The sequence below is a fragment of the Pithys albifrons genome, chromosome 9 (genome assembly GCF_047495875.1).
Source record: "Pithys albifrons albifrons isolate INPA30051 chromosome 9, PitAlb_v1, whole genome shotgun sequence".
Lineage (NCBI taxonomy): Eukaryota > Metazoa > Chordata > Aves > Passeriformes > Thamnophilidae > Pithys > Pithys albifrons.
The window spans coordinates 1,123,149-1,265,984 of NC_092466.1; the positions used below are offsets into that span (position 1 = coordinate 1,123,149).

At 52.1% G+C, this 142,836-nt stretch overlaps 1 long non-coding RNA gene across 7 annotated transcripts; it reads right to left on the bottom strand.

The window, feature by feature from the left end:
- Positions 1–47,990: 47,990 nt before the first annotated feature.
- On the bottom strand, positions 47,991–99,863 carry LOC139675720 (uncharacterized). Of its 7 annotated transcripts, none has more exons than XR_011698526.1 (5): positions 99,656–99,863; positions 94,229–94,273; positions 93,386–93,469; positions 89,270–89,391; positions 87,684–88,435 (listed from the first exon to the last, which is right to left on the bottom strand). It is a non-coding gene; the product is annotated as an uncharacterized lncRNA (long non-coding RNA). The 7 variants fall into 7 exon arrangements; XR_011698529.1 differs by having other exon boundaries at positions 94,229–94,309; XR_011698530.1 differs by lacking the exons at positions 87,684–88,435; positions 93,386–93,469; positions 94,229–94,273 and adding exons at positions 76,429–76,881; positions 82,581–82,642.
- Between the last annotated feature and the right edge of the window lie 42,973 nt (positions 99,864–142,836).

Sequence of the window (142,836 nt, forward strand, 5' to 3'; positions counted from 1 at the left end):
GCACACACAGTGCCACAGCCCTGTTGGGAAGGTGGGCACACACAGTGCCACAGCCCTGCTGGCAGGGTGGGCACACACAGTGCCACAGTCCTGCTGGAAGGGTGGGCACACACAGTGCCACAGCCCTGCTGAGAGAGTGGGCACACACAGTGCCACAGTCCTGCTGGCAGGGTGGGCACACACAGTGCCACAGTCCTGCTGGCAGGGTGGGCACACAGCAGTGCCACAGTCCTGCTGGCAGGGTGGGCACACACAGTGCCACAGTCCTGCTGACAGAGTGGGCACACACAGTGCCACAGCCCTGTTGGGAAGGTGGGCACACACAGTGCCACAGCCCTGCTGGCAGGGTGGGCACACACAGTGCCACAGTCCTGCTGGGAGGGTGGGCACACAGCAGTGCCACAGTCCTGCTGGGAGGGTGGGCACACAGCTGTGCCACAGTCCTGCTGGCAGGGTGGGTACACAGCAGTGCCACAGCCCTGCTGGCAGGGTGGGCACACAGCAGTGCCACAGTCCTGCTGGCAGGGTGGGCACACACAGTGCCACAGCCCTGCTGGCAGGGTGGGCACACACAGTTCCACAGTCCTGCTGGCAGGGTGGGCACACACTGTGCCACAGTCCTGCTGGCAGGGTGGGCACACAGAGTGCCACAGTCCTGCTGGCAGGGTGGGCACACACAGTGCCACAGCCCTGCTGAGAGAGTGGGCACACAGCAGTGTCACAGTCCTGCTGGGAGGGTGGGCACACAGCAGTGCCACAGTCCTGCTGGGAGGGTGGGCACACACAGTGCCACAGTCCTGCTGGAAGGGTGGGCACACACAGTGCCACAGTCCTGCTGGCAGGGTGGGCACACACTGTGCCACAGTCCTGCTGGCAGGGTGGGCACACACAGTGCCACAGTCCTGCTGGCAGGGTGGGCACACAGTGCCACAGCCTGTTGGGAAGGTGGGCACACACAGTGCCACAGTCCTGCTGGCAGGGTGGGCACACACAGTGCCACAGCCCTGTTGGGAAGGTGGGCACACACAGTGCCACAGTCCTGCTGGCAGGGTGGGCACACACAGTGCCACAGTCCTGCTGGCAGGGTGGGCACACACAGTGCCACAGCCCTGTTGGAAAGGTGGGCACACACAGTGCCACAGTCCTGCTGGCAGGGTGGGCACACAGCAGTGCCACAGTCCTGCTGGCAGGGTGGGCACACACAGCGCCACAGTCCTGCTGAGAGAGTGGGCGTACACAGTGCCACAGTCCTGCTGGGAGGGTGGGCACACACAGTGCCACAGCCCTGTTGGGAAGGTGGGCACACACAGTGCCACAGCCCTGCTGGCAGGGTGGGCACACACAGTGCCACAGTCCTGCTGGCAGGGTGGGCACACACAGTGCCACAGTCCTGCTGGCAGGGTGGGCACACACAGTGCCACAGCCCTGCCCCACAGCAGTGCCACCTCATTTGTGGCACACAAGGAATCGCCGCCGTCACAGCCAATTAAGCAGGAGGTGAAGTTGGGGGTGATGGAAACGCGCTGCTTCCTTCCCACAGCTGCTCGTCTGCTGCTTTTCACACTCGCAGGGGTGGGAATGTGACAGAGCCCAGAAAAAAACTCCCTGGTTTTAAGGTGCTACTTCTCATTTCAGCTGGACTGAGATTTCCAGGTGGATTTTCCATTCCCTGTCCCTGACAGAGGGAAGGGAGAGACAAACCCCCTCTCCCTGGGCAGCTCCCTCTCCCTGGGCAGCCCCTGGGCAGCCCCATCTCCCTGGGCAGCCCCCCTCTCCCTGGGCAGCCGCTTCTCCCTGGGCAGCCCCTTCTCCCCGGGCAGCCCCTTCTCCTCGCGCAGCCCCCTCTCTCTGGGCAGCCCCCTCTCCCTGGGCAGCCCCCTGCTCCCTGGGCAGCCCCCTCTCCCCGGGCAGCCCCCTCTCCCTGGGCAGCCCCCTCTCCCTGGGCAGCCCCCACTCCCTGGGCAGCCCCCCTGCTCCCTGGGCAGCCCCTTCTCCCTGGGCAGCCCCTGGGCAGCCCCCACTCCCTGGGCAGCCCCCGCTCCCTGGGCAGCCCCTTCTCCTTGGGCAGCCCCTTCTCCCTGGGCAGCCCCTTCTCCCTGGGCAGCCCCTGGGCAGCCCCCTCTCCCTGGGCAGCCCCCACTCTCTGGGCAGTCCCTGGGCAGCCCCTTCTCCCTGGGCAGCCCCTTCTCCCTGGGCAGTCCCTGGGCAGCCCCCTCTCCCTGGGCAGCCCCTGCCTGTCACCCTCTCTCCTCTACCTGAATTACTATTTTCCCTTTTCTCTACCCTACCATGAATAGAAAGTCTCCTTGGCACAGGTTTCCCATCTTCATGTGGGTATTGGTGCCCAAACTCCTGCAGTGCCCAGCGGGATAACCATCCCATGGTATTGGTGCCCCAACTCCCAGAGTGCCCAGCGGGATAACCATCCCATGGTATTGGTGCCCCAAACTCCCAGAGTGCCCAGTGGGATAACCATCCCATGGTATTGGTGCCCCAAACTCCCAGAGTGCCCAGTGGGATAACCATCCCATGGTATTGGTGCCCCAACTCCCAGAGTGCCCAGTGGGATAACCATCCCATGGTATTGGTGCCCCAACTCCCAGAGTGCCCAGTGGGATAACCATCCCATGGCCCAGCAAACAAGTCCCAAGGCTTTGGGTGTTAAATTCACCTCCCTGTCCTGGAATGCCCATTTTTATTGTCCCTGTGCCACTTGGAGAGGCAAAACTCCCCCTCCCCCTGCATTGCTCCTGTGCCATGTTGCCCTTCCCAGCTGAGCTGCATCCCTGGGCCTTTCACTAATTCAACAAATCTGTGCCCAGGGATGAATCTTCCTCTCCCCCTGCAGAGGGAATATTTAACCTTTGGTTGGAATGGAGCCTCCTGGTTCCTTGCCCTGCCCTTGGCCTGGCAATGCCATGGGGTGAGGGCAGGGGGGCTGCTCAGCTCATGGGCAGGGGACAGATCTGGGGGAAATATTGTGGCCTGGAGAAGGTGCTTGGCATCTCCAGCACATGTGGGGGAAGGTGGAAAGCACAGTCTGGTTTGAGGTCTTAAAATTATGGAATTATGGAATGGTTTGAGTGGAGAGGGACCTCAAAGCCCACCCAGTGCCACCCCTGCCATGGGCAGGGACACCTCCCACCAGCCCAGGCTGCTCCAAGCCCTGCCCAGCCTGGCCTAGGACACTCCCAGGGATGGGGCAGCCTGGAATCATTTCCAGGTGGATTTCATGTTCGCTCAGACAAATTGAAATGGAGTTTGTTCCATAACAGAGGAACAGTTTTTCTCTGCAGCTGGTTGGAAAGTGCCGAGTTTGGGATGTAATGACCCCTCAGGGTGTGACTGGAAGGAGCAGGACATTGAGATGCAGTGCTGGGAGAGGGACTGGCTCCTCCAGCCTGAGCAGAAAGCAGCAGGCAGGGCCTGAGCTCTCCCTGGCCTTGGGAGGATGAGGAGAGGTTTACAACCCCCAGCATGTAGTCACTGTCCTGCAGCAGCCAGATCAAAGGAAATTGGATTTTGTTATCGCTAAAAATTCTCATTTTTGCAAAGAAGTGTCGTTGTAAAGACTTTTTTCTTAGCAGGAGAAAATATTCTTCCCTGATTGAGTGTGTGGCTAAGCCAGGTCCAGGAAGGGGAACAGATTATGCTCTGTTGAAGTCATTTCTTTAATCTTGTGGGCTGTGGAAGGTTTCAGTCTCTGTTGTGAGGATCACAGAAAGCAGGTTATTGCTGCTGCTGTTGCTGCTCTGCTTGGGCTTAGAGGCTGCTTGATGGAAACCCCAGGGGCCTTTCCTGGAGATCACATCTCCCTTATTAATCTTTTAATGTGGTTCAATGAGAAAAGAGAACAACTCTGGCTTTGGGTTTGGACCAGGGCGTTTGGGAGTCTTTGCTTTGCCCTTTCCATGGACCAGCAAAGCCCCTCAAAGCTTCACCAGAGCACAGAGGACGTGCCTGAGCTCCTCACTCTGCTCTTCCTCAACACCCACAGAGCTCCGGGAGTTTTCCAGGACATTTAATTGGGCAAATCCCTCTGTTTCAGCTCCTCAGCAGTGCCAAGGGCAGCCCTGGGAGGTGCTCAGAGGTGCAGCTTCTCCTGCCTTACTGTGGTGTTGGACATTTTACTTCTATAAAAGTGAACACTCCTGGAAAAACCCTCAATTCCCTTTTAATTCCTGTGGAAAATTAAAAATTAAAGCACAGCTCTCCTTCCAGACCAAAAGATCTCCATCCAGTCTGGGATGGAAATGATAGAAAGGCAGGAGGAGGTGAAGGACTTCCAGGAGACAGAGAGTTGTTTCCTGGGGGCAAATGCAGCTCCATCCCAGAGCAGCACATTGTGAGGTTTTAAAGCTTGCAGCTCATCCTCTGCCTTCAGCAAACCAGCAGAAAGGGCCAAATGAAGGTCAGAAACATTTCTGTGTCTCCTCTAATACTGAGTGATTTGATTAACAAAGTGCTTTGCTCTGTGGTTGTGAACACACCCCCCTGATATTTCAGTGCCCCTCAAACTGATTTCACATGGGCAGGTCCCCCATTCAGATCTCTCTGTTTGTAAATGGATTCAGTAATCATGGAATCCCAGAGTGGTTTGGGTTGGAAGGGACATGAAAGCCCACCCAGTGCCACCCCTGCCATGGGCAGGGACACCTCCCACCAGCCCAGGCTGCTCCAAGCCCTGTCCAGCCTGGCCTGGGACACTCCCAGGGATGGGGCAGCCACAGCTCCTCTGGGCCACTGTTTAGATTAAGAACTAAATTAATACCATATTAATAATTAACCCTAGTCCTTGGAAAGCACAGAGGCCCTGCTGCAGCCCAGGGGGTGGGGATGGGGAAGGGGCTCCTCCTGCCCCCGGGGCTGCAGGGCAGGGCTGGCTGGAAATCACCAACACCCAGCCCTGCACCAACCCCAAAGTGCAGGAGCTGCAGTGGCAAAGCAGCTCTCAAATGGGTCAATCTGTCAGTGCACTCACAGTTCTTAATTCAAAACAAGAGAAGTAATTACTGAAAGAAAGTCATTAATTTTAGGAAGGCTCTTTACTGGCTGTGCTACTGAGCTGTTCCTGCAGACACTTGGGCTCGTGGCACTGTGTGGGCTGGAGGAACTCGCTGGGGTCCCTGCATGGGGTCACTCACTCCTGGAGAAGGGGCAGGGCCCTCCTGAGTACTGGAAAAGAGCACACCTGAAAGAACTGAAACATGGGAACATTGAGTCCCAGGCCAGGCTGGACAGGGCTTGGAGCAGCCTGGGCTGGTGGGAGGTGTCCCTGCCCATGGCAGAGGTGGCACTGGGTGGGCTTTGGGGTCCCTCCCAGCCCAAATCAGTCTGGGGTTCTATTTTTCTGCTCATTCTCCAGGATGACCAAAGCACAAGGCTCAAGGGAAATGGGTGGTGTGGAGCTGCAGGGTGAGCTGCAGCAGGAGCAGCTCCCTCCACCTCTGTGTCCCTGCTCTGCACAGCTGAAATGGGGCTGCAGTTCTTACCTTGGAGTAGAAAATATTTCCTCTTTTCCTATTCATTACAGTCCCTGCCAAGCTCACCTGCAGAGACCTTTGAACAGTCTCCAGCCTGGAAAGGTGGCCCAGGGAGGATGGAAGGAACCTGCTCTTCCCACCACCCACACCCAAAAATAGAAATTGGATGGAGTGTTTCGAGAGGAAGAGTAATTTTCTGCTTTGTGAATAAAAGAAATGAGAGGATGAAACAACCTGTTCTCTCATTGCAGCTTGATCTGTCTGGGGGTTTCTGCTGCTGGGTTTGCTATTGAGGGTGAGTTTATTCCCTAATTCCCAGCTCTGCCTGGCTCCCATCCCATTTGTCTGAGCTGCTGGAGTCATCCCTGTGGGTGTCAAAGCCCTCAGAGCTGCACCCTGAGCAGCTGGAGGGGCTGGGATGTGCCAGGAGCCAAGGAGGGCTCGGGGCACAGCAGGGTCTGGCTCCAGGGAGGCTCCTGGGGCAGTTGGGCTCCCCCAGCCCTGTTTGCTGGGAAGCAGTTGGGTGTTTGCTCCGTGGCAGAGATGGCAAGAGGGGCTCTGGAGGCTGCTCAAGAGGAGCAGGGAGCTCCAGAGGTGGACGTGCCCCTTGGGCAGTGTGTGCTGGCCTTGGCCTCTGTTCTGGATTGATTGGTGGTTTGTGCTGACATGAAGAGCTGTGGCAGCTCCTCCTCACTGCTCAGGGGCAGGTGGGGAGTTACTCCTTGACTTACTGGATGTTTTCCCCAGCCCTGGAGGGATTTAAAAGCCATGTGGAAGTGGCACTTGGGGACACGGCTTAGTGGTGGCCCTGGCAGTGCTGGGGAATGGTTGGACTCAATAATCTTGATGTTTTTTTCCAACCCAAACGATTCTGTGATTCTCTGGCTCTTCCAGTGGCACTTCTGTGGTGTTTGGATGGGGAGTGTGTGATCCAAATCCCCAGTTACCTGTTTCAAAGCAAGCAGCTCCACGTGCTGTGCTGTGAATGGAACATGAGCAGAGATTTGCAATCCATCAGCCTGGCAGTCCATGCACAGCATCCTTTGGTGTTGCTGCAGACACAGCCTGACAGGAGCAGCCACTCCAGCCCCTCGTGGGTCTGAACCTGGGCACTGCCAGGGCACTGCCAGGGCACGACAGGGCTCTGTGTTAACAGACTCACTCAGGGACAATTTGCTCCAGATGATTTTAAAGCAGGAGGAAATCAATACCAGGCTAAAGAGCCAACACAACCCCCAGTCCTGGAGCAAAGCAGCAGGAAAATGCTGCTGGGGTGAACATGTTCCCTGAGCTCTCTGGCTCTGAGGCTGGGCAGGGTTTGTTTGCTGAGGCTGCGAATTAGGAGGCACAGAACCCCCACCCCACCCCATCCCTCAGGTGGCTTTGCCAGCAGCACCAGCTCTGGGTTTCACTTACTCTGCCAATGGTGTTTCCTTGTGATGATTCAAAGCCCCACCTGCCCTTGCAATCACGAATATTAATTAATTCCTCAAACGGCAGAGTCGCAGGAAACACAAAGCAGAGCTGGAATTTATGCAGCAAATCCCTCTGAGCTGCAGTGAGAGGGTGGTGCCAGGCCCCATGGCAGGGGGTGCCAGCCCTGCCCTGGCAGCGCAGGGAGCTGTTCCACCCGTGGGGCACCAGGAGCAGCACCGGGAAGCGAAGGCAGAGGGCTGGGAATGGCCCGGGCAGCGCCGAGGGGATTAACAGGCACATTCCAAAGCTTCCAAGGGCACTGCCTTCTGTGGAGCTCAGGCTGGAGAAAGGGAATCATTTATTTCCATGGCTGTAACGGAGAGAAAAATGATATAATGAGCAAAATGGAATAAACAGCAGAGTGTAATTGAATGATGTTTTAAGTAACTCTAATTCCTGCCTTGGCAGTGTGTGGCACGATCACTCATTGGATTTCCCATTCTTTTGGCTAAAAGGGAATAATTTCCAAAGGAAAGGATAAAGAAATGTGTGGCAGGATTTTCCCTGGTGTCCTGAGGGATGTTTCCCTCTTCCTGAATTCAGGGAGAGTTTCTGCACTGAAAGGCTGGTCAGGCACTGGCAGGGGCTGCCCAGGGAGGGTTGGAGTGCCCAGCCCTGGAGATGCCCTTTTTTGCCTTTTAATTTTAAACTCAATGTCTTAATTTTTTTAATATATTTAAAATTCACCTGAAGTGAAAAATTATTCTGTACCTCTTGAAATTGAAATCAGGAAAATTTCAGCATGTGGCTTGTGCAGATAAGCTGGGAGAGCTGGGGGGGGTCACCTAGAGAGGAGAAGGCTCCAGGGACACCTGAGAGCCCCTGGCAGGGCCTGGGGGGGCTCCAGGAGAGCTGGAGAGGGACTGGGGACAAGGATGGAGGGACAGGACACAGGGAATGGCTTCCCACTGCCAGAGGACAGGGCTGGGTGGGATATTGGGAAGGAATTGCTGGCTGGGAGGGTGGGCAGGCCCTGGCACAGGTGCCCAGAGAAGCTGTGGCTGCCCCATCCCTGGGAGTGTCCCAGGCCAGGTTGGACAGGGCTTGGAGCAGCCTGGGCTGGTGGGAGGTGTCCCTGCCCATGGCAGGGGTGGCACTGGGTGGACTTTGGGGTCCATCCCAACCTAAACCAGTCTGGCATTCTGTGAAAATCCTACCAGATTTTGGTGGACAATGAAAGGGAATTTTTCAGCCCTCCTGGAGCCACCTGCAGGCCCCCTCAGGGTCCAGGCACCCCCCTGAGCTCTGCCAGCCCTGCCCAGCCCTTCCTGCAGGACGTGGCAGCAGCTTTGCCCCCCAAAGGGGATCTGCTCTGGGTGTGTGTGGGCACAGCTGGGCACAGGGAGCAGCCCCAGCCCAGCCTGTTCCCTGCTTTCTCCAGAGCCTGAGACAGCTCCTCTGAGGGCTCCATTCCCAGCACCAGCCCTGGAGCTTCACATTTCATGGGAGACATGACAAAGAAACACTCTCAGATTAACCTTGGGACACTTCTGAGTTTGTGTGTGCTCCATTCCCCTTGTGTGGGACATTCCCCCTTTCTTCCCACCCACCGGCATCACATCCAAGGAGAACTCAGAATTCATCATCCAGCCATTTGAGAGCTCAGCTGAAGATTTATGTTGTGTTTCCCAGAGAACAGAGCTCAGCCTTGTGCAGCTGAATGGCCATGAATCACATCAGTGTCACCGGCAGGACAGTGGAGAATTTATGTGTATTTTGCTTTTAAAATCTGATATTTAGCAAAGGAGATTCTTCATGTGCTTCATGGTGTTATTTTTATTACCCCTGTCACTGCAGCATTCAGCTGAAATGAGGTTCCTGAGGCAGAGAAACTTGGAGATGGAACCAGAACTGTGGGATGTGGGTTTGTTTGCAGGGGCTGCATGAGGCACCAGTTCCCTCCAGGTGGCCACACTCAAGTGCTTGGAGTTTCTCTGCCCTTAGTCCAAAACCTTTTTCATGCCCAACTTGATTGTTCTCAGGCTTTTTATTCTCCTGTTTCTGTGCCCAGGTGGTGCTCCCAGTGCCCTGGTGCTCAGCTGGTGTCTCCTGCCTCCTTCTCCCTCTGCTCCTCCTGCCTCCTCCTCCCTCTGCTCCTCCTGCCTCCTCCTCCCTCTGCTCCTCCTGCCTCCTCCTCCCTCTGCTCCTCCTGCCTCCTTCTCCCTCTGCTCCTCCTGCCTCCTCCTCCCTCTGCTCCTCCTGCCTCCTCCTCCCTCTGCTCCTCCTGCCTCCTTCTCCCTCTGCTCCTCCTGCCTCCTTCTCCCTCTGCTCCTCCTGCCTCCTGCTCCCTCTGCTCCTCCTGCCTCCTCCTCCCTCTGCTCCTCCTGCCTCCTGCTCCCAACTCCACACAGAGAGCCTTTCCCTTCCCCTTCCCCTCCCTGGGCAGGGCCACGAGGTTCAGATGCCCCCCAGGGGCTGCTGCTGCCTTTGAGCCCCTTTGTGCCCCCAAACTGCCTCCTTGTTGTGGCGTTTGGGCTTCTGGTAATGTGTGAGTGGAGGTTGGCTCTGGCTGCCCATGACAAGAGGCCACCTGAACTCCAGGGTGTCCCTGCCATGGCCCAGGGTGGCACTTCAGTGGGGCTGGGCCAGCCCAGTGCAGGCTCTCTGTGGCTCCACTGACCCACCCTGGCACTGCAGTGAGGGGCTGCCCACATCTCTGGGGGTCTCAGACTCCTGGACCAAAGACGCTCCCAGTTGTCTCACTGGGTTCAGTCTCAGTCAGAGTTTGCTCTCTGGGGAGGGAAGAACCAGCTGGTGTGGGATGGCAAACTCTGCCCTGACTGGAGAAGTCTGGCAGGGCTGGAGATGGGCAAAGACAGGCTGGAAACTGCATTTTCCAGGAAATTGCAGAAGAGAATCATGGCACAATTTAGGTTGGAAGAGAGCTCTGAGAGGCTGAAGGGCCTGGAACATCCCTGTGACCAGGACTGGCTGAGGGAGCTGGGGCTGAGCAGACACAGAGGGCACCTCCCCATGGCTGGCAGTGCCCCAGGGAGGGGGCAGAGCACGGACCAGGCTCTGCTCAGGGGGCACAGCAATGGCACCAGAGGAACAGACAGGGACTGATGCCCAACAAGTGCCACCTGGACAGGAGAAGAACTACTTTGCTGGGCAGTGACCCAGCCCTGGACAGGCTGCCCAGGGAGGTGTGGAGTGTCCTTATTGGGAATATTCCAGAGCCATCCAGACACAATCCTGTGCCCTGTGCTCTGGAGCAGGAGGTGGCACCAGATGGCCCACTGTGGTCCCTTCCAGCCTGACCAGCCTGTGATTCTGAGACCATCAAGCCCAACCTTGAGCCCAACCTTGTGGTTGTGCCTGCAAAGAGGTGCCCACACCATCCTCCCTCTGGGCTGATGCCCAGCCTGAGCCCTCTGCCTGCCCTGTCCTCACTGGGGAGGTCCCTGCCTGGCACCAGGGAAGCACCTTCCAGCCCTCAGAGCCCACAGCACCATTTTGGGCAGTCTGGATGCCCAAAGAGAAGTTGGCACAGGCCAGTTTATACCCAGCCCTCTGCAGTCCTTGCCTTGCACAGCAAAGGATAATTTGCAGTTTGAAGGCAGCAAAAAGCACTGAGCTCCTGGGCTTTGCCAGGTTCCCAAACTCATAAACAACAGGATTCAATAATACCTTAATTCAGAGAAACTAATTTCCCATGTCATTAAATGGTCTTAAGCAAATTAGCTTAAATTTATTTTTCAAACTTTGAAATTAAACCTGCCACACATCTCCATCATGCTCTGCTTTTCCTTCTCTCTCCCCCCACATCTCAGCTGCTGTTTCCCTCCCTCCTCCTCCTCCCTCCTCCCTCCTGGCTGGGTGTGCTGGTGCTTAACAGGGCTCACCACGTGCAGCTTTATGGACTCACCAGAGACTTCCAATTTAGCAACCTGGAGTGTCCTGGGAGTGATTTCAGCTGGTGTGTGAGCAGAGCTCCATTTTTCAGAGCTGCTGCTTTATTCAGTGATCAGATTTCCTGACTGAGTTTTATGATCTCTGCGTTTTTATTGTGATCCAGATTAGAATAAGTGCTTTGTCTTCTGCAGCCATAAGTGATGTGGGAAGTGTTATTGATGATCAGAGAGCTGGTGTGTGTCTGCCTGGCAGGATCATTGTGCCTCTGGGGAAACCTTGAACAGGAATTCACCTGCTTTGCAAAAAAATGTATGAGCCTCGACAAGACGTGGAAAAGAACATGAATAATGACTTGAACTTGAAAGTTTCTCAGACTAATCTGTGTTGCTCATAAGTTTTCAGGATTCCTCCCTCCACCAGGCAGAGGTGACAAATGCTGCCCTCTCCCTTTCTGGGGCTCCAGCCCTTCTGGTGCCCCGTCAGTCTGAGATCCACGTGTGCCTTTGTGCTCTGAACAGCAGAGGTGGCTCCAAAGGGGCTCCAGGTGATGGAGAGCCCAGAGCTGAGTGTGGGCTGGGCAGGACCAGCAGCTGCCATTTGGGTGAAGATGGAGAAGGTGTTTAATGAGTTGGCCCTTTGGAGAAACAGAGATCTGCATGTTGTGTTTATTACCACTGACAGGGCAGGACTGTCACCAGCAAAGGGCTGGGGCTGATATTTCTGCCTTGCAAAGTGTCCAGAATTAATTGGCTCATCTTTGCTGCCCAGGCCCTCCTGGTGGGTGGGGGGAGACAAAGGCACTGAGAAACAGCTGGGCTTGTTTGGGTTTCCAGTTCTGAAGGACAAATCTGCTTTCAGGGGGTGAAGGAGGAGATTCTCATCTCCTGCCATCATCTCCTGGCACTGAGGGAAGGCTCATGCTGGTCCTCTGCAAGCCCCTCCCCAGCCAGGCTGCCCCCAACAGCCCAGGGCTGCTTTGGAGGTGTTCAGTGAGGGGCTCCCAGCACAGACACTGCTCCTCTCCCCCTCAAAGCCCCCAGGGCTGCTTTGGAGGTGTTCAGTGAGGGGCTCCCAGCACAGACACTGCTCCTCTGCCCCTCAAAGCCCCCTGGGCTGCTTTGGAGGTGTTCAGTGAGGGGCTCCCAGCACAGACACTGCTCCTCTGCCCCTGCCAGCCCAGGGCTGCTTTGGAGGTGTTCAGTGAGGGGCTCCCAGCACAGACACTGCTCCTCTCCCCCTCAAAGCCCCCTGGACCTGTCTGTCTGAGGAGAAGTTTGGGAAAACCCTCCTGAAATCCTTGTTTCACATGTCTGGGTACAAACACAGTCTGTCCTTGCAGAAATCCTCCCTCAGACAAAGCCACACAGCAGGGAATTTAATCTCATTGTTGGAGCTGAGCAGATCTATGTCAGGAAATCCTAACCAGAAAAGGACTTGTTCCTCAAATCTGGATCCATGTTCACCAGCCCAGAGCCTGAAGGCCCCTTCCCAGCCAAACCACTCTGGCATTCTGTGCTCCTGCTTCATTTACACCTATTTCCATCAGGCTGTCACTACACCATATAAATTACTCAAAATAAAAAGTCAATACAAATTCTCAATGCCCTAAAAGCTCAGGAAGTAAACTAATCACATTTAGCAGGGAGAAATAGGGGGAGTTCAGGAGAGGTCTGTGGAGCAAACCAGATATATTGGCTCATTCCAATGTTCTTCTTGTTATCAGTGGCTATTTTGAGTGGAAACCCCCTGACTGTTTGCCTGGAAAGCTCAGATTTTAGCAATGCAGGAATGCAACAGGGGTATTGTACCAGCACCTCCTGGCTCAGCCCAGGGATGGCAATTTCTTGTCCCAGGGGGTGTGGCTGATACTCTCTGGTCCATGTCCATGTTCCAGAGGGAGAAATGCAGGCAGGAGCATCCTCTGGAGATCACCCTCCCCACCCCCTGCTCTCCTTGGCTTCCTCCTCTCAGCAGTGCCTGTCATCTTCTGGAGATCATCCTCTGGAGATCATCCTCTGGAGATCATCCTCTGGAGATCATCCTCTGGAGAGCATCCTCTGGAGATCATCCTCTGGAGAGCATCCTCTGGAGATCATCCTTTAGAGATCATCCTCTGGAGATCATCCTTTAGAGATCATCCTCTGGAGATCATCCTCTGGAGATCATCCTCTCGAGATCATCCTCTGGAAACCATCCTCTGCAGAGCATCCTCTGGAGAGCATCCTCTGCAGATCATCCTCTGGAGAGCATCCTCTGGAGATCATCCTCTGGAGAACATCCTCTGGAGATCATCCTTTAGAGATCATCCTCTGCAGGTCATCCTCTGGAGAGCATCCTCTGCAGATCATCCTCTGGAGATCATCCTCTGGAGACCATCCTCTGGAGATCATCCTCTCCAGATCATCCTCTGGAGATCATCCTCTGGAGACCATCCTCTGGAGATCATCCTCTCCAGATCATCCTCTGGAGACCATTCTCTGCAGAGCATCCTTTTGAGCTCACCCTCCCCACCCCCTGCTCTCCTTGCCTTCCTCCTCCCAAGCAGTGCCTGTCACCTGGTGCTTCCCCAGCACCTCCTCCTGAGGCTGCTGCCACCATTTAAAATGTGCTGCACTGCAAAAATGCTTTTCTCTCTGTCTTGGACAGTTGGTGTTTTGCCAACCCAAGACAGGTCTGTCTCTTTCCAGTCAGACAGGATGTCAGGATGGAGAGTTCTGGTGGCTTTCATTGTACCCTCCATCGTGGGCAGTGCTGGGTGAAACCTGGGCCAGCAGTGCCAGGTCACACCTCTCCTGGGGTGATCTCTCTGAGAACTTTGTTTCAAGCCAAGTAATGGATTCCTTCCCATTTTATTTGCCCATTTTTAGTAAATGAAACCTCCTGATTTTGCATTCCAGCCCCAAAGCAAGTTTTCCTCCCTGAAGGTTCCAAGGAGACTGTCTGTGGAGAAGGTTCATCTCTCTGAATTTCCAGAGCCAGTTAAGATTCCTCTGCTCTGCCCTGTGCCCCCCTGAGGAACAGCCGTTATTATGGAAATCTGGGAGATGGCAGCACAACTGTCAGGGGCTGGGAGAGGCTTGGGACAATATTCCTGTCCACAGCCTGAAAACAAGCACCTATTTCACTACAAAGCTCAGATAAACACAGTTGAGGGGAAATTGCATTCCAAAATATTACACTATAATATAGAAATAATTTTCAATAGGTTTTATTGGATTAATTTGGAAATTGCAGTGAACTTTAGTACCAGATGTTCAGTCTTTGGTGCAAGAGCTCTTTGTGGGGTGTCCAGAGGGTGAGGAGAGATGGAAATTAATCCTTCCCTGGGGGGGTGGGCAGGCCCTGGCACAGTTGCCCAGAGCAGCTGTGGCTGCCCCATCCCTGGGAGTGTCCCAGGCCAGGCTGGACAGGGCTTGGAGCAGCCTGGGCTGGTGGGAGGTGTCCCTGCCCATGGCACTGGGTGGGCTTTGGGGTCCCTCCAACCCAACCCATTCCATGACTCCCTGAGGTGCTGTGGCCCCATCAGGACCCTCTTTGTGTCTGACACAACAGCCAATATTTTCAGCAGTTCTTTCCCAAGCTTTGCTCTGCACCTTCAGTGCCCTTTTCACCACAGACTTTCCCAGACCCTTTTTGCCCCTCTGGGTGGGGAGAGACAGCGTGACCCACACAGGGCACAGGCTGTGCTGCCCTTTGCCTGGGCACCTCCACCATCACTGCCTTTGGCACGTGGGGAGCACTTTGCTCCAAGATCTGAGACTTTTGGGAAAGATCTGAGAATTCATAAAAAAATAATATAGAGATAAAACAATACATATTTTATTAATATTTATGTATTTAATTATTGTAAAATAAATGTAAAAGCATTTTTATTCTACTCCAAGTCTCTTAATTTGTCCTTAAAAGAGCTCATTCCAACCTCATTTTTGGACATATTGTTACATTAAGGAAATTATTAACCTATTACACAAGAGACTAGAAGGGAGCAGGTGAAGAGCTTTTCAAACCAGCCTTTCACAGGGTTTGTTCCTGCCTTGTGGAATAACAAGCCCAAACACCCCAGATTGCTGGGAAGCTTGTGGAATATCAGTGTCCTTCTTCCTAAGCTGCACTTCAGCTGTTTCCCAACATTTCCCACAGCTCTGACTTCAATCTTCTTTAGGTCCTTCTCTGAAATGTCATTTGGCCTCATCAAACATGACAGAATTTTCTCAGAGCCTGAGTTTTCCCTGAACTTCCAGGACAATGTGTCCCCATTGCCTGTGTCAGAGCTCCAGAACTGGGCTGTGGGAGTGGGGGCTGGAGGCAGAGCCAGTGGGGCTGGTTTGGGAAAAAGGGGGGACTGGAGTGTCATCCCTCTGCCTGGGGATGGGGATTTTCCCTTCACAGCCCACTTGGTGCTGAGCAGAAAAGCCTTGGCTTTATTGCTGAGGCTCTGCTGAAGTGTCTTTATTCAATTTATTTGCTCAAATTGTAACTGCAGGTCAGTTCCAATCAAGAGCATCTTAACTTATGGGAGAATAAACTTTACACACCTCAGTGTAAGTGGCTGATAAATTAATTTTTGGGAACAGCTCTGAAGTTGGCACATGTAATCCCCAAAGGTCCTTGTTATGGCTCAGGCCTCCTTATTAGTCTGATTTTTGGAGTTTTCTGTGTCATTTGTCTCCTGACTGTTTTATGGAATGTCTTTATTAATCTCCTGGAGTGAGACTCGTTGGCATGTTGTGAAAGGGCAGTGCTGAGGGGGGTGTCCCCCCCAGACACTGAGCTGTGGCCTCGGAGGGAGGGAACCCATGGAAGTCTGTGTGCCTACAGACAGGGGAGAACATGGACATTCCATGGATCTGAGAGTCCTCCAGCCTGGAAAAGCCCTCTGAGCCCATAGAGTCCAGCCATCCCCAGCACTGCCAAGGCCACCACTGACCATGTCCCCAGGTGTCAGGGGACAGAGCCCGCCATGGGGGTGAACGTGGCTGTGGTGGCCCCTCTGGTGGCACAGAGTGACAGTGGCCAAAGGCCAGCAGAGTGGCAGTGAAGGACTTGTTCCAAAGCAGGCAGAATCTCTTTAGGGAGATGCATTCCCACCCCTTTTCCTGAATCTTTTGGACTTGCCTTGTGAGTCAGGGAGGACTTTTGACTTCCCTTTGTCAGGCAAGGAAGGTTTGATGGACACCAAAGCACTTCAGCAGAAATCAGAAGTGTCAGTGAGAAAAGGCCTCCAAGCCCTGAGTCCAACCCAGCACTGTGGTTTGGGAAGGGCAGGAGGTTCCTGTGCCAGGCTCTGCCCTGGCTGCTTGCCCTTGCCCAAGCTCCAAAGTCTGGAGCAGCTCACCTGGGAGAAGGGACAGGAGATCCCTGCTCAGAGAGCTGCAAACAATCCAGAACATGTTTGCATTCAGCAGCTTTTCCCTGCCCCAACATCCCATAAATGCTGGCCTGGAAACAGCAGGGCCCAGTGGAACACCTGGGCATTGCTGCCAACTCTGCCCAGAGCTGTTTGCCCTGAGGAATGACACACCTGGGCATCACTGCCAAGCTCTGGCCAGAGCTGTTTGCCCTGAGGAAAGACACACCTGGGCATCACTGCCAAGCTCTGCCCAGAGCTGTTTGCCCTGAGGAATGACACACCTGGGCATCACTGCCAAGCTCTGCCCAGAGCTGTTTGCCCTGAGGAAAGACACACCTGGGCATCACTGCCAAGCTCTGCCCAAGAGCTGTTTGCCCTGAGGAAAGACACACCTGGGCATCACTGCCAAGCTCTGCCCAGAGCTGTTTGCCCTGAGGAATGACACACCTGGGCATTGCTGCCAAGCTCTGCCCAGAGCTGTTTGCCCTGAGGAAAGACACACCTGGGCATTGCTGCCAAGCTCTGCCCAGTGCTGTTTGCCCTGGGGAATGACACACCTGGGCATCACTGCCAAGCTCTGCCCAGAGCTGTTTGCCCTGAGGAATGACACACCTGGGCATCGCTGCCAAGCTCTGCCCAGAGCTGTTTGCCCTGAGGAATGACACACCTGGGCATCACTGCCAAGCTCTGCCCAGAGCTGTTTGCCCCAAGGAGAGGCACAAAGCCCCCTGAACCCCCATGACAGGTTTTAGGGGAAGGTTCTCTGTCCTTTAACAAAAGATAACAAAGGCAAATCCATCAGGGGGGAGCCAGGAAGTTTGCTGGGTAATATAAATTACCTGGTTGTTGAGGTAATTACCTAAATTACCTGTGCAATACAAATGACTGGCATGAGTTATGCCTTTTAGCCTAATGGATCCCATTTGTTTGCAGTAAATGCAGGATCTCCACTGAGTTATGCCCATCAGTCACTGCCAGTCTGGCCTGGGAGCTGCCAGGTCTGCTCAGGAAGCTCTGCAAGAAAGTTCCCTTTGGGGCTGGTGGTGTTTTGGGGGCCTGTTCTCTGCCACTCAGGGCTCACTCTCCTCTTGCTGTGGGATTGTGGGGGGTGGGTGTGTGTGAAGAGGGAGAAAAATGAGCATTTTGCCTCCTCTCCCACCTTCCATCAGCCAATGAACTCAGCTCATCCCACCAGGAAAACCTTCCCTTCTCTGAGCTGAACCCTCCCTGCTGCTGGGGCTGGCACTAAACATGGGCAGGGCTGAGCTCTGAGCTCTTCTGAGCTCTTGTTGGGGCTTTAATTAACCTCATTTCTATAAGAGGACTAGGAAATAGGGAGCCCTGAGGGACCCCAGGGAGGAAGGGAAGTGGGGGGTGCTTGTCCTTGCAGGCATTTTGTTGAACTTGGAGGGTGAATTTGTGTCTGAGGAGTGTTGCAGGGAATTCCTCTGGTCACAGGATTGTTAAGGTTGGAAAAGCCCTCCCAGACCCTGGAGCTCCCCCTTTGGTGAGTGCCCACCTTGTGCCCAGCCCAGAGCACTCAGTGTCGTGGCCAGAGGTGTCCTGGGCACAGGAAAGTGTTCAGTGTTGCTGAGTTGAGTTGAAGCTGCTCTCACTGCTCTGGGGGGACAGAGGGATGAAATCTTTGCTTAAGGAAAAAAAAACAAATAAATTCTTCACTTGTGCTGCAGTTTGTGCCTGTTGACTGTGCTCAGCAACAGCAAACATGAAAAATGTGTTGGTATTTAAAGGTGCTATAAAATTATGTTTGCTTTGAAGGAAGAGTGTGTTAATGAAGGAAAAAATCCTGCTCCTCAAGTAGCTTCATCTTAATTGGGTTTGGCTTTCTAACTGCACTGAGGGGTGGCTGTGGCACCGTGGCCATTGGTGGTGGCCCAGCAGTGCCTGTCTGTGGCTTGCAAGGTTTTCCTTGGGACCTGTATTTTGGAAGATTTGTGTAAATTACCTTTTTGCACAGCTTGTAAACTTTAATATTTTTTGCAGTGATGTTTGGAGCTGCACTGGCTTCGGGATTAAAGGCATGCTGAGGGTTGGGTGTTGTTGGGATAATGTCTCAGGTCCAGTCCTTTGGCATTCCTGAGCTGACAGGGACATTCCCGGCACAGCTTTGCTGAAGGGACAGGGACATTCCCAGCACAGCTTTGCTGAGGGGACAGGAACATTCCCAGCACAGCTTTCCTGGGGTGACAGGGACATTCCCAGCACAGCTTTCCTGAGGGGACAGGGACATTCCCAGCACAGCTTTGCTGGGGTGACAGGGACATTCCCAGCACAGCTTTCCTGGGGTGACAGGGACATTCCCAGCACACCTTTCCTGAGGGGACAGGGACATTCCCAGCACAGCTTTCCTGGGGTGACGGACATTCCCAGCACAGCTTTGCTGGGGTGACAGGGACATTCCCAGCACAGCTTTGCTGGGGTGACAGGGACATTCCCAGCACAGCTTTCCTGGGGTGACAGGGACATTCCCAGCACAGCTTTGCTGAGGGGACAGGGACATTCCCAGCACAGCTTTGCTGGGGTGACAGGGACATTCCCAGCACAGCTTTGCTGAGGGGACAGGGACATTCCCAGCACAGCTTTGCTGAGGGGACAGGGACATTCCCAGCACAGCTTTCCTGGGGTGACAGGGACATTCCCAGCACAGCTTTGCTGAGGGGACAGGGACATTCCCAGCACAGCTTTGCTGAGGGGACAGGGACATTCCCAGCACAGCTTTCCTGGGGTGACAGGGACATTCCCAGCACAGCTTTGCTGAGGGGACAGGGACATTCCCAGCACAGCTTTCCTGGGGTGACAGGGACATTCCCAGCACAGCTTTGCTGAGGGGACAGGGACATTCCCAGCACAGCTTTGCTGAGCTGACAGGGACATTCCCAGCACAGCTTTGCTGGGGTGACAGGGACATTCCCAGCACAGCTTTGCTGAAGGGACAGGGACATTCCCAGCACAGCTTTCCTGGGATGACAGGGACATTCCCAGCACAGCTTTCCTGAGGGGACAGGGACATTCCCAGCACAGCTTTGCTGAGGGGACAGGGACATTCCCAGCACAGCTTTGCTGAGGGGACAGGGACATTCCCAGCACAGCTTTGCTGGGGTGACAGGGACATTCCCAGCACAGCTTTCCTGAGGGGACAGGGACATTCCCAGCACAGCTTTGCTGAGCTGACAGGGACATTCCCAGCACAGCTTTGCTGGGGTGACAGGGACATTCCCAGCACACCTTTCCTGAGGGGACAGGGACATTCCCAGCACAGCTTTGCTGAAGGGACAGGAACATTCCCAGCACAGCTTTCCTGAGGGGACAGGGACATTCCCAGCACAGCTTTGCTGAAGGGACAGGGACATTCCCAGCACAGCTTTGCTGAAGGGACAGGGACATTCCCAGCACAGCTTTCCTGGGGGGACAGGGACATTCCCAGCACAGCTTTCCTGGGGTGACAGGGACATTCCCAGCACAGCTTTCCTGAGCTGACAGGGACATTCCCAGCACAGCTTTGCTGAAGGGACAGGGACATTCCCAGCACAGCTTTCCTGGGGTGACAGGGACATTCCCAGCACAGCTTTGCTGGGGTGACAGGGACATTCCCAGCACAGCTTTGCTGAGGGGACAGGGACATTCCCGGCACAGCTTTGCTGGGGTGACAGGGACATTCCCAGCACAGCTTTGCTGAAGGGACAGGGACATTCCCAGCACAGCTTTCCTGGGGTGACAGGGACATTCCCAGCACAGCTTTGCTGGGGTGACAGGGACATTCCCAGCACAGCTTTCCTGGGGTGACAGGGACATTCCCAGCACAGCTTTGCTGAGGGGACAGGGACATTCCCAGCACAGCTTTGCTGAGGGGACAGGGACATTCCCAGCACAGCTTTGCTGAGGGGACAGGGACATTCCCAGCACAGCTTTGCTGAAGGGACAGGGACATTCCCAGCACAGCTTTGCTGAAGGGACAGGGACATTCCCAGCACAGCTTTGCTGGGGTGACAGGGACATTCCCAGCACAGTTTTCCTGAGCTGACAGGGACATTCCCAGCTGACAGGAACATTCCCAGCTGACAGGAACATTCAGCAGCTTTGAGGGGACAGGGACATTGCTCAGGTCTGTGTGTGACACGAGGCTGTGGGAGGTGGAACTGCTGTCCCAGCAGCCAGGACATAAAACCTGCCCTACCTGCACCTTGGCCCTTTCACTGCCCCTTGGGAAGCACATCCTTTCCATTTCCATTCACTCCAGCTGCTCTGCACCAGCTCTGCTTCTCTCTGTCCAGCTGCACCCCCGTGGCTGGGGTAACCCCCTGGCCCTGCCCTGCCCCTCCTGCACTGCCAGAGCTGTTGCTGTTGGCATTCCAGGCACACTCTGGGTTTGTGCTGCTCTGCCAGAGCAGAGCCAGTCACAGCTCCTGCTCCCTTCACAGCAGGTCCATCCTCTCCCAGACAAGCTCAGGCTGGAGAATAAACCCCTAATTATCAATAATGCAGTTTGAGATAAACCCAAATCCCCTTGGTGTGAGTGTCACATTTTAAGGCAATATTTTTTGTGAGCAGATAAAGCGAGGCAGGAAGGAAAGGGATTTCACAGATGGGATAAGGAGGATAACTTTGGGAGCTTGATGTTTTTATGTTATCTGTGGCCTCCTTGGGTGATTGCTTGAAGTGTTAAAGGGAATAAATGTGGAAGGGATCAGTGATCAGAGTGGGAGTGAAGGGGGGCAAGACTTCTCCTGTGTATGTACACAGAGATACATTTAAGGGACTGTGGGTATTTCCAGAGAGTATCCTGGGGAAAATGTGTATGGAAAACACAAATCAGGAGCTTCTGGAACCTCTGGTTATTGCCAGGCCAGGACATCAGTTTGCAGGTGCACAGACATTCATTCCTTGCATGCCTGGAGTTCTTCCTCTCAAATTTTTCATCACTGCAGCCTCAATGGGGACAAAAGGAAAAAGCACAAGCCAGGGAGTAGTTGGAGTTTTTTAACTCTTCCCTCCAGGGTAAAGGTCTCTTGGGACCAGCCCTGAGCTGGTACCTGCAGGGCTGTTCCAGGCTGTGGGTCCTGTGGGGACCAGAGACCACCCCCAGCCCCTTCCTCTGGGATCACAGAATTCCAGAATGGCCTTGGCTGGAAGGGACCTCAAAGCCCACGCAGTGCCACCCCTGCCATGGGCAGGGACACCTCCCACCAGCCCAGGCTGCTCCAAGCCCTGTCCAGCCTTGCCTGGGACACTCCCAGGGTTGGGTGGTGCTGGTGCCAGAGGAGGTAAGAGCAGGGTTGGTGCCCTGTGGCCTGAGCAGGTCCTGCTGCTCCTGAGCACCTTCCCAGCACTCCCACAGTTGTTCTTGCTGGTGGTATTTCTAATGGTTTTTGTTCCAGCCACTTGAAGGCCCATATTTCACTTTTATCCCCCTGCTAATGAGCTGTTTACATGTGCTGCCTATAAAGTAGTGTCATTTTTCTTCCTTCTCAGAGTGGTGATGCTGGACATTAATGGGGGGTTGTAACCACCTTTCTCTGTCTCTCACTTTAACAAACAGCTTGTGCTTAAATGAGAGAATTAAAAGCCTGACACCCAATCCTGTTCATTGATCATATCCCTCCTTTCATTAAGTGTTGTGGCTTTTGTGTCCTGCAGTTCCTGTTGCTTTGGCATTGCAGGAGTGGGGCAGGAAGGAGCAAAGAGACCAGGCTGAGGATACACATGATGGAGGCACAGGTGGTTTGGGTTGGAGGGACCTTCAGGAGCATCCAGTGCAAGCCCAGGGACACCTTCCACTGGATGAGGGTGCTCCAAGCCCTGTCCAGCCTGACCTTCCACCCCTCCAGGGAAGGGCTGCTTTGCTGCTCAGGTGGAAGAGGGTGTGGAGGGGAGAAGCTCAGAAATTAAACGTGGGATTTTACATCTGTGCATTCCCTTTCTGCAAACCACCTTGTAAACAACCTCAGTTTAATGTGAGTTCCAGTTTCCACCCCCCAAATCGTAGCCTGAATTCAGCACAGATCCCACCCAGAGGCAACAGGGCAGTCCCTGCTGTCAGATGAAGATGAGAGGCTTCCTGGGCTGGCTGATGAGAATGGCTCATGGGACAGCAAACCCACAGCTCGGTAATGACAAGCTGCTGATTTGGAAATGGTTTATACTTCAATAACCTGCCCTCCTGGCAGGGGGTGGAACGAGGTGATCCTTAACTCCCTTTCAGCCCAAACCATCCTGTGATTCACTGTCTCTCTTGGTACAAAATCAATCTCGAGAAACAGGAAGAAAAAACTTCTTGGAGGAGCCAAAACTGTGACAGAGCAAGTAATTCCACCCAAGTCTGTACAGGGGATAAAAACTTCCATTAAAAACCTGAGAAACTGAAGACTCACAGGCAGCAAACACTGTTTAATATCCCCAGTGCTCTGGTAACTGCTGTGTTAGGTCTGGAGGTAAAACAACAAGATGAACAAAAAGAATTCCAGCTAATCACTGTGTAGGATGATTTTTTGCTGGTTCAGTAATCAAGATTTCCCCTGATGAGCAGGGAGAGCAGCATTTCAGGCAAAGCCACCTTCCCAAGGGGGGAGAAGTGGCTCTGGCAGCTGCAGTTCCTCCTCGTGGGGCACAGCAACCTCAGCCCTGCCCAGGGTATGCCCTGGGTATGCCCTGGGCACTCTCTGGGCAAGGGAAAGAGTCTCTGCTGCCACAGCCAAGCCCTGAAGAGCTGGAACTCCAGGGGAGGGAGCAGCAGATCCCACTCTTAACCTCCACTCCAAAGCTCCAAGGACAGGTGAGGTTTTCAGGGTCCTTCCAACTGCCCTTTGAAACTCTCCAATAATGCTGATTTCTCCTAATAGTTCTCAGCAACATCTCCCATTATTAATTATTGTGATTTTTGAGTGTTTTTTGTCGAGTCCACTTTGTTGCTACTTTTGATTATTTCCTCTTGTCCTCCTTTTCAGATTTGCCTCTTTTTTTTTTTTTTTTTAAAGCTTTTCAGGAAATCTGATTTTGTGAATTCAAAATCCAGAATTAAAGCCTGTGCAAAAATACAAAATTAAAAAATGCAAAGCTCCACCATAATGTGCAAAATGCAATTTAAAGTCATGTTCCAAAGCAATTGTAGAGCTGCATGTGCTCATATTTTTCCAGTTGGCCTTCTGGGCTCTCAGGGGGGTCCTGCAGGAGCAGCAGGGTCTGTTCTGGAGAATGTGATGGTAGGAACAGTGCTGGGATCATAAAACGTTACCAGAACATGCCCATAAAATAATAATTCATAATAAACTTATTAAATAAAATCCCATTGACATCCTTTATTTCCTATTGGGAAATTAAAGATTTCTAGTAGCAAAAGTCTTTATCCTTGGGAGATGTTGCACTTGCAGCTCTCTCCTCTCTGAATCTGCAGCAGAACGAGGGGTGGGGAAAGCAAGTCCTGGCCATAGTTTTGAGATTAAAGGTCATCAACAGCTGAGTGTCCTGTGCTGGTGCCTCCTGCTGGTCCTGCAGGGCAGGGGGTGGGCAGGAGTGGGGTGGGCACAACCTCCAGCAGGGCTGGCCATGGGCCTGGAGCCACATCCATTGGGCAAGGAGGGAAAACAGCTTGGGATGGAAAGGTTTGGGGATGAGCAACGAGCAGGGAACAGGCACCGGTGGGGGCTGGGGGCAGCAAAGAGGGAGGAGGTTTGGGATGTATTGGGAGATACAGAAAAGTGAAATCCACTGCCCTGGGCTGTGCAGAGGCATCAGGGGAGGCAAACCCCAGAGCCATCAGGAGGGGCAAATCCCAGAGCCACAGGTCCTGCAAACCCCAGAGCCACCAGGAGAGGCAAACCCCAGAGCCATCAGGGGAGGCAAACCCCAGAGCCATCAGGAGAGGCAAATCCCAGAGCCACCAGGAGGGGCAAACCCCAGAGCCATCAGGGGAGGCAAACCCCAGAGCCATCAGGGGAGGCAAATCCCAGATCCATCAGGAGAGACAAACCCCAGAGCCATCAGGAGGGGCAAACCCCAGATCCATCAGGAGGGGCAAACCCCAGAGCCATCAGGGGAGGCAAACCCCAGAGCCATCAGGAGAGGCAAATCCCAGAGCCACCAGGAGGGGCAAACCCCAGAGCCATCAGGGGAGGCAAATCCCAGAGCCATCAGGAGAGGCAAATCCCAGAGCCACCAGGAGGGGCAAACCCCAGAGCCATCAGGGGAGGCAAATCCCAGAGCCACAGGTCCTGCAGATCACCAGAGCCATCAGGGGAGGCAAACCCCAGAGCCATCAGGGGAGGCAAACCCCAGAGCCACAGGTCCTGCAGATCCCAGAGCCACCAAATAAGGGTAGTTTTGTGTCCCAGGTGACAGAGAGAATTCCCTTCAGCCTCTTCAGGCAGTGCTGCAAAAGGACTTTCCCTTCCCAGCTGAGCAGAGGGAAGTGTTGGAGCTGCTGGAGGTGCTGGGTGAGGGATCTGAGGAGCTGCAGCCCCTGCAGGGGATGGAGCTGCCCCTCCCCAAGGCCACAGCACTGCCCTGCTCTGCCCCACTCTGGGATTCCCAGAAATGTGCTCCTCATTTCTGGTATTAATGGAAATGCTTGGCTGGGAGCCAGAGCTCTCCTGAACGAGCTGTCACTGCTCTGCCCTTCCCAAGGGGAGCTTAAGGATGATGTGACTTGGAAAAACACAATCTAAAACATTTTAAAGATGATAAATGTTCCCAGCTGACTTTTCAACCAGTGATGAGACTTTAAGGGATTTTTAGTGGAAAATCCTAGTGGTGTAATTTTAATTTTTCATAAGCTCTACCCTGGGTGCAGCCTCATAAACCAGCTCGTTTAAGCCCCACTGAGGTCTCTTTGTATTTTGCAAGCAGTTGTGGGCAACAAATAATATTAAAATTAATCTTGAAACTATTGCACTTATTTTGCTTCCCCTCTCTTCAGAGAGAGAGAACACGTTTCTGGTTTCCTCCCATGGCAGTGAACTGAACCCCTCTGGGTGTGTGTGAGGGATGGGTTTCATCTCCCAGCTGAGGGACCTGTCCTGGCACCACCTGCACAGAGGGGTCCTTGCAGCTGGGTGGTTTGTATGGAGCAGCTTGCCCAGGGCAGAGGTGCCATCCCCACCCCTGAGGTGTCCAGAGTGTTGTGCAGGTGGCTCTTGGGGCCGTGGGTGGTGCTGGACGAGGCTGAAGGTGGGACTTGGTGATCTGAGAAGGCTTTTCCAACCTTACCAATCCTGGCATTCCATTCCCCTGCACCAGGGCTGGGTAACTCAGTCCCCTGCTCAGGTGGGAAGGTTTGGGACTGACCAGACTCCATCCCACCCTTCAGTCAGCAGGAAGGGCTGTGCCAGCCCTGTGACTGAGGTGGGTTTGGGGCCTGGCAGCAAATGCCCTCCTGGGCTTTACAGACACCAACTCACTGCAAGGACATGGAGGGGCTGGAGCATGTCCAGGGCAGGGAGTGGAGCTGGGAAGGGGCTGGAGCAGCTGAGGGAGCTGGGGGGGCTCAGCCTGGAAAAAAGGAGGCTCAGGGGGCACCTTCTGGCTCTGCAATCCCTGCCAGGAGGGGGGAGCCGGGACAGGGGGTCGGGCTGTGCCCCAGGGCACAGGGACAGGAGGAGAGGGCACGGCCTCAGGCTGGGCCAGGGCAGGGACAGGGGGCACAGCAGCAGGAATTTCTGCATGGAAAGGGTGGGCAGGCACTGGCAGGGGCTGCCCAGGGAGGTTTGGAGTGCCCAGCCCTGGAGGTGCCCAGGGCAGGACTGGCCGTGGCACTGAGTGCTCTGGGCTGGGGGACAAGGTGGGCATCGGGCACAGGGTGGGCTCTGTGGGCTGGGAGGGCTTTGCCAAGGTGGGCATCGGGCACAGGGTGGGCTCCATGGGCTGGGAGGGCTTTGCCAAGGTGGGCATCAGGCACAGGGTGGGCTCCAGGGGCTGGCAGGGCTTAGCCAAGGTGGGCATTGGGCACAGGGTGGGCTGCATGGGCTGGGAGGGCTTTGCCAAGGCGGGCATTGGGCACAGGGTGGGCTGCATGGGCTGGAGGGCTTTGCCAAGGTGGGCATTGGGCACAGGGTGGGCTGCATGGGCTGGAGGGCTTTGCCAAGGTGGGCATTGGGCACAGGGTGGGCTGCATGGGCTGGGAGGGCTTTTCCACCCTGAATGAGTCTGTGAGAAGAAGGTGAAAATGATGTCCTTGAAAACAAGTGCAGCTTTTTCGAAGTCTGGGGGGACTGTTGGGGTCTGATGAGGGCACAAAAAGCCAGTGCCCAGCTGAGGCCCATTCTCAGCTCAGCTTTCTCTGGGTGTCTCCTGTAATGCATCTCCAGGTTTAATTGTTGACAGTAATTAACTATTGCACAGCTGTCTTTAATTATCCCTTGTAATGAGTCAGCCTCTCCTGTAAGTGACTGCCAGACACAACTGTGCACATCTGTGCCCTCCCTGGGTGCCACCAACCTCTGCCACCCCCCCAGCAGAGCCTGGGACAATCCTGCTCCCCCTGGGGGTCCCAACCCCATCACCCTCCCAAAGCCCTTCTGGGAGACCTGAGAAACCTCCCAGAGCTGCCGGGAGGCTGAAATGCTGAGGGAATCCTTTGTGGTGTCCCTGAGGAGCAGGCAGGGGGCAATAATGCCAGCAGAGCTCTGCCATGGGAAGGGGCAGGCTCAAAAATGGATTGGCAGGTTTGGTGCTGAGAATGTGCTGCTTCCCCCAGGAAGTTTTCTCATGAGGTTTTAACCCTTGAACCATTTTTATTGGTTTATTTTTCCAACACAGCTGATCTTTCCCTCCTGCAACTTCTTTTTTTTGCAATTTTGTTCTGTGGATTTCTCATTGGCATTTGTTGTAGAACGCTGAGGAATAAGTTTATTTCTTTAATTTGCTTCAGCACATGCCTGAAAAATCCCCATGTGTAAAATCCCTCTGGTGGTTCATTCCAAGGGAAGGGGTGGTTGTGCAGGGAGATCCTCTCCTCCCTTTCCAGAGCCATTGTGGCAGTGAATTGACTGGTCCATGGCAGTGGGATCCACCCAAGCAGCAACACCCCGAAAAATGGACTTGTGTGTGTTTAATTGGAACAACTAAGCATGGAAAAACCAGAGGAAAATCCACCAACTCTCCTGCTTTGGGTAGATGCTAAACAGCAGTCACTCTATCAAGCAAAAAGAAGTGGCATTTTCATAACGTGGAGTAATAGGGAATTACTTTATTTGCTGCAATAAATGATTGCCCATCTCCTGCAGGGTGGTGGGAAGTAATATCGTGGTGTAGGACACAAGAAACCCAGAGACACAATCACATTGCTGGGGGTTGTTGTAACATTTGTTCCAATAAAGCCAGGGGAGGGTTGCAATCCATCAAACAGCTCAGAGCACGGTGACAGGTCTGTTCTGTCACCTTTAGGCAGCCCCAGCAATGCTCTTAAATAACTGGGATTCACTCAGGTACCCAGAGCTTGCTCTTCATTAGAGCTGCATTTGGGCAGAAATCACATTTCTGAGGGCTCGGTGCTGGATTTGAGCTTGAAGTAAATTTATTGCCTTCAGTTCAAAACTTGAATCCCAAGTCTTGGGAAGTGCTTGGAGTAGCTGGGGGGAAACTCTCTGAATTCATCAAAGCTTCACTCATCTTCCTGGAGCTGCAGTTTGACATCCAGGCTCTGCCTTTCCTTCCATCATTGGTTCAGTCTTGGTTCTGTTCCCCCAGGTGAGACCCCCCTGCAGAGCTCCAGCCCTGGGGGCAGCACAGCAAGGACATGGAGCTGCTGGAGAGTCCAGAGAGGGGACACCAGGATGGGCAGAGGATGGAGCAGCTCTGCTGGGAGGAAAGGCTGGGACAGCTGGGATTGTCCAGTCTGGAGAGGAGAAGCTTTGGGGTGACCTCATTGTGGCCTTCCAGGACCTGAAGGAGCTGACAGGAAAGATGGGGAGGGACTTGGGACAAGGGCCTGGAGGGACAGGACACAGGGAATGGCTTCCCACTGCCAGAGGGCAGGGATAGATGGATATTGGGAAGGAATTCACAGGGACACCTGAGGCACAAGCACTGCTGCCCCTTGCAGCAGTTGGGATCCAGGCTGCCCTTCCACCTCCTTAACAACAAATCATTCCAAGGACACATATTTAGGAATGGAAAGGGGGACTGAATATGATGGGGACTGTCAGAACAAAGGCTCAGGATCCCTCCAAAGGCTGGAGGACCCTCTCCAGGACTGCAGAGGGACATGGGCTGGGGAAAGGGGAGGGGTGTGAAAAAATAGATTAGAATGGTTTGAGTTGAAGGGACCTTAAAACCCTTCTCATCCCACCCCTGCCATGGGCAGGGACACCTCCCACCAGCCCAGGCTGCTCCAAGCCCTGTCCAGCCTGGCCTGGGACACTCCCAGGGATGGGGCATAGACTCAAGTTGGTACACTCAGTGTTTCTTTGCCCCCTCAGCTGTAACTTCCCATGCAGTGCTGGAGTTTCCTGCTCTCCCCTTCCCTCTGCAGTGGGGTAACCCCAGCCCTGGCTGGGCAGCCCCAGGACACGGCTCTGCCTCTCTGGGCTGGGGACTTATTTATCCACCAGCTGATTCTGCAAACAATGTTCTCAGTGAGTGTTCTGGTGTATCACCATCCCTGTCACAGCAACAAATGCCTTATTTACCCACAGAGCACACTGTGGAGGAGCAGGAACCTCACACAGGAATTGGCTTCTGACAGTGATGGCAGTTAAAGGTTATCACATGAAACACCGAATTATCTGCTCAGGCCGTGGAGCTGCAGAGAGATAACAGAGAATTCTGAATAATAATCAGGAACTCCATGCTGAAATCAATGCTATTAGACTACATTGATGTAGATGCTCCTTTTATCCATAAAACACAATTAAAAATTGAACTGAGTGCAGATCTCTAATGTCAGGATCATTGTCAGGTGTGTTGCTGTCAACACCTGAACTCAAAACTGTGAATATGCAAAGTACCCCCTGTGAAAACGCTGAGAAATTCATCTGCAGAGTCTGTTCTCTCTCAGGAAAACACCCAGGCTGGGCTCCTTCTGCCACCTCCTCTCCAGGAGGGGTTGTGCCAAAGCCTGGCATGCCCAGACCCCCCCGGGGGCACAGCCAGGCCAGTTCCCTCCGCCCACTCAGGCAGAGCAGGTGAGTCCTCCCTGCCTGGTACATCATTTCCCAAGGACTCCCCTGTCCCAGCACCACCAACCCCTGTGCCCCCAGAGCTGAGCAGGTGGGGATGTGGGGCAGGAGGGAGCAGAGGAGGGCACAGAGGCGTTGCTGTGCCACCCCGCTGTGGGTGTGCCCCCAAACTCAGCACCTGCAGGATGCCATCCCTGGGGAAGGGCTCTGAAGGGCTTGGCACAGGGCTGGGACAACACTCAGGGCCAGGGTGGGATTGTTGGGGTGTCTGGGCAGGGCCAGGGTGGGTGGTCCTTGTGGGTCCCTCCCAGCTCAGGGTACTCTGTGATTCTATGAATTAAATTTCATTGCCCACTTTGGTGCCAGATAACACAACTTTGTACCAGCCTGAAAGCAACATCCACACATTAAAGAAATCCAGTATACAACACTGGAGTGCTTTGGGGTTTTTTCCTCTTATACCCCACAAAAAATGGTGAATCAAAGCAATGATGTCATTTCCCCCTGTCCCAGCTCTCACAGACAGCAGAATGTTCTCCCCCAGAGCAGGTGCTGTGCCCAACACTCCCCTCTGAGCTGGGCAATCCTTGTCATTTCAGGGGGGCATCACCCACACACAAACACCAGCTCTGCTGCTGAGAGTTCCCCTGTGCCATTTCAGCACAAACCTTTCAAAAGCACATTTTGATAAGCACTTTTTAGAAACTTCCTGAATTGTTTTAATGGTTTTTCACCAAAAATTGTGTTTTCTTTTAACACAACTGGCTTGGAAACCTCTGTCCCTTCCCAGCCAGCCCAGGGCTGAGTTTGACCCCAGGCAGGACTTGGCTTTGGCACACACAGTTCCATTTGCAGCTGGTTCTGGGGAGTGGTTCATCTGTTAAACTGTTTTCAGTAGTGGCAGGTTCGATATCCTGCTCCTGCTGACAGACCATCTGTGCCCTGATCCAGAGGTGGGGAAACCTCCCTGGCAAGGGCTGCCCAGCCCTGGCACAGCTGCCCAGGGCAGGGGGGGAGTGCCCAGCCCTGGAGGGGTTTGGAAGCCCTTCAGATGTGGCACTTGGGCATGTGGGCAGGGCTGGGTTGGCAGAGTTGGGCAATGGCTGGGCTTGATGGTGAGAGGAATTTTCCAGCCTAAATGATTCTCTGATTATATGAATTCCTGCCTCCACATTAATAAGGAAAATTTCTACTTCACTAAAGCAAATAATGCCTTGGGGGCTTCAATTCTCTTCTTAGTATTTTCTAATCAAAGTATTAAAAGTGGAGTTTTATACCCAGGCAATCTTCTGCTGGAGGTAAAGCAGGAGTCATTTATGTGATTTAGCTTATGAGAAGAGCACAGGAAGAGAATAAAGGCAAAATTCTTATTTCCCACTTGTATAAATATGCAATTGCTGGTTCTAATTTATCTTCCTTTAAAATGTCAGTGTTGTGTGAGAAGAAGGAGAGGACCCCAAGGCTTTTATCTTGGTTGTGCCTCTGCCTCCAGTTCCCTCCACCTGACTGTTCCCTCCTCTGGCCCTTTTCCTCTCAGGCAGAACCTCCAGGGGCTGAGGGGACTGTGAGGGACATTCCCAAGGAAAGGCTTCCTGGTGGCACCAACGTGTGGTTAAGGCAGGACATATTCTGCAAGAGCATTTGGGTGCAGAACCTTCAAAAGTAAGAAATTCAACACCTTCCAAAGTGAAATATTATCTGCATTAGGCAGTGATGGAAATCAGGTGCTTGAAACCACTAAGGAATCAATAACCAACAACATTTTATTAATTCGATATTTCTTTTCCTCAACCCTTTTTGAAATAACAACTTTAGGCTGGGGAAGAATCTTGAAATTCACAGGTGGCCTTTAATGTGCCTTCCAAGCCTTCCATCCTGGGATTCTGGAATTGTGGGATATTTCTGAGCCTCCCACACAGCTATTCCTGAGCCTCCCACACAGCTATTCCTGAGCCTCCCACACAGCTATTCCTGAGCATCCCACACAGCTATTCCTGAGCCTCCCACACAGCTATTCCTGAGCATCCCACACAGCTATTCCTGAGCCTCCCACACAGCTATTCCTGAGCATCCCACACAGCTATTCCTGAGCATCCCACACAGCTATTCCTGAGCATCCCACACAGCTATTCCTGAGCCTCCCACACAGCTATTCCTGAGCCTCCCACACAGCTATTCCTGAGCCTCCCACACAGCTATTCCTGAGCCTCCCACACAGCTATTCCTGAGCATCCCACACAGCTATTCCTGAGCATCCCACACAGCTATTCCTGAGCATCCCACACAGCTATTCCTGAGCATCCCACACAGCTATTCCTGAGCATCCCACAGGCTATTCCTGAGCCTCCCACACAGCTATTCCTGAGCCTCCCACACAGCTATTCCTGAGCATCCCATGGCTTTCCATGGCTGGGATTTGTCACCCAGTCCCTGTGGCTGAGGATGGCACTGAGCTGGGCAGCCCAGCAAGAGCAGGATGGGAGAAAAACTGATGAGTTTGGAGCCAGAGAGAATTGAAATCAATGCTGATGCAGAGGGAAGGAGGGCCTGGAGAGCAGCCTGGCTGAGGAGGGTGCAGAGCCAGGAGCTCTGGGTTTGCTCTCTGAGAGGTTCCACCTCTGCACCGAGGGCACTGGAGAATCCTGGAATGGGTTGGGTTGGAAAGGACCTTAAAAATCATTTCAGCCACCCCTGCCCTGGGCAGGGACACCTCCCACCAGCCCAGGCTGCTCCAAGCCCTGTCCAACCTGGCCTGGGACACTCCCAGGGCTGGGGCAGCCACAGCTTCTCTGGGCACCTGTGCCAGGGCGTGCCCACCCTCCCAGCCAGGAATTCCTCCCCAGTATCCCACCTATCCCTGCCCTCTGTCATGTGCAGCCATTCCCTGTGCCCTGTCCCTCCATCCCTTGGCCAAAGTCTCTCTCCACATTTCCTGGAGCCCCTTCAGGCCCTGGAAGGCACAATGAGGTCACCCCAAAGCTTCTCTTCCCCATCTGAGCACCCCCCTTTCCCTCAGCCCTCCCCCCAGCAGAGCTGCCCCTCCCTCTGCCCACTCTGGGGGCTGGAGTGCCCCAGACCCCCGAGCAGAGGCTGCTGTGCCCCTGCCCAGGGCCAGCTCCACTCTGACACTCAGCTGGAGGAGAATTTCTGCCTCTGTGACTCCAGTGCTGGTGATTATTCACTTGCTCTGCTGTTCCTGACAGTCACAAACCCTCCCCTGTGCCTTGGGGCAATGCTTTCAAAAAGGCTTTTTAATAAACTGTGAAAACTGTTGTTTCAGCAATTGGAAAATAATTAAGGAGCAATTATGGAAGCAAACAGAAATCCAGAGCATATAGTCAAGCCATTAAAATATATCCTTTTAGAAATTATTACAGTCAGATTGGAAAGAAAAGCCACTTTTAAGTAAAGTTATGGTTATAACAAAGTGAAGAGGAGGAAAAAAATGAAGTAGCAATTCAGGCAGGAGAAAGTAAATATTCACAGCCCCCCAGAGCAGACACTTCATCTGTGGCAGCTCTGCCTTCCTTAATTTTATGAGGTAAAAACATAGTTCCAAATTTCCCTGGGAGTGTCCCAGGCCAGGCTGGACAGGGCTTGGAGCAGCCTGGGCTGGTGGGAGGTGTCCCTGCCCATGGCAGGGGTGGCACTGGGTGGGCTTTGAGGTCCCTTCCAAACCATTCTGTGATTATTATGGAGCTTTTTCCCACTTTTAAACCAAAAATGTGCTTGTTTGTGACTATTGTGCAAATGCAGAGAAGGAGCAGTTTGTGCTTTATTGGCTTCCCAGTTGAAACTCCAGAGGTGCCACTTGTTGGGACTGCACTGAGAGCACCTCCTGTGTGTGACCCTTTTCTGGCACAGGATTTCACAGCCCAGTTTGCTTTCTGAGTGGCAGATAGAGGAGTTTTTGGAATCACAGAGGCATGGGATGATCTGGCTTGGAATGGACCTTCAGGCCCACCCAGTGCCACCCCTGCCATGGCAGGGACACCTCCCACCAGCCCAGGCTGCTCCAAGCCCTGTCCAGCCTGGCCTGGGACACTTCCAGGGATGGAGCAGCCACAGCTTCTCTGGGAAATGCATTCCAATCCCTCCCCACCCTCCCAGCCAGGAATTCCTTCCCAGTGTCCCCCCTGTCCCTGCCCTCTGGCCATGGGAATCCACCCTCCCCTTGCACTATATAGAACTTTTCTGTCTTATTTTAACTTTCCAAAGTTCCAACACTGAGAGTGTAATGACGGTCCCTAAGGAGATGCATTTTCTCCCTCATCCAGCCCCTTGCAGGTTGGACCAAATTAGCTCTAAATCATGAAACCAACCCCCCACTCAGCAGCTCTCAGGGATTAAGCAGCACTTTCACTTGCCTGCTCTTCGTTTCTCACTCTGGGGCAGAGTTGTGTTTCTTTGGATCAGCTGGAGATGTGCAGCTGTTTTAGTGCCCCTCAGCCGAGCCCAAACTGCTGAGGGCACTCCATGAAGAGGCTGTTCCTGGGGGAGGAGGAGCTGCATGTTGGGATGGGCAGCTCTGAAGGGCCAGATCCTGGGAGGGCCAATTCCCACCCAGCATCCCAGTTCCTGCTCAGCACCCCCAATTCCCACCCAGGACCCCAGTTCCTGCTCAGCATCCCCAGTTCCCACCCAGGACCCCAATTCCTGCTCAGCATCCCCAATTCCTGTTCAGCACCCCCAGTTCCCACCCAGCACCCCCAGTTCCCACCCAGCACCTCAATTCCTGCTCAGCATCCCCAATTCCCATCCAGGACCCCAATTCCTGCTCAGCACTCCCAATTCCCACCCAGGACCCCAATTCCTGTTCAGCATCCCCAATTCCCACCCAGCACCCCAATTCTCACCCACACAGCATCCCCAAATCCCACCCAGCATCCCAGTTCCTGCTCAGCATCCCCAATTCCCACCCAGCATCCCAGTTCCTGCTCAGCACCCCCAATTCCCACCCAGGACCCCAGTTCCTGCTCAGCATCCCCAATTCCTGTTCAGCACCCCCAGTTTCCACCCAGCACCCCCAGTTCCCACCCAGGACCCCAATTCCTGCTCAGCATCCCCAATTCCCACCCAGGACCTCAATTCCCACCCACACAGCACCCCCAATTCCCACCCAGCACCTCAATTCCTGCTCAGCATCCCCAATTCCTGTTCAGCACCCCCAATTCCCACCCAGCACCCCCAGTTCCCACCCAGCACCTCAATTCCTGCTCAGTATCCCCAGTTCCCACCGAGGACCCCAGTTCCTGCTCAGCATCCCCAATTCCCACCCAGCATCCCAGTTCCTGCTCAGCATCCCCAATTCCCACCCAGCACCCCCACTGCCCCCCAACACCTCCAATTCCCACCCAGCACCTCCGTTCCTGCTCAGCATCCCCAATTCCTGTTCAGCACCCCCAATTCCCACCCAGGACCCCAATTCCTGCTCAGCATCCCCAATTCCTACCCAGCACCCCAGTTCCTGCTCAGCATCCCCAATTCCCACCCAGGACCCCAATGCCTGCTCAGCACCCCCAATTCCCATCCAGCATCCCCAATTCCCACCCAGCATCCCAGTTCCTGCTCAGCATCCCCAATTCCCACCCAGGACCCCAATTCCTGCTCAGCATCCCCAATTCTCAGCCAGCACCCCCACTGCCCACCCAACACCTCCAATTCCCACACAGAACCCCAATTCCTGCTCAGCATCCCCAATTCCTGTTCAGCACCCCCAATTCCCACCCAGCACCCCCAATTCTCACCCAGCACCCCCAATTCCCACTCAGCATTCCCAGTTCCCAACACCCCCAGTCCCACCCAGCACCCCAAGTCCCAGCCCCAGCCCAGTGGCTCCCAGTTCTGTCCCTCACACCGTGTCCTCTGGCATTGCCTCTAAATTATAAGATACACCATTAACATAAATGCCCAGTCCTGATTGCCAGGAATTCCTCTTCCCAGGGGAAGTTTGGGAAGGTGGGTGCCCATCAGCCCCCAGGGAGCATGACCAGCTTTAGAAATTGAGAATATTCACTGTTAAAAAAATCCCACTGTTTAAAAGTCATCACTAAAAAAAATCCCACTTTTTAAGAGGTGAGTTTTGGGAATGTGCCACTGCCTGGGGGTTCTTTGCCCCCATTTCTGTCTCCATGAATGCCCTCTCTGTGCCCTGGTGCAGCCCACGAGGCGGTTCTGAGGAGCCACCGTGGTGCCTGAGCTTCATGAGGGGTTTGTGAGATCGATTTTTGCCTCTCAGCTGATCTAATGGGCACTCTGCATGGCAGATTTATGGGCACAGCCCTCCCTGCACGCGGGCACGGGGCTGCCATTGCTGGTGCCAGGCACTGCCCCGTGCCCTGCTCAGCTCTCGGGCTCCGGTTCTGCCTCACCTGCAGGAAGGAGTTTTCCCACGGCTCTCCAGTCGTGATTTAACTTCCCAGGGCCATTTTACAGCGTGACTTTCAGGGCAGTTTTATGCCCATCTGGCTTTGTTAACACAGCATAAAATGTACTAAGGAAAGGAGAAGAGCACGACATGGAGGGTTTAAATGTGTGTTTATGCCCGTGGTGGGGAGGAGGGGGAGGCAGGAGGGATGCTCAGCCTGCAGCCAGCCAGTGCTTCACTTCATTAATGAGGGAAATGCAGGATTCTAATTCTCAATTCTAATGATTTTAATCATTCTAATGCTCAGTTCTAGTGATGGAATGACTTATTTGGCGTGTCAGGGGTTGGAGTGGATGATCTTTGAGGTCCCTCCCAACCAGACCAGGCTGTGATTCTAAAAACCCTTCCATCAGCTGAGGAATCTTGTTTTAGTTGTTCTAATGAACTCCTGGAAGGGTTTGGGTTCAGTGAGTGAGCCCCACCCCAGGGCATGGCCCTGCCCCTCCAGGGGCTCCTCTCCCTGGTGGAGAGTCTGTCAAACAGCACACGATTGTCCTGCTGCTGGAACTCCCAGGCTGGGGAGGTCGCAGCCAATTTACAGCCGCAGCTGCTGCTCTGGCCGGCCCAGAGGCACAGGCTGGGGCGGGGGTCTGTGGTGCCAGTTAAAATGCAGCACTTCTTTCCTATTTGGACTGTGCTATTTTTAAGCATTTAACCATTGACTTTTCTTTTGCCACTCGATACGTATCTCAAATGCATTTTTTAGATTAATTTTTCTAACTTTCAGTAAAATTTGTTCCCTTATTCCTGCAATTAAGGGGGAAAGAGCATTCTTTATGTGGATGAGGACAGGGACTGTGCAGCTGTGCCCTTGTGGGTTTCCCTGCTCCAGCTGGCACTGAGGGTGGCAGAGACACATCATCTCGTTAAGCCTAATTGGCTTTAGTTATTTCATTATGAATAGAATACACCCAAAGTTTTCCTGTTTGTCTGAGCCCATGGGAGGTGCCAGTGTGCCCCTTTTCACCCCCAGGTGATGCCAAGAGCATCGGTGGGTGCTGCTGCTCTGGAGCACAAGGAGCCCCCTCAAAAATTCCCATCCCAAGGGAGATGCAGAGGGGGTGGCTCAGGGGAGTCAGAGGGCACAGCCTGGCACCTGCTCTGCATTAAATCCAGGGGTGAATTGGCACAGGAGAGGGAGAATCGATCCCCAAAGAGGGAGTTGTGGCCAAGTCCATTTTGCCATCCTGGAAGTGGTTCCAGCACATGGCAGGCCCTGCCCTGCCCCGGGTGAGACATGGGCAGAGAGGACACCCCTCTGGTGGCAGCAGGTGCCCCAAACAGTACCCAGTGAGACATGGGCAGAGAGGACACCCCTCTGGTGGCAGCAGGTGCCCCAAACAGTACCCAGTGAAAGATGGGCAGAGAGGACACCCCTCTGGTGGCAGCAGGTGCCCCAAGCAGTACCCAGTGAAAGATGGGCAGCCAGGACACCCCTCTGGTGGCAGCAGGTGCCCCAAACAGTCCCCAGTGAGACATGAGCAGACAGGACACCCCTCTGGTGGCAGCAGGTGCCCCAAACAGTACCCAGTGAGACATGGGCAGAGAGGACACCCCTCTGGTGGCAGCAGGTGCCCCAAACAGTACCCAGTGAAAGATGGGCAGAGAGGACACCCCTCTGGTGGCAGCAGGTGCCCCGAACAGTACCCAGTGAGACATGGGCAGAGAGGACACCCCTCTGGTGGCAGCAGGTACCCCAAACAGTACCCAGTGAGACATGGGCAGCCAGGACACCCCTCTGGTGGCAGCAGGTGCCCCAAACAGTACCCAGTGAGACATGGGCAGAGAGGACACCCCTCTGGTGGCAGCAGGTGCCCCAAACAGTACCCAGTGAAAGATGAGCAGACAGGACACCCCTCTGGTGGCAGCAGGTGCCCCAAACAGTACCCAGTGAAAGATGGGCAGCCAGGACACCCCTCTGGTGGCAGCAGGTGCCCCAAACAGTCCCCAGGACAGCCCTGGCTCTGCTGCATTCAGGGGCACAAGAAGGGTCTGAGGGGCCAGGGAAGTCTCCCAAGTTTTTATTGCAGTACAGACACACTTCCCCCACTCTTTGCCACATCTGCCTTTAAATTACACGCAGACAATGGGTTTGTTTTGTGGTGACTCAGCACTGGGGGTTCTGTTAGGCATTAAATTCCAGGTCTGGGCTGAGCTCGTTTTGTTTCCCCTGGAGAATAAATTACAAATGCTAATTTCTGCTCAGGAGAAGGGAAGATTAAGGCAGCAGATCAGACAGGGATGCCAAAATATTTATTGAATAAGTTGGAATAGTGAAACAGAGCCTGTGTGTTTCCAGCTGAGCTCAGAGCAGGATTCCAGCCCTGAGTTTAACATCAAACCCCTTTATTTACCCACAGTCCAATTTAGTGCAAATGTATTACATTCAACATCTGTGTTCTGCAATCCAGTGCTGAACAAGCTCTGGCAATTCTGTTTTCTCTGGTTCCTGTGTATATTTGCACATGCTTCTTGGTAAATCTCAGTAATGACCCTAATTCCACATGAAGAACCTGAGCTGAGTGGTGTCCCTGAACTGATATCCCATCTCCTCCACAGCTGCTCTACAAGGTTATCATTCATTTCCCTCCCCACTTGCACCCAGGCTCTTGTAAAATGAGCAGGGAAAACAAGCAACTTAAAGCCATTATAAAGCATTTGAACTGCACCCCCTGCATTAATATCTGCCTTGGTGCTGGAGAAATGTGATTTCCACTTCAGCACTCGGAGATCCTGGGGCTGTTTCCTCCTGGGGAAGGCGAGAGCTGAGCTGAGCTCGGGGCTGTGCCAGGAATGGGCTCAGCTCTCCATGGCCTGGGCCAGCCTGGGCCAGCCTGCACAACCTGGGGGCAAAGCATTGCTCCCAATGTTTAATCTAACCCCTGAATCAGTGGGGAAAACTCTTAGATAATCTAACCTGATCTCATAGTCTATGGAACTTGCTTTTCATTCTCACATATTTTGAATTCTATTTAGAGTTGTTTGTAAAATCACCTGCATGTTTGTGTCTATCTATCTATCTATCTATCTATCTATCTATCTATCTATCTATCTATCTATCTATCTATCTCTATATCTTTCTATCTATATCTAGCTATATCTATATCTATCTATCTATAATCTATTTATCTATACCTATCTATCTGTCTATCTATCTATCTCTATATCTCTCTATCTATATCTAGCTATATCTCTATCTATCTATCTATCTATCTATCTATCTATCTATCTATCTATCTATCTATCCTGTCTTTAAATGCTACATTTTACTCTCCTTTTGAAAAAACAAGAGGTCCCTTCCAGCCCAGGCCATTGTGTGACTGTAGAACTTCCCCCTGATATCAAGCAACAAACCCAGTGCATTTCTCACTTGAATGTGAATTGCTGAGATGAGTTCAATTAGCTAATAAATAAACTCTAGGAAATAATGATCTGTTTGCTGACAGCTCCTGGAAGGATGTGATTAAGTCACCACCATCATTTCAACCTTATGATTGACCAGCTCCAGGTTGTGACATCTGTCAGAAGTGAATGAAGCTTTGGCATCTTGGAGTCAGAGATCACCATTTACTAACACAGCAGGAGAGGAGCTCCCTCAGCCCCTGGGCACATTTCTCTGGGCTGGCAGTGCCTCTGGCCAGGGATCAGCCCCTGCCTGGCCTTAATGAAGCATTTTTGGCATATCCCACTCTTGCACTTTGCCCCCTCCTCCCTTTTTATCTTTTGCTGTTGCCAAATTCACTTAATTAAACAACAGTCCCCTTGGGATTGGGGACCTGAAAGAGCACCATTAAATACCTTTATTTCACTGCAGAATTTCGGTGCTCCCTCTCCAAGCTGCTGCTGGAGCCCTGGCAATGCCTTTCCTGCCCGTGCCAGTGGGCAAACCACAGGCAGGGCAATTCCCCCTGCTCTGTATGTGCCTTTAACCTCAGTGGGCAAACACTGCCCAGCACTGAGCCCAGGGCTCACCCCCCAGAGCAGCTGTGGCTGCCCCAGCCCTGGGAGTGTCCCAGGCCAGGCTGGACAGGGCTTGGAGCAGCCTGGGCTGGTGGGAGGTGCCCCTGCCCATGATGGGACAGGGAACTGGATGGGCTTTAAGGTCCCTTTGAAGCAGAGTGAGAGATTTGTCAGAGTTAAAAACCAGGGCAGTGCCTTTCATGCCCCTTGTTGGAATGTCCCCTCCAAGTCCAGGTCACCTGGCAGAGGGAGGAGCTCTCACACCTGAGGCCAAGCCCACCGAGCTCCACCCCTACATACCTGTGTGTGGAACTCACCCGTGCCTGTGTCTCAACCCTCACATGTTTCTGCAAAAATAACACTTCCAATCTGATAATTTTAACTATTTCCACCAGTTTTCTGTTTTGGTTCTCAGGTGGAAAAGTTCCCTGTACAGCTGAGTTTAAAGGCTGTGTTTCACTTCTCTGCTTTTCCCAGTGCACAGAGTAGATGATGTTTAATGGCCACGTTTCCAGAGTGCTCGAATCCCAACCCACGGAGGAGGATTTGCGGGAGAAGAAGGGTTGTCATGGCAACAGAGCAGCCGGAGCTCCAACCCCAGCGAGGCACCTGCAGATGGTGGGATGGAGGGATGGGGAGGGCAGGGAGTCCTGGCCCTGGGGCCTCCTCTCCTGGCACAACTTCAGCACAGCTCCCTCAGGAGAACTGAGGGGATTCCATGGCAGAAAAGAAACTCAGGAATTTCCTTCATTACCCACCTGGAGCTGCTCCTGCTGAGAGGGAAGTCATCAAGCTCAGGGTGTGCCTGGCATGGAGAACAGAACCTTGGCATCCTTCTGACAGGCACCATCAACATTAATTGGCCTCCTTTCTCCTTCAGTGGCCCATTGCTGATGAGGTTTGTGAGCTGAGTTCTCATATCTTTGTCGTGTAGTTGGGAATAATTTTCCTAACAAACATTTATGGACAAAATGTTCACACATTCATCCAAGATGTCCTCTACAATCCAGGCTTCTCCAGTACTTCTATTTTGACAGATGAGTTTAATAAAAAAAATCTTGGAGCTGAGCCTCCTGAAAGCCAAGAATTCAATAATAATAAAAACTTAACCTACCCCAAATCAGAGAGTTCTTTCTACAGAGAGAGGGAGCAGCTCGTGTTTCTCCCTCATCAACCCATTGATGGGAAAGGATGGTACAAATATTATTCCCATTTTACAAATGAGGTTACAAAAATCCACAGGAGCAGTGAATTGGCAAATTCAGCTCTCAGTTGTCTTTAATTTGCTTACAGTTCTTACAGAGCCCGTGGACACCCCAGGCTGAGCCTGATGTTCAAGGAACACCAGCACAGACACCCAGAAGGGCTCAGGAGTGAGAGGCCAAACCTTTTCTGAGCGAGATTGAGCCCAAACCCCTCAGATAAAACCATCAGCTGGTCCCTGATACTTTGAGTGAAAGATTAAATATGTGTTTTAAATTATCCTGGAGGGGGAAACAAGCACTTTTTTGATGTTTCAGAGGTCAAACTGCTCCCCAAGCCATCCAAGCCACACAACCATGTGGGTAAGATTGGACTCGATGGTCCAAACCTGGTTCTGTGGTTCTGTGACTTCAAGGTGCCCCATCCCTGGGAGTGTCCCAGGCCAGGCTGGACAGGGCTTGGAGCAGCCTGGGCTGGTGGGAGGTGTCCCTGCCCATGGCAGGGGTGGCACTGGGTGGGCTTTGGGGTCCCTTCCAGCCCAGACCATTCTCTGGTGCCACGATGGAGTTCCCAGCCCTTGCTGCTCCCCCTGGCACAGACTGCCCCCAGCTCTGAGACATTCCTTGCAGGCACAGCAGGAAAACACCCTGGGAATGTGTGAGGGGCTTTGTCCTCCCTGCCCCTCTGGGCCAGCAAATCTCTGCTATGAGGGCACACAGTGCTCAGAGGTCTCTGGGGTTTTGTACAAGAGTTACCTCCATAAACCTGCTCATGGGAGCACAAGAAGATACTTTGAGTGCTCTGTTTAGTTCTCATTGATCTTTTTTTTAAGGCAAAACAAACCTTACAGTTCCTGATCCTCATTTTTCAGCCTCTGCTCCTCCCAATGTACAGACTCAAAGGCAGCAGCTCAGCAGCCTCCCCTGAGCCAGTTTTAGGGGAATTAAAAGCTTCTGTAAATCTTGAACTCTCTCAGGCTTTACCTGAACTGCAGCTGGGAAAAGCTCCCAGTGTAGAGAAGGGTGTGATTTTAGGGTGGACTCTGTGCCCTGCCATCTGCTGTGCCAGGACACAGCGTGGCACTGGGTGCCCAAAGGGACAAGGCTCAAAGTGCCTCCAGCTGCTTCCAGGGCCACTCCAACACCTCCCAGCAGCTCCCAGGGCTCAGGAATATCTTCTGAGTCCTCTCCTGTGACTCTGGCACAGGGTTTCTCCAGTCCAGGGGCATGTGAGGGGAATAGCAATGAGAGGAGAGCTGGGATGGCTCAAGGGGTGAAAATGCCTCATTAACAGGCAGCAGGAATTTCAGCTGGCAAAGGGGACCTCAGTGCCGAGAGGGTGAAGTGCCTGGAGGTTCCTGACTTGCTGTGTCCTTAAAAAGCTTTGAAGTGAGGATGGTGCCCCTGAGCAGAGGGAACATCTGACTGTCCCTCTGTGCTCCCCACGTGCCCAGCTGGCAGCGACACCAGCCAGGAGATGGGTTTCTTCCAGAGCCACTGGCAGGACTCAGAAAGGCTTTCTTGCTCCTAAATTGCCTCTAACGAGCAGGATGTGCATTTCTGTGTGATGGATAATCCCCCAAACGCATCGAGTTTCAAATCATTTCTAAGTTTAGGACGTTAAGCTCCTGTTAACCTTGCAATGGTTTTCTCTAGGAAATCACTTCACCAATTTGCACACTCTTGTGTGTCTGTGCTCCTCCACCCTCCCCAGGAGTCCCACCTCGCTGCTGGGGGAAGGAGAACTGACCTCTCTGCTCAGCCTTTATTCTTAATTAGCCCTGCAATTACTGCAAACCACTGGAACACAAGGTCTGAGAGCCACACTTGGCCACTGTGCCTGGGTGGGGTTGGCAGAATCCCTGCCTGGCAGAGAGGATTCCTGGGGAGGCAGTGCCAAGGCACCCAGAGTGGTGGGCAGAGGAGCCCTGTGGGCACTGCTGGAGCTGGGGCTGCTGCAATGGTGGAGAGGGGCATCACTGCAGAGTCGTGTCAGCTGTTCATGACCCCAGATCAACATCTCGGTGTCTCTCAGGTGCAGAGACAAAGCAGAACTGAGGCCAAACTGGACATTTGCTGTGTCAGACCTGCAGAACCTCCCCAGGGTGGGATGTGATCTCCTCCTGGTTGCACAGGGACAGAGGTTTTGCAGTAATCTCAGAATCATGGACTGGTTTGGGTTGGAAGAGACCCCAAAGCCCACCCAGTGCCACCCCTGCCATGGGCAGGGACACCTCCCACCAGCCCAGGCTGCTCCAAGCCCTGTCCAGCCTGGCCTGGGACACTCCCAGGGCTGGGGCAGCCACAGCTTCTCTGGGCACCTGTGCCAGGGCCTGCCCACCCTCCCAGCCAGCAATTCCTTCCCAGTATCTCACCCAACCCTGCCCTCTGGCACCTGATGGCCAGAACTAAATGTTTCACTCCTGAGCTTCACACAACTGCATGTTTTTAGTTTCTGTGTGCCATCTGCATGCTCTGAATTCTTTTTTTTAACACATGATTTATTGCTGACAAGAAAATTATAACTTCATATCCACTATCAAGAAAATGATGGGCATAGTTTGAAACCTGCAGTCATATTTTCAAGAGCATATTTCAAGTATATATTTCAAAGATCTACAGAAAATATGTGGGAATTGTTATTTCTTTTCATTGCTTCAGACCCGTCTTCTAATATTAGTAAAGCTGTCAAGTCTCATTAGCTGCAGGTTAATTGAAGCTTTCACAGGTGATTAAAATACAGACATTCTATGGCAGATGCCACTTTTTCTTTGTGTTATAATAAAAGGGGAGAAGAGGGAAAATTAATAAAATGCACATTTCAGAGATTTTTAAATATAAAGCAAGCTGCTGTTTCCCCTCCCAGACCCCTCAGCAGGACGAGGAGTTGGCACCACGGGCAAGGAAGGGGTTCATTTTAAAGGGGACACACAGGATGGTCCCACTGGGGGGCAGGACATGGGTGTGCCCATTGGGTCAGAGAATTGTTCAGTTTGGAAAAGATCTTTAGGATTATGGAGTCCAACTGCCCCCCCCAGCACTGCCAACCCACCTCTGACCATGTCCCCAAGTGCCACATCCCCAGGGCTCTTAAATCCCTCCAGGGATGGGGACTCCCCCCTGCCCTGGGCAGCTGTGCCAGGGCTGGACAGCCCTTTCCAGGAAGGGATTTTCCAAATGTCCGACCTGACCCTCCTCTGGGACAGCCTGGGGCCTTTTCCTCTTGTGCCATCACTTGTCACCTCGGACAAGAGCAGGGATAGATGGGATTCTGGGAAGGAATTGCTGGCTGGGAGGGTGGGCAGGCCCTGGCACAGGTGCCCAGAGAAGCTGTGGCTGCCCCATCCCTGGGAGTGTCCCAGGCCAGGCTGGACAGGGCTTGGAGCAGCCTGGGCTGGTGGGAGGTGTCCCTGCCCATGGCAGGGGTGGCACTGGGTGGGCTTTGGGGTCCCTTCCATTCCAAGCCTTTCCAGAATTCTTTTGAAACCCCAATAAATCACCTCCCAGAGTCTCTCATTATGTTTTCCTGCCTTGTCATTTTTGTTTCATGGATGCACTGATGGAATGAGGCAGAGCTGTGCAGGGGAGGCCTCCAGGTGGGAGGGGAGGGGGCACTGCAGCTGCCCAGGGCAGTGGCAGCTCCAGCAGGGCAGTGGCACTGCCAGGCACAGCCCAGGGGTGCTGACCCTGCCCCAGCTTCCTCCACATCTGTGCACAGAGAGACTGAAAAGACCAAAAGAGCAGAAACAGAATAAAATCTTAAAGACTTGAGGGCAGAGCCCTGGGCTGGACAGGGGTGAGATGAGGCTGAATGCCAAGCTGAGGCTCTTTGGGCAGGGGGAGGCATCAGCCTGGCTGGCAGGGGCACAGGATGCAGGGGCTGGAGGCTCAGAGGCAGCAGCACAACGTGAGGGGTGGCAGTGCCTGGGGAGGATTTGGGGAGCAAAGGAGGTCTCAGTTCTGCAGCTGGAAAATCCTGAAGTTCAGAGAGAGGGAACTGAGCAGAGGCTGAGGGGGCAGAGGGGCTTGGAGAGGCACTGCCCACACTGAAGGCTGAGGGCTGATGGGTCAATGCCATGGCAGCACAACCCCTTGCAGGAGGTGCAGACTGGGCATAAATAACTCACTGTTTGGGAGAGAAACAAGAGAGCCCAAACTGGGACCTCACACCCAAACCCACCTTTAGGTGTTTGTTGCTCATGAGACACATGGGGTTGGCAGGTGGTGAACAGGACATGAGCCTGGCTGGGCACAGAGTGAGGCAGCACTGAGGAGGTGCCAGGGACTCAGCAGGGCCACTGGCACCGGGAGGGCAGCCAGGCTGGCACAGGGAGGGCAGCCAGGCTGGCACAGGGAGGGCAGCCAGGCTGGCACAGGAACATCACCCCAACACGGACTCTGGGTTGGCCCAATGAGCAGATGGAGGAACGTGGTGACCTTCTGCCCATTCCCCTGAGACCATGAGCAGGTCAAAGGTTGTGCTGCTCTGCTCTGGGGGGGACACAGAGCTGAGGGTTCACTCTGCAGGCCAGTGGGCTGGGAGGGGAGGATGTGCCCTTTGTGCCCCCTGTGCCCCTCGTGCCCCCTGAGCACCCTGACTCCCTCTGGAAGCAGAGGAGCCTTTTCAGTGCTGTCTCTGGTAATTCAGTGGCTGGCAGAGCTCCTGTGCTGCTGGGGAGGAGCAGCAGCTCCCAGGGTGGCTCCCAGCCCTGCTCCTCCCCAACCACCCCGAGGCTTCAGCAAAGCCAGAGTTAAAGCTGGCACATGGCAAAAGCCAGAGTTAAAGCTGGCACATGTCAGACTGCCCTGGCACTGAGAGCAGCGTTTTTCAGCTCATAAATTGCTTTATGGCTTTTCATGTAGCAGTCAGAATAAAATAAATTTATGGACTGAAGACCAGGTTTTTAATGGAAGAGCAGTGAAGCTGAGGGGGAATTCTTGGCACACAGAGTTTGGAGGTGACTGACCAAGGCACCAACATTGCCATGCAGTGAGCAGGCCCTGGGTTAATGCTCAGCAGTGCCACCCAACCTGTGATCCTTTTATTTGTTCCTATTCTTTCTTATGGATTTTCCTGTTATTTGAGTAATTATCCAATCAAACTTGCACATTAGAAACCTCTCCTAAGAATGGAAGCTGGAGGGAATGTCTGCCCTGCACAGTGCCCTCCCTGCCAGGGCAGCTGCCCCTGGTGCCCGGCTGGGTCCATGTGCCTGTGCCACTGCAGCTGTGCCCTCTGTGCTCACTTACCCAAAGAGGAGAGAGTGGCATCTCAGCAATTACAAACCCAAAGACATAGGCTTTGTTGATGAAAGGTCTGTCCAGACAAATGTTACTCTTGGCAATTAAATGTGCCCTTCTATCAAGCTGGCAAAGACACAGAGCAGAGATTTAGAGGCGACAGAGGGAACCTAAAATTAGATTCACACCATAAGCTGCATTACTGAGGGAAAGTAGAATTTATTTGCTCCAGTGGTGAAGTCACTAATATTCCCACTGAGAGAATTTCTCCTGCAATACTTTGAGGAGATGGATCATGTTTGAAGCCTTGCAGGGTGTTTGGTGCGAGATGCTCTGTCAGGGAACAGCAAACACCTCAAAATAGGGAAATTACCACAGTCTGAGTTATTCACACACACACAATCCACAGAACACAGAGTGGTAAAGATTGGAAAAGATCTCTGAGATTGACTCCAGTTTTGATTGATCATCTTTTTGTCCCAGAGCACTGAGTGCCACAGCCAGTCATTCCTGGCACCTCCAGGGCTGGGCACTCCAAACCTCCCTGGGCAGCCCCTGCCAGTGCCTGCCCACCCTTTCCAGACCCTGCCCCTGCCCTGGCCCAGCTGAGGCCGTGCCCTCTCCTCCTGTCCCTGTGCCCTGGAGCACAGCCTGACCCCCTGTCCCGGCTCCCCTTCCTGGCAGGGATTGCAGAGCCCCCTGAGCCTCCTTTTCTCCAGCTGAGCCCCCCCAGCTCCCTCAGGTCTCACCCAAGCTTCACCACCACTTTTCTCTCCAGATAACTCTCTTCCTTTGCCTAAAATCCCAATTTTCTTCCTTCCCTCATTTTCCACGTGCTCCCTGGGTGACCCCCAGGCTGTGCCACCCCCCCAGCGTGTGCCCCTGGGTGGGTTGCTGGGGTGGCAGGGGCAGGGCTGGGTGGCAGATGGCAGGGGCAAGGCTGAGGGCAGGACTCATTCCTGATTTGGTGGCTCCCATGGGCAGCAGAGGTGCAGCTCCCTCTGTCCCTGAGGGCCAGTGCTGTGCCCAAGGGGACATTCAGCTCCTCTCAGAGGGATGTGGTGCCCGTGCCCAGCCAAGGTGGAACCTGCAGCACAGAGTCCTGTGCTGGTGCAAGAACAGTAAATCTGCAATGTCTAAGCAGCTCCAACATGCTCTCATCCCTCCTGTCTGCCCAGCACCCTTCCTGCCTTAGAGCAGAAGAGTCTTGGAGCACTATCAGGAGAACCATCATCCCTCCAGGGCCGTTTCAGGTAATTGGTTCCCCATCACTCTGCCTGTGCCTTCACTCCGCGGCTGTGATGGTTTGGAGATGGGCACTGGCCCAGCACTACCTGCAAGGGAGGGGTTGTCTCACAGCAATCTGATTGTACACAGGTTTTTCCTGGAGTTAATACAGGAGTTTTACGTGCTACAAGGGAGGCAAACAGGCAATCTGAAGAGAGAAATAAAGCCTCAGCAAATTGAGCTTTCAATTAATGCATCCTCTACCTGAGCCTCAGCTGCTTTTCCCCCTCTCTCCTCTCCTGCAAGTGCTGCTCAGTGTGACAGGAAACTAATTAGACTCGGAGCTCTCGTCAGCCAAGAAAGGAGAATCATTAATTCTGGTGCTTACAGAACTGTCCTGACTCACAACATTTCCAGGCTGTGCAGTTTAATACCTGAGGATGGTCCATGTCAGCTCCAGCCCCTTCCCCTCCAGCCTCCCCCAGCCCCAGGCCCTGGGGACAGCAGGGGACGAGGCTGGGCCATGCCCAGGGGACTGAGGAGGGTGCCACCCTCTCCCAGTGCCCCCAGTCCCCTTGGAGCTCTGGACGTGGTGCTGTGCCAGGGACACAGCTCCCAGCCCAGTGCCAACTGCTTGAGTGGAAGCATCCAGTACTGAATCCATAGTTAATTAATTAAAGCTGATGAATATTTAATTTGACATCCAGACAACAGGGAAAACCAATAGGAATTGGTGGTCTTATTGACAGATTTCAGCACATCAACCCACAAGGATTTTCCTTTACAATCCCCCATTTAAGCAGAAAATTTTAAGCAAAGGATGAAGTTGAGCTTGTTTGAGCTTCACTGAGCTTGGTTAGAGAACAAGGCTTGGATAAGAAGAGGAATCTCTGGGAATTAATTTTCTCCCCTGAAGTGACCTGGATCAATCCAGCTTTCCTTTCATTTGGGGCTGCAGTGGAACGAGTGGATTTGGGGAGACTTCACTGCAATGACCTGTCCCAGATGTGCCCACAGACTCCTGAAACTCTGCCAGCTGCCATAGCAGGTGTTGGCACACAGCTGGCCCAGGTTGGCCCCTCACTGCCCCCTCCCAGGCACGGCTGAGGAGTTGGAGGGCTCTGGGAATAGTCCCAAAGGATTTCCCACCCCCCTGCCCTGGCATGGAGGGAGCAGGGCACCTTTCTGGGTGGGCTGGCAGAAATAACCCAGATTTGTGCTTGCAGCACAGCTGCAAAATCTGGGAGTTTCCAACCCAAACCTACCAGTTCATATCTCCATCTCTGTTGCCTGTTGGCAGCAAGGGAATGACTCCTTGATGCCCAGAATGACTCCTCGATGCCCAGAATGACTCCTCGATGCCCAGAATGACTCCTCAATGCCCAGAATGACTCCTCGATGCCCAGAATGACTCCTTGATGCCCAGAATGTCTCCTTGATGCCCAGAATGACTCCTCAATGCCCAGAATGACTCCTTGATGCCCAGAATGACTCCTCGATGCCCATCCCTGGAGGTGTCCAAGGCCAGCTTGGATGGGGCTGGAGCAACCTGGGCTGGTGGGAGGTGTGGCAAGTCTGGGCAATGATTCTTTGGGATGATGTGCTGTATCTCAAGCACTAGTTAGATGTTAACCTGCAAAAGAACAACATTGGTGTTAAAAGGGCAGACTTGGAGTGCTTTTGGCTTTATTGAGTTCTTAAGGTAAGGAAATTACTTTAAATACAGTTTTCAGCTTTACCCCTGGTACAAGGTGTGGTGATCTCTCCATACTTAAACTTTCTGCAGTTTCTTCTCACTGTGCCCAACTCCTGCCAGGAGGGGAGAGCTGGGGGGGCTCAGCCTGGAGAAAAGGAGGCTCAGGGGGCACCTTCTGGCTCTGCAGTCCCTGTCAAAATTACTGTATTTACTCTGATTTGCTCCCCTGAGTCTCGTGAATGAGACAAAACTTGGCCCATGGGCAGAGCTGGTGCCAAAGGAGTCAGTGGTGCTGGGGGGCCCTTCCAGCCCAGAATGGTCAGTGATTCTGGGGGACAGATCTCAGGGACCAACACACCTCAACACTGCTGAGAAATCTTCTAATAAACTGGGAGGATTCCTTTAGAACCTTTAGTCTTATTAGTGGATGCCAGAGCTTGACTAGCTCTGCCTCTTAAACATTTTGCTTTTTTTTAAATTTAAATATACCTTAATGACTTTTAAATATCCACAATAATTTAATCTAATCACTGGAAGGTATTTACTCCTTTGAGGATTTTTTTTTCCCATTCAAAGCCTGAAATAAAAAAGACTTTAAGGCTGAACAAACAGAAACGTTTCACCTCATCCCATTACTGTGCTCAGTAATTAAACAACCAATTGCCTCAGATATAACGGAAGAAAAATAAATCCAATTCTTTATATTTCAACCACCAGCATTTTTTAGAAGCATTTCTCCACCAAGAATTAAAATAAAGTTAAAAAAGCCTCCCTGAATTGCCCACTCAGGAATTGCTCAGTGTGAGCTCAGCCTTCAGAGCAGCTGAAATTCTGCAGGGATTAAAACTCAGTTTAGCTGTAAATTCTCTACAACAGCAACACAGAGCTTGGCCAGAGGTGCTTTGCCCAACACAATAAATTCTGTGTTCTCCTGCTCTACTGAGGCTTTGCTAGAAAGAAATGAGGGAAGAAAACAAGGAAAGAAAGGAAGGGAAAAGAGCAGAAGAAAAGCACAAGGGAGACTGTTCATATTTCGCAGGTTTCATGCTCAGCTCAGTAACATTAAAGAAATCAATATGTACATGAGAATAATTAATTTATCCACCCCCCTCCTGCTGTTATCCCAGTTACACTGCAGCATAAATTATCCATTCCTGTGAGCATATGTTGAACATGAAAATCTGATTTCTGGTTCTTTTCTTTGGATTCGAATCCGATTCCCACCGGAATTGTTTGCACCGGTCTGTGCAGACATCAAAGAGCAGGGATGGGAACAGGGATGGAAAGGCCACAGGCAGCTGAAATGCTGCACTTTGCACCTTCCCATGGGGGGAAAGAAGCAGCTGCCCAAAGGCCACTGGGTGCACTGGCAGAGGGACTGAAGCCCAGAGAGTTGAGAAAATTCAGGAACTATTTCAAGAAAATTTGGGAACAAAAGAATCAAAAATGGCCAACAAAGGTATTGGCATTAAATGATTCACTCACCTCTCACACCACTTCAGTCTGTGACTGGGTCAACTGACTTCAACAGAATATTTTCATAGCCAAAAATCAGCCAATCTTCATAGAAAATTCAATTTTCTCTTTTCTTCAAATCCTCTCCCCTTATGCTGTGGCTTTCAAAATGCCAATATCCCAATGTGGCAAAGCACAGGGAAATCTGGATTTCTTGCTGTTAAATTCTCTATTTCTTGCTGTTAAATTCTCTCTCAGTGAATGTCAGTGGCTCTCCTGTGGTTGTCTCTCTCAAGAAATGCATTTTTAGAATCACAGAATCATTAAAGTTGGGAAATACATCCAGGATCATCAAGCCCATCCTTTGACCACATGGAAAGTGCCACAGCCAAAGCATCAAATGTGGCAGAATCAAACAGAAACCACTTTAAACTCAGCAAAACTGCAGCCACGTGGCCTGGGGGATGTTAATATTCATACTTCTAGAATAAACTTGACTTTTTTTTTAATCCTTCAAAACCAAATGCTGTTCCATAAAGATGCTTCTTAGGGAGTTTTCATTATCTTGTACAATAAATTAAAGTTTGATGCAGCAAATGTTCAAATCCAGTACAAAAATAGACTTTCAGAAAGATCTGAGACGCCTCTTCAGCAGTTCATTCCCTTGCCCAAGGAGGTGTCCCGGTCCCTGCTGTGTCCTGTGTCCTCCTTGGAGCTCCCACCCCCTCAGGGAGGCTCTGCTGGGGCTCTCACTGTTGTTTTCCTCCTGCAATAATATCCAGGGCTCCAACCACACACAATAACCTGGGAAACAGGGACACTGTGCCTGGACAATGAGGAGTGACTGGGGATGGGGCTGTCCACGTGCCAACTGCAGGAGTGGGGGCACATGGAGGAGAAACCAAGGCCTGGGGGTGCTGGGACATCCCATGGCTCCTGGCATGGAGTCAGTGCTGGGACATCCCATGGCTCCTGTCATGGAGTCAGTGCTGGGACATCCCATGGCTCCTGTCATGGAATTGCTGCTGGGATATCTCATGGCTCTGTAATGGTTTGACCCATGGCTTCCCCAGTAACCATTGTAAGAGCCCTACCATGGAATCAGTGCTGGGACATCCCATGGCTCCTGGCATGAAATGGCTGCTGAGACACCCCATGGCTCCTACCATGGAATTGCTCCTGAGACATCCCATGGCTCCTGTCATGGAATTGCTCCTGGGATATCCCATGGCTCCTGTCATGGGATCGGTGCTGGGACATCCCATGGCTCCTGTCATGGAATTGCTCCTGGGATATCCCATGGCTCCTGTCATGGAATTGCTCCTGGGACATCCCATGGCTCCTACCATGGAATCATGGAGTGGGTTGGATTGGAAGGATCCTCAAAGCCCATCCATGCCATGGGCAGGGACACCTCCCAGTGTCCCAGGTTGCTCCAAGCCCTGTCCAAGCTGGCCTTGGACACTCCCAGGGCACCCAGAGCTCTGGGCACCTGTGCCAGTGTTGTGGGAGGCAGGAGCAGCCCTGGCTTTATTCCAGGTTTGGTTTCAGGACACTCCAAGCCCAGCCAGGCACAGACACACCCTGAATGCACCTGGGACAGGTTCTGCTGCAGCAGCAGGAGCACAACACGAGCTGGAGGAACACCAAGGCAGGGATTTGCCTGACAGGCACTTAAACCTGAGTGTGGGTTGTGCAGCAGTTAAAGCTGAGAGCAGGTTGTGCTGGGCCATGCAGTGACAGGATCATGGGGGAGAGATAAAGAGATCCATTACCAGAGTGAGAGGAGGGGAGCAGGGAAAGTACAAATCAATCATCTCGTGCTTTGACTTTGTTTCCAAAAGCAGGGAGGGATGAGCTGTTGGAAGAGACAATGGGGCTGTAATTCCTTTACTCTATCTATAATGGCATCATGAATATGCATCTTGGGAGATTAAAGGACCCCCTTTCTCAGGCTCTGACATAAAAAACCTTCTGAATCTGATTATTTAAATTGTACTAAATTATCAATGCAATTATCACCCAGACAAAACAAGCAGATTGTTATTCTGTGCAATTCTCTTTGAAATGAATGGGGGAGAAACAAAAGGAAAGAGAAAACCATCTTAACCTTCAAAAATGAGCTCCCAACCCATCCCCTCCTCTCTTTCAATATTCATCCCCTTCTTGGGAGGTGAAGTCTGTTGTCCCCCAGCTCTCTGATTGTTATTTCTCTCATAAAGAGCTGATTTTTCTGTATTTACAAACTGAAGTTGTTCATTAAAGTGGCAGAGCAGTGGAGCAGGGATGGATGACACTGCTGGGATGGCTGGTCCTGTCCCAGCCACAACTCACTGGGATTCATTTCTAACCTCTAAAATGTCGTGTGCATTAGAAATCAGGACACTTGTCCCTGCAAACAAGTGCCCCCAAGGAGATCTGTTGGGCCACTCTGCCCCCTCCAGCACCCACAGTGCTCATGGTGAAGCCCAGATAACACCAGTGGGTGCTGAGCAAGATCCTCTCCCCAAAGACACCAGACTCAACCTTCCAACCCCCAGCACCTCTTCCTTCACCCCCAAACCGAGCCCAAATAGAATCACAGAATGGTTGTGGTTAGAAAAGACCTTTCAGCTCATCAAGTCCAACCATCAACCAGCCCCACACAATGTTCAGCACCAACCACGTCCTCCAGTGCCACATCCACAGGGTTCTTGAACCTCTCCAGGGATGGGGACACCCCCCTGCCCTGGGCAGCTGTGCCAGGCCTGGACAGCCCTTTCCAGGAAGGGATTTTCCCAATATCCCCCCTGCCCCTGCCCTGGCCCAGCCTGAGGCCATTCCCTGCTGTTCCCTGGGGGCAGAGCCCGAGCCCCCCTGGCTGCAGCTCCCCAGGTTCCAGCACGTGGTGTCTGTGCTCCTGTCCCAGCAGTGGCAGCAGAGACAGGGAGGGGCAGAGCTTGGGCTGTGGATCCAGCTCTCTCCTTAAAGGTGACTTAACTCAATTTTTCCCTCCACGAGAAGGAATTATTTTTTTGTTGTGTCAGAGGCATCAAGAGCACAGAGACATCGACCATTTTAATGTTCCTGCAGATGCTGATCTCAACTAACCCCAAGTAAAGGAACTTTAAAGGATGCTCTTCAAATCATTGCACACCAAGTGAGAGCTGAGACCTGTCAGGACACACTTCATGGGTGATACAGAACACAGAGTGTGGCTACTGCTCATCTCCCACCTCACTTTAGGGGCTGGTCACCCCCTCTGAAAGCTCAGAGGGACTTATTTTAGTTTGAGCTTTATGATCTGTGAGGCTGAAGCCTCCTAAGGACAAACAAGTGTGTCACAAACCTGCACAGCTGGAGAAAAGCCCCCAGGGCTTCGGGCCATCCTTGGGGCATCCTTGGAGGTGAACAAGCACCACATGGAGTTTTCCAGACACTCCCACACCACTGAATTCCCAAAACCATCTCTGTTTGTACACTGGAGCCTCAGTCCAAACATCCTGATGGAATCCCAGAATCATCCAGGCTGGAAGAGACCCCTGAGGTCACTGAGTGCAGCCTTTGCTCACACTGGTGGCCAGGAACAGCCTCTGTCTGGAGCTTCTCCAGCCCTGGGAACTGGTTACATGAGTTAAACCTTTGTGAGTTCTTCCCAACCTGCTCTCCCAGTGCCAGGGACTGGGTGCCCCATGGATGGGAACTGCACCAGCCTGGCACTGAGACTGGTGCCATTCCAGCACAAGGGTCATCACTCTGACTCCCCTCAGCCCCCACGGCTACTAAAATTTCCACTAACTTTTCTTCACATCAAAGCAATTGGGAGTTTATTCTCATGATTTGCCTAAAGCAAAAAACAAAACCAAAAACCAAAACCAAACCAAGCTGCCATTGGCTGCAGCAGCTTTTTAAATGTATTTATGTAGTTATTTGATAGGGAAAAGACAATAGGCAGAAAGGAAGATAAAACCCTGCCAACATTAGCTGTGGTGACTTTATCAGCCAGTTCATTATTAAATTCATTTTGGTGATTAAACCCAACAATAGGCCTTCAATAGAAACTAAGAGATAACAGTAAATCCACAGTGTTGTCAGCACATCCCTGCACAGAGGCAGTTTGGAGGCAATGGGGGATGCACCAGCTGCATTCATGGCCAGTGCTGGGCCCTGCCCCTGGCAAATCAGAGCACAGACAGACAGACAGACAGACAGACAGACAGACAGACACACTCCTGGATCTCCCACCCCCTGTGAAAACTGCCATGGAGTGCAGAGTGCTGGGGTTAAAGCAGGTGGCAGTGCCCACCTGATGTCTGGAGCACTGTCAGGTGTTCAGGAGAGTCCTGGCAATGGGTTCATCATCACCATCATTCCCAGAGTGCTCAGCTCCATCCAGGGAATGTCTTCCAACACATCTGAGGTCGAGTTCCTTGGGCAGTTTCAGCCCTGCCAGTCTGTGCCAGTGAAGCATGCACAGTAAATAAGATGGGGAAAAAAGCCAAGCCCATTGCTCAAAATCATCCTGTGGGGACTTTTCCCTGGCTGGAGTTTGAAGGGCAATGAGCACATTTGCATTATCTCAGCTCTCCCAGCAGCCCAACCTGCAGCTCTAATATTTACAGAGTGCACTGTGCTGTGTGTTGCTCAACTCCTGAACAGAACCAGTGACCCAGGAAAGTGGAATATGTCTGAACTGGAATAAGCCCAGGCTGGGGTGGTGTGTGCTGTGTTATCACAGGCAGCAGAGGGAAACACAGGCAGGGACTCAATTCTCCTGGAGCAAATGCCAGGGTGGACCTGACTCCCACCAACCTCCTCCCCAGTGGGCTCCATTTCCTACCCACACCACCCTCCTTGTGATTTCTGTGCCTCTCTGCTGTATTTTTCCTGAGATAAGAGTGAGGGCAGTCACAGCACTGCCCACTGAACCTGACTTGCTCTCCCTCCCAGGCCCTGTCTGGGGTGAGGGGCAGGGCAGGGACCTGAGATGTTTGCCAAGAGATGGACTTTGCTCACACAAAGTGATCATGGAATGATAAAATCCCAACCTGGGACCTTAAAGCCCACCCAGTGCCACCCCTGCCATGGGCAAGGACACCTCCTGCCAGCACAGGTTGCTCCAAACCTCATCCAAGGAAACAGGAAGGTTCCCAAAGTACAAAAATTACTTTGCTGTGGAAAGACCTCAAGTCTGTGATTTTGGAGGGGGCAAAGCAACCCCCAGGACTAGCTGGGATTTGTGGGATGGTGTCCAGGGAATAGAAAAATGATCCAAAGGAACAGGGATGAGGGGTCAGTCTTGGACACAACTCAGAGCAGGTGAGTCAGACAGAAAAGGAGCATTTTCCTGTCTTTATTTCTTGTTAAAGGATTATTTCTTCCCCCCGTGCATATGAGTTTTGTTAAAGGATAAAACACCTTATTGAATTAAAGCAAAAAAAAGTATTTTAATTTAGAAATTTTGATTTCCACTCCCCTTAAAAAAAAACCCCTAAAATCTATTCTTCAGCCCTTCCAATGTTTCCTCAGGTAATTCTGGTGCATAACAACACCCATAACAGCTCCAGTGCTTTTATGAGGAGATGTTTTCCTATTGACAGATATTTCAGCTCACTGAGCAGAATATTACAGTCTGTAGAGCTTTGATAGAAAAAGTAATGATAAAGCTATAGAAGAAATATATTAAGTTTCTTACAAGTAAATGACAAAGCTGTAGAAAATTAACACTGCTGGTGCAAGATTGTCACATTTCTTATTTTCCCTTCTGCTCACATTCATTCATCAGGAAACAGAGTTTGGGGAAGTGCTGCAGTGCCATTTGGGCCTGAGCGTGGTCACCAAACACCCCTGAGGGTTATGGGCTTTCTTTAACATCGGAGAGATAGAAAATCACTTCAATGTAATGGATTGGCTGTTCTCTAGAGCTTCGATTTTATGATCTATAAATACGTGTTATTTCTGTCTCTAATTCCCTTCAATGCCTAATTCAGTGCTTTGGAGATGTGCACAAATCCCAGGGAGACAGATGGGAACAATTCCTTGATTTGTGGGGAAGATGGGAAGCAAAAGGAGGAGAAGGCAGCGATTACACATCGCCCTGCTGAGGGCTGAGCAAAGGGATGCCCACACAAAGCTGCTCCCTGGCCTGGGAGGTGCCCCTGCTGTGCCCCAGGTGCCCCTGCCAGGCAAATTGGTCCTCCTGGAGTTTGTCTTAAGGAAGAGTTTAAGAAAACAGCAACTTTTTACCCCTCAGTGATGGCTGAGATGGGGAACGTTCTCAGCTCCCCCAGGATGGTCATTATTGGCACTCCCAGTGCCCCAAACAGTGAGGAATTGGAGAGGAGAAGGGGTGAGAGCTGGAGCACCATTGGGAGACACAGCCCAATGGGTGGCACAGCCCAATGGGTGGCACAGCCCAGTGGGTGGCACAGCCCCAATGGGTGGCACAGCCCAATGGGTGGCACAGCCCCAATGGGTGGGTGACACAGCCCAATGGGTGACACAGCCCCAATGGGAGACACAGCCCCTCTGGGAGACACAGCCCCAATGGGTGACACAGCCCCTCTGGGTGGCACAGTCCCTCTGGGTGGCACAGCCCCAATGGGTGGCACAGCCCAATGGGTGGGTGGCACAGCCCAATGGGTGACACAGTCCACTGGGTGGGTGACACAGCCCCACTGGGTGGGTGACACAACCCCACTGGGTGGCACAACCCAATGGGTGACACAGCCCACTGGGTGGCACAGCCACAATGGGTGGCACAGCCCCAATGGGTGGCACAGCCCCTCTGGGAGACACAGCCCAATGGGTGACACAGCCCAATGGGTGACACAACCCACTGGGTGGCACAGCCTCACTGGGTGGCACAGCCCCACTGGGAGACACAGCCCTACTGGGAGACACAGCCCAATGGGTGGCACAGCCCAATGGGTGACACAGCCCAATGGGTGACACAGCCCCTCTGGGTGGCACAGCCCCAGTCTGCTGGCCGGGGAGGGAAGAAAGAAGATATTAATGCCTGGAAACTGGGACACTGGGACAGGTCAGGACACAAGGTGTTCTAAGAGGACCCGTGGTTGTGGCACTTGGGGACATGGGTTAGTGGTGACCATGGTGGTGATGCATTGGCAGCTGGACTTGGTGAACTTACAGGTCTTTTCCAACCATAATGATTCTGGAATTCCATGATTCTGGGATTCCATGATTCCATGGTGTGCTAAAAGGTGAACAACAAAAACTAGGGAGAGCATCCACCCTACTACAGAGAAACCCCCAAGAGCTGGTTGTGAATAATGACCCAAGAGAGATCTTTAGTGTGTATATTTAGATTTCTGAAGAGCCTGGACTTTACCACCTGACAGAAAACATAAACGGTGCTTGGAAACCTGAGAGTTTGTTTCAGTGCCACGATGGCTCGTGGCTGTTGGAGCCTGTTCAGAGCTCTGGTTCTGCTATTTACACCAGACTGACTTCAATTTGTGTCAGATCAAGGCTTCTCATCATGTCCCTCTGGATTCTCAGCAGCTCCTGCCCAGCTGATGAGCATCTGCTACAGCCAGAAGAGCAGAGAGAGAGTGAGACTGAGACATTATGGCTGGATCTGCTTTGGATCCTGCCTTGTCTATAGCCTGGAGCAGCTCCACCCTGGGAATTCAGCAAAGAACTGAGTTCTTGCTTGTTGGAAGTGGCACTCTTTGAATTTGGACCCTTCTAAATGTGGAGTGGTTGGACAGATGTTGGCACCGTGTTGATGTGCTCAGTTTGCACCTCACCTGCTCCTCCTGGAATCCTCATCTCCGGGAACCCCCATCTCCTGGCTCTCACTCTCATGTTAGCACAGAATTCCAGAATAATTTGGGTTGGAAGGGCCCTCTGAGATCCCCCAGCCCGGGCAGGGTCACCTGGGGCAGGTGGCACAGGAGCAGGTCCAGGTGACGCTGGGATGGCTCCAGGGGACACTCCACTCCCTCCCTGGGCAGCTGTGCCAGGCTCTGGCACCTCCCTGGAAAGAAGTTCTGCCTCGTGCCGAGGTGGAACTTGTTGTGTTTCCCTTTCTGGCCGTTGCTCCTCGTCCTGTCCCTGTCCCTGTCCCTGAGCAGGGCCTGGGCCCACCCTCTGCCACCCCTGGAGACACTTGTGTGCATTGATGGGGTCCCTCTCAGCCTTCCCTGCTCTGCACTGACCAGGCCCAGCTCCCGCAGTCTCTGCTCATCAGGGAGATGCTCCAGAGCCCAAAGCCCCTCTGGGGGCTCTGCTGGACCCTCTGCAGCCCCTCCCTGGCTTTGCTGTCCTGAGGGGTCCAGAATTGAACTCAGTATTTGAATTGTGGCCTCCCCAGGGCTGAGCAGGAGAGGGAGGACCATCCCCTCCCCTCCCCTCCCTGCTGATCCCACTCTCCCCAGTGCACCCCAACACTGGTGGCGAAGGTGCCTGTGGGACTGAGGGGCAGAAATGCAGCTCATTTGCAGAGGAAAAGGAATTACAGGAAAGGGCAGAAGTCCTGGTACTGAAATATTAGATAACAGACCAATGAAAGGAATTGAATTCACAAGGAAAAAAGGCAACAGAAGAATATGGAAATCAGAGACTCTGACCTTTAAAATGTGCACTTTGCAATGCCAAAATCAGGCCCTGTGGGAGGGCCCAGCATCCAACACCAGCATGATTGAATGTTTTGCCAATGAGCAGCTTATTGTGACTCACTGGCACAAACTCAGGCTCAGAGTTTGCCTTTCCTGGAGGAGCTCAGCAGGCACAACACCTGCACGAGTCCAGGCTGGGAAAAGAGGGACTCAGGCAGAGCTGTGTGCCCAGGGCACTGCTCAGAGCTGGGGGCAAAGGGGACTGAGAGGAGACTCCAAGGCAGGGACACATCAAGTCACTCTTAACCTACCCTGGAGTAAGTCATGCAGAAAAGGCTGCAGGGGCTGTCCAAGCTGGAAATAAATATTTCATAAATCCCATCTGCACTGCTGAATGCAGGGAGTAAATACGTAGTGATCAAGAGGTGCTTGAAAAGAATAAAGACCCTGTAGGTGTCAGAATTGGTATAAATGGCAAAGCATCTGCCACTCTGCTCTCCAGTGGTGCAGGAGCCCTAAAGCTGTGCTGAACTCACAGGTTCATGTACAGCCAGAGATCAGGAATCATTTCTTCACTCTAAGAACACTCTGGGTTTGGAACGAGCATTATTTGATCTAACAACAGATAAATTAGGAAAGGGAAGGGCAGTTCATTCACATCATAGTTTATCACAGTGGTTGGGAGTGCTCAGCTGAAGGGGCACAAACCCACTGGCTGGAACTCCCAATTCCATCTGTTCCTCCAGCAAAGACTTCCCAAATTTCCCTGGGCAACCTCAGCTCACAGTTCCAGGACATGCTCAGGTTTTACCCTTTCCATCACCTGCAAGGAAATGGCTCCCCCCTGGCAGGGGCTGTGCTGCTCTGACCCTGCTTTGGAACGTGGGAAAGCAGCAAATTGGAAAGTTCCTGCTCGGGCTGCAGCAAACCAGTCAGAGGGTTAGGAGAAGCCTGGCAAGCACTGAGCTCCCTGAGTCACCTAATTCCCTGGAAAAAGCACTCCAGAACCCCTCCATCCACTCTGATGGTGACAGATGGAACTCCCTCTGTGAGTGATCCCAGCACAGAGTCCTGAGGCCATTCCCCAACACCAGTGTCTCTGCTCAACCAATTCTTTCCTTGCTTTCCATCTTTCTCTTTCCCCCCCCCTTTTTTTTTCCCAACTACAAATCAATAGTTGGTTATTTATCTGTTATTTCATATTTATACAAGAAAGAAAGAAATATTTTTCCCCTCAAGCAAGTGAAGGCTGGAATAACACCCTTGGAAAGGTCAGCATCCATCGGGGCTGTTAATGGGAAGTGCCTCCAGAGCCACAATGCCAATACTCCAAGGGCAGGGGAGGGCAGGGCTGTAATAACAGTGGAGCAAATGTCTTTGTAGCAGCTGGAATTGATAGTGGATGAGGACAAGCCAAGTGCAGCCTCTGCTTCAAATCTTCTCTCAAGGAAGCATCAGCCCTGTGAAAATGTTGTCGTTTTTCTCAAGGTAAATGACTCCAGGAGGTTTTAATCCTCTAGGGCTGGTCCCAGGGGTGTAAATTATCCCTAATGCTTCCATTATTTACAGCCTGCTCAGCCCCAACACAAAGATCCTCCAGGAGTCTCAGATATTTGATTAAAAGTGGTTTGTACTACTTGACCATGCGTGAAGTATCCAATATTTCAGAGATTCCTGAGCATATTGGGCTGCCAAAGGAGCTCTGAAAGAAAAAGGGGAGAAAACCCATCTTGTTTTGTGTTGGGCAGTTAATGAAGTGGCAGCAAAGGAGCCTCGCTCAGTGCTGAGTTTCTCAGCACTTCCAACACCCAGCAAAGCTTCGGGAGAAAACCCAACTCTGCAGGTTTTGCTGCTGGAAGGTTGAAGCAGTTCCCTGCCTGAAGGGGTGGCAGTCAGGGGGCTCCCATGGCATGCACAGAATAAAGGAACCACAGAGTCACTAAGCAGGGAAAAGACCTTTCAGATCAAGCCCAACCATCAACCAGGGCCACCAGCAAGTCCTCAAGTGCCACATCCACCAGTTTTCTGAGCATGGATGGGGTGGGGACTCCAACCCTGCCCTGGGCAGATGTGCCCAGGAAGAATTTTTCCCAATATTCAACATAAACGTGCCCTCTGCTCCTGTCCCTGTTCCCTCGAGCAGAGCCTGATCCTCCTCATCTCCTCTGTCCTGGCAGGGATTGCAGAGGGAACATCTCACTGGGCAACCTCAGGTTTCATTTCTTCTCACCAGTTTTGGCTGCACTAAGACCTCACTGCAGGATCTCTGCAACAACCATTTAACCTGGAAATGAACCCAACCAGCATCTGGGCCTCTGCTAAATGTGGAATTCCAGCAAACCTTAACTAAGTCAGTGCAAATTATTTGGGGGTGCTGTTGACAGAGGAATGTGATTTTTGGGGGTTATCAGCAGAGTTTTTATGTTAATTTATCTGGGCAGGTTATGTCTCTTCGGGGCTCAGAACTGGGAACATCTCATAAATAATCTGAGCTGGTTAAATAAAATCCATTGACAAAAATGTGGCTCTCACTAATAAATTGTTGAAGGACAGTGAATGGATTAAGGTAACACTTGGGCAACAAACATATTAATCCTGGGAAAAGAAAACCTAAATATTTCCCTTTTGTTTTATGCAGTAAAGACCATGAATGGCCGATTTCCTGCATAACAATTCCGTGTTTATTTTAGGGAAACGAGCAGAGCTGTGCAGATGAGAAGTGGGACAAATGCATCTCGAGTCAGGAGGCTCAGAGCACTGAACCCACCCCTCTCCTGACTTCTCCCAGTTTCCCAGACCTGCTCACCTGAGCAGTGACATCACCAAAGCCCCAACATTGTTTCTTTCCCATTTAATTATAGTTACTGCATGAATGGTTTTAAAATAGGCATTTTTTCCTTTTTAACTAAAATTTGATCTGTTGTAGATCTTGTTTAATTTTCAAATACCCATTGAACTGCATGAACACTTTGTTGTTTTCCATTCACTAAGGCAAATCATTTCATTCATCCAATCCTACTACCAAGATTTAACACAATTATTGTCATTTATCCAATCCTGCTGCCAAATTCTAACACAATTATTGCAGCTGGAAAAGAATAACCCCTCCTTCCCTCCCTGAACTCCTCATTGCTCAGCCAAGTGCCAAGGACACATCCCTGGTGAAGGTGTAGGAAGGGAGGGGCTCTCCATGGTTCCTGTTTCCTGCCACCTGATGGATGTTCAAGCTGTCCCCTGCAGTGGAAGGAGCCCTGTCAGTGCCTGCTGTGCATCACTCAGAGGGTAAGTCAGGGGCTCCAAGGCACCTGCAGCTGATTTGCAGTGTGCCAATCAAATGTTCTTTTGTTACTTCATTGCCCAGACTCTTCATTTATCCCTTTGCAGATCTGGGGGTTGCTGAGCTGGATTTAAGGAGCCTCCCCCTGTTTCCTGTCTCAGAATCACAGACTATTCACAGACTATTCTGAGTTGGGAGGGACCCACAAGGATCACCGAGTCCAACTCAAGTCAGTGGCCCACACAGGGGATTGAACCCATGACCTTGGCATTATTACAACCAAGTTTTAACCCCCTGAGCCAATCTCAGGGTCTCTGCTCTGAGTGGGGTGCAGGAGGCCAGTGGAACCCCCAGGGAAAGCCCCAGGGAGGGAAGCAGGTACCTTCATCCCAGGGTAATAACTGCAGGAACATTTAGGTTGGGAAAGACCTGCAAGACCATCAAACCCAACCTGTGCCCACTCACCACCCTGTGCCCCAGCCCAGCACTGAGTGCCACCTCCAGGAATGCCTTGAGCATGTTCAAGTCTCTTTTAGCTCTGGCTGAAAAGTTGTTGCTCCTTTAGTTCCCCCCAGTGGTCTGGAATGGGTTAATGTCATTCTGGGCTGGAACAACCCTAATCCAGACATGTGCCCCTTCCAAAAACATGACACAGCCCTTGGATTGAACCAGGGTAAGAAACAGTGCTTCAAACAGCCAACCTTAAAAGTAGGGATTAAAAAAAAACGAAACAAAAGGACTGGGTTTGGGGCCTACAGTGATGGAAATCATCCCAAAATGAGGAGAACCACTGTGAATTTTTGGGCAAAACCAAACAACGGTGGGTTTCCTCTCCTTGGTGGTTCCACACCAGCTGCATTCCAAAGTGCCTGTGAACTTTTCCTGGTTTTACCCCAACATTTATATCTGGGAGCAGCCCTGGATATTGGGTTTCCCATTTAGTTCCCTTCAGCTGGTTGTCAGACCCCACTGGTTGAGTAGGGGGTGTACACTCAGAGCTGGTGTCAGACCCCCCTGGTTGAGTAGGGGGTACGCACTCAGAGCTGGTGTCAGACCCCCCTGGTTGAGTAGGGGGTGCACACTCAGAGCTGGTGTCAGACCCCCCTGGTTGAGTAGGGGGTGCACACTCAGAGCTGGTGTCAGACCCCCCTGGTTGAGTAGGGGGTGCACACTCAGAGCTGGTGTCAGACCCCCCTGGTTGAGTAGGGGGTGAACACTCAGAGCTGGTGTCAGACCCCCCTGGTTGAGTAGGGGGTGTACACTCAGAGCTGGTGTCAGACCCCCCTGGTTGAGTAGGGGGTGAACACTCAGAGCTGGTGTCAGACCCCCCTGGTTGAGTAGGGGGTGAACACTCAGAGCTGGTGTCAGACCCCCCTGGTTGAGTAGGGGGTGAACACTCACAGCTGGTGTCAGACCCCCCTGGTTGAGTAGGGGGTGCACACTCAGAGCTGGTGTCAGACCCCCCTGGTTGAGTAGGGGGTGCACACTCAGAGCTGGTGTCAGACCCCCCTGTTTGGCTGGAATGAACACTCACAGCTGGTGTCAGACCCCCCTGGTTGAGTAGGGGATGAACACTCAGAGCTGGTGTCAGACCCCCCTGGTTGAGTAGGGGGTGCACACTCAGAGCTGGTGTCAGACCCCCCTGTTTGGCTGGAATGAACACTCACAGCTGGCACTGACATTCACTGAAGTTTTGTGAAGATCAGCCCCTGGGGGGACCCTAAATGTGCATTTCTGTGCCAAGCTGCAGCTCCAGGTGGGCACTGCCCCCAGGGCTGACTGCCCCTGCCAGAGCAGGCTGTTTGTGCAGCCAAGCAACACCAGGGCCATGGTTGCTTCATGGTGTCCTTCCTGCACAGCTGCCTGGCCTGAATCGATGGAAGCAGCTGTAGGGGACATGCTGGAGCAATGCAGGCACCCAGAGTGCACCCAACCCAATGGGAAGGGCTGGGGAGCAGGGCTGGGGGGGTCTGGGGAGCCCCTCTGAGGGGCACATCCCCCTCCCCACCTCTGGGTGCCAATCAGAGCACCCCCACTGCCAGGGCAGAGGCCAGGGTGGCATCTCCCACCCCACGGGGCTCCCAGGCTGATGGAACAGCAACACAACATTAAGCACCTGATGAGTTTTCTACAGTCAACACATAAACAAGAGCAGCTCTCGGCTCCTCTTCATTACAAATATCTCCAGGTAAAATGTAATTTCCCAGAACAGTTTGGCCTTCAGAGGGAAAATGAAGAAGTCACACTGAGGGGCTTTGATGGGGAGAGTTTCCTCCTGACAGGAAAAGAGTTTTGCTTTTGCAGCAGATGGTCTCAGACTCTGCACAGAGGTTGGTGTGTGCAGTGAAACACAGACAGGAATGCACTGGGGGGTGTGCAGGATGTACAACCAGGGCCCTTTGAACCAGAATACCTGAACTCAATCCCAGAATGGTTTGAGTGGGAAGGCACCTTAAAGTCCATCCAGTGCCACCCCTGCCCTGGGCAGGGACACCTCCCACCAGCCCAGGCTGCTCCAAGCCCTGTCCAGCCTGGCCTGGGACACTCCCAGGGCTGGGGCAGCCACAGCTTCTCTGGGCAACTTCCTTCCTGAAGGTTTCCTTTTAAAAGAACTGTGATTTTAAGAAGAAAAATGTTGACTTTTGTTTCCATGAGCGTTGTGGTTGCTTAAAGTTGTTTCACATGAAACATCTAAAGAACACTGAATAGTCTTCCTTATGCAGGAAAACCTCAATTCAAAGGTGGCCACAACCACCCAGGAAAGAGGAGTTTGGAGCACAAAGAAAGCACAACTCCCTTTAGAAATGATAATGTTCATACTGGGGGATTTGTTCTCCTTCCCAACATTGTGCTCCAGTTGTTGAGCTTCTGCTGAGAGTTTCTGCATTGACAACCAAGAGACATAAGAACAAACAAATGCAAAACGCTCAAATAGGATTATGATTTTCTACCTTTTAGATACTGATCTGTCCCTTTGTGCCATTTAATGGAGCCCGGAGGTCACAGCCCCCATTTCCACTCCAGTTTCCCCATTGTACAGCACAACAATGATCCACAGACTTGGTACTTTGTCAGGACTAACGAGCAGCGTTAATGACACGCTGATAAATTGGTAATGCTTTTTCTATTGTCGCCCTGACAGTTCCCCAAGAGTTGTTTTCAATGTCAGCCTTTCACTGGGCTGCTGAAATATCCTTACCCTGAGTTAGGAAGATGCATTGCATCTGCTTCTCCCCATCCATTACGCCAACCCTTCCCAGGCAGAACAATACTATTTATTCTGGGGACAATTAATAATTAGGGATTGTCTGAAAGGCCAAGGTAGTGGATTTCAAAAGCTGTGGAAACCATTTCACTGAACACACACAGTGAGTACAGACCCGTTCTGAGCATGGCCCAGATGCATGAAATAAAGAGGGTGATGCTTTCAGAGAATCTCAGAATCACCAAGGCTGGAAAGCCCTGCCAGGCCCTGGAGCCCACCCTGTGCCCGATGCCCACCTTGGCAAAGCCCTCCCAGCCCATGGAGCCCACCCTGTGCCCGATACCCACCTTGGCAAAGCCCTGCCAGCCCCTGGAGCCCACCCTGTGCCCGATGCCCACCTTGTCCCCCAGCCCAGAGCACTCAGTGCCACGGCCAGTCCTGCTTTTGGCACCTCCAGGGCTGGGCACTCCAACCCTCCCTGGGCAGCCCCTGCCAGTGTCTGCCCACCCTTTCCTGGCAGAAATTCCTGCTGCTGTGCCCCCTGCCCCTGCCCTGGCCCAGCCTGAGGCCGTGCCCTCTCCTCCTGTCCCTGTGCCCTGGAGCAGAGCCCAAACCTGTTCTGGCTCCCCCCTCCTGGCAGGGATTGCAGAGCCAGAAGGTGCCCCCTGAGCCTCCTTTTCTCCAGCTGAGCCCCCCCAGCTCCCTCAGCCCCTCCTGCTGCTCCAGCCCCTTCCCAGCTCCATTCCCTGCCCTGGACACGCTCCAGCCCCTCCATGCCCTCCCTGAACTGAGGAACCCTGAACTGGGCACAGGATTCCAGGTTTTCCCAGCACAGGGACAGTCACAATCCTGGGCTGTGCCCGCACTGGGGCTGGCACAGCCCAGGGGGCCATTGGCCTCTTGCCCCCCTGGGCACACCTGGGCTCATGTCCAGCTGCTGCCACAGCACCCCCAGGGCCCTTCCCAGCTTTCCAGCCCCTCTGCCCCAGCCTGGAGCATCTCTGGGGTTGTGGTGACCCAGGGACAGGACCCAGCACTGCCCCTGCAGCCCCTCACCCCTCTGGTCTCAGCCCATCAATGCCAAGGATCAGCCTGCCCAGACCCCCCTGCAGAGCCTCCTGCCCAGCAGCAGACCCACATCCCACCCAGTGCAATGTCACCCACAGACTGAGTGCTCTTGATCCCCTTGGTCAGACCATCAACACAGACACCAAACAGAACTGCAAGAAAAGGAGCACAGGAAAAGGGAAACCACATTATTTCTGTTCAAGTGCTGTGTGAAGACTTGTAAGGCCTGAGGTGCTTCAGATGCAGCTGATTAAGGACCAGGATTTTTCACTTTGTCCAGTGAAGAACTGAACACACACAGCAGACACTGATACCCTCATTAAAGACGGAGTGCTAATTAAACTAATTACACACATGAGGCTGGCAAATTGCTGGAGCCTCACAGTCAAAAGTACTTCACATAATTCAAAAGGGCAATGATTTTTTAAGCATAAAATTGTTGGGAAAAGATATGTAAATTAAATGGAACAATCCATTAGCAAAAAATTATTGTCTTACTGCACTTAATCCGAGGCTTGTTTTAATGTCAAGCTGATCATTTCTCACTTGCAAGGAAAGTAACATTAATGTTGCACTGGAAACAGCAGAGTTCATAACTATCTCTTTCCTGACCTGCTCCACTTCCCTTACATTTGGGGTGCTGATAATGACTTCCTGTTTGATAAGAGCAACTCATCATTTGGTGTGTAGGAGATTTATGTGTTAGATGGGACTGGGCAGGAAATTAAACTGTGATATTACCAAAAGGAGAGAAGTCACAGAACCACAGAATCTGGAATTCCAGACTGGTTTGGGTGGGAAGGGACCCCAAAGCCCACCCAGTGCCACCCCTGCCATGGGCAGGGACACCTCCCACTAGCCCAGGCTGCTCCAAGCCCTGTCCAGCCTGGCCTGGGACACTCCCAGGGATGGGGCAGCCACAGCTGCTCTGGGTACCTGTGCCAGGGCCTGCCCACCCTCCCAGCCAGCAATTCCTTCCCAATATCCATCTATCCCTGCCCTCTGGCAGTGGGAAGCCATTCCCTGTGTCCTGTCCCCCCAGGCCCTTGGAAATGATCTCTCCCCATCTTTCTTGTAGCCCCTTCAGGCACTGCAAGGCCACAATGAGGTCACCCCAAAGCTTCTCTTCCCCAGGCTGAACAAACCCAAATACTTACAAGAAGTGCCTTTTTTACACCTGCAAACAACTGGGAGAATTTGGAATGAGATACATTTGCTTGCTCCCCGTGTGCAGGTCCCTGAGCCCGTCTGTGCCTGGGTCTCACCTGCGAGCTCTGCTTTGCTCCCCTGTGCCACTGGAATGAGAGAGCAGAGCCATTTGTGTGGAGCTACAAAAAATCCTTCTAGATGGAGGTTTTTACCCCAATCCCACTCTCTGTGCTCAGGGTGCCCAGGAATTATTCTCCCACAGAGCAGCTCCAGCAGTTGCAAACCCCCTTCACCTGCTCCCCCAGCTCTATTAATTCAAACAAACCCTTATTTCACTGCTGGATGTCAACATTATGTATTTCTGAATGCCTGTAATGTATTAGCTCCATGTCTAACTCAGAGGCACATCTGTTTGTGCAAACAGTGGGTTTACACCGACTGCTTTATATTCAGAGATGTAGATCACTTACATTTATATTGCACAGAGGAAATTTCCATTTTTCTGCTGTTTACAAGCTGTTTGCTCTTTATGAGAACATCTGTAAAGGAACCTGGAGTGAAAAATGAGCACATGGAGTTCAGAAAAGCTTGGGAGAAGTTTTCTAACCATTCCTACTTATGGAGTAAGATTCTACTAGGAAGAAACTCTTTGCTCAGATGATGTGGAACAGGTTGGGCAGAGAAGCTGTGGCTGCCCCAGCCCTGGGAGTGTCCCAGGCCAGGCTGGACAGGGCTTGGAGCAGCCTGGGCTGGTGGGAGGTGCCCCTGCCCATGGCAGGGGGTTGGAATGAGGTGGGTTTTGAGGTCCCTTCCAACCCAAACCATTCTCTGATTCTGTGATTACATTTGTATTTATTAACCACCCTCCCCAGCAAAGCTTTGCCCCTTTGTTGGTCTCATCATTGGTCTTGTACTTAAAAGCTGAAGCTGCACTGAAAAAATACATGGCCAGTATTAATATGGAGAGAGTGTTGTACATGAGGGTGGGCAGGCCCTGGCACAGGTGCCCAGAGCAGCTGTGGCTGCCCCAGCCCTGGGAGTGTCCCAGGCCAGGCTGGACAGGGCTTGGAGCAGCCTGGGCTGGTGGGAGGTGTCCCTGCCCAGGGCAGGGGTGGGATGAGCTTTAAGGTCCTTCCCACCCAAACCATTCCATAATTCCATGATTCTATGAACATACCAGCTCTGCTAAGGGGAGGTGCTGTGGACAATCACAGTTAAGAGGCAACTTCAAAGGAATCCAGGTAGAAAATTGGCCAATTCCTGCCTTTGAGTGGCTCTGGAGAAAGAGGGAGTCCTCTGTGAGAGGAGGAACAGCATCTCCACTGGTGTGAGTGCTGGAACCAGAGACCTGGAGAGGTGTGATCCCTCCAAGGGGGAGCTCTGGAAGGAGTTTTGAGGGAATATTCACAATTTCAGTGTGGAAGTGCACATTAAAGCCAGAGAAATGTGGGCCTTGGCACTCAGCTTTGGCACTGGGCACCGTGTGTGGAGGTTGTGCTGTGTGTTGTGACCCACAAACCTGGTTAGCTGAGCACTGACCAGGTGCCCAGAGACTGGGCAGTCATTGCTGGGGCAGCACAAGCCCTGGCAGCTTCAGGAATGGTGCTGTGTCCCAGCACTGGCATGACAGCCCCACCAAGCCCCTCTGCCGTGGGTGCCCATCAGTTCAGTGTCCATGCCAGGCTGCTAACGAGGGGCTGTGCCCTTCCCCCCTTGGCACATGCCCTGGAGTGCCATGTGGATGCTGCCATACCCTCCAGGTGTTGCCAGATGTGCACTCCTTGCCCTGCAAACAGAGCCCTTGCTGCAGGAATATGGCCTGGACTGAAATCCATTTATGTGAAACCTGTGAATTCCACCAGGATTTTCACCCTGGCAAACACCTCAGACAACTCATAAGCAGCTGGGAAAAAAGGAGGGAAATGATGGAAAAGCTGCCAAGCCCTTAGATAGGTGTAACAGCAGCACTGGCCTCAGCAGGACCATCCCCACAACCTCCAGGGTGTGTTTCTGCCCCTTTTCCCAGGGACAGCTGAGGTTCAGCAGAGCAAGGATGACACTCCACACTCTCCAGAGAGACAAAGAACCAAGAACTCCCTCGTAAGCGATTTTTCTCTTTCCTATCAGAGGCAGCCCAGACAAGACACTGCTGGAAATGGAATTCCATCCTGGCTGGATGTGACTGCCAGTGCTTCAAGATAGTCTGTGCTATAACTGCAGCAGAAATTGCCCCTCTATCTCTCCCTTCCTCCTTGACACGCTCCCAAAAGAACATTAATATTTCTGTTAAGACATTTCAAGACTTGACTGCTGTGATGCCACTATTACTCTTTCCTTTCCTTTAATTATTTTCTCCTGTATCTGGCAATTTGTTTTCCCCAGCTGATAAATATCATCAATTTAAGGAATGTTACCATAATATAAGTCCATGAATATATTTAGCATATAGAAAGTGTGTTCTGCCTTCGTCATTATAATAGAAATACAACTTGATTTATAATATTATTCTCCCCTACAATCAATTCATTTTTCCAATGAAAAACCTGCAGGTGTGGAAGAGAAAAGTGATAGGATTTGCCAGGATTGGTTTTATCTTTTCTCACTTCAAATTGCCCTTGTGGCTGTTCTGGGGGGTCAGGTGGGGGTGAGGTGGTTGGTGGGGAGGGCCCTCAGCCCAACCTCTGAGGCCACCAGAGTTCCAGCAAGGATTGATGGCAGGAGGAGGAGTGGGACACACATCCCATTTGTCCACAGCATCTTCCTGGGAACCACCACCCTTCTCCTGGTGGAGTTTGGGCAGTGGGTGAGGAAATGTCCCTCTCCATCCACTCTTGGCCATCCACCCCCTCTTACTTAGTCAGTGGAAGATGTCCCTGCTCAGCATGTGGGGGTTAAACCAAATGACCTTTAAAGGTCCCTTCCAACCAAACCATTCCATGATTCTGTGATTTATTCCCAAGCAGGACAGATTAGGTCCACCTTGGGGGTGGGCAGGCCCTGGCACAGGTGCCCAGAGAAGCTGTGGCTGCCCCAGCCCTGGGAGTGTCCCAGGCCAGGTTGGACAGGGCTTGGAGCAGCCTGGGCTGGTGGGAGGTGTCCCTGCCCATGGCAGGGGTGGCACAGGAGCAGCTCTGGGGATCTCTTTCCACATCATCCTCTGGCTACATTTTTTCCTTAACAAATGGCAGAATTTTTTTCTCAAGTAAATATTTTTTAAGACACCACAGATACTGCCACTTGCTGCCTTTTCAACTCATTTTGAATGCTTGGAAGGGATTTAAAGTGCTTTTCAATGTGCATTTTTGTTATTATCCCCTTTCCAGCAGCCTTTCTACACTGACTGTATCCCGGAGTGATGTGGATGGATCAGGCAGCAGGTACTGCACGACGCTGTCAAATTGTATAAAGCACTGTAATTTCTGCTAAGGAAGTACAAATCTTGGCATTTTTTATGTATCCCACATCTATTTTCTTATAGAATAAACACCTCCCAGACATGATGTGTTTTTGATACAGACATGCCCAGGGAAAGAGCTCCCTGCTGGCCTTCTACTGCTGCCTGCCCTGTCCCTGTCCCTGTCCCTGCCTGCCCTGCCCCTGCCTGCCCTGTCCCTGTCCCTGCCTGCCCTGCCCCTGCCTGCCCTGTTCCTGTCCCTGCCTGCCCTGTCCCTGCTGCCCTGTCCCTGCCCCTGCCTGCCCTGCCCCTGCCTGCCCTGCCCCTGTCCCTGCCTGCCCTGTCCCTGCCTGCCCTGCCCCTGCCTGTTCTGCCCCTGCCTGTCCTGCCCCTGCCTGTTCTGCCCCTGCCTGTTCTGCCCCTGCCTGTCCTGCCCCTGCCTGCCCTGTCCCTGCCCCTGCCCCTGCCTGTCCTGCCCCTGCCTGTCCTGCCCCTGCCCTGCCCTGCCCCTGCCCTGCCCTGTCCCTGCCTGTCCTGCCCCTGCCTGTCCCTGCCCCTGCCCCTGCCTGTCCTGCCCCTGCCCTGCCCTGTCCCTGCCTGCCCTGCCCCTGCCTGTCCTGCCCTGCCCCTGTCTGCCCTGCCCTGTCCCTGCCTGCCCTGCCCCTGCCTGTCCTGCCCTGCCCCTGTCTGTCCTGCCCTGCCCCTGCCTGCCCTGCCCCTGCCTGTCCTGCCCCTGCCTGCCCTGCCCCTGCCTTGGCTCCCAATTTCTGCCCCAGGTGATGCTGCACAGCCCTGCCCATCCATGCCCAGGTGGCACCAGGGGCTGCAGCCACAGGGGATGACAGATCATGAAATTATGGAATGCTGTGGGTTGGAAGGGACCCTAAAGCCCACCCAGTGCCACCCCTGCCATGGGCAGGGACACCTCCCACCAGCCCAGGCTGCTCCAAGCCCTGTCCAACCTGGCCTGGGACACTCCCAGGGCTGGGGCAGCCACAGCTTCTCTGCCCAACCTGTGCCAGGGCCTGCCCACCCTCCCAGCCAGGAATTCCTTCCCAATATCCCACCTATCCCTGCCCTCTGGCAGTGGGAAGCCATTCCCTGTGTCCTGTCCCTCCATGCCTTGTCCCCAGTCCCTCCCCAGCTCTCCTGGAGCCCCTTCAGGCCCTGACAGGAGCTCTCAGGTGTCCCTGGAACCTTCTCCTCTCCAAGTGAGCCCCTCAGCTCTCCCAGCCTGTCCCAGAGCAGAGGGATCCAGCCCTGGAGCATCTCTGTGACCTCCTCTGGCTCTGAAGGTGTTTGGCAGTGCCAGGTGATGTGATTTACAGTGGGGCTGTTGGGTGGAAATTCTTGCAAAATGTCCTACAGCTCCTCTTCTATCCCTGAACAAACCGAATCATGACTATAACACTTGTTTTCTGCACTCCCTCTAATCAGAAATTACACCCAAACTCTCCACCTACTTAGACCTTTCCAGTTTTGTTCCAGCCTCTCCTGTTCCTGGATTTATGTCCTATCAGTTATTAAAAAACAATATCCCTTTCTGATATAAATATTCACTGGCTGCCACTTCTTTTGTCTGCACAATAAATATGACCACGAAGCTGAGCAGGAAATGAAAGCCCAGCCCGGAGCTGCCTGTCCTGGTGTGATGGACTGCCAAGGAACTGTGTCCTCTGGGGATTATTCCAGTCCCACAACATCATAGTTCTTGTATCTAAACATCAAAATATGTTTTCCTCCCCTTCCCAAACAGCAGCACGCTTATAAATTTTCTAATGGATTTTCTGTTGAGCTGTCACTGCCGCTGATCCAGCAGACAAAAATACAGCGGCAACAGCCACTTATGGTGAAAGTACCTGAAGGAGCCCGAAGTTGTTTGAATTGGGTTTGATGGTCTGAGACGCTCAGTAACAAATTTCATAACAAGCTCTTCCTTTCAAACTCCTTCCTGTTTTCCATTAGGACAATTATCAGTGCCGGCTGGGGGGTTAAAGAAGCCATTAGAGCGATTGTTCGAGAGGCTTTGGAGCTTCAGGGAGAACAAAGCCGTGCGGTTGGAGGTGTCTATTCCCTCCTGTGCCCTCCCACTCCCTCCAGCCCTGGCTGAGCCATCAATCACCCAAAATTGCTGTTTTCTGCCTCTCACTTGTGTTCTTTGGGGAGCTCTTGAACACAACGGCAGGACAAGGTTGTTGTACGTGTAGAACACAGTTATCGTTCTTATTATTCTTCAAAGAATAAAGATGCACAATTAGCACCGTTTTGTCCTTTGTCAGAGCTGCAGCTCCCGCTGACAGACTGGAGAGCGGTGAGGATGATGTGGCAAAGCCCTGCCAGCCCCTGGAGCCCACCCTGTGCCCAGTGCCCACCTTGGCAAAGCCCTGCCAGCCCTTGGAGCCCACCCTGTGCCCGATGCCCACCTTGGCAAAGCCCTCCCAGCCCCTGGAGCCCACCCTGTGCCCGATGCCCACCTTGGCAAAGCCCTCCCAGCCCACAGAGCCCACTCTGTGCCCCATGCCCACCTTGGCAAAGCCTTGCCAGCCCCTGGAGCCCACCCTGTGCCCGATGCCCACCTTGGCAAAGCCTTGCCAGCCCCTGGAGCCCACCCTGTGCCTGATGCCCACCTTGAACCCCAGCCCAGAGCACTCAGTGCCACGGCCAGTCCTGCCTTGGGCACCTCCAGGGCTGGGCACTCCAAACCTCCCTGGGCAGCCCCTGCCAGTGCCTGCCCACCCTTTCCAGGCAGAATCTCCTGCTGCTGTGCCCCCTGCCCCTGCCCTGGCACAATTTGAGCCTGTTTCCCCTGGTGCCACCACAGTCCTTGTGCAGGTTAAAGGTGGCACCTCCAGCCTGGGCTGGGGCAGGTCCTGCTGAGCTCTGTGCTCAGCCCAAGCCACAGAAAGGCAATTTCTGCCACTGTTTTTTGGGAACAAGCTCTGAAGGTCTCGGTGTGTTCTTTGCCACTCTGCCCTCACTCCAGGCAGGCCAGAGGTCCAGGCTCAAAGCCAGAGTGGCTGAGGGGGATACGAGGGGCTGTCTCTCCTTGGTCCATCAGCAGCTGTGGCACATCCATCAGTGCCAGCAGAGTGCCCTGGCTGCCAGCCTGGCCTGGCTCTGGATGGATGAGCTCTCAGCCTGTCTTTGGCTCTCTCCCAGGGGGATTAGGGGGCCGTAATAAGCTCTCTAATTACCTGCTCACACGCCCTCCTTTCTGCTCAATGGAACCGGATGGACAAGCACTAGGGGTGCAGGGACAAAGGTGCATTTGACCTTCAAGTGCTCACCTTTACAACCCCAAAAACTTCCTTCCAGCACAGCCTGCCAAAGGCTGTGTGCATTGTGGAGTGCCCTGATGTGCCAGGGCATGGCAGCAGCAAAGCTTCTGCTCGGGCTGGGCAGGGGCACAGCTCAGTGAGAGGTAAAACAGCTCCAGTGACAGCCAGGCATGGACTGGGACAGGCAGGGAAGGGAAGGAAAAGCAACATTCCTGACAGCCATGGAATGAGGGGACAGGAGGGAATCCTGTTTGTGCTCCTCCTTGTGCCCACTTTGGCCTCCTCTCTCAGCAGATGTGGGTGCTTGGGCACCAGAGGCAGTCCTGGAACCCTGTCAGGGTGCACCCTGCCCTCAGTAGATGTGGGTGCTTGGGCACCAGAGGCAATCCTGGAACCCTGTCAGGGTGCACCCTGCCCTCAGTAGATGTGATTGTTGGCACCTGAAGGCAATCCTGGAACCCTGTCAGGGTGCACCCTGCCCTCAGTAGATGTGATTGTTGGCACCTGAAGGCAATCCTGGAACCCTGTCAGGGTGCACCTCGCCCTCAGTAGATGTGATTGTTGGCACCAGAGGCAGTCCTGGAACCCTCAAAGGGATAGAGAAACTCTAATGCATTTCATGGATGATCTGTCTGATGCACTTTTATTCTTTAAGACACAGGTAATATTGTCTAGGGGGAAATGGAAAAGAATACAGAAATGGTAAAAAAATAGGGATTTTAGTATATTTAGTATATTCTGAAGGATTCTTGAGGGAAATATTGCAGTGATATTATTGTCACTCTGGTGTAGTCAAGCCTTGAACCTCCAGTGTTAAGGAACCAAAGAGGTCTAGAAAGCAGATTTCTAGGCATGTTTCTCTCAGCTCTGCTGTTCCTCAAGCCCATCTGTGTGTGGATTCCTCCTGGCAGGACCTGCCAAGCCACAACCCCAAACTGCAGGAGGACATGACCCCTCCCTCCCCACATCCACCCCTGCTCCATGTCCAGGGCCTGGAGGACCCCAACTGTTGGCTGTGTTTGGGCACTCACTGAATCCAGACAGAGGAGTTGCTTTCCAAGGCATGGAATAGTCCTGAGGGAACTCTCTCCCATGGAAAGTGGCTCTGCTTTGAATCCCTCTCTCAGAAATGCCCCCAGACAGGTGCAGAAGGAAGTTTTTACCCACTTTCCTCACAAGCAGGCCCTGACTTGGCAACTGAGCCCCATCATGTGTTTTTCCATCCCATTAACATCTCTGGATGTGATGTCAATGTTTGTGCTTTCCCTGTCCCAGCTCTCAGAGCACAACGAGCCTCCCACTCTGGAGCTCTGACAACTCTGGGGCTTCGTCACAGAGAGGACATAAAAAGCAGGTGCAGACCTTGCTGATGGAAACTTCTGTCACAGCCACTCAGAGCAGAAAACAACCAGCTACACTGAATGAAATCATTCAGCAGAAAACTGGGGGGAAAGGCCCATAAATTGTCAAATGAACAGGAACAAGCAGGTGTAGGAGAAAGAAAAAGAGGAGGGGAAAAAGGGGGAACAAAAAGGAGAAAAAAAGGAGAAAGAAAAGGAGGGGGGGAAAGGGGAACAAAAGGGGCAAAAAGGAGGAAGAAAAGGGACAAAAGGAGAAAAAAAAGGAGAAAAAAATCCCAAAGACAAAGAACTGCAGTTCTTAAACTGTGACTGAAACCCACTCTCAGCAAAAAAAGGTCAGTGCCCTTGCTATGGAATTGTGGAGTCATTAATGTTGGTAAAGACTTCCAAGATGGTCATGAGAGTTTCATCACATGAAACTCAGTAGCCAGATATTCTGAAACAAAGGTGTAGGTAGTCCTGAAGCTGGACTTAAAATATTAGTACTACAGTTAGAGAGTTAGTCCTAAATTGACTTTGGTCAGCCCAAAAATTAGTCCTAAATTATCCCTAAAATTTAAAGTAGCCCATCATCCCTCAGTGCAAGAGAAGCAAATTTTGAACATGGAGCATTGAAAGAAATAAAGTAATTTTAATTTAAGGCTTATTTATTGTGAGGCTCTGCAAAACACCCCAGAACATCCCAATGGAGGAGTAGGAAAGACCAGAAGGAGCCAAAGTTCTGAGCTTGGTCCCTTCCTGCCTTTTTAGGGGCTGCACCAATGGAGCCTTTCTTTGGCCCAAACTCTGCTTTCCTTATTGCTCCATCACACAGAAGGGTCCAGGACAGTCCAGCCCCACCTTGGTACTGGTGAGGGCAAAACTTGGGCCCTGCAGTCACCCCAAAGCCCCTTCCCACCATGGGGAGGTAAAAGGCACTTTGGTGTGGGGATCTCAGGCAACAACTGCTGGTAAGTGCTGTGAGAAAGGAATTCTGCTTGAATCAAGGAGCAGAATTCCTGGGGCAAGTTCCCTCCAAGTGGCTCCTCCGTGGAGTGTCCTCTGGTGCTTTGTGCCTGCTGAGAAGGTGATAAACCAGTGCTGCTGTCTCTGGTAATTAAAAGAACAAATTAACAGTTTTCAGAGGGTGGTTTCATTGCTTCCTCCCTCAGCACAAGAAAGCTCAGCCTGGAGTTATTTACGACACATTTAAAGCTTTTTTGGGCCTCCCAGCTGTGATTTATGGCACAGGCACAGAACATGTGGAGTCAGAGGTGCTCCTGCCCAGCACAGCAAACCCAGCACAGCAAACCCAGCACTACATGCCCAGCATGACATGCCCAGCACAGCAAACTCAGCACAGCAAACCCAGCATTACATGCCCAGCGCAGCAAACCCAGCACTACATGCCCAGCATGACATGCCCAGCACAGCAAACCCAGCACAGCAAACCCAGCATGACATGCCCAGCATTACATGCCCAGAATTGCAAACCCAGCACAGCAAACCCAGCACTACATGCCCAGCATGACATGTCCAGAACTGCAAACCCAGCGCAGCAAACCCAGCACTACATGCCCAGAATTGCAAACCCAGCATGACATGCCCAGCACTGCAAACCCAGCACTGCAAACCCAGCACTACATGCCCAGCATGACATGCCCAGCACTGCAAACCCAGCACTACATGCCCAGCATGACATGCCCAGCACTGCAAACCCAGCATTGCAAACCCAGCACAGCAAACCCAGCACTACATGCCCAGCATGACATGTCCAGAATTGCAAACCCAGCGCAGCAAACCCAGCACTACATGCCCAGAATTGCAAACCCAGCATGACATGCCCAGCACAGCAAACCCAGCACAGCAAACCCAGCACAGCAAACCCAGCACTACATGCCCAGCATGACATGCCCAGCACAGCAAACCCAGCATGACATGCCCAGCATGACATGCCCAGCACAGCAAACCCAGCACTACATGCCCAGCATGACATGCCCAGCACTACATGCCCAGCACAGCAAACCCAGCACTGCAAACCCAGCACTACATGCCCAGCATGACATGCCCAGCATGACATGCCCAGCACAGCAAACCCAGCACTACATGCCCAGCATGACATGCCCAGCACTACATGCCCAGCATGACATGCCCAGAATTGCAAACCCAGCATTTCCACTCCTGCCTTTCTTGCCACAGTTGTTTCCCCACGTGGACACTAAAACCCAAGACCAGCTATAACGATCTTTGAACAATAAAACTAAAGATAATGGCACCTAAAATGGGGTTTCAGCATAATGAGCTACAATAACATCATTTCTTTCCTTTTTCCTGAGCAGGTCACTGGGGAGGGGACGAGGCAGCCTCACCACACAGCAGGTTTTCTATTTGGGGAGAAAGAACATCCCCCCCTGAAGCACATTTGTGATTTTGGGCCCATCCCCTGCATTCCACAGAGGTCAGGGGTGAAAGGACCCCTGAGCTCTGGGTCTGTGCTGGAAGGTGAGGACCCTCAGAGCTCTGCTGGTCACCAGGGGCCATAAAGCCATGAGCAATGCCCTGGGTCAAAGCAACCCCTGGCAGGGGGTAACTGCTCCTGGAGAAGCAGGAGTGCCACTCCATGGCCTGGGCTGTGCCACCTCCAAGCAGAGAGTGGTTTGGGGTGAATTATTGACACAGCTCAGCACAGAGTTTGTAAAAATGCCTCTCAGCATGTTTTCTGTGGTCATTCTTGCATACATTTATGATTCAAACCCACTTTCCCTTTCCCTGCATAGTAAATTGGCTGCTGTTAACCAGTCTGTTCCGTGTCAGATGAAAGTTAAGACAATCTGAATACTTAAAGACTCATTTGATACAAATTTTTATATAAGACACGGTGAAATGGAAGAAATTTCTGAAATAATTCACTTGACATTTCTCTACAGTTCATTTCCCTCATTTCCCTTTAACTGGCAGCTCATTTTCCCCTCAAGTTCTCCCATCCAGGTTGTAAATTCTACAAAATGTGAGAGCCGGCAGAGACGACCCTTTCAAAGCCGTGGAGGTGACACAGAAACCCAAGACTTGGTTTCCAAATGAGTTACAAGGGCCTCGTTGAAAGTCAGATCAGGTTTCTAAGTGGGTTGATGTCCTTTGAAGATCTTTTTGGAGACATGAGCCAGCAGCATCTTCAGGAAGCTCCACAAAGGGAAATCACAGAGTCATCAAATCATAGAATGGTTGGGGTTGGAAGGGACCTTAAAAATCTCCCTGAGAGTTGTATTGAGTCTAAATTCAACCTAATGTAACAATCCTGGGTTTATTTGGAGAACAAAAAGCATAATTAAAAGTAATTTGGGCATTAATTTTTGGTCCAGCCTGCTGGTGTGTGAGAATTCCCATTTCGTTCCTCTGTTTCACTCTTGTACCTCACCCCATTCCATCCCAAACTTCAGCATTCAGGGCTAATTTTCTGCCCAATGAATCTGAGATTTGGGCACTGGAGGAGGAAGAAATTAAAGGATGGAAACCTTGTCTTGCTTGGCAAACACAAGGGCCTCTCAGCCCATGGGAGCTGAGACCTCCGGAGCCAAGCACCACCCTGCAGGTTGCTCTGGCATCTCTCCAGCACATAACAGGGTCTCTCACCTCCACCCATAATTATTTCTCCTCCTGCACTCCTGCAGGTGGGTGAGTTAAACACCCACATCCAGCTCGAACCACACTGCAGAATGCTGGGGCTGCAGAGGAGGTGAAATTCAGGGGGATTGGTCATAATGGACATTTCCCCTCGTTTTCTGTGGGGCCCCAACTGGAGCTTTGGGGGCTGTTTGCAGGTGGGGCTGGGTGGGACAGGAGCTGAGGGGCAGCTCGTGCCCTGCTGGCAAAGCCCCTGGAACAGGGTTGGGCACGGGCTGGTACAGTTCAGGGCACTCAAGTTGCACAGTGTTAGATGGATCCCAGAAACATGGATTTATTCCGAGAGCTGATCCCTGAATTAACAGCTGAGACTGTGCTGGAAAGAGCAAAGAACTCCAAAGCTACTGGGGAAGATGGAGCTGCACCAGCTGCTGCTGCGACCTGGGGCTGTCCCTGCGCTGTCCCTGGTGCTGTCCCTGTGTCTGTGCTGCCCCGGTGCTGTCCTTGGTGCTGTCCCTGGTGCTGTCCCTGGTGCTGTCCCTGTGTCTGTGCTGCCCCTGATGCTGTCCCTGGTGCTGTCCCTGGTGCTGTCCCTGTGCTGTCCCTGGTTCTGTCCCTGTCCCTGTGTCTATGCTGTCCCTGTGCTGTCCCTGTGTCTATGCTGTCCCTGTCCCTGTGCTGTCCCGCTCCTGTCCCTGGTGCTGTCCCTGTGCTGTTCCACTCCTGTCCCTGTGCTGTCCCTGTGTCTGTGCTGCCCCTGGTGCTGTCCCTGTGCTGTCCCTGTGTTTGTACCGTCCCTGTGCTGTCCCTGGTTCTGTCCCTGTCCCTGGTGCTGTCCCTGTGTTTGTGCCGTCCCTGTGCTGTCCCTGGTTCTGTCCCTGTCCCTGGTGCTGTCCCTGTATTTCTGCTGTCCCTGTGCTGTTCCCGCTCCTGTCCCTGGTGCTGTCCTTGGTGCTGTCCCTGTATTTCTGCTGTCCCTGTGCTGTTCCCGCTCCTGTCCCTGGTGCTGTCCCTGTGCTGTCCTTGTACTGTCCCTGTTCTGTAGCTGTCCCTGTCCCTGTGCTCTGTCTGTGCTGTCCTTGTATTGTCCCTGGTGCTGTCCTTGGTGCTGTCCCTGGTGCTGTCCCTGTGTTGTCCCTGCGCTGTCCCTGCTGCTGTCCCTGTCCTGTCCCTGCTGCTGTCCCTGTTCTGTCCTCTCATGCAGCCCAAGGCACTCGTGTCACCAGGGATTGTTCCCAGCAGAACCCCCAAATCCCCACTCAGACCCCCATCAGGGCAGGTTTCTGCTGCGGTTGCAGCTCTGTAATTAAAGATTAACAGAATCACAGACTCATTTAGGTGTTAAAAGCCCTCTCAGGCCATCGAGGCCAACAGTTAAGCCAAGCCCACCACTAAACTGTGTTCCCCAGCATGAAAAGTGTCTGCCCACACCCCCAGCCCCCAAAAGACGTGGGGAATCCTCATCTGAATTCTATGATTCCATGATTCTAAATCCTCATCTGCTCACCAGGAACGCATTTCAAAACTCAAATTAAACCCAAAAGATCCCTTTTGCATCTGGCAGCCAAAGCCAGCCCAGTGTGCACACCCCTCTTAACCCCCACGCTCTCTGGGTGATCCAGGTCTAAACATCTGCAATAAATAATTCCAGAGGCTTTACTTTTATGGTTCCCTCCCCCCGCCCCCACTAATTGCCATCAGCCTTAATTACAGCCCCGGAAGGTTCAGCAGTCATGCAGTATTTATCAGCCTGGCTGCAATGACCCCTGCTTGCTTTTCCTGGGATATGACTAATATTTTATGGCTCTGGAAACACTTAATGTGCCTTCTCCACATGAGGAATATGTGAGGAAGCGTTAAAAGCTTCAGGAGTAACCAAACAGTAAACACACTTAGGGAATTCCTCCAAAGCTTCGTGCCAACACTGGGCAGTGCCCTCTGAGTCTTCCTCAAATCCCTGCTGTGCCAGGGGGATCTCTCAGGCACAGAGGGCAATATTTGGCTTAAATTTTCCTTTGTCTCACGGTCTGCGGGAATTCTTTAGCTCCAATCCCATCCCATTTGGCTGCAGCTCCCCAGAGGTTCGAGGCACAGGACACCCCATGGAATCACATCTCCTTCCCAGAGGGATCAGTGCTGGGAAATAAACAGGTTTGTGAGAGGTGGCAGTGGCTGCCCAAGGATGGGGAGTCACAGAGTGGGATCAGTGCTGGGAATCACAGAGTGGGATCAGTGCTGGGAATCACAGAGTGGGATCAGTGCCGGGAATCACACAGGGGATCAGTGCTGGGACAGTGGGATCAGTGCTGGGAATCACAGAGTGGGATCAGTGCTGGGAATCACACAGGGGGATCAGTGCTGGGAATCACACAGGGGGATCAGTGCTGGGAATCACAGAGTGGGATCAGTGCTGGGAATCACACAGTGGGATCAGTGCTGGGAATCACACAAGGGATCAGTGCTGGGAATCACAGAGTGGGATCAGTGTTGGGAATCACAGAGTGGGATCAGTGCCGGGAATCACAGAGTGGGATCAGTGCCGGGAATCACACAGAGGGATCAGTGCTGGGAATCACAGAGTGGGATCAGTGCTGGGAATCATAGAGTGGGATCAGTGCTGGGAATCACAGAGTGGGATCAGTGCTGGGAATCACACAGAGGGATCAGTGCTGGGAATCACACAGAGGGATCAGTGCTGGGAATCACAGAGTGGGATCAGTGCTGGAACAGTGGGATCAGTGCTGGGAATCACAGAGTGGGATCAGTGCTGAGAATCACAGAGTGGGATCAGTGCTGGGAATCACACAGAGGGATCAGTGCTGGGAATCACAGAGGGGGATCAGTGCTGGGAATCACAGAGAGGGATCAGTGCTGGGAATCACAGAGTGGGATCAGTGCTGGGAATCACACAGAGGGATCAGTGCTGGGAATCACAGAGAGGGATCAGTGCTGGGAATCACAGAGTGGGATCAGTGCTGGGAATCACACAGAGGGATCAGTGCTGGGAATCACAGAGAGGGATCAGTGCTGGGAATCACAGAGTGGGATCAGTACTGGGAATCACAGAGTGGGATCAGTGCTGGGAATCACAGAGTGGGATCAGTGCTGGAATCACACATGTCTGTCAGAGGTGGCAGTGGCTGCCCAAGGAGAAGGGGGTCACAGTGGGAGCTCCTGGGGGTTCTCACCTCTGAGCAGTGTTTGCCCTTCAGGCCAGAGCTGCCTCTTCATTAACACTCATTAACATGTCCTGCCCAGGGAAATGGAGGGGAAAATGCTCTTCACTATTGGCCCACAGTCCAGTGGGAGATTAGGGAATATTCCCTGGATTATCCCACTTTCCCCCCCTCTCTGTGTCCCACTGTGGATGCTCCTCGAGTCCTGCAGGGCCAGGACACCCAGGGGCAGGAGGGGGAAGGTTCAAGTGAAGCCCCACAGAGCCACCTCCTGCCACCTCTGCCCCACCAACCTCAGCAGCCACCACCCTCTTTAATGCACCCCCGGCTCATTTGCCCTCAAAAGGCTCAAGGGAACACTTTTTCCCAATAAAAGCATCCCAAAGAAGAAGAACTGCCTGCCAGAGACCTTTAAGGATTATTCCAGAAGCAATAATAAGCATTATAAATGATCCCTGTATTTTTTAATATATCACAGCTCTGAGTTTTAATAGCCTTTATTAAAATGTTCTTGTTGGGAGCAGTGGATTTTAGTGTTGGCACTATATAAAAAAGAAAACGTTTATGATGTACACCAGGATAATTTTACATAAAAGCTGATCTTTTTCATATTAATTTATCTACTGCCATTTATCCTCTTTATTCTTTCCCAGCCTATTTTTTAACCTACTGAAGAACTTCAGACTCACTGAAATTACCACTGTCTTACCTTTAAATCAGTTGGTTTAATTCATTAGGTTCTATTATGGAGCAGCTTAGTGGTACTAATCATATTTTCCAGTCTAAAGATAAATAGATTTACCCCAAAAAACAAAGGGCAAGTGTGAACTGCTGGGTTTGAAGCTGGAGAAGGGGAGGGGGGGGAAGAGAAATATCCTGGAATCACATGGAAATCTCCACAAAAGAGCTTTTGAGCCAAGCCTTGACCCAAAGAAGGCTGTAGAATTAGGGGATAAGACACTATTTCGTTTCTGAGTCTTCAAGAAAAATAAGACTTTTATGTTCTCTGTGATAATCTTCAATCAATCATTCAATCACTTCCCAGCAGTTCTGGCTCCCTGGGGAGGTCCAGGGTGACACCAGGGTGGCCATTGTGACAAACTCTGCCAGAAGGGCTGGGAGGAGGATCTGGGGATCTGCAGCTCTGCCCTCAGTGCTGGGAGGGGGAGAGAGTTTGGAATCCTGGAGTGGTTGGGGTTGGAAGGGACCCCAAAGCCCACCCAGTGCCACCCCTGCCATGGGCAGGGACACCTCCCACCAGCCCAGGCTGCTCCAAGCCCTGTCCAGCCTGGCCTGGGACACTCCCAGGGATGGGGCAGCCACAGCTTCTCTGGGCACCTGTGCCAGGGCCTGCCCACCCTCCCAGCCAGGGATTTCTCTTCAGGACAGGGGTGACCCCACACATTCAATAATGTGCTCCCAGGCGAGGCTGATGGAAATAATTCTACAGAAAGAAGAATCCTCCCATTTTCTCTCAGTGGTACCTGATGAAAACACCTCAGTGCTGGCTGCCTGTGGTGCTTGCCCTGGGCAGGGTTAGCCCAGGTGACCTGGGAGGGGACAGGTGAGGGAGGAGATAAGAGTATAGCAATTAAGATAACAAGATGCAAGTGTCTAATAAGGCCATTCTAATTAGCTGGTGCTTCCCAATGATTTGATACCACCCAACAAAAGCAGTGAGGAACCTGCAGGTTGGGACACAGGCTGGGTAAGGACACCCTTCTCCCACCTCATTTCCAGCTCCCTGACCCAGTGCTGGGGCATTTTAGGGCACGTTGGGGCATTTTAGGGCACGTTGGGGCATTTTAGGGCATACATTGGATTGCCACGTCCTCCTGCCCAGTGTGCCACTTGCTCCATGCCAGCTCCTAAAGCAGGGGGGACACACCTGCCCATGGAGGGTTTGTTACCCCCCAGCAGTCCTGTCCTCCTGCCCAGTGTGCCACTTGCTCCATGCCAGCTCCTAAAGCAGGGGGGACACACCTGCCCATGGAGGGTTTGTTACCCCCCAGCAGTCCTGTCCTCCTGCCCAGTGTGCCACTTGCTCCCTCCCAACACCTGAGGTAGGGGGGACACACCTGCCCATGGAGGGTTTGCAATTATTTCCTGAACGTTCTGAGCCTGCAGAAGTAAGATCTGTATCTTCACCCTCCATAAAACCCGTCCCTGGCACACTGTGACAGCCCAGCAGACACAGGTCATAAACATCAGTGAGGGATGAAGGAACCCAACCTGCCCTCCACACCTGCAGGGAACAGGGAAACAACTTTGGCAGCACTGCAATAAAATCTGGGGGTTTGCTGGGATTAACAGGGGGGGATTTTCTTGTTTAAGATGATTGTTGAGCACATGCAAAGTATTGGGGTGGTTTATCTGGATGTGCCAGTGATGGGGGTGCAAAGAGAGAGCTGGCAGAAAAGGGCACATTAAGGATTGAACCCCAGATAAAGATTGAACCCCAGATTAAGGATTGAACCCCAGATAAAGACTGAACCCCAGATTAAAGATTGAACCCCAGATTAAGGATTGAACCCCAGATAAAGACTGAACCCCAGATTAAAGATTGAACCCCAGATTAAGGATTGAACCCCAGATAAAGATTGAACCCCAGATTAAGGATTGAACCCCAGATAAAGATTGAACCCCAGATTAAAGATTGAACCCCAGATTAAGGATTGAACCCCAGATAAAGATTGAACCCCAGATTAAGGATTGAACCCCAGACTAAGGATTGAACCCCAGATTAAGGATTGAACCCCAGATTAAGGCCTGAACCCCAGATTAAGGATTGAACCCCAGACAAAGATTGAACCCCAGATTAAGGATTGAACCCCAGATTAAGGATTGAACCCCAGATCCAGACTGCATCTGAAGGCAATTGGCACTTCATGTTGGAATGAACAGGGAGTTTTATGTTTGGTGAATGAGTCAACAAACCCCTCCCAAATAAAGCACTGGGAAACAATCAGGGACATGCCATGGAATTACTGCATTAAATTCCTGCCCTGGCTCTGGCAGTCCTGGCACATCAGGTGGCACAGCAATAAAACCTGGGTGGGTGTTTTCCTCAGTGTCAGCACATTGTTGGGGAAGGACTGTCAGAGCTGGGCCACTGAAAAGTGCTTTGTGTCACACTTATCTGTCACTATCAAGCCTTTATTTCCTTTGTCAGCTGTTATTTCTAAGCAGCAGGAGCTGTGGACATGGGGTTTGATTTATTTATTGTTAAAAACAATTTTTCTACTCCAAAAGCAGCTGATTTTCAGGAGTTATTTTATCACTGCACTGTTGTATTTTCTGTCTCAAACACCACAGACAAAGAAGGGTTTCAAATTACAAAAGCTGGAGGTTGTTTGCCTTCCCAGGTTTTATTACATGTTCTTTTTATCTCACAGATCACAGAATGAGAGGTTTGGCTTGGAAGGGACCTTAAAGCTCATCTCTGCCCACCCCTTGCCAGGGGCAGGGCACCTTCCACTGGACCAGGTCACCCCAAGCCCCATCCAACCTGGTTTGCATTTCAAATGCAAGACCTGAGAATAACTTGATGACTGAGCAGCCTTTCCAGGGAAATGTTGTTATCCCAAAAGTTATCCCAAAAGAAGTTCCCCCCCCCCAGGGGTCAACACGAGATGCCATCACGAGAGGGGGTCAACAGGTTCACACACACAGAGTTAAAGCATCAGGAACACACCTCAGAAGGGAGAGTGTGGCCCTGACCCTCCCAGGTGCTGGCAAAAAACTCATTCTACACTTTCAGGACTTATTTTTGGAATGTAAACAGGCAAGAGCATTATCTGCCAGCAAACAGCCCAGGCTGGCACCACCAGCTCTGCTGGCACTGGCAATGCCAACAACCCCAATTCTGCTCTGCTCCTGGAGAACAAATCCCATGAGGAGCAGCTGAGGGAGCTGGGGGGGCTCAGCTGGAGCAAAGGAGGCTCAGGGGGCACCTTCTGGCTCTGCAATCCCTGCCAGGAGGGGGGAGCCGGGACAGGGGGTCGGGCTGTGCCCCAGGGCACAGGGACAGGAGGAGAGGGCACGGCCTCAGGCTGGACCAGGGCAGGGGCAGGGGGCACAGCAGCAGGAATTTCTGCATGGAAAGGGTGGGCAGGCACTGGCAGGGGCTGCCCAGGGAGGTTTGGAGTGCCCAGCCCTGGAGGTGCCCAAGTCAGGACTGGCCATGGCACTGAGTGCTCTGGGCTGGGGGACAAGGTGGGCATCGGGCACAGGGTGGGCTCCATGGGCTGGGAGGGCTTTGCCAAGGTGGGCATCAGGCACAGGGTGGGCTCCATGGGCTGGGAGGGCTTTGCCAAGGTGGGCATCGGGCACAGGGTGGGTTCCATGGGCTGGGAGGGCTTTGCCAAAGTGGGCATCGGGCACAGGGTGGGCTCCATGGGCTGGCAGGATCTTCCCAAGGTGGGCATCGGGCACAGGGTGGGCTCTGTGGACTGGCAGGGCTTTGCCAGCCTCAGGGATCCTGGGATTCTTTGCTGCTCTCCCTCAGAGTGGGGTAGAAGGAAGAAAAAGGAGTTTCAGGCCATCTCATCTCTGGCAAAGTTGGGGAAAGTTTCCTGTAGCCAATTGTTCTTAATCTTGAGAACATTTCACTGCCTCAGATCCTCTCCCTGCCCAGTTCAGGGACTGGCACAAACAGGGAATGGCCAAGAGCAGCTGCCACAGTCCCGGGGCAAACCCACAGGAGGCTTCACTTCCCATCACAAAACTGGAACAAAACTGAAGTGAGATTTCAATGAAGCTTCAATTGTTCTGCATCTGCTGCCCAGAAGTGATGGCAGAGTTTGGACCAGTCTCTGCCTCTCAAAGCCAAGTGTGAATAATGCATGGGAGGCAGGAACTCAGGTTGGCTTCTCCAGGAGGAGCTGGAGCTGCACTCCCACATTCCCTTCATTTCCTCCCCATCAGACTCACAAGCAGCCCCTCTCCAGCTCATGAATATTGGAGCAATATGACAGTGCAGGGTATTGTAATTGAAAGCATATTAATTACAGCTCGTCTCCCATTCTCTGCCTCTATAATCTCAGCTGAAAAGGAGTCATTACCCAAGCCAGAAAGTCAGGCTTTATTCAGGCCACTGTTATCTTTGCCAGCAGATGGGAAGTTATTAATTTAAAGTGGTAAAACAGCTCAAGCTCTGGATCCTTCATTGTTTCAGACATTAAGACAAGCTGGTACTCACTTAAGTCATCAAGATTTACTTGATTAATTTTCGCTTCAGGGGGCAGGGACTGTGGATTCTTTGGGATTAGAACTTTCCTCCTGACAAATCTCTGCAGGGAGCAGGAGGTGGAATTCCAGTTGGAGGGACCAGCAGTGCCCAGCACAGTTTGCTTTGGTTTCTGGGATCCCTCCCACTCAGCACAGGCAGGAAAAGCTGCTCAGTGTAACTATTTCTGTTCTCTTTGCTCCTAAATCCCTTTCAAACACTCCCCAATCATCCCCTCAAACACATCAGCAGGTCCTGTGGCCCCTCCTTTTGCAGACCCACAGAGAGACACTTATTAAGATTCCTCTTTTTTATTACCTTATGGAAGTGAAACTTTAACTCTTGGGGGCTGCTCATTTTATATTTTCAGATTTTAAACCTGCTGCCTTTGGTCAGGAGAAACTCAGGGCTCCACTCTGGTTTTGGGGATGTGATACAGAGAAATAGATTTGGACTTTTTCAGTGATGAGGTGGTTGAGTTACCCGTGAAAAAGTGAGTTGTGGTTCTTAGTCTGACATACCCACTGAAATAATTAATGTAAGAATGATTTAATGATACTATTAGTCTATTAATTGCTGGAAATGGAGCTGCACTCGGAGTGCTCTGTGGTTTGAGACCTTCAAATTTCACAGTTTGTATCTGAAAGAGAATTGCAAAAGCTGGAATGAAATACAGAAATCTGGAGAGAACAGAATTAGGAGACACTTCCCCATCCCTGGGAGTGTCCCAGGCCAGGCTGGACAGGGCTTGGAGCAGCCTGGGCTGGTGGGAGGTGTCCCTGTCCATGGCAGGGGTGGCACTGGGGGGGCTTTGGGGTCCTTCCAGCCCAAACCATTCCATGGTTGTTCTGTGATGGTTTTATGGCACAGCAAAGACATTTCAATACAAAACAAATATGAATATTTCCCCACTTGTCTGTCTGACACTTCTGTTGACAAAACACACTTTGCCAAAGAGAACACCAGGATAAATGAGGGCAGATTAACCCCAGAACCAACTGCTCTCTCTTCCCCATGTCCTGGAGCTCCTGGTGAGGTCACTCAGCACAGCACAAGGACCATTTGCTGCTCCACCTTTCCCCTCAGACACAGAGCTCTGAATGATTTGCCAACCAAATGCAGCCCAAAATCATCCTGGCAATCAGAAATGACCCAGAAACCAGAACAGCCAAGAGCAGGGGAGGGTCAGGACTCTGCTCCCTGCACGTGGAGAGCAGAGAAGAGCAGGAGGGAAAAGGGAAATCAGCTCCTTCTGTCCAAGGCACAGACATGGAGAGGGGACACAATTCCTGAGATTGCACCCAGCCTTAATTCAGAGTTCTCTGCAGCTCTGGCCTTGCTGAAATCCAGTGGAGCCAAACAGGTCCAGTGCAGATGGAAGATGAACAAAATGCATCTCATCCTGCAGCCTCCAAAACAAAACTGCAAACCCCCATTTTTAAAGAATTCTATTAACTGAATTTTCTTCAAATACCTTTTTGAATGAGGAGAAATAACTTCATTGGACACACTCTCCTGATCCTGAGGGATTCGTTGGTCCCTGAGGCACAAGGAGGGGCCACAAAGCTGAACATGCCCAAGTTTTTGGGCTGTTTCCTGTGAAAGGAGAAGGAACATCTTTCAAACCCCAAGGCCATATTTTTGCAGCTGATGCACTGCCCATTCCTCACAGCAACTCTGCAGCTCCCAGGTGTCTTGGTTTGAGATAAGCAACTGCCAACCCCCCCAAGCAGAGAGAGAAAAGCCTCCCTCCTAACACCAGGGAAAGGGAGGAAAAGAGAGGGGAAAGGAAAAAACACTTCAAACTGCATTTATACTAAATCTACATATATTTTTCACAGAAAGAAAGAGACAATTAGAAGAGAGTACAAATATTCACTCACACAAGTCTGCAACAACAAGTTCCCCACCTCAACTTCTTAACCAACACACAAATTCTACTGTCCTAACTACACATTACTTAAGAAGAAGCTTATTCCCCAGGGAGACAAACCCAAGCAGAAAGGAGAGACCCAGAACAACACATTTTACTTTCCTGAGGTACCCTGTGAGCCAGTGGTGGGCCTGGTCCTCTCCATGCCCCCTGGGACAGCATCGTGTGTCCTCCCAAGAGGAGGCTGAGAAGCGACTCCTTAACCACTCCCACACTGGTTCCTACTGCCCTGGAGATGATGTCATAATGTGATATGGAATACAAAATTACTGGCTAGAAGAGGTCAGCTGTTAGCTCAGCCCAGCTCAAGTCAGCTGACAGCTTCAGCCTAGTCCAGACTTCAGAGCCCAAATCTAGGCCCACCTGGGTGAACCCATAACACCAGGCCAGCAGGAAGGAGCAAAGTCTAACTCAAAATTGCCTAAATTCAGCATTTAGCAAATATTATCACCACTTCCAGTGCTTCTACTGCTTTTATTCTCCAATTTGGTATTAATAGAAAGGCAGGAATTTGTTGAAAATTACTGTCAAATAGAAGTCAGGGCTTTTATCAACACTTTATTTTCCAAGCCTTTTTCTAGCATTGAAATCAGTGTGAATCTGTTGTCAAAATGCTGCATTGAACATTTAATCAGCATCAGAGATAGATTTATTCACTGGGAAACCTTCCCTTCAACCACAGCAAGGAATGTTTTCTCTCCCAAAGGCTGCAAAAGTCACTTCAATGTGAATTCTTGGGATGATCATGAATTAATGGCTTGTGGAGTGAATAAATAAGTGTGGGTTTGGTGGCTGGGAATAAAGAATTCACTTGCAAGGACACATCTGAGACCCCCCAGCTCCCCAAACTCCTTTTCTCCCCAAACTCCAGCACAGCTTTTCTCCTGATTTCTGCCCAGTTTGACTTTGGCCCTTCTGCAGATCTTTGGCTGTGGCTGGACTCAAATAAGAGTGTGAAGACAGAAAAATAGGAAAGGAAGAGAGAAAAATAGGAATATTAGAAGACAGAAAAATAGGAAAGGAAGAGAGAAAAATAGGAATATTAGAAGACAGAAAAATAGGAAAGGAGGACAGAAAAATAGGAATATTAGAAGACAGAAAAATAGGAAAGGAGGACAGAAACATAGGAAAGGAAGAGAGAAAAATAGGAATAGAACATGACCCCACACCACTAACTCAAGGGATGTCCCCACATTCCCATCCTTGTCTCCCCAAAGGCAGAGTTCCCCCTGGCCCCTCTCTGTGCTTCCCTCCCCCATGGCCTGTGGGGACATGCCTGGCACACCCCCCTGTGGGACATGCCTGGCACAAACACCCTGTGGGACATGCCTGGCACAAACACCCTGTGGGACATGCCTGGCACACCCCCCTGTGGGGACATGCCTGGCACAAACACCCTGTGGGACATGCCTGGTACAAACACCCTGTGGGGACATGCCTGGCACAAACACCCCCCTGTGGGACATGCCTGGCACACCCCCTGTGGGGACATGGCTGGCACAAACACCCTGTGGGACATGCCTGGCACACCCCCTGTGGGACATGCCTGGCACAAACACCCTGTGGGACATGCCTGGCACAAACACCCTGTGGGACATGCCTGGCACAAACACCCCCCTGTGGGACATGCCTGGCACACCCCCCTGTCGGACATGCCTGGCACACCCCCTGTGGGACATGCCTGGCACACCCCCCTGTGGGACATGCCTGGCACAAACACCTGTGGGACATGCCTGGCACACCCCCTGTGGGGACATGCCTGGCACAAACACCCTGTGGGGACATGCCTGGCACAAACACCCTGTGGGACATGCCTGGCACACCCCCTGTGGGGACATGCCTGGCACACCCCCGTGTGGGACATGCCTGGCACAAACACCCCCCTGTGGGGACATGCCTGGCACACCCCCCTGTGGGGACATGCCTGGCACAAACACCCTGTGGGACATGCCTGGCACAAACACCCTGTGGGACATGCCTGGCACACCCCCTGTGGGACATGCCTGGTACAAACACCCTGTGGGGACATGCCTGGCACAAACACCCCCCTGTGGGACATGCCTGGCACAAACACCCCCCTGTGGGGACATGCCTGGCACACCCCCTGTGGGGGCACGGCCAGCACTGGGCTTGGGGCACTCCAAGCAGCCTCTGGGGCTGGGTGTGCCCAAAGGACCGTCTGAACTGAACTGAGAGAAAAACTAAATCCCCTTTGGAGGGGGTTTATTTCCAAAGCAAGGAGAGGGTGGAGATGGAGCTCCTGTGGCTGTTGCTGCTGAAGAGGGAAAGGAGGACCCTCCAGTCCAACAGGGAAGAGCCCCTTCAGTTCCTCTCCAAGCCCCAGTTACCCCCTGCAGCTCCCAACCCAACATTATTGAGTTTAAGGACTCAAAGCCATCTGGGAAGGTATTTCTATGATAGCAATACTCAGTTACTCATTAAACAGGTGAACACAGTGAAGGAGCCCCAAAGGTTTCAGTTTTGAGGCAGAAACTGTCACTGAAGGCTGAAATCAGGGAGATTTTTGCTGTGATCTTTCCCAGGAAAGCCTTTCGTTTCCTCCTTCTTGTTATCTGGGAGATCAGAGTCTGTCAGTTCTCAGACATAACAGCATTATTATTATTATTATTATTATTATTATTACTATTGCCATCATCACCACCACCATCATTAGCATTAAAATAACTTTATTAGTGTGATTAACACCAGCTCTGACTCCACCAGCACACGAGATCCCACGTCCTGTCAAATGGTCCAGAGTTGAAGAAATTGGCCAGTTTTGAGCTTTCCCTTCATCAGGTTTAATTAAACTTTAACTTCAGGCATTTAAGACTTGATCATCACTCTCGGGTCACGTTCTAGTGGGTGGTAATTATATCGATATAATATAAGAAACCTGATGGGGTTTTAAGACACTTTCCCAGTTTCTCTGCTTTAATTAGAGAATCACTTCACAACCATCCATGAGGTAATTATTTTTGAACACTGCTTTAGTATTTTGACCCTTCTCTGTGCCAGCACTGAGTTATTTGGAAGGCAAACACCTGCAGGTGAGGGAGGAAGCCAAGCAGGTGGGACCAGTGCTCAGAAGTGGGGCAGAAATGAAGGAATTGTGCAGGGATTGCAGGGAAAGTGCCTGAAATGCCATAAAATGGGAATACAGCAAACACTGATGGGTTTGTAGTGTGGGAGTGGAGGAGCCCTTGGAGGGAGGGAGGGAGGGAGGGAGGGAGGGATGAAGAGAGGGAGGGAGGGAGGGAGGGAGGGAGGGAGGGAGGGAGGGAGGGAGGGAGGGATGGGGGAATGGATGGATGGATGGATGGATGGATGGATGGATGGATGGATGGATGGATGGATGGATGGATGGATGAGGGAATGGATGGATGGATGGATGGGGGGATGGATGGATGGATGGATGGATGGATGGATGGATGGATGGATGGATGGATGGATGGATGGATGGATGGGGGAATGGATGGATGGGGGGATGGATGGATGGATGGATGGATGGATGGATGGATGGATGGATGGATGGATGGATGGATGGATGGATGGGGGAATGGATGGATGGGGGGATGGATGGATGGATGGATGGATGGATGGATGGATGGATGGATGGATGGATGGATGGAGGGATGGAGGGAGGGAGGGACTCACTGAGGTTTTCTGCTGAGAACTCCATGGCAATGGCACCTCCAGGAGGGACAGGAGTTGGTGAGGTGGCACAGCCAGTGCTGTGAGCTGGGGACATAAAGGGCACCCTACATTTAGAGGCATCTCTCACCACCAACCACAGGAGAAAATCATCTCTCAGTTGGTGCAAACCAACATGTGCTCAAGGGTGTGCGAAGCCAAAACCTGAGCTGGGCTAAAATCCATTATTCTCACATAATCTCCATCTCAGCGGGGTTGTTTTCCAAATCTGAGGCTCCCTGGAGCCTCACAGCTCAAATCCAACCCAGTCAGAACAACCACACACACAAAAGCCTCATTTCTGGCCAGTCCTTAGACATGAGGGACATTTTCAGCACACTGAGCATCTCCTTTCTGCAAAGCCGTGCTCAGTTTGTTTGCAAAAATCACAGTGCAGAAAAATCCATGAAAAGTTGTGTTTTCCTAGTCCTAAACCAAGGTTTGCCATCCTCTCCTGGGATGTCCCAGCCCTCCTGCAGGACCTGCCTGGCTCTAACCAAGCTCCCACCAGGCTTGTTGCACTTATTTTCCCCGCTGTTTATAAAGTTGTATCTGTGTCCAAACACACCCAGCAGTGAAGGAACATCAACAGTCAATATGTAATTAGTGCCAAAGAAAAGATCATTGTTAGGATGCCAACAAAAAAAAGCCCAAAACAACAACCAAAGTGTGATTTTAAGACCAATTAAAGGGATAAAAAAAGCTTTATCAACAGGGATTATTGTTTTCCAGTCCACTCTAATAAAATGCAGCAGCTTTAAATGGTTTGCTGTGACAGAAAATATTGAGTGTGTGTTAGAAACTCACCTATGAGAGCCCAAACATCATGTTTTCCTCCTCAATCCACTTAAACTGAATTGATCAGAAAGAATAAAATTATGGTTGATCCTGAAACAGTAGAAATCAGAGCAGAAAAACAAGTACAAATATCTCAGTTGTACTCAGGGTGTGCTGAAACGGTGCAGGGCCAATGGCAGTGCCAGGAGGAGGCTCCTCCAAGCTTTGGGGAGCAAGATGACTCCCCTGGGGTGGGGTGGGATCCATGAGAGGTCTCTGGACATCCCAGAGCTTGGCACGGGAGGGTGTCCCAGTTCAGCAGGTGGGCCCAGTTTGTCCCTGTGTGGGTGTGACCAAAGCTGGGCATTCTAAACCCTCTGGGCCATTGCCCAGCAACTGTTCCCAATGGCCCATTGGCAGCAGCTGCCCAGGGCACAGCTGAGCCCTCAGGCTGGGAGCTGGCTGGGAAAGAAGCCTGGCAAAGGAGCTGGGAGAACTGCCCTGCAGGGACTCCTTGGCACCTCCACACCCACCTGAGGGCTCAGCTCTGCCCATGGGCCAGCAACGAGTCCAAAATCCCCCCTGACTGCCAGAGTCAGATCCCCCAGTGTGGAACTCCCTATCCTGGGGGAGGCACTGGGGGCTCCCACCCAAACCTGAGGGGAGACAATCTTGGGGTTTGGGGACTTGGGGAACCACTGGTCAGATCCAGAGGAGGAGCAGCCCCTGCACAGGAGGAGCCCCCCACTCTGGCCCAGACTGTGCCATCATCTGCACCAACAGGTTTCTCCCTTCCTTTTCCTTTGGACTTGGGGGAACCACGTGGGGCTCAGCACAGGGGCCACCAAACCCCCCTGTGTTTGTGCCCCAGGGGGTGGGTTACACTGCTGGGCTTGGGGTTAAACCCAATTTCTCTTTGTGCCATTACATTGATTGTAATATTGTTATTAAATTGTAACTCTGACTTATACTCTCTTTTGTGGTGGGTTTGTTTCTCCTGACAGTTTCCCTTTAAACCAGCACATTCCCACAGCCCAGGAGTGGCAGTGCCAACAGCCTCCCCTGCATCAGGTTTGGCACTGCACTGAGACTGGGGAGCATTTGGAGGCTCTGGAAGATGTGGAACAAAAAGCACTTTCTTTGCTATAAAGCCCCTGACCCTGCCCTGGAATTGAACTCTTTTGCTGCTTTGCAGCCTCTCTGAGCAGCCCCAGGCAGGGCAGGGGCCAGACCTGCAGAGCTGCTGCCCAGCCCTGGGAGCCTCCAAAGCTCTGCTGGAGCAGCACCCAGAGCAGAGAATGGTGTCAAACAGCCAGACCCAAACCCTCCAGGTGAGCACCTCAATGGGCAGCCCCAGAGGACAACCTTGACCTTCACTCCTTCACAATGACCTCGAGTTCTGTGTCAGCCCAGGGAAGCACCACAAAAATTGGGTCCCTTGGTGCTCCAGGATAGACCTGGCAATTCTCAGAGAACTGCCCAGAGGAAAATGCCCACAGTTCTAATCCAAATTATCCCATGTAATCAGCATTCCAAATGTATTTCTGAAATAGAAAAGCTCTTTAGAAAACCCACGTTTGCTCATTATAATTCATTGAAAAATCCTTAATTTTACAGTTACATCTGTCAGTGGCAAATTACATCAAATTCTCCAAAAGAAGAGGAAATGATGAGGGATTTATGTTCAGAAACTCCAGTTAAATGGGCCCTCTGAGGAAGGACCACATTTTCTCAACGCCTTTTTGGTGCCACTCAGCAGCAGCTCCACCAGTGATGAAGCTCCAGCACAAGATTCAGTCGTAGCCCTTTGAATAACAACAAATTCTCAGCTTCCCTCTCAGAAAAATTCCCAAATCTCACCTTCCTAACCCCCCGAGAAGCAGCAGGAAGATAAACTCTTCTGCAGTGCTGGAGGAACAGTGTTTTCCAGCCCACAGCCACTACTCCACCTCTGAGCATGAAGAACCCAATAAATCTGTTCCTTTTAGAGATCTATCTTAGGAAAAGAACACAATTTTTCCATGAACAGCATCCCAGCACCACGGCAGAGGATGGAAATGAAGCCATTAGCAATAAATTCCCCTCCCCGAGCTTATCTGTGAGAACCAGCCCACCAGCTCTGCTCTGTCCCTGACAAAGCCACATCTAATCCTTTCCTCGGGATGTTTTCCAAAGGTTTCCCTCACTCCACGTCTCAGGGTCCTGTGAGTGTTGTAGGCACCTCCCCTGGTGCTTGTCTTGGCAGACTGATGGAACCAACACCAGGAGTCTGGGAAATTCTGAGGTATATATTAAAAATGTCTCAAACAATTCTATGGATAAGCCACAGCGATCAAAAATAATAAGAAATAAATAAATCAGCCATGCCAGGGGCTTGGGCAGGGGTGAGTGCTGAGGGCAGGGCTGGAGGGCAGCACAGGAGGGGGCAGGGCTGCAACAGTCCCTTGTGCTCCACAACAATGATCTGTGCTCGGGTTTCAGGTGGATTTCTATCCATCTTCGTGCCAGAGGTGTCTTAGTCATGGAATGTCATTGGCAGAGCCCAAGTGGGGAGTCACTTCTATGGGGAGGAGGGGCTGAGGGAGCTGGGGGGGCTCAGCTGGAGCAAAGGAGGCTCAGGGGGCACCTTCTGGCTCTGCATCCCTGCCAGGAGGGGGGAGCCAGGACAGGGGGTCGGGCTGTGCCCCAGGGCACAGGGACAGGAGGAGAGGGCACGGCCTCAGGCTGGGCCAAGGCAGGGGCAGGGGGCACAGCAGCAGGAATTTCTGCCAGGAAAGGGCGGGCAGTCACTGGCAGGGGCTGCCCAGCCCATGGAGCCCACCCTGTGCCCGATGCCCACCTTGGAAAAGCCCTCCCAGCCCAGGGAACTCACCCTGTGTCCAATGCCCACATTGGCAAAGCCCTCCCAGCCCATGGAGCCCACCCTGTGCCCGATGCCCACCTTGGAACAGCCCTCCCAGCCCATGGAGCCCACCCTGTGCCCGATGCCCACCTTGGCAAAGCCCTCCCAGCCCATGGAGCCCACCCTGTGCCCGATGCCCACCTTGGCAAAGCCCTCCCAGCCCATGGAGCCCACCCTGTGCCCAATGCCCACCTTGTCCCCCAGTCCAGAGCACTCAGTGCCATGGCCAGTCCTGCCTTGGACACCTCCAGGGCTGGGCACTCCAACCTTCCCTGGGCAGCCCCTGCCAGGGCCTGCCCACCCTTTCCAGGCAGAAGGTCCTGGATGTGCAGCCCATGGTGGGTCAGCTGTGGGGTGGGACCAACACTGGCTCAAGGAGGACACTCCTCCTGCCCCTGTGCCCTGTCACATCTCCAGCCAGAGCCTGCTGGGCTGTCACTGCCGAGTTCTGGTGTGTGGGTGACCAAAGCAGCAGCCAAGAGCATCGTTGTCCCTCCTCTGCTGCTGCACAGATGATGTGCCGGGACCTGATTTCCCATTATGGCCTAATTAAGGAGGCAATTTGTGCCTTTGCTCACACGCTTCGCTTACGTGAGCCTTTGGTTTCACTTGGAAGTGATTTGGGGAAAACTTGTGCCTCTAATAATGTTCTTGCAGATAACCAATTAAGCTCCTAAATTAGCATGTCTCTCCAGAAACAGCTGAAAGAGAAATATTGAATTAAAAAAGCAATTTTCTTCATGAGGTGATGATTTAGCAAGGATTTCATTCTGCCCTGTGAGTGCCAGCCTGCTGCTCCTTCAGGTTATTAGGATAAATATTGGGGAGTCAAGGTCTGGATCTGTATTTCTCAAACCTTTGGGGTGACCTTTGTTAGAAATAATCACAGAAACCTCTGGCATTGGAAGAAACCCATAAAGCTCATGGAGTCCAACTCCCTGTGGGACCATATGTGATAAAAGGAGCATTCAGACCCACCCACAGCATCATCTTCTGGGTGACAGAACAGGATTTAATGAGCAAGTTTAATCCAGTCCCACCAAGTGATTTGTACTCTCCCAGCCCAGAGAAAGGGGTTTAGGACAGAGTTCAAACAATTCACTGGAAATGTTACTCTTTGATAGAACAGGATTGAAAGAGAGCAAAGGTCTGTCTGAGGGGGAAAGCTGAGCTTGGGAACCAGCCCTGACTCTGAGGGGGGTTTTGGAAACCTGTGGATGTGGCACTTGAGGACATGGGTCAGTTGTGAACATGGTGCTGGTTGATGGTTGACTTGATGATCCTAAAGGTCTTTTCCAGCCTTAATGATTCTGTGCTTCTTTGAAGAACCTTTTGGGCAGAAAATATTTCAAGTTCCCTCCATTTTAATTTCATTTATAGCTCTTGGGAATGAACTGGGAACTGTTGGGTGTTACAGCAGCTCAGCACAGGGCTCTTCCCTGCTCCTCAGCCTTCCCTCAGCACCTCTCCTGATTCCTGCTGCTTAATTCCATACTCCAACATCACCTTCCTGAAGCTGCCTTGGCAACTGGTGAAGGGTTTGGTGGCTTTCCCCCTTTCCTTTTCCCTTCCCTCCTTTCAGGCTTTCGCCTTAATTTCATTCACCTTCTTTTTTCCATTAAGCCAATTGTAAATATTGAAGGGCAATATCAGAGAGCAAAGGAAGGAAATGTTCAGAATTCCTATTAAGGATTCACTGGAGGAGGGAACTCCAGTGCTGGGATGGAGGGACAGAGGGAGGGACGGGTTGGGAAGAGCCAGAGGAGTGAGGGAAGCAGAGGTGGGTGATCTGATGTGGCCTGTGGGTTTCAGAGAGAAATCACCCCCTGGGACACTCAGAAGGGCAGAGAAACCTCTCCCTGGGCCCAGCAGTGGGGAACAGGAGCTCCTCCAGCAGCAGTTCCTGCATTTCCAGGTCCCATCCAGGAGTGAGACATCACTGAGCACTCACAGCAACACTTGCACAGGGATGATCTCACCCCCCTGAACAGACGCAGAGGAATGAAATCCAAAGGAGCTCCAGCAGCACAAAGCCCTTTGCAGGGACCCAAACACAGCCCTGGGCAGGGGATGTGTCTCCAGAGCCCCAGGAAGCATCTCCCAGCTTTCCACAGCCCAGAGAAACCCCTGGTTCCCCCCAGAGCCAGCAGTGCCTCTGCCTGTGCTCCCTCTCTCCCTCCTTCCCAAACCACTCTCCCTCTTTGCCCTGATTTCCCCTCAGCCCCTCCCAGTCCCTTTCCCTTCCTCTTTAACTTCTCCCTTCCTTTTTGCCCTCCCTCTCCACCTTCTCTGCTTCAGTCACTGCCCTGTTTTTCCCCATCCACAAATAAATAACAGCCCTCCCAAGCTGCATTTTAAAAAGCTGAATTTTGTTATATATGACTCCATATTTTTTATCTTTTTTAATTTGCAACTCAATTTTCTGCCCCTGCTACATTCCCATAGAGATTCTTCTTTGTAAAATATTTCCTGTAGAAGTTGCTTTCATTGTCTCATTCCCTCTGCAATATTTCTTATCAATTGGATAATAAATTACCTCTCTGGTACTTCCTTACCTGGAGTTCACACTCCCAGTGACTCCTGAAGGATCCAACTGATGTTAATCCATCCTGGGCAGTTCTGTTTGTTCCCTTTAGCTGCAAACCCAAGACATTGTTTCACACTGGAATTTCTGGCCATATCCCAAGGGAAAACGTGGCAAAGGGGAAATGGAGATATTAATACACACTTCTCTAGAAAATCTGAGATTAGCCTCAAGGTTAATCAGTGTCTTCATGCCCTTTGCCCTAAAGCCCTCACTGTTCCCATTGGCAGCCAAGACAAAGTGCCCTGCAGTGAAACAAAGAGCAGCAGTGGGAAGGTGATGCCACCCCTGCCCTGGGCACGGGCTGGTGCTGCCCAGAGCCCTTCCTGGCTCTTTGTTCCTCTTTTCACAGGCTCCATCACTGGGAGGAACATTCAGTGCATTTGCATCGGTGCTTTGCCCACCTTCACCTGCCCCAGTGCCCTGCCCAGGGGCTGCCCATCTCTGTGCCAGTCCCTGAACTGGGCAGGGAGAAGGTCTGAGACAGTGAAATGTTCTCAAGACCAAGAACTATTGGCTACAGAAAGTTTTGCCCAACATTTCCAGAGATGAGAAGGTTTGAAACTCCTTTTTCTTCCTTCCACCCCACTCTGATGGAGAGCAGCACAGAATCCCAGGATCCCTGAGGCTGGCAAAGCCCTGCCAGCCCCTGGAGCCCACCCTGTGCCTGATGCCCACCTTGGCAAAGCTCTACCAGCCCCTGGAGCCCACCCTGTGCCTGATGCCCACCTTGGCAAAGCTCTACCAGCCCACAGAGCCCACCCTGTGCCGATGCCCACCTTGGCAAAGCCCTCCCAACCCACAGTGCCCACCCTGTGCCCGATGCCCACCTTGGCAAAGCCCTCCCAGCCCATGGAGCCCACCCTGTGCCCGATGCCCACCTTGTCCCCCAGCCCAGAGCACTCAGTGCCACGGCCAGTCCTGCCTTGGGCACCTCCAGGGCTGGGCACTCCAACCCTCCCTGGGCAGCCCCTGCCAGTGCCTGCCCACCCTTTCCAGGCAGAAATTCCTGCTGCTGTGCCCCCTGCCCTGGCCCAGCCTGTTCTTAAAAAAACCAACAAAACTGAAAAAAAATCCCACCCAAATACCCCCCACCCTGAGATATGGAGAACACATTCCATTGCCATGAAAATATCACTTCAAAGAAAATGAGTTTAGGAAAAGCAATATTGAAAATTAATGAATGGCCATGAGAGGAACTGCTGTAAAACATCACCTGAGGCAAGAGCAGCTTCCCTGTCACTGCAGTGAGTTCAGTCACTCGTGGAACTGCTCAGAGGCCCATGAGAAAGAGTTCAATTTATTCACCTCAGGGCACTTTTTCATATAAAGTTGCTGCCCTCAGAGCAGTTCTGTGTTCAGTGTCTCCTGTCCCTCCCGACCACGTCCCTCAGCTCCAGCCAGACTCCAAGTGCAGGAGAACTTCCAGGAGCCTTGAGTGCAACACTGGTGGAGCTGGGGTGGGGGGGCAGAGGAGCAGTGCCAACCTTTCCATGCACCCAGCAGAGATGGTTCTGCCTTTTTGGTGTCCTAAATCCCCTCCCAATGCCATGGCCATGCAGGGAAGGTTCACAGCCCTTGCTGGCACCTGCCTTTCCCTGCTGCTCTCACATCCATGCCAAGGAAAAAAGGAAAAAAATGCATCCAAATGCCCTAAAAATACTTCAGTGGACATGGAAGATCCTTCACAGTGGAGGAAACAACCTGCACAGAAACCTCCCTGGGCAAACCAACAGCTCAGACTCCCCAGCCAGGGCTGAGGCAGACTCTGGGTGAGGGGTCTCCTGGGGGTTCCCACCCCTCTGGACACCAAGTGCTCCATCCAGGCTGCATTAGCAGGGGAAACTCTCAAAAAGGAGGGAGGTCTCAGTGCTGATGTGCTTCAGCACTTGCTGTTTTCACTTTGCAACACAAGATATTTGTAATTGCTTTGGTTTATTTAAAAGAATTCACTGCAATTCCAACCAGGAGGGGAGATGTGCCCGTCCATTCCCACAGTGGATGGACATAGAACATCCATAAAACATCTCCATAGTCCTGAGTCTCCATTTCCAAACTCTCAGCATTAAATCCAGAACTTTCACCCTATGGCCCAACCCTGACATAAAATCCCTAAAGCAGAGGAAGAAAAGTTGATTTGAAGCTGAGAGAGTTGGGGCTGTTCAGCCTGGAGAAGAGAAGGCTCCAGAGAGACCTGAGAGCCCCTGCCAGGGCCTGAAGGGGCTCCAGGAGAGCTGGAGAGGAACTGGGGACAAGGGATGGAGGGACAGGACACAGGGAATGGCTTCCTACTGCCAGAGGGCAGGGATAGGTGGGATATTGGGAAGGAATTGCTGGCTGGGAGGGTGGGCAGGCCCTGGCACAGGTGCCCAGAGAAGCTGTGGCTGCCCCATCCCTGGGATTGTCCCAGGCCAGGTTGGACAGGGCTTGGAGCAGCCTGGGCTGGTGGGAGGTGTCCCTGCCCATGGCAGGGGGTGCAATGAGATGATTTTTAAGGTTCCTTCCAGTCCCAATGGTGTTATTATGATCCCATGAAATGCCAGATTTTAGCCCATTCCAGCAGCCCCAGCAGGAAGGGGATGGTCCCTGCACTCCACAGCTGGGGCAGGGGCCAGTTCTTCTGAGCTGCTCCACCCAGGGAGATATTCAGAAAGAACCATTCAATTCCTGTTTCCACAGCACTCTGAGGATGTGGAGTCCTGTCCCAGTGTAAGGCAGATAAGGCTGGTATGTTTTAGAGCTCCCAGTCAAATTAAAAGCAGAGTTAAAGGCAAAGGCAACACCTGGGAGAGGAACCAGGGGAGGTTATTCCAGCAGAGGAGTTGTTATCTCTGCCTGCCCTCTCTGCTCCAAAGCTGCATTTGATCATATATTCTTCTGCCTTATCTGCTGCATTCCTTGAATGCTGAAGGCAGAGAGAAATACAGGGTAAATATTAGAGTTCAGCTCAGATTGCTCTGATGCTGGAGGCTGGAGGGCCATAATTCCAACTTTCTCAGCAAGGATTAATTATTCAGTGCTGCAGGAAAAATTAACACAGAGGACTCCAAAAGTCTCTATGAACAAAGTCTAGAAAAGTATCTAAAATACAAATCTCTGGTGTATTTTGCCTACAAACCCCTGCTCAGGGCTCTGTGCCAGGTGCAGGGTGGCCCTGCTGGGCTGTGGCTGTGGGTGAGGCACAAAGGATGGTGTGGCACATCCCTGATGGGGCTGCTCCTCCTGCTCCTCCTGCTCCTCCTGCCCCTCAGGACCAGCTCCTGCTCCTGCCCCTCAGGACCAGCTCCTGCTCCTGCTCCTGTTCCTGCTCCTGTTCCTGCTCCTGTTCCTGCCCCCCTCCTGCCCCACCAGCTGCCCCAGCAGTGCCCTGGCCATGCTGAGCAGGGAGGGTCCCACACTCTGTGTTCACCCCTCACTTTTTTCCCTTTTTTATCTTTTTCCCTTTCATTTTCTTTTCCTTGTCTTGATTTCCCCCCAATTTTTTTATTTTTGATTTCCCCCCTTTTCCTTTTTGCTTTTCTTTCCTTCATTTTCCCTTTTCTCCTTTTTCCTTTTATTATTTTTCCCTCCTTTTATTTCCTCTTATTTTCTCTTTTCTCCCCAAATTTCTTGGGTTAACACCTCAATTCACCCCCTTTGCTCAACCCCAGTCCTGGAGGCAGCACCCCCTGCAGGGCCCAACCCCAGAGCCCCCCAAGCCCAGGGCTGAGCCTGTGCCCTGTGCCCTGTGCCCTGTGCCCTGTGCCCTGTGCCCTGTGCCCTGTGCCAGGACAGCTCAGCTGCCCCTTTCCTGCCCAGCAACCCCTCCCTGAGCTCATTCCCAGGCAATCAGAGCTGCTCATCATTCCCAGGGACTGCCAAGCTCTCAGGATGGGACCAAATTCCCTCCTGAGTTTCCTTGGTGTGAGACCAGCACTGGGAGATCCATGGAAATAAAATCCTGACAAAAGCCCACCCGGAGCAGGGAAAATCCATCCATATGCCCCACATTTCCCCCTCTCTCTTCACACCCTGCTCTCCCCTCTGTGCTGCCCCTGAGGAGCTGGGAATGCAGCCTGGGAAATGCTCCAGAACCAGCAGGATCAAAGCAAATGTGGACAGGGAAAGGTTGGACAGACTGGGACAGTGGGAGGTGTCCCTGCCCATGGCAGAAGGTGGGATGAGACACCTCTGAGATCCCTCCAACCCCAACCAGTCCATGGTTTCAGGCCAGGGCAGGCCAGTAACATGTTTCAGATCCCTGAGTGAGGAGCTGGTTTCACACACAGCAATTCATTTGTTATATTCCTTACAGGTGTTGGTGACAGGGATGCACTTCCACCTCTCTGGAAAAAGTTAGAGGGGAAAAAAAACCCATCAGGAAATGTCCTGGATTTGCACTTTGAGGTCACTCAGAACCTCCTGAGAGCTCAGCCCCAGCTCATCCTCAGGGATCAGTGTCTTCCAATTAACCAGGTATTTTCCACTGTGGTAAAAGCACCATTATCCTTTTCCTGCAGCCCATTCCAGCGGCTCCTCCCCTGACACTTCCCAACGTTGAGCAGCCCGTTATTCCCACTGTGGTTTCCCACCTGCAGGAACCAGATTGTCCCCCCAGCAGCAGCAGCAGCCCCTTGGCTGCCCCTCCCCGAGGCATTTCTTAATTAAATCCCAGCCCAATGGCCATACCCTTGGTGGCTCCACAGGCAGAAGGAGCCCAGGGCTGAGTTAAGGAGCCTTTTTCCTTCTTTACAGAAAGACAAGAGCAGAGTCCATAAATCCTTCATTATCTTCACTTGCAGTATTTGGGAGCACTGAGCAATTTGAACTGGATTTTGCTGCCCTGGCCATCCCTCACTGGCTCAGCCACTGCCCCCTGAGCTGGAGCTTTATTCCTCTGTGTGTGTCTCCTCAGGGCTCAGTATTTTGGAAACTGTTTTCAAAAATCAACCTTTTAACCTGGATTATTTTAGTTTTCCCTACTTTTCCCCATGATATCAGAGGTAGATACATTTATACCTTTGTGCCTTTCCACAGAAAACTCCCAAAGGATGGAGTGACAACACCCCAACCAGAGGGAATGCCATCCATGTTCCCCAAATATTTGATGGAACTCCCATGGTTTGAGTTGTTTTCCAGGAAAGATCCTCAGGTTAGATACTTTTCTTCTTTTATTTCCATGAGCCTTGCAGGTGGATAAAGCTTTGGAAGTTGGCAGCACTGGCCCTGGGAGGGCCTGGAACAGCCACCAGTGCCAGGCAGGGATCATCACCTGGAGAGCATCAGTTGTGGGTCACACCAGGGGGGGTGAGGGGCACAGGGACAAGGTTAGATTGAAAAATCATCTGAAATAAATCCATAAAATCTCAGACTGGTTTGCGTTGGAAGGACCCCAAAACCCACCCAGTGCCACCCCTGCCCTGGGCAGGGACACCTCCCACCACCCCAGGCTGCTCCAAGCCCTGTCCAGCCTGGCCTTAAGGTGCCTTTAAGGTCCCTCCCCACCCAAACCTTTCCATGACTCTGATCTCCCACTGTACAACAAAGGCATCTGTAACTGCATTTCTCTTGTGGTCTCCAAGCTAAAGGCCAACATTCTCCAGCTTTACCTCTCCCTCAAGACTTTCCCCAGTTTCTTGTCCTTTCCTTTTCACTCCAACTTTCATCTGGATGAACAAGGATGAAGCAGCAGCAGGTTCATAAAGAGAAAAGGGGATTTAAATGAAGTGATGGATGACCCTCATCTGCCAGGAGAGAGTCGAGGGAAAGAGAAGAGCCTGGCTGAGCCTCTGCCAACCCCCCCCAGCCTCCCCCAGCTCCAGGAGGGTTGTCCATCACCCCCTCAGTGCCTCATGCCAAAGGTTCTTTGGCTCCTTGTGAACCCTAATAAAGATTTACACCAAACTGTAAAGCAAAAAAACCTCAGTCCCTGATTATTATTCCCTTTGCACAGTGTCTGACAGGAGACTATAAATCCAACATTTACATGGGAAAAATTGCTGAAAACGGAAGCCAGTAAAATCCCAAACACCTCCATAGTCAGGGCAGCTCCAAGCCCAGGAATCCCAGGGGCATTTTTAAGGGCAAAAGGTGAACCTTTATATTTGCAAGGAGAAAGTATTAAGACTATCACTGCTCTTCTTAAGAACAATTTAAACTGCAGACAAGGTTTTCTTCAGCTACTTTTAGGCTCAGATTTAGGTGCAGTTTCAAGGTTAAAAAGCCTCATTATTCCTTGTTCTATAAGCTCAGCCCAGACCTGCTCAGCTGTACCCACAGAAGGCCTGAGGAGCTTCCAGGCACAGCAAGGGCAGGAAATGAATCCAAGGAATCCTCATCGCTCTTCCCAGGGACCAAATGATTGCAAACCACGTTCCCTGGGTGAGCTCAGCCTCTGGAAGCTCCAGCTTGGCCTCTGGAATCCTTCATTGCTCTTCCCAGAGATCAAATGATTGCAAACCATGTCCCCTGGGTGAGCTCAGCCTCTGGAAGCTCCAACTCAGACTCTGGAATCCTTCATTGCTCTTCCCAGAGATCAAATGATTGCAAACCATGTCCCCTGGGTGAGCTCAGCCTCTGGAACCTCTAACTCAGCCTCTGAAACCTCCAACTCAGCCTCTGGAACCCCAACTCAGCCTCTGGAACCTCCAACTCAGCCTCTGGAACCACCAACTCAGCCTCTGGAACCATCAACTCAGTCTCTGGAACCCCAACTCAGCCTCTGGAACCCCAACTCAGCCTCTGGAACCATCAACTCAGTCTCTGGAACCCCAACTCAGCCTCTGGAACCTCCAACTCAGCCTCTGGAACCATCAACTCAGCCTCTGGAACCACCAACTCAGCCTCTGGAACCACCAACTCAGCCTCTAGAACCTCCAACTCAGCCTCTGAAACCTCCAACTCAGCCTCTGGAACCTCCAACTCAGCCTCTGAAACCACCAACTCAGCCTCTGGAACCATCAACTCAGACTCTGGAACCACCAACTCAGCCTCTGGAACCATCAACTCAGCCTCTGGAACCACCAACTCAGCCTCTGGAACCACCAACTCAGCCTCTGGAACCCCAACTCAGCCTCTGAAACCTCCAACTCAGCCTCTGGAACCTCCAACTCAGCCTCTGAAACCACCAACTCAGCCTCTGGAACCTCCACAGGCTGAGGGAGACACCAAAACACCCAAACCAAAGGGCAGGCATTGCTTTTGCCCTTGGCACAGAGGCTGAGGGTGGGCAGGGAGGTGCTGGGGGCAGGCACTGCTCCCTTTGTGCCCCACTGGGAGAACATTTCAACTCCACTCAAACCCCACTGAGACTTTGCTCTGAGTGCCCCAGGAGTGGAGCTGTGCCAGTGCAGAGGGAGCAGCAGCAGCTCTGCCATAGCTGCAACTGGACACTGTTTCCCACAGAGCTATTTCTTATTTTTCCTGCACCAACCCACTAATGAAAGGGGCAATGAAGGGGCATGTGCTGCTCAGGGTGCTGGAGAATGGGGTGCAGGAGCCCCAGCAGGACCCACCACCAAGGTTGTCCCTCCAGCACCAATGGCAGCCCCAGTTGCTCCTGGGCCCTCCACTCAGGAGTGGAAACACTCACTGGGTTCAGGGAAAACACTCCCTGAGGTTTGAGATGCCCCAGTGGAGGTGCCTCTGTATTTCAGCAGCTTTATTTATTAAGGAGATTGTTCCATGGCAGAGCTATGGAAGAACCACCAGCCTTGGGCTGCAACTCCTGCTGCACAGCCCAGAAACACCTTGGAATCCTGGAATTCTGCAGTGGTTTGGGGTGGGAGGGATCTTAAAGGTTGTCTAGTCCAACCCCTCTTGCACTGGACCAGCCATGTCCAACAGAAAATATGGAATGGGCCAAGGGGAAGGGCCAGGGCTGCCAAGGGGCAACTCAGAGACATCCAGGGAATTCTGAGCCACCCAATGAGATCTTTGTTCTGTCAAAGAAGAGACTTTCACACTCAAATCTTCATTTCCAGCAGATTTTTGGCTGTGTCCTCCTCACTCCTCTGCACATTGATCATGTATATTTTATGAGCACTTCATTAGAATTTCAGGGAGGTTTTCTCCAGCCTGAAGTGGAATATTCCGTGCTTGGGTTCTGTGGTGCTGCACAAATGGGAGGATTTAGACCATGGGTTTAAGCAACTGCATTTTTAATGGAACTGTTCTTGGACATGTGGAGTTTGCTCTCTCTCTTTATTTTTTTCTTGTTTTATTTTCAGTTCTGAGTTATTCAAATGCATTTTTAAACTCACAATAATATTGGTTTGCTGTGTCATTTTTTCCTCCTGTGTGATTCTGTCAGGAAATGCACTTATCAGTGGACTTTTACTGAAATTATGGGTATATTAAAAATGTTTTCTTCAATCCTTTATGAATATTTTCATGAAAATCTCTGAAAATGTCTTCCACTGTTTCATTGCTATTTTAGCATTAAATGCAAAGGTAAAATTTTCAAGGTTTAGCAATTTTTTAATGGAACTTACATTAAATTTTTATTTATTCCATTCACATAAAAGGAATTTCAAAGTACATTTTGCTCCCAAAAGACAAAATGTCCTGTGTGATCCTAATTCCTTCTCTCCCTGCCTGTTCATCTGAAATCTGAGACCACAGAAAACCTCTGCTTGAGGCTTCCAGTGCCCAAAGGGGCTCCAGGAGAGCTGGAGAAGAACTGGGGACAAGGGATGGAGGGACAGGACACAGGGAATGGCTTCCCACTGCCAGAGGGCAGGGATAGGTGGGATATTGGGAAGGAATTGCTGGCTGGGAGGGTGGGCAGGCCCTGGCACAGGTTGGGCAGAGAAGCTGTGGCTGCCCCATCCCTGGGAGTGTTCCAGGCCAGGCTGGACAGGGCTTGGAGCAGCCTGGGCTGGTGGGAGGTGTCCCTGCCCATGGCAGGGGTGGCACTGGATGGGCTTTGAGGTCTTTCCAACCCAAACCATTCCAAGATTCCATGACAGGATTCTCTCCAGATTCCCAGCAGAGGAAAGGGAAGTTCCAATCCAGCCTGACTGTGCAGGATTTCTGTGCCCCCCCCAGCCACAGCCTGGCAGTGCCCCCAGACCCTGAATTTCCCCCCCATGCTGCCAATCACTTGTGCCACAGCTGAATTTGCCACCTTTGCTGCCTTTGCCACCTTTGCTGCCTTTGCCTCCCTTGCTGCCTTTGCCTCCTTTGCCACCTTTGCTGCCTTTGCTGCCTTTGCCTCCTTTGCCACCTTTGCTGCCTTTGCCTCCTTTGCCACCTTTGCCACCTTTGCCACCTTTGCCTCCTTTGCTGCCTTTGCCACCTTTGCCTCCCTTGCTGCCTTTGCTGCCTTTGCTGCCTTTGCCTCCTTTGCCACCTTTGCCACCTTTGCTGCCTTTGCCACCTTTGTCACCTTTGCTGCCTTTGCCTCCCTTGCTGCCTTTGCCACCTTTGCCTCCCTTGCTGCCTTTGCCACCTTTGCCACCTTTGCTGCCTTTGCCACCTTTGCCACCTTTGCTGCCTTTGCCACCTTTGCCGCCTTTGCTTCCTTTGTCACCTTTGCTTCCTTTGTCACCTTTGCTTCCTTTGTCACCTTTGCTGCCTTTGTCACCTTTGCTGCCTTTGCCACCTTTGCCTCCCTTGCTGCCTTTGCCTCCTTTGCTGCCTTTGCTGCCTTTGCCACCTTTGCCACCTTTGCTGCCTTCGCCTCCTCTGCTGCCTTTGCCTCCTTTGCCACCTTTGTCACCTTTGCCTCCTTTGCCTCCTTTGCCACCTTTGCCACCTTTGCCACCTTTGCCGCCTTTGCTTCCTTTGTCACCTTTGCTTCCTTTGTCACCTTTGCTTCCTTTGTCACCTTTGCTGCCTTTGCCACCTTTGCCACCTTTGCCTCCCTTGCTGCCTTTGCCTCCTTTGCCTCCTTTGCTGCCTTTGCCACCTTTGCCTCCCTTGCTGCCTTTGCCACCTTTACCACCTTTGCCACCTTTGCTGCCTTTGCCACCTTTGCTGCCTTTGCTGCCTTTGCCACCTTTGCTGCCTTTGCCACCTTTGCTGCCTTCGCCACCTTTGCCACCTTTGCCTCCTTTGCTGCCTTTGCCTCCCTTGCTGCCTTTGCCACCTTTGCTGCCTTTGCCACCTTTGTCACCTTTGCCACCTTTGCCACCTTTGCCTCCTGTGGCAGCCTGGGCAGGGTTTATGTGTGAAGAACCTTTTCCCTTTCACAATCCCCAGTGCAGCCCCAGTGCTGTGAATTCCATGGAATTAGAGTGGGTTTTCCCTCCCACTAATAAGCATGAGAAGCAGCTCAGGTTTTTATGGCACACTCAAGCTTAGATGTTAAATTTTAAACAAGCGAACACTGAATTAAATTTCACATTTAGCAGAGATACAAATCCCATCACTGGTGGTGTTAAGTCTACAGAGCTTTGACTGTATTGCTTTAAAGAACCAAAAGACAATTATTGGCAAAAAGTCATTTTAGCTTTAGTGTTCCCTTGTTACTCAAGGCTGGGTTATAACAGAGATTGGGAGATTTTTTATCATTTTTCTCTTACCTGGATGCCAAAGTGACTGAAATTGTCTCCAGCCACACATCTCAGGACATGATGTTTAATATCTAACACAGACAGTAAACAAAATAATTTAAAGCAGTGCTGTGATCATTGTGCTGCTCCTGCCCTTCCTGCAGAGAGGTTTGCTGGGGACAGAAACCTCTGAAACTTGAGGATGAAGTGACTGCTCTGACCCTGTGGAGCATGTGAGAATTGCAGGAGACTCAGATTGTGGGGAAGAGTGGAGTGACAGGGCCATGGAGGAGACCACAGGGATGGAGCCCTCAGCTCTGGGACAGGCTGGGAGAGCTGGGGGGCTCACCTGGAGAAGAGAAGGCTCCAGAGACACCTGAGAGCCCCTGGCAGGGTCTGAAGGGGCTCCAGGAGAGCTGGAGAGGGACTGGGGACAAGGGATGGAGGGACAGGACACAGGGAATGGCTTCCCACTGCCAGAGGGCAGGGAGAGATGGGATATTGGGAAGGAATTGCTGGCTGGGAGGGTGGGCAGGCCCTGGCACAGGTGCCCAGAGAAGCTGTGGCTGCCCCATCCCTGGGAGTGTCCCAGGCCAGGCTGGACAGGGCTTGGAGCAGCCTGGGCTGGTGGGAGGTGTCCCTGCCCATGGCAGGGGTGGCACTGGATGGGCTTTGGGGTCCCTTTCAATCCAAACTAGTCTGGCACTCGGTTACCTTCTGAGGATGGAAAGAATAATGGCAGGTAAGGACTAAGTTAAAATGTCTTCAAGTGATGTTTTGGCTCCTGAACTCTTTCCAGTGTCACTCTGTGCCTCCAGCAGAGATTCTCCTTTAAGCAACACTGAAGGAAGGAACTTGCCAGGCAGACTTTGCCATAGGTACAGGCAGAATCACTGGAGCAGGAACAAACCCAACAGCCACAGCCCCAAGAGGCACAGCAGGGATGGAAACCCCAATGCAGAGACCTGGGGCACTTCCCCACCTGGGCCAGTGTGAGGTTATTGGCATTTCAACATCAGTCTCAAACGTTGTTATTCAGCCCCAAACTGGAGGGAGCTGCAGTTTCTCCTCCCCAGTCAGGGGCTGCCTATGGGAGATGAAGTGCTTGGCCTGGGGTCTCACAGCTCCACGTGAGCTCCTGCAGGGACTGAGGCACTGGAGCCCCTCCAGACCCTCCTCAGCTGGGGGCATTGGGTATCTGACCCCAGGACTGAGTTCTTTCTAATTCCTCCCCAGTCTTGGGTCAGCAATGCAGAAAACAAGTTATTTCAAGCTTTGAAGCCTTTCAGGAAATCTGCTCAGAGGTCAGTTCTGTACAAAGGAGGTTCCCACACCCTCCTGTGACACCAGGGGAGGAACATTCCCAGGAGTGAAGGTTTTCCTGCCATGAAAATAATATCAAGTTTTAATTGTCTTAGTGTATTTTACAGGGAAATTTAGTGTTCAGAAGACTTAAAACTCCTCTATCACTTTAAGACAGGAGTAAATCCTGTTCAGGCAATATCAGCACTTTGGAGGAGCTGCCATGGCACAGACTGAGACAATTATTATCACTAATAATCACTAATAAGGCTCTCTGAGAAGGCTCTAAATGAAGGGACATAATGATGGATATAAACCCTCTGTCACAAAGCCATTTTGCAGCGCTGTGGGCAGAGGGATAAATTAAAAACTCTCCCTAAATTCTATTATCTGGCAGTTTATTCAGCAATTTGCAGCTTGCAAACGCAGCGTGTCTGTAATTCATTAGGACAAGCACTGCAAAATAAACCCCAAAAGCTCTTCATTTATAATGGTGCTTTAAAGGCAAAACCAAAAAAATCCTTACAGAAAATAAAGTGCTTCACCCCATTTCCCAAACAGATTTTCTCAAGCTGAGGAAAACTTTGATCCAGGGGAAAAAATACGACTTGGACTCTTCACTTGTGCCCTTCTGCAGGTGGTTCCCACCAACCCCTGAGGGCACGAGCATGTGGGTGCCAGGCTGGGTGTTCCCAGGGGAGCAGAGATCCTGGAGAGGCACCTGGGACAAGGGACACAGGGAATACTCCTTTCTTTGCTACACCCTGTGCCAGGCCCTGCCCACCCTCCCAGCCAGCAATTCCTTCCCAATATCCCACCTATCCCTGCCCTCTGGCAGTGGGAAGCCATTCCCTGTGTCCTGTCCCTCCAGCCCTTGTCCCCAGTCCCTCTCCAGCTCTCCTGGAGCCCCTTTAGGCCCTGCCAGGGGCTCTCAGGTGTCCCTGGAGCCTTCTCTTCTCCAGGTGACCCCCCCAGCTCTCCCAGCCTGGCTCCAAAGAGGCTCCAGCCCTGGATCAGCTCTGTGGCCTCCTCTGGACTGTCCCCAGCAGGTCCCACACCACACCCATGAGCAGCCCCAGGTCTGTGCTGTCCCCTGACCCACCACACTGTTGGACTCAAACCCCTGGGATGTGCCAGGAAGGCACTGGTTGGCACACCCAAAGCTGTGCCAGGGAGGGGACCAGAGCCAGTGCTCCTCCTGGGGCTGGGGCTGAAGGTTCTCTCACAGTGCCACGGCAAACACTCCATCCTGCAACACTGAAACTGGAGATCCACAGATTGAGGATTGCCCAGAAAACCTTTACTGCTGAGGATTCCAAGAGCTCACATCTCCAAACCATCAAACACCCCAAAATACTCATCCCAGATCAGCTTTTCTTTAGCAATTCCAGAAACAACCTGTCCCAAAAATGCCCCAAGAAAGGAAGGGGAAATGGAGCACAACCAACACCCAGCTGGGGATCACCAGCACAGACACACAGAACAGCTCCAAAGGCACCTCTGGTTATGGAACTGCAGGAAATCAAAAGGCTTGGAATGAATGAACACATTTTCTTTGAGTTAAAATATACAGAGGGTTTTTAATAATATCACACTGCCTCGTAGCTGCTGTAATTAAGATTTAAATTCAATTTAATAATGGCACATGAAAGCCTGCCTGCCTGTGGGAGCCTGATCCCTCACACTGATCATTGCCTGATCCCTCACACTGATCAATGCCTGATCCCTCACACTGATCATTGCCTGATCCCTCACACTGATCAATGCCTGATCCCTCACATTGATCATTGCCTGATCCCTCACACTGATCATTGCCTGATCCCTCACACTGATCATTGCCTGATCCCTCACACTGATCAATGCCTGATCCCTCACATTGATCATTGCCTGATCCCTCACACTGATCATTGCCCCTCACATGGATCATTGCCATGGACAGCAACCTGCAAGCAAAGCAGGCTCAGAAAAAAAAATGCAGATTCAGGAACTGAGACCCCTCATACCTCTTTGGGATCCCTCATGCCCTTCTGAGACCCTTCATGCCTCCCTGAGATCCCTCACACTGCTCTGAGATACCTCCTGCTCCTCTAAGATCCCTCATGCCATTCTGAGTCCCTTCACTCTTCTCTGAGATGCCTCCCTCTCCTCTGGATCCCTCTCTCTCCTCTGGATCCCTCCCTCTCCTCTGGGATCCCTCCCTCTCCTCTGGATCCCTCCCTCTCCTCTGGTATCCCTCCCTCTCCTCTGTGTCCCTCTCTCCCCTCTGGATCCCTCCCTCTCCTCTGGATCCCTCATCCTCCTCTGGATCCCTCCCTCTCCTCTGGATCCCTCCCTCTCCTCTGTATCACTCTCTCCCCTCTGGATCCCTCCCTCTCCTCTGGGATCCCTCCCTCTCCTCTGGATCCCTCTCTCCCCTCTGGATCCCTCCCTCTCCTCTGGATCCCTCCCTCTCTTCCGGATCCCTCCCTCTCCTCTGGATCCCTCTCTCCCCTCTGGATCCCTCCCTCTCCTCTGGGATCCCTCCCTCTCCTCTGGATCCCTCTCTCCCTTCTGGATCCCTTCCTCTCCTATGGATCCCTCCCTCTCCTCCGAATCCCTCCCTCTCCTCTGGATCCCTCTCTGCCCTCTGGATACCTCCCTCTCCTCTGGGATCCCTTCCTCTCCTCCGGATCCCTTCCTCTCCTCCGGGATCCCTCCCTCTCCTCCGGATCCCTCCCTCTCCTCTGGATCCCTCTCTCCCCTCTGGATCCCTCCCTCTCCTCTGGATCCCTCCCTATTCTGTGCCCACTTCCCTGCCCTCTGCCAAGGATCGTTTTATGTCCATCCTTTCCCTTGCCTGGACCTGTTCCCATTCCAGGGATGTTTCCCCTCTCCAAGCACACACAGCCATAAATGGACTCATTAGAGGGATTGCAACAAACACCACTGATAGCAATAAAACCTCCCAAAGCATAAAACGTAATTTCTGCAAGAAGAGCAATATTTGGAAGGGCCATTTCCATACCCTTTGAGTCTGCAGCTGAGGCTGCTCATTCCCCTCTCCCCCAGGCCCTGATGAATCTCAGAGAAGAGCAAAGGAACAGCAAACACCTTACACAAAGTACCTGTTCACCACCAGCCAACCTGGAATTTTGCAGCCACTCCACAAACCCTTCTGTTGCTGTGGCCCATCCTCAGCTCCTCTCAGGGACTTCTCCTGTCTCCATAGTGACAAATGCCCTCCAAAAGGGAGGACGAACAGGGTGGGCACAGGAATGGGTGGCAGTGGGGTCAAAGCAAGCAGTAGTTCCACAGCTGGGTGGGCACAGGTCCTGCTCCATGCCAGGCACACCTGGCTCAGGGATGTTTCCATCTGGCACCAGCAGGAACGTGCTCAGAGCATTAACCCTCAGGATGGTTTCTCCACACTATTTTCCCCTGTTTTAATCTCTGCAAGGAGTATTTCCACTGCCCTCAGCTCCACCACACCAAACACCCCTTTGGAATAACAAACTCACCCAGTGCCCACCCCCACAGCCCTCACATTCCAGGTCCTGTTGGGCAACAGCACCAATTCTGCAGCAGAATTAATTACAGGCACCACATGGGGATGAAAATCCAGAACTGATCTTTGTGTCTGACAATAGTGAAGTGGCAATAATATTGCCATGAAACTGGAGAACCCATTCTGCTTGTCCAGAAAAATCAAACTGAAGAAGAATTAGCATTAATTATAACAAACCCCAGATCCAGCTGCAGAAAACAGAGCACGTGTTATCCAGCAAAGGAATTGGACAAAGGGGAATGGATTTAAATGTCAGGAGTGGAGATTTAAATGGGATACTGGGGAGAAATCCCTCCCTGGGAGGGTGGGCAGGCTCTGGCACAGGTGCCCAGAGAAGCTGTGGCTGCCCCAGCCCTGGGAGTGTCCAAGGCCAGGCTGGATGGGGCTTGGAGCAGCCTGGGCTGGTGGGAGGTGTCCCTGCCCATGGCAGGGTGGCACTGGGTGGGCTTTCATGTCCCTTCCCCCCCAGATCATCCCGTGGCTCTGAGAAAGCCTCTCTAGTTCATTCTGGTGAGCTCCAGCTCTTAAGGATATTGTAATTGAACCCATTTCCACATTCCCATCTCATTTAAATAGACTTCACTTCCTACAGTTCAGGGGTGGCTGTAAATGCTCCTTATGCTGCCTTTTAAAGTGAAGAAGCAAAGCTAAAGCCCTGTTTGGTTGAGTTTTAAGATGAAACTCTTGCTCTATAACCCACAGGGTGATGCCAATGTTTAACTTCAGTGGGAACTGGCTGAGGTTCCTCATTCCTGGAGTTTCAGCCACTCACAGCTCAAAGTTTGGGACTGTAGGAAGTGAAAGTATTATTTAATCCGTATTTAAATCCAAATGGAGCAGTTTTAGTGCCATAAACAGAACTATTTATTACTCCCCCAGTGCCTGTGGTGCTCCCTGTGCACGTTACAGGGAAAGGGTTCTGTTGTCCGTGTGTTTTCCCTCCTGGAGGTTCCCGATCCTGCCCCGGGGCTTTGGCGGTGCTGGAGGCTGTTCCAGTGCCCGCGGGGAATGTTCCATGTGGGTGAGGTGGGAAATGCCCAGCCCTGGTCCGTGTGGGGGCACACACACCGTGCTGGGCAGCTGGGGCTGCAGGAAGGAAGGCTTTCAAAGGCTTCTCTTTCTTTCCCTACAAACATTTCATCTTGCAGCTGGTGTCAAAGATGCTCCTTTGGCTTTGGAGTCTCTCTGGGTGTTTGAAGGGGTGTGTGTTGCATTGGCAGTTCAGTTGCCTCTGTGAAGAATCAGCATTTGTGCAGCTCACGGGCTCTAAACCCCCTTAATAATTCCCTTTGTAGCTGCCAGAGCCTGCCTGGCACACGGGGGCCAAACAAAGAGCTTATTCCTCTTCTGGAAGGCTCTTTAGGAAGGAATTCTGGTGGGTTATTCAACAAAGTCCTTGTTATTACTGCAGGTGATGTTTCATCCTTGGCACAGCGAGGCTTCCTGGAAAGCCAAATAAATGAAGGTGTAGTGTTTTTAAAGAGACAAATAAAGCAACAGCAGGAGAAAGAGATGCTGTTAACTCATCCTAAACACTTTTGTTCAGGAGACCCAGCACAGCTGGAGTTTTAAATGCAGTCAGCTGCCAGGATTTCCCAGGGCCAAGTCAGCCTTCCCTGCAGCTGGAGGGTGAAGGGTGGGAGGGGGCACTGCCCTTGCCACACAGAGGGCAGAGGAACTGGGCTGGGTTTTGCAGTGAGGGGCAGAGCTGTGGCTGGGTTTGTGCCTCTCGTTTTCCCCTGAGGGAAACAGCAGCTGGTTTGGAGGGCAGGAGGAGGTTGGAGGCTCCCTCCCTTGGGAGTTTGGCAGGGAATGTTTGGAAGGAAATCATTCCTATGGAATGAGGGGAAAGCCTGTTTGGCCCCCTGGCCCTGGAAAGGGACTGGGGGCACTGGGGGCAGGAGAGGGGCAGGGCAGGGTGGGGACTGATGTTTGCCTTTAGAACTGCTTTTACATTCAGGTTGTTTCACACCAGAACCCAAAGAGCAAGAGATTCTTGCAATGACAAGTTCAATAAATGTAAAATATCAGCTCCCTTTCCTTTGGACAGACACTTAGAGACTGACTTCAGTCAAACCTGGGCAGGGAACTGTCTTTTCAAAGAGACAGACAATATTAAAGTGGATTTCCTGGATGACAAAGGCTTTATGATCCTGGTGATTGCAGTTCAGCTGAAGGGCTGCTTTGAATTTAACTCCTGCTTTTGATACAAGGAATGAAACACCTCGTGTGGTGTCATAGACAGAGCCCTGATTGCACCTGCTGCATTTCTGACCCGGGAGGGAATTCTCTGGCATTCCCAGCCCAGGGGGGAACATCTCTGCAGTGGGAAGCCATTCCCTGTGTCCTGTCCCTCCACCCAGCAATTCCTTCCCAATATCCCACCCATCCCTGCCCTCTGGCAGTGGGAAGCCATTCCCTGTGTCCTGTCCCTCCACCCAGCAATTCCTTCCCAATATCCCACCCATCCCTGCCCTCTGGCAGTGGGAAGCCATTCCCTGTGTCCTGTCCCTCCATGCCTTGTCCCCAGTCTCTCTCCAGCTCTCCTGAAGCCCCCTTAGGCCCTGGCAGGGCTTTCAGGTCTCCTTGGAGCTTCCCTTCTTCAGGTGAGCCCCCCCCCAGCTCTCCCAGCCTTCAGTTGTCCCTGCCCTTGGCTCTTCCTGCTCCTCCCCTGCAGCTCCCCCTGTCCCACTGCCCTTCCTGGGCAGGGTTGGATGAAGCACATCCAGCAAACATTCCCTGGCTGTGCTGTGCAATTCCCAACACCTGCAGGATCCTCTCTCCAGCAAGAACCGTGTTTCTGACTGTGGAGGGGACTAGCTGGGCACCTGCAGCAGTTCCACAGGGATTTGCTGATCAGTCCTGGCTGTGCCGGGGCTTCTGCTGGATCTCAGTGGTGTCAGTGGGTGCTGAAGGGTCTCAGCACCTGCAGGGATGAGGTTGCTGCAAACAACAGTCAGCTTTGAAAAGCTGCAGCTTCTGAGAGAATTCCCAAAGCAGGACCAGCAGAGTCCTCAGGCAGCACAACTCAGGGAGGTTCCACAGGGCTTAGCAAAGCTGCTGAGAGCTGGGGAAGGTGCTGTCTGCCTGTCAGGGGCTTCTCAGAAAACAGCAACAGGGTTTCTTTGTGAATATCTGTGTGCTCCTGAGGGTTTGGAGCTACAGCAGAACAGGCCAACTAGGGAGAAAATGCAGAAGGATCCAGAAGCTGAAGGAGGGGAGAGTAACATTGGGTAGTGGGAAGGAATTGGTGTCTGGGAGGGTGGGCAGGCCCTGGCACAGGTGCCCAGAGAAGCTGTGGCTGCCCCATCCCTGGGAGTGTCCCAGGCCAGGCTGGACAGGGCTTGGAGCAGCCTGGGCTGGTGGGAGGTGTCCCTGCCCAGGGCAGGGGTGGCACTGGAGTCCCTTTGAACCCAAACCATTCCATGGTGCTGTGATTCCATGACAGGATTCCCACCAGATTTCTGTGATGTTTGGGATCCCCCTTGAAATTGCCCCTCCTGCTGCCAGAGAGGTGGAAGACTCTGAAATCTGATGCCAGCATGGAAACTAAATCAATAGGAAATATAAAACTGTAAACAAAAGTTTTTTCCTATTTTTCATGGACTTCTCAGCAACATTTCCCCCCACAATTGCTTTTCTGTTAGTTTTTTTTTTCCAAAAGTTTTTAATTTTATGACACAATAAAGAAACTCTCATCTCTGTCAGAGCTTCCAGGCTGGTGAGTAACGTGCTCTGGGTGGAAAGCCAAGGCTCTGGCTGCAAATGGAATTAATTCTCTCACTCCAGCGAATCCTCCTAAACAGATTTAAAGCACTGATGCAGATTTACCTCTGTAGGTTCAAATCCACACAGATTGAAAGTCATTACCATATTCAGATCTTCAGAAGAAACTTGTGTTTGAGTAACACCCAAACCACTTCTGGGATGTTTTTTCAGAATCCATTTTGATACCAACATCAGGGAGTTTGAATTTCGAAGCAATGAAGTCAGAGGTTGACAGAAGTTTTGCAGGGATGGGCAGAAGGAACAGGTACACTCATTTTCTTTTAGATTAGATTTTCTTTGTTTTCCTAAATATGGACACTGAACTTTCTGAAGACACCCAGAGACACTCAGAACAGGAAAGGAGAGTTTTACAACAGAGTGAGTTCTTTATTTGGGAGTGAAGCTTGGTTGAAGCCCCATCTCCTCCTGTTTGCCTCTGCAGTTACTAACCCAAGTAAAGGCCCTTCTTACCTTTAGTTTTACTTTTTTTCTTACCTTTTCACTCTGATCTCTCTGCAGGGAGAGATTTTCACTGATTTGTTTCTCCTGAATAAAGAGAAAAGTCTCTTCCTTCCCTTTCTTTGCTAATCCTGTCGCTGTGAGATCAAAGCCCTGGGTGGGTCCTTGCCCTTGCCCACCCCTGAGCCACAGCAGGGCATTGTGCCAGCCCCAGTTAAGGCAGGAAAACACAACTAAAGGAGGCACCTGCACATAAATAAAGGGGCAAAGTGCCCAGGAGGTTCCTCTCCTCTGTGCCCCACTCCCAGCCCAGCTGTGTGTGCTGGGCACATCCCAGGGAGCACTGCCCATGCCCAGCACTGCCGGGGGCAGTGCCAGCCCCAGCATGGGTTCCAGCAGCTTCAGGGCTGCTCTGACTCACTCTGCCATCCCAGGATCAGAGCAGGAATGCACTGTGGGGGCACATCCCCCTGGAAACCCAGCCAGGTGTGGCTGCAGTGGTGCCACCTGTGCTGGGGGTGCCCCAGGGCAGCCCCGGGCCAGGAGGGGCTCAGTGCCCTGCAAACAGGCACCAGGAACCTGTGCCAGCCCAGGAGGAGGGGACAGTGGCCTGGGAGGGGACAGTGGCCTGGGACAGGACAGTGGCCTGGGAGGGGACAGTGGCCTGGGAGGGCACAGTGGCCTGGGAGGGGACAGTGGCCTGGGAGGGCACAGCGGCCTGGGAGGGCACAGTGGCCTGGGAGGGGACAGTGGCCTGGGAGGGCACAGTGGCCTGGGACAGGACAGTGGCCTGGGACAGGACAGTGGCCTGGGAGGGCACAGTGGCCTGGGAGGGGACAGTGGCCTAGGACAGGACAGTGGCCTGGGAGGGCACAGTGGCCTGGGATGGGACAGTGGCCCGGGAGGGCACAGTGGCCTGGGAGGGCACAGTGGCCTGGCAGCAGATCCTGAGGGCTGTGGGGCTGGGGCTGGGCAGAGCTGCTCCTTCCAGCTCATCCTCTGCTGCCAGGGACTCTCTGCTGGCACTGGGGCACAGGCACAGCCCAGGAGGGCAAAGAACAAAGCCAAGAAAACTGGGTTGGGTTTTGCTGAAAAGGAGGGGGAAAAGGGGACCAGAGTTTTATACTTGGGCAGTGACATAAGTCAAGGGTGGGCAGGACTCGGAGCAGCCTGAACTGGTGGGAGGTGATAAGAGAGGACAAGGAAAGCAGATTTAAAGCAAGAGAGAGCAGCTTTGGAGTAGAGATTAGGAAGGAATTCCTGGCTGGGAGGGTGGGCAGGCCCTGGCACAGGTGCCCAGAGAAGCTGTGGCTGCCCCATCCCTGGGAGTGTCCCAGGCCAGGCTGGACAGGGCTTGGAGCAGCCTGGGCTGGTGGGAGGTGTCCCTGCCCATGGTGGGGGTGGCACTGGGTGGGCTTTGGGGTCCCTCCAACCCAAACCAGTCTGGGATCACATGATAAATTGTAATTATTTGATGTTTACTCGAAGGAGGAAAAATCACCAAGGGAATCTGCCTCTCACTGGGTGCCAGAACCAAAACCATCACTGCAGAAAATTAAAGATTTACTCTAAAAACTTTCAGGCTCTGCTCCAACATTGCAAACTGCATGTCAGGCACCAGAAGGGAGTCCTTTCTCCTTTGAACAACACAGCCTAGTGGGAGCCCTTTGTAATCCACACTTTTCTCTAGGACTTTTGAAGCTTTACTTTAGGCTGGGTTCAAGTGAGTGGTTGGTTTTTCTGATTCCTCACAGCATCTTGACTCTGGAGCTCCCTGTTGCTGTGTTTGCTTGGCAAAGAGGAAAAAAACCCAGAGAGTGGAGAGAAATCACCCTCTAAATCAATGCCTGACATGTCCACAGTTAGCTGAGAAATGATATTATTTATTAAAGCTGTGAAAATCTCCCCTTCCATTGCACATCTCAATTTTCACTTAAGCAAGAAAACTGCAGCCCTGAAATGGGACAAACCAGCACTTGGGAGCAGCACAAATGGTGGGGTTTGAGAGCATCAGCATTTTATAACCCACAAAAAAAGAGAGAATAAACTCTGAAATAGGGTCTTAAAAACTGCTCCATCCATGCAACAACAGCTTTCCCCAGGTGCCTGTCAGCTTTAAAGATGTTTTTCTTGCAGCAAAAGGAATAACAGGGATATTTGTCATCCGAGGTCAGTGGCTATTTCATCCCCTGGTTGAGGTTTTCTGACTCATTCAGGAACCAAAGGCTTGTGACAGGCAGAAGATGATGAAGGATTGGGCAGTGCTGGCCCCCACGAGCAGCCCCTCCTCTGATGTGCTCACCTTGCTCAGACATTGCCCTTCCACAAGTGCTTTCTTAGTTCTATTGGTATAAAAATACATTTACTCAGTTGTATTCCATGCACCTCAAAGCATCTCTTGGATAATATCAAAGTGATTCCCCATTCTCCTTGTAGCAAAATTAAAGTTGTGCAGTGACTTTCCACTAGTTTTGGGTGGGAAAATCCTGTTTTAACTTAATTTACTTGATTTTAAATTTATTATTCTCGTTTTGATTGAAAAATTCATATTTAGCTCAAAACAGAGTTTTGATTTCAGTTGATGGAGTTTTCAAGTAGCAGCAAAGCTGCTCCCTGGGCAAGGAGCTGCACTGGCAACAGGACTGGGTTCAAGGCTTACTTCTCTGTTAAACAGTCCCTTTTCCAATCTGTGGTTTGGATACTGGGAAGGAATTGCTGGCTGGGAGGGTGGGCAGGCCCTGGCACAGGTGCCCAGAGAAGCTGTGGCTGCCCCATCCCTGGGAGTGTCCCAGGCCAGGTTGGACAGGGCTTGGAGCAGCCTGGGCTGGTGGGAGGTCCTTGGATGGGCTTTAAGGTCCCTCCCAAACCCAACCATCCCATGGCTCTGTGATCCCATTCCATGTGAGAGCAGGTTTTTCCTGCCTGGATTCCATGTCTCTCACTCACCCACCAGCTCCCATCCTGCATCCCACTGCCTCTCACTGGGTCATTTGGGGCTCAACATTCCAGCAAAGCAGAGCTTTGGGAAGTGTTTCATTCCTGCAAGGACAGAGAAGGACATGAGAACATGTTCCTACAGAGCAGCATCCTCTGAACCTCCATCCCAACCAACACTGGAGGGAACCCTGTGAGTTATGCCTGGAAAGGCACTAAAACAAGCAGGAATTTTGGGGGAGAAGCAGCAGTTTGGTCAACAGGTTCTGCCTTTGGCTGGAACAGCTCCTGATGAGCTTCCAGGAGATCCATCCTCCCTCCCCTGTGGATATTTCAACAGAGATACAAATGAAGGGCAGCTCTTCCTCTCAAGAAAACACTCCCTGCTGCTGATGGAGAAATATTAAGAAGCTTAAATAAATGTTTCCTCTTGCTGCACTGTGGGATCTCTGCAGCACATGGAGAACCACAGGAGGCACCACTGGCTCCAAAAAATCAAAAACCAGCATTACAGTGCCAGCAAACCACGTTGTAACAATTGAATTCCTTCCTTGCAAGCTCAGTTTTCCATGTTTTCAGCAGGTCCTTGTGCCCTTTGGGACAGACTGTGGAGCTCCAACCACAGCCATGGCCCCTCCAGCAATAAAACCTTAATAGACTGAAACTTTTCAATTGCCTGCCTGGGAATGGGATGCAGTTGAATTTTATAAGGTGCCATCAATAATGCATTAAAAATATTGTAAAACATAATGTGATTGGTTTAATTCCTCCAAGCAGGTCTGGGGAAACAGTGGCTGAAGTGCAACACTGAGCAGGGGCCAGATGCAAGTGCTGCCTGTGGGTGAGCTGCACCTGCCCGGGCTGCCCAGAGCCTGCCTGGGCAAACTCCTCCTTCCAACACCCCCTCCCTGCAGTCCTGTGCCCAGAGAGGATTCCAGCCCTGGGAGTGTCCCAGGCCAGGCTGGACAGGGCTTGGAGCAGCCTGGGCTGGTGGGAGGTGTCCCTGCCCATGTACCTCAAGGTCCCTTCCAACCCAAATCCTTCCCTGATTCCATGTTAATTAAATCATAGTCCTACAAGACTCCCTCTGGTTTTGAAGGTTAATTAACTGTGCAGGAAATAGGTTTTCTAAGTCTGTCTTTCAATCAAAAACTGCTTTTAGGGCAGAGCCTGGTGCTTGAGGATGTATTTTTCCATTATCCACACAGGCTCTGATCCCTGCCCTGACAATGGAGTGGGAACACTCTTGGGACTTGTCACTGGGGACAGGCACAAGTGCAAAGAGAAGGAGTTTCTAAAAGAGATTTTTGCTTCTGGAAGGGTCTGATCCTTGGTGACAGAAGTGGGACAGCAGAGACCTGCAGTCAGCAGTGCCCTGGAAAAGCATCCTGCAGAGCCACTGTCCTGCTCTGCCCATGGCCACGATTCCAGGGGAGAGATCAGCCTTTCCATCCAACCAGGGCACATCCACCAGGTGTGAGGGACCAGGTTGCACCAGATGTGGTGGCTGCACCCAGAGACCCTCCTCCTCCTCCTGGGCCCGTTTTGGGACCTGTCAGAGAAGTCTCAAACTTAGTGAAAGAACATTAAATAGTTTAAGGGAAGGCTAAAGATGGGGAGGAGGCTGTTGAGCAGTTTGGGATTTCATTGCAAGACAGATCCCTGTTAGAAAGTGTCAGTGTAGAATCTGGTTCTCCTTCATGTCCCTGGACAAGCAGGGGAGCCACTGAGTGTTCAGCCACAGACTGACTTGTTGTTTACTTATCTTTTAACTAAAAATAGAAATAACTGGGTATTTATTTAATATATTCATATGTAATTGGCACAGAATCTTTATTTGAGCATCTGCTGTCCCTGCCCATGGCAGGAGGGTGGGATTTCAGTGACCTTTAAGGTCTCCAACACAAACCAGCCTGTGATTCTCTGAGCTGTAAGAACCCAAATCCAAGCCCAAACCTGCTCTGTCATTCAAGTCCAAATACAGGTATTTATTTATGATTCTGTGTGGTGAGAACACACATCATTATGGTCCTACTACAGGAGGTGAGAGATCAGAGAACCCTCAGAGCTGGAAGGACCCACAAGGGCCATTGAGTCCAGCTCCTGGCCCTGCTCTGGACACCCAACAATCCCACCCTGCCCCACAGAGTGTTGTCCAAACAATTTTGCCTGTGATTTCCCTCTGCCAAGCAGAGCCCAGAGAACCCCAGAGCCACTGCAGCCCTCCCAGGGCAGTCAGGAGAGACATGTCTGTGCTGAGACAAGGCCAACAGCCCCTGAGGTTGTGTCCAGCAGAAGAAACTCCTTTAGCCAGCGAGGCTCCTCAGCCACATCAGCGCTTTGCCCTGGCCCAGACTCGCCCAAGTCCATCACTGACAGCAACAACAGGCAGCAAGGGCAGGTCTGGGGCAGAGCCTTGGGCAGCACCAGCAGCCTCCCTGCACCGAGAGCAGTGGGGTCACTGCCTCCAGAATGGTCTGCAAAGAACCTGGCAAGTGGTTTGATGCCAAACTAAAACCTGATATTCACACCTGCAGATCTTTCCAAGCCAATGTGTCCCCCAAACCTGCCCAAAAGGGACATGGAGGAGATCAGGCACTGACAGGTGGAGACAAAGCAGACCTGAAAGAACCCAGAGAGCAGTCCTGGATTTGAAGCAGCCTCAGCTGCAGGTTTATGCACACCACAGACATTTTCATCTCAGAAGCTTTCAGGAGAAGTACCTGGAGTGAAACCTTCCGAGAAGTGGATGCACAAACAAAGCTCTTCCCGTAAGGGGCTGTTTGAGCAGCTCTCCCATGAAGAGGGAGTCGGGCAGAGCTGTGCCTGATGTGCCAGGCTGTGACATCTGCAGTCACATCAGAGCTTGACACAAGAGATTCAATCTGACAGGGTGCAGCAGCTTAAGATGCAGCAACTGAAGGCTTAAAAGTGTGTTTTTCTCTTGGCTCTGCAGGTTTGACAAAAGCTCCTCTCGCACAAGGGGCCCACCAGGTGCCCGCCCTGGGCTCCTGGCTGCCATCCCTGCAGCTGGGCACACACTCCTGCCCGCTCTGCTCACAGCACATGGGATGCATCTCCTGACATTTCCCAGTGATGTTCCCACTCCAATGCCCACTGCAGTGACTGTGTCTTCCTGTGGATAATACACTGGGATTGAGTAATGCCTGTGACAGTGACACAGCCAAGGCCCCGGAGTGGCATCTGCCAGCTCTGCCCACCTCCTTCACACTGCATTGCACTGCTTGGCATGACAGATTGGGACTCAGAGAGGAGCCTCATCCCCAGAGCTTTGGCCAGGCTCCTTCCTGCTCTGATTCCACAAACCCTTGTCTCACCAGAGCATCAGTGACTCAAATTACCTTCTCCATCCACAGCACATGAACCCTCACACCACACATGGAGCATCCTCTTCAAATGAAGCCTCTTCTGTACCAACCCTCCTGTGCAGCCACTTCCATTCTATCAGTATGTGGAGGAGACTAAACAGACACGTTCTGCATCCCAGAGGGGCAGAGCTGTGAGCTAAACCCAAGAGACCTAGAGCATAACTTGTGGTTAGTTAATCCCTTCTCACTATGGCTGAGCAGATCCCCAAGGACTTCTCCATTAGGCCACCAGGTGTGATGGTGCCAAGGGAAAAGCAGCTGAGCCTAAAGGGAAAGGGAAAAGCAGCTGAGCCTAAAGAGAAAGGGGAAAGCAGCTGAGCCTAAAGGGAAAGGGAAAAGCAGGCAAAGGATTTACAGCAATTGGCTTATCAGCATCTGGATTTGGGCTGGGAAGTGTGGAAAGGGAGGGGCAGCTCCGACCTCTGCTCCCTGTGAGTAGGGACAGGGCCCAGGGAATGGCTGGAGCTGTTCCAGGGCAGGACCAGCACCCAGGGAAGGGCTGGAGCTGTGCCAGGGCAGGGACAGCCCCCAGGGAATGGCTGGAGCTGTGGCAGGGCAGGGACAGCACCCAGGGAATGGCAGGAGCTGTGCCAGGGCAGGGACAGCACCCAGGGAATGGCTGGAGCTGTGGCAGGGCAGGGACAGCACCCAGGGAATGGCTGGAGCTGTGCCAGGGCAGGGACAGCACCCAGGGAATGGCAGGAGCTGTGCCAGGGCAGGGACAGCACCCAGGGAATGGCTGGAGCTGTGCCAGGGCAGGGACAGGGCACAGGGAATGGCTGGAGCTGTGCCAGGGCAGGGACAGGTTGGATCTCAGGGATCCACAGCCCTGGAACGCGGATGTTGCTCTGCTTTACAGTGCAAGTGCCAAAATGTGAAAGAAAATGTGTTTTCTGCATGAGAAATGTGTTTCCAGCTCAGGCAAGGAAAGAATGCTTCATTTTCTTTAAAGAATAGGTAGAAAATTGGATATTTCTGAAAAATGAGCTCTGTGAATATCAACAAGGCGAGTCCCCAAAGATCAGCAGTTTCCCAGGGAAAGCTCCATGAATCTTGCCAGGCACACAGTATGAATAATTCCTAAAACAATTATCAGGGGAAGTAAATAGGTGGCTCAACAAGTTAAAGAATGAGCCTGTGAGGGTGAGGGACTAATTGCAGGGAGACAAATCTGGGCCAGGAGCCATTCCATGAAGTTCAGTGACAGTGAAGTTGTGGAGTCCCATCCCTGGAGGGGTTAAAAAGCTGTGTGGATGTGGCACTTGGGGCCGTGGGTGGCCTTGGCAGGGCTGGGGGATGGTTGGATTTGATGGTCTGAGAGGGGTTTGCAGTGCCATCTTGCTGAGCCCTGTCCATCCCTGGGGTGCCAGATGGTGAGGTGCCCTGGCAGCAGCTGCCCAGGGCCCCCAGCAGCCAGCCCTGCCACCCCCCTGGGCAGAGCCTGCCCCTTGGGCTGCAGCACACACGGATTCTGAGATGTTCCCAGGAAGTGAAGCCGTGCTCAAAATTCATGACTCTGACACAGCCTTTGGCACTGAAGACAACTGGGCTGTGCCAGCACTTTGTCACCCCCAGAGGGGACCGAGGGGACACAGTGCCAGGGGACAGAGGCACACGAGGAGCAAGGGTTGGAAGGTTGTAATCACCTGCCCAGGAATCAGAAGAGAAATTACTTCCACATCAAAGACAGGCAGGGGCTAATAAATATTTATGCAAAGCCTGGAAAAAACACATGGTACTGCATAAATAAAATATGTCTTAAAGAGTTAAAAAGTGACAAGTGCTTTGTGAGGAGCATGTGGGAGTTGGATTTCTCTGCTCCTCCAAGCACTCATGTGGATCTGGCACTGCACTAAATCTTCAGAACAGATCCTGGAGAGGGGATAAAGGTTCAGGTTAAAGAGCTGTGCTAAGTCTGTCCCTCCCTCTGTGCTCCACTGCCCTCTCTGTCCCTGCCCTGCCCTCCCAGCAGCTCCTCACAGAGGCTTCTCTGCCAGCACAGAGTGAGAGAACATCCCCCCAGCCAGGCCAGTCCCTCCCAGAGAGTGATTTACTCCATCCAGGGCTGAGTCAGGAGGGCTTGAACCACCTGCCCATGGTGTGAGGGCTTGGAAAGGCCCCTGTGTCCTCTGGGGAACAGCTTTCTCCAAAGCTCAGCTCCTGCCACAGGTCCCACTTGGAGGACAAACCCAGTACAAGGAATTTAGGCAGAGCCTGCTCTGTGCACAGTGATGTGTTTGTGCAGCTGAGATGGAAACATTCCCCAAACCTTTTCCCTTCAGTTTGCACACCCAAGGCTGGACTTTTAGAGCTCACTGGACACACTGCCTTGGACTATTGCTGACATTCCCTATTTCCTCCACATTTATGGAATCCCAGCATGGTTTGGTTGGAAGGGACTTTAAAGCCCACCCAGTGCCATCCCCTGCCATGGGCAGGGACACCTCCCACCAGCCCAGGCTGCTCCAAGCCCTGTCCAACCTGGCCTGGGACGCTTCCAACTTTTCTTTCCACATCAAGAACTTTCAGGAAAACCAAATCTGTTTGCCAGAAAAATAATAATAATTTATACTGACACTTGAGGAATTCCTCTGGGATTTACAAGTTCAGACAAGGAATTCAAACATCTTTAGTCCAACAGAACCATTGGGCAGTTGGTTCCTTGCCTTGTGCTTGAGTTCATGGTGCATCTCAGGGCCCCTGTGATGGGGTGACCACACCAAGGTGCTGCCTGCAGCTTTTTGGGATCCCTGAACAGGGGAGAACACAAGTGAAAACCACCCCAAAACTCCCAATTCCCCTGAAAACACGGAGCTGAATTTATATCTGAACAAACCCCCTCATGTTTCACCTTAGAAGCATCACAAATGGAACACCCACACCAGTTTGTCCTACACTGGTCTGCTCTGAACAATCCTGAGCTGTTCAGAGCTGTGGTTGTTACTCCTGTAAAAGAGGTTTAAACCAAAATAGTCCTTGGGTTTTCCTCAAATCTGACCAAAAGAAATCATGTTGTTTCTCAAACTCCATTTCAACCCAGTCCCCATTAGCACCACACAGACCTTGTTTTCCCTCTCTCTCAGATTCAGGACACACTCAGGTAATATAATCAATACATAAAATGTTTATTATCACCTGAGTATATTCATTTGGAATATGATATATAATTCATATAATAAATATAAAATTCATTTGGACTCTTCCATCCCTTTGTGCCACAGATCCCACCCATCCCAGGCTACCTGGGCCAGGGGTTAGTGAGGGGTTAACTCTGATCATGTGGGTTAAAATTAAGAGAGGAGAAAATGAGCTTCTTAAATCCTGGGAAATGTCCCCGTGGGGAATAGCTGATTTTTTTTAAGTAGCCCAGTTGCCTGACTCAGGAGTTCACAATCAACACTTCATCCTTCCACACTTCATTACTCTCAGCCTTTGGACATTTAAAATATATATCTATATAGATATATATTTAATCTCTGCTACTCCAGCACTATCAGGAGCTCATTAAAGCTTACAGCTCATTAGCCTGCAGGGCTTCTGTCTCTAACAGAGCTATTAGACAGAAATTGCTGCTTCCACAAGTGCTCTGTGCTGATATTCCCATTTCTGGGACAAAAAGAGCAGGAGGGTTCATTTATGAGGAGGATCAGGAGGGATCCACGGGATCCATTCCTGACTCTGGGAACAGCAACATGGTGTGAGGATGAGACCATGGCAGTTCCTGAATCCCAACTCACAGCTTGTTCCCCACTTTGGCTTTCCAGTCTTAGGCCAACTCTTTCCAGCTGCCCAGAATAAAAATTGGGAGAGTAAATCCATTTCTTTTGGAGACTTTTAGGCTGGTGTTCAGCATGGCCTTGCCTGAGCTGTCTCATAAAGCAGAATAAACGAGTCTCCAAGGGCCTTCTTGGAGCCACTGCTGGGAATGATTCTGCCACTGTTTGGGAAGGCTTTAGTTGGTCCATGTGACACACTCCCAGCTTGGGATTTGAGGCAGGGGAATATTTCCCCCCCCTCAGGAGGTGAGGAGTCTCTCCTAAAAACAACCCCCACGCTCCTGGGGAAGGCATTTCCCAAAGGGAAGGCTCGGTGCTTTTCCCCACTCTGATTTCACTTGGAAGTTCCCCCTGGAATGTCCTGCTCCTGACTAGGACAAACTGGACATGCAGAGCCCAGGCCAGGCCCAGGAGGGTGTTCCTGACTCCACAGAGAGTTAAGTAGCAAAGACAGTGGCAACATCCCTGGTTTGTTTTGCTTCCCAGTCAACACTCAGTCCTCAGAGGAGTTCAGTGCATGTTTGTCTGTGCAAATGCCCTCAGAGACCAAGCAGCAGGAAAGGGTGTTTGTTTGTTGGGGCAGGAGGCACAAACAAGGCTCAGGATGCAGATAATCTCCATGCCTAGAGCCCCTGGGGAATGACTTTGTTTGCCCAGAGCTTCCCACTGCCATCCCTGGAGCAGAATAACATCCCACCCTGCAGAGTCCAACAAAGGCTTTCACTCCCAGTTCCTCCTTGGCTCCTCCTTGGCCACTGCCAACCTGCAGGGAGAGGAAACAAAGAAAAATTATAACAAAACCCCACCCAATCAGGTACAGGTCCCAGAAGTCACACTATTTTGAGTTTATAACACAGTGTGGGAAGGTTTCTACTGATTTTATTACTGAAAGTGCTCCAGGATCACCCTCACCCCAGTGGCTTGCCCAGCTCCTGTGCCAGCCAGGACAGGAACCACAGCCTTTGGCTGACTGGCCAAAAAACCCCCTCTGCTTTTTGTCAGGTGAACAATCTGGGTAATGAGAAAATTCAGTTCCTCCTGGTGTGGAGGAATGAGATGCTGCAGGACTTTAGTGTTTGAAGAGTGTCTGTGTGGCTGCCCAGCTTAGGGGCATGACCCACATCGACTCCTCCTCTTAACTCCTCACCAAGCTTTTATATCTTCAGTGGATGTTTATGGATCCCAAGGTTACCAATCAATATTTCTTCCTTGCTGAAAAACAGGATCAGCAACTTTAGCAGTTGAGAAACCCATTTAAGCCCATTGTCTCACATCTGAGCAGCACTGAGTGGGATTTATCAGGGAATCCCAGAGTGGTTTGGATTGGAAGGACCTTGGAGCTCATCCAACCCTCTGCCATGGGCAGTGGCACCTCCCACCAGCCCAGGCTGCTCCAAGCCCTGTCCAGCCTGGCCTGGGACACTCCCAGGGCTGGGGCAGCCACAGCTTCTCTGGGCACCTGTGCCTGGACCTCTCACCCTCAGAGGGAGGAAGCTCTTCCCGATATTCCATCCAAACCTACACACACCACCGGCTTCAGCAGATCGAGACTAAACCAGAGCTTTGGCTCTCACTGACCTCGTGCCCCTGCTCTGTCACCACTCAGACTCCTGGCAGTGAGATAAAGTTCATCCAACCCCATTTCTCGAACCCTTGAGGGAAGCAGAGGGCACAGCTCAGACTCTGCAGCTGTGCCGTGTCACCGATCCCTCGTGCTGTCCCCACAGTCCCTCCCAACGCTGAGCACTTCAAACCAGGCTATGAACACTCAGAGTCAAACCTCCCACTGGCCCCAGGAGATCTGCAGAGAGATATTGGCCTCCTTATCTCTGCGGTGACACTGATAGCAGGGCTCAGGCTCTGAGCTGTCCCCGAGGCCACCCCGTGCCCTGCTGAGCTCTCTGAGCCTTTATCTCCGCTCTCACATCTCTGCTGGTGACAATGACAACGCTTTAATCCTTCCTTTAAAAGGCAGGATGGAGCTGTGGAGGAGCTACTGCTGTCACCAGAGCGGGCAGTGACTTCTCCTCCCAACAGCAAGAGCTGGTGAGACCCAGTTATGAGGACAAGGTTCTTCCCCCAGAGGGTGGTGGGCACTGACCAGGCTCCCCAGGGCAGTGGGCACAGCCCCAGGGCTGCCAGAGCTCCAGGAGGGTTTGGACAATGGGACAGGGGGGCATTGTTGGGGTCCCTGTAGGTCCCTTCAGCTCAGGATATTCTGGGATTCTGAAAGGCAGCTGCAGTCCAAAGAGGGCAGAGAGGGTCCTGAGCTGGCTCAGGCACCTCCAGCACCTCCATCCCTCAGGGCTCACAGAGCTGCACCTTCTTCCAGCACTCCTGGGTGATGTCTCTCCAACACAGCCACTAAACCTGCCCTGTTTGAAGGCCGAGATGCAGACCCTTCCATGCCCCCTGTGACTGTCCCCTCCCCTGCTGCTCCTGCTCTGGCACGAGGGAGCACATGACAAGTTGGTTTTCCACTTTCCCAGCACCACCACACGGTCCTCCTGCGGGGAAATGGTGGATGCAGCACCTCTGGGCACTCAGCAAAGCCCATCTTGAGGGCACTGGGATGACCAAGGCCCATCTCCTCCCCGAGAGGCAGGAGCTGCTGAGATGCTGCTGATGACAGCTCTCCCTGGGCAGAGCAGCACCTCCTTCTTTTCTCCTGCCCAAATCCCAGCTTGGAAGTGCTGGAGGCCTCCTTGGCAAGGCAGGAGTTCCTGTGCCAGGGTTGCCTCCTCCAGCACTGCCAGCTGTCCTGGCAAAGCCTGTCCTTGCACTGACTCTGCACTGCCCCTGGTGCAGGTGGCTCTGCTTCCCCAAATCCCACTGAACCTGCATTTGGCAAGAGGGTCTCGTGGAATCCTCTGAATCACAGAATCATGGAATTGTCAAGGCTGGAATAAACCTCTGAGCTCATCAAGTCCAACCACCAAAGCAGCACCACCATGTTCACCACTCACCATCTCCTCAAAGGCCACAAACATGACCACTTTTGAGGACAGTGATCCCACCACTGCCCAGGGCAGCCTGTTCAGTGCTTGGCAACCTCTTCTGTGCAGAAACCTCATCTACACCTCCCCTGGTGCTCCCTGAGGCCGTTTCCTCTTGTGCTGTCACCTGTTCCCTGGGAGAAGCAGAGGATGCCTGAAACAGGGGGGGTTATAAAGACCACACCAGCAATTACTTGGCCAAGACTTTCAGGGCTGGGATATTTTATACCAACAGCACCTTTTTCTGTCTCAGACTGCAACATCTGGCACAGCTGCACCTGCCCCACCACAGAACCCCCAGCACATAAAGACCACTCACATCACACTTTCTTCAGGATCATTCCCAGAAGAAGAGATAAATTGGATGAATTCCACCTGTGGGACCTAAACCAAATCCTTTTGATTAATCATAAGCCATTAATGGCAATGGTAATGAGCATGCCACTAAGCATCCCATAAAGTATGGAAAGCCTGGATGGCTCTCCATAGATCTTGGCAAGTGCCTCATTTAACCTTCACAGCTCATGAAAAACTGTTCCAAGTTCTTCGTCTCAGACATGAAAACTATTGATTGTTTACAGCTTTGCATGACCTTTTCTGACAAGGGGGGGAAATTATGAGATATTTGGTTGTAATTCAATCATGGAATATGCTCTAAATTACGGTGGGTTTCAAAATGCCCATGTTGTTTCTGCACATTCATTTTAGCTCTGAGCCTCATCCAAGTCTTTCAGAAGATGTGTAGGAAACTATTTCAAACTGCAGTGCTCCTGAGTGCAGATAAACTGGTTATATCTGAGAGGCATCAGGTCTGAAAGTTGTTCATAACTACAAAACATACAAGTAATTCTAAGAACATCAAGTAAATGAGATTTAGCAGTTATACATCTATATCTATATATACACACCAGATTTTGTAGCTCATCAGCCAAGACCCACTTCTAGAAAACCTGTGCAAAGACTTATCCAAACTCACTGGCGATGTTGAACCACCACAATGTCTTGCTAACATGAACTCTTGCTCTGACAGCACCTGTAACATCCACCCTGACTCAGCATCCCGGATCTGAGCCTCAAGGGACAGCATTCCAGAGGGTGAGATCCCTCCCAGCCCTGCCCTCAGGAAGGAGCAGCTGGATTTGAAGGCAGGACAAACTCAAATGACCATTTCCAGCAGAACTGAACTTTCCAGCTCCAGTGGATGTTTCCACTGAGAGTGGTAATGTTCAGTCCTTCCCATAACTCAGCCCTGGTGGTGCCTCAGGATGTTCAGGAATCTCAGTGCCTGGAATGGGCAGGAATGGCAGGGACCAATTCCTGTTAAACTCTCAGCTGTGAAGAACCTGCCTGTGTTCAGGGTTTGTACAGACCAAAGCCATTATGGTTTCACAGCCAGGCCAGAGCCTTTAGTGCCCATTACAGAACAACCACTCAGTCCTATTTTTAGTGCAGACAGTGGATTTATCACATTCACACCCAGACCTGGAGGTGGGCACATGCCAACCCAAACAGCCCAGCAGACACCAGTGCTCTGGTGAGCCACTTGAACACCTCAAATCCCAACTTTTACTGTTATTTATATGCCACTGTATGTCTGTATTTTACCATTTCTACCTGGGCTTCAGCATTAGAGCCATTTGTGGAAAGATGAAGTTTAATTCAATAGGTGTTGGTTTGGAAAGAGTCCCAGAATATCTGCCAAAATAAAACCTGCTGCTAAACCTGCTCCCTCTCTGAGGCAGGATGAGCTTCCTCCTCTGAAATGGGCGCATTAAAAGCTTTTTACACATTGTAAATTGTTGACTCTTATTTCTTGCAAACAGAGCCACAGAATCCCATTGAATCAAAGATGGCCCAGTGGGGCAGCCCTTAATGAACAGTGACAGCTCTGCTGTAGCAGGAGCCAGCCCAGCCCCCTCCCAGGCAGCAGCTCTGCCAAAGCCCGGGAAAAAACAATGGTTCGAGCAGCACAAGACAAAAGTGGATGCTAATTATTAATTAGTAGAGCTCCAGGCAATTGTGTAGCTGTCAATGGGAAGCTCAGGCAGAGACAAGGCAGGGGCAGGGAGGGAGGGAGGGAGGCTGAGTGGCAGGACGTGGGGCCAAGCCTGACACCGACATTGTCCCAGCCCTGGGGGAAATCACACCTTTCATGTCCATTTACATCAGAGGGAACAGGCAAGTGTGGTAAAGAAGAATAATGGCCCAGCCCCACTGAAGGAGCTCGGTGTGACCTGCTCCTGCCCCAGGCATCCCTCCCACCAGCACTTACAGGCTCTGGGTGGCACAGATGAAGTACATCAGCAGCAAAAACTGATGGCTTGAAAACCAGGAACCCATTTGCTTCCTTTCAGTTCACTTCTTCATTCAAACCTTGGGCAGAGAACAGGCTTTCAGCCCATCCATCTGAGCTCCAGCCTCTGCCTCTCCTGGAATCCTCAGCTGAGTCTACCTGTGGTTTTACCAACAGCTGCACTGCTCCAAGTCCACTCCTGGGTTTAACTCCAGTATTTGCAATAATTCAGACCATGTTTGAGACACATGGTCAGGAAATGATGCTGGAAGGAGAGCAGGGGTTGGGAAGGTTCTCAGCCATCGCTGCTGCCCCTCAACATTCCCTTTCTCCCTCCCAGCAAAGCCACACTTCATTACACACAGTTGAATTTAGTGCACTGACCATCATCTCTGTAATCAAATATAATCACACATAGGTTATCAGAGATCTTATTTGTTGGTTTTCTGAGGGGTTTCTTTGGTTGTTGTTGTTAATTGAGGGGTTTTAAACATTTAAACAAGTTAAGTTTCTTTTCTGGAATATCAAAACCTGCCAAGATCATCAGCATCTCCAGGGGAATAAAATAACTGATACAAACCCTGGCAATCATAGAACCATAAAATCCCAGAGTGGTTTGGGTTGGGAGGGACCTCAAAGCCCACCCAGTGCCACCCCTGCCATGGGCAGGGACACCTCCCACCAGCCCAGGCTGCTCCAAGCCCTGTCCAGCCTGGCCTGGGACACTCCCAGGGATGGGGCAGCCACAGCTTCTCTGGGCACCTGTGCCAGGGCCTGCCCACCCTCCCAGTAAAGAACTTCCCCCTAAACCTGATGTGCTTCTGTCAAAATGATTTCCCAAAAGAATTTGAGTTAACTCTGACCAGGCAGGGGATGGCACTGCCAAACTTGCACAGCTTTCCAGGGGAGCAGAAAGAAAGAAAGGAGTTCACACAATTAAATGGCAATTGGAAAGAAAGCTGTAAAATTTAAGACTCAGTTTTGAGGGTTATGAATATAAATGTTCCCTTTTTGACGTGTTGAGTGTATGATTGAAGCTGCACCAACATTGTTTCCATGGGTGCCATGGAGCTCTGAACAGAATGTTTTTACAAGAAGATTGCACCGTAAAATTGCACAATTGGATCCAGGCATAAATAAAAAAAAATCTGAAATATCCAACATCTTTTCCCTGCCTTTTTACAAGATTTTGTTATTCCACAGCCAAACTTATTTGCAAATGCAGAAGCTGAGATATACTTAAAAATTATTATAGAATTGAATAAAATGTTCTTTAACATTCTCTATTTCAGGGCATGTTTTTAAAGCTGCTTTCTGAGTTCTGTGACACTCACAGGTTAAAACACACCAGGGGATCTTGAGAGATGGTCTGTTCTCTTGAGGACCTTCCCCAGTGCCAGCAAAGGCACCACAAATGGTCATGGAATCCCAGAATCATTAAAGCTGGAAAAGACTTTAAGACCAATGAGTTCAATTGTCAACCAGCACCAACCACATCCTCGAGTGCCACATCCAGATGTGTGAACACTTCCAGGGCTGGGCACTCCAACCCTCCCTGGACAGCCCCTGCCAGTGCCTGCCCACCCTTTCCAGGCAGAAATTCCTGCTGCTGTGCCCCCTGCCCTGCCCTGGCCCAGCCTGAGGCCGTGTCCTCTCCTCCTGTCCCTGTGCCCTGGAGCAGAACCCAACCTTGGCTCCCCCCTCCTGGCAGGGATTGCAGAGCCAGAAGGTGCCCCCTGAGCCTCCTTTGCTCCAGCTGAGCCCCCCCAGCTCCCTCAGCCCCTCCTGCTGCTCCAGCCCCTTCCCAGCTCCATTCCCTGCCCTGGACAAGCTCCAGCCCCTCCATGTTCTCCTTGCCATGAGGGGCCAGAACTTCCCCCAGGGGCTGGAGGTGCAATATCAGACTTTGTCCTTGCAGAGCCTCATCCCCAGAGTGTCCCCACTGTGTGTGCAGGGGAAGGCACAGACACTTCCAGAGGCCCAGGAAGTGCCAACTCCAGGGAACTGGTGGTGTGGTTGGGGAAAATCCTCATCCAACTCACGTGGCCACCAACTGCAGCCAAAGGTCTCCCAGTGCTGTGAGCCCAGAGAGGGAGGGATGGAGCACTCCTTGTCCCCCCTCCTGCAGCAGAACTCCCTCCCTGTGCAGAGAAAGCCCAACTCCTGTGGGACTGGGAGCATCATGAGGGTTTCAATCTAAGACACCCAACACAGGACAGTGGGGATGTCCCAGAGCCACAGAACATGCCCAGCTGGGAGGGACCCCCAAGGGTCAGAGTCCAACCCCTGGCCCTGCACAGGAACCTCCCCAGGGTCACAGTCCAACCCCTGGCCCTGCACAAAACCCTCCCCAGGGTCACAGTCCAACCTCTGGCCCTGCACAGGACCCTCCCCAGGGTCACAGTCCAACCCCTGGTCCTGCACAGGACCCTCCCCAGGGTCACAGTCCAACCTCTGGCCCTGCACAGGACCCTCCCCAGGGTCACAGTCCAACCTCTGGCCCTGCACAGGACCCTTCCCAGTGTCACAGTCCAACCCCTGGCCCTGCACAGGACCCTCCCCAGGGTCACAGTCCAACCCCTGGCCCTGCACAGGACCCTCCCCAGGGTCAGAGTCCAACCCCTGGCCCTGCACAGGACCCTCCCCAGGGTCACAGTCCAACCCCTGGTCCTGCACAGGACCCTCCCCAGGGTCACAGTCCAACCCCTGGTCCTGCACAGGACCCTCCCCAGGGTCACAGTCCAACCCCTGGTCCTGCACAGGACCCTCCCCAGGGTCACAGTCCAATCCCTGGCCCTGCACAGGACCCTCCCCAGTGTCACAGTCCAACCCCTGGTCCTGCACAGGACCCTCCCCAGGGTCACAGTCCAACCCCTGGTCCTGCACAGGACCCTCCCCAGGGTCACAGTCCAACCCCTGGTCCTGCACAGGACCCTCCCCAGGAGCCACCCCCTGTGCTGGGGAAGCACAACCGGCTGTTAATCCATTATCGGTTCATTCTTGTGCCTGACATAAGTTTGATGCAGTGCTGGGACTCTCCAACATTCCTTTCACATATAATTATAAGGAATGTTGCTCCTCTGTGTCCCAGGACTTGCCAACTAAATATGTTGCTCAGTTCCTCAGGAGAAAAGAGCAAAGCCAAAGGGGTCTGCAGGGCACAGCACACCCTTTTCAGAGAGTCCAGACACAGGGGTATGTGAGGAACTTCTCACCTCTACCTGCACTCAGTCCTGTTGCATTCAATTAATGCATTATACAACACCACTTCATATAAAACTACTTCAAATAGTTTGTATTCCCTTATTTTTCATGCACTTCACCATCAGAGCATATTTTTTTGGGTAAGTGAGAAGTTAATATTCCATCATTTGTTTCTTGTCAGCGTGAATTTTTTCCCTCAACTTTCATTTCACAAAATAACATCATCTTCCCCACGGCTCAGTCCCTGTTCTCTGATCCAGAACTGCTCAAACTCATTGCTGGAGTTGTTTTATGCACCACACAATTAGACACGTCCTTAAAGGCAGAGCATTCCAAGTGTCTCTGACAATGGCACCTCCTGCCTGCCAAAATTCACAGGGTTACTCCTCCTTCCCAAATAAATCACCAGAGAACACCCCCCCAGAGCGAGCTCTGCACCCTGACTGAGCCAACCAACAAACCCAGGGCTGAGCTGCCTGAGCACGGCCAGGAAAAGGATGTTTCAGACCATTTTCACTCCTTGATTTATTCCCCTGAGGCTTAAACTCTTCACATTAAAGAGGACCATTTAATGTGAGGGGTTAAGCTCTGCAGTCACAGGATCTATAGCACAGCAACAATAAAGGTGGTTGTTTCCTGCCAGTATTTCTAAATTCGAGTCTTAAGGCGTTGGTAAACTTTTAAAAAATTAAAACACTAAACTCACCACCTTATTCCTTAAGAAATAACCAAGTTCTGCACCAGCTGGGCTCACAAAGTGAGATGTGCTCTCCCTCTAGAGTTGGAGCTGCAGCCTGAGCTGGGCTGAGTGGAGCTCCTGTGCTGGTGCTCTTGGCTGCTGTTCTTACTCATTCAAAGGGGGAAGTGGCCTTGAAAATCCATCTTTGCATCCAATCCTACCACCACCATTCTCTCCAGCCTTGACCACGAGTCTGAATGTGCCCAGGTACATCAAAACACTCTCATTGAATTGCTGCAAGCAAACTACTCACACGACTTTACATTGCCTCAAAATTCATTATCTTGGGGCACGTCTTTCTCTTCACTTTTCCCATTGTGATACAATCATGAAAATTCCCCCTGAAGAGTTTAATTAAACCCCTCACTGCTCCGGAGAGCTGCAGGATCAGGATCACTCTTGGAACAACAGGGATATAAAACGCATTTACTTTGTGCCCATTCAAATACATAAAGTGCAAGAAAGAAAGCAAGAAATGAATAAATAAGAGCTCCAAGAGAAGCAGCTCTGCAGCTCTGCAGGTCTCCAGCCAGAGCCATCTGCTCTCGTGCCCTGTGGAAAACTTGGCTCCTCTCAGCACTTCGGGAACAGGAGCAACCTTTGGGCTTGAGGAGCCAAGAGCTGTGGCTGCCCTGGCCTTGGCACTCTCAAATGCCAGGGAGAATCTCACTGCCATCTGATGAATAATGCACAGACAGCAGTGGGTGCACAGGAGCTGTGCCAGGGGCGCTGGGCAGGCTGGGCAGGGGGACAGCAGGGGGATGGCAGGGGGCAGGGAGCCTGGCACCTCTCCGTGCTGCAGGCACCTCACCTGCCTTCTCCTGGGAAGGAAAGGGCTGAAGTAACTGATTTGAGTGCAAATCCATTTGGGTTTCCAGCCCTTGCAGCTCCATTGCAGCTGCACAAAGAGGAGGGAGGTGGTGCTGAGGGGCAGCTCATGAGCTGAGGTGACATCAGTGACATGGCACTGTGGGCACTGATGCCAGCCCTGGGCCCTGCAGGGCTCCAGCTGCACGGGAGCCTCCACCCCTGATCCCTCCCAAACCCAGGCTGAGAGCAAGGACACATCCTCTTACACCCCCCCAAAAATCCCACAGAAATAAGGAAGCACAGCAGAGCTGCTGGAGGCCACATGTCCCCTGCAGGCAGGAGGGGGTGCTGGGGGTGCCCCAGGGAGGGCACGGAGTGGCTTCTGCAGTAGATACTGGGGAAAAAGGAAAAGAAACCCACAGACAACACCGGAGGAACAGGTACCATGTCTGTGATTTCTGTGTGCAGGTACAGTCACAGAGTCATGGGGTTATTTAGGCTGGAAAAGTCCTCAGAGATCATTGAGTCTGCACTGCCAAGGCCACTGGTGTCCCATGTCCCCAAGTGCCACATCCACGTGGCTTTGAAGTCCCTCCAGGGATGCAGATCCACCCCTGCCCTGGGCAGCTGTGCCAGGGCTGGGCAGCCCTTTCCAGGAGGGCATTTCCCCACTATCCCCCCTGCCCCTGCCCTGGCCCAGCTCGAGGCCATGTCCTCTTGTCCTGTCCCTGTGCCCTGGAGCAGAGCCTGACCCCCACCTTGGCACAACCTCACAGCAATTTCTGGTCCCTCTTTTCCCTCTGTTTGCACCTTCTCTGCTCAGTCCCAGAGGACACAGGCAGCACCAGTCCAGCCTTAGTTACTGGTGATGTTCTGGAGCTCAGGCTGGGAATTCTGCCCAGAAAGGCTGGGCCTGAACTCTGTTTTTCCACCAACACACTCAACCCCAAGCAGAGGGTCCTGGGCTCTTAGAAACATCACTGGGCCCAGCACTCTGGGGCTCTCCTGGTGATACCCAGAGGCAAACACATCCTTCACTGCTCTAATTCCCACTTTAGGCTCCCACAGAATTTTTTGGCACTGAGTTTTGCCTTGTATTTGATGGGGAAATATTTGTATTTCATCCTCTCTGAAGCCAAATGTGAAAACAAGAGAGAGGCTGAGCAGGACAGAGGCTGTGTTTGTCCCCACATGTGCTCCCTTGTCCCCTCTGGCTCCCAACCAGCTCCTGACAGGGAGCAGCAGTCTGGGAAGCAGCAGAAACTCCAGGATAATTAGTATTTCAAACACATTCCCTTTTCAACACGTGGATGGAGGAGCACCTCAGGTAAAGCTGTTCAACAGATGCTGCAAGACACAGAGGTACCCAAATCACCCAGGAAGCCACTGGCACACCCAAGAACCCCCAAATACACTGCTGTGCATGAAGCCCTGTGTGCCAGGAGAGGGACAGGGGCAGTGACACCCGTCTGAGTCCCTCCCACACCTGCTCCAGGTGGGGAACACTCCAGGCAGGGAACACTCAGGCAGGGAACACTCCAGGCAGGGAACACTCCAGGCAGGAGCACCGAACTGGATTTCTACAGTTCTTAAGTGAGCCATTTACTTAGGAGGGTGCAAAGCTCCTCATTTGTAACACAGGCATAGATTTAATGATGAAATGGATTTCCTTCAGAAGTTTCTAAAGGTTTCTAAAAGGCTTTGAGCATTAAAGAGAATGGGAGATAAGCCCAGAATTCTGCCTGCTGATTTTAGCTGGTTTCTCTCCCTTTTGCACATCCCAGGCACAAGCTGGTAATTAGAACACATTCCCTTCCCTCGGGAAAATCCATGTCATTAAGGGAAGCCTAAAGGAGGAGTTCAGCACGTCTCTGTTTCACACAACTGAGCTCCTGAAAACACAGCAAGTGGTGCCATCCTAAAGGCAGCACAGCCTGAAAGAACCAAGCTGAGCTTTAATTCAGCCCTGACTAAGGTGGGACCTTCCAAACCACCCTGCCAAGAGTTTTTACAGGGAAGAGAAGTTGATCCTGTAAAACCAGCAAAGACCAACATCACCTGGCCAGACTCTACAGCAACAATCGAGGCAATAAAGGGGCAGCTGAAGGAAGGGCAATTTGGCTCAACATTACCCAAGTCTCACCATTTTCCAACATCCTGAAAGCTTTTCTAACCAAGAAATGCTCTTAAACTGTCAGGAGCTGCACCCAAACCATCTGGATCAGCACCAAAGAATTGCCTGGGTGAGAGGCTCTCTCAGGGCTGTCACAAAAAACTGAATTACACTATTAATTTGTATCTTTTTAATGAGTTGGTTCAAGTCAGTACCCTCTGCTGGGTTAGGAGCTGGCCGGAGGGCTGGGGCCAGAGAGTGCTGGTGAATGGAGCTGCATCCAGCTGGTCACCAGTGGTGTTCCCCAGGGGTCTGTGTTGGGGCCAGTCCTGTTTAACATCTTTAGTGATGATTTAGATGAGGGGATTGAGTCCATCAGCAGCAAATTTGCTGATGACACCAAGCTGGGAGGGAGTGTCGACCTGCTGGAAGGCAGGAGGGCTCTGCAGAGGGATCTGGAGAGACTGGAGAGATGGGCTGATTGCAATGGGATGGAGTTCAACAAGGCCAAGTGCAGGTCCTGCCCTTTGGCCACCCCAAGCCCTGCAGCGCTCCAGGCTGGGCACAGAGTGGCTGGAGAGCAGCCAGGCAGAGGGACCTGGGGGGACTGAGGGACAGGAAGCTCAACAGGAGCCACCAGTGTGCCCAGGTGGCCAAGAAGGCCAATGGGATCCTGGCCTGGATCCAAAGTAGCGTGGCCAGCAGGCCCAGGGCAGTGACCCTTCCCCTGGACTCTGCCTTGGGGAGGCCACACCTTGAGTGTTGTGTTCAGTTCTGGGCCCCTCAGTTGAGGAAAGAGATTGAGGGGCTGGAGTGAGTCCAGAGAAGAGCAACGAGGCTGGAGAAGGGACTGGATGTGGCTCTGAGTGTCCTCTGAAACACCTCCAGGGACAGAGAATCCACCATGTCTTGATTCAACCTCACTGTGATCACCAGCCCAGGGCACTCTGTGCACTCTGTGCCCTGGGCTGGTGATCACAGTAGGGTTGGATCAAGGGTTGGACTTGATGATCTCAGAGGTCTCTTCCAACCCAAGTGAGAAGAGCAACGAGCCTGGAGAAGGGACTGGAGCACAAGTGCTGTGGGGAGAGGCTGAGGGAGCTGGGGGTGTTTAGCCTGGAGAAGAGGAGGCTCAGAGGTGACCTCAGCACTGTCTGGAACTGCCTGAAGGGAAGTTCTGGCCAGGTGGGGGTTGGTCTCTTCTCCCAGGCACTCAGCAATAGGACAAGGGGGCACGATGGGCTCAAGCTCTGCCAGGGGAAATTGGAGAGCAGAAAAAACTTCTTTGCAGAGAGAGTGCTCAGGGATTGGAATGGGCTGCCCAGAGAGGGGGTGGATTCCCCATCCCTG